General features: G+C 37.9%; 1 protein-coding gene across 1 annotated transcript; it reads left to right on the plus strand.

Annotated features, from left to right (window-relative positions):
* Positions 1-64,021: 64,021 nt before the first annotated feature.
* Positions 64,022-102,436, plus strand: Ccdc80 (coiled-coil domain containing 80). Its single transcript, XM_076868870.2, has 8 exons — positions 64,022-64,967; positions 65,399-67,302; positions 74,928-75,084; positions 86,353-86,489; positions 88,008-88,156; positions 93,970-94,073; positions 100,738-100,818; positions 101,940-102,436. The coding sequence occupies exons 2-8, from the start codon at positions 65,410-65,412 to the stop codon at positions 102,284-102,286; spliced, it is 2,868 nt and encodes a 955-aa protein (XP_076724985.2). The 5' UTR covers positions 64,022-64,967; positions 65,399-65,409; the 3' UTR covers positions 102,287-102,436.
* Positions 102,437-113,028: the final 10,592 nt, after the last annotated feature.

Consider the following 113,028-nt stretch of genomic DNA (forward strand, 5'->3'; position numbering starts at 1 on the left):
TCCTCTCTCTCATTTAGTAAAGAATCTTATTCCCTTCTTTCTCTCTTTCCACCCTTTACTTTTCTCTTCATTTAATGAAAACTTCAATAGACTTTTCCCCAAAGAAATAGAATAATTAATTTTAGTAAGACTTAGGCTAACAATAACTTTAATAAGATACAGGCCTTTCATATGTATGTATTGATCTATTATGTGTTTGTGTGTGTGTGTGTGTGCATGTGTGTGTGCATGTGTGTGTGTGCGTGTGTGTGCGTGTGTGTGTGTGTGTGTGTGCGTGTGTGTGTGTGTGTGTGTGTGTGTTTTCCTGGGGATCTAATCCAGGCTTCACAATGCCAGGCAAGTGCTCTAACACAGAGCCACACCTCAGCCTTCACATGTATTTATTGGTAAGACTATTTTTCTTGAACTTAATGACCTAGGCTGAATTTGATGGATTTTTATTGTCACAAAGATGTTCTGTTGTCTTTTATTTAGGACTGGGGTTGGGTGGGGTGGAGCTAAGTGTGGTCAGGGGAGCCAGCCTTGGCTTCAGGAGTTTGATTTGGTGCCAGTTGGTGGAAACTTGAACATTTCTAGTTCTTTTCAATATGATTACATAGTGAGGACAAAAATGTCCAAACTAGGCAGCTGAGAAATTATTTCCCTCAAACCATATAATAGAAAACTCAAGAAGAATTTTTTACTTTATTTGGCTGCCATAAAGCAGGAAAAATTAAGGGATATATAAAGGGGTAATAAAAGCCCACGGCAATTTAGATAATCCTTAAAAACATGTACGCATTCTTTCCTATATGAAATGGGCATAACTTAGCCTATTTTGAAATTACAAAAATGTTAGTGCTTCAGGTGGGATTCTAGACGATGTCACTTGTTAATCAACAGGTCTTAACACTACACTAGGATATTTCTCTGAAACTACTAATAGTAAATGAATGGCAGTCCCCACCTCACCCCCACCAACCTTTCCCTTTTTTTGATATATTTGTGACATATATCCAAAGATCCTTCATTTCTCCCTCTTCCAAACATGCATTTCTGTCTCCCTTGCACTCCTGGTCATACATATTGCAGATGCTCATGCTTCTGGAATGTGATTGGGATGGCACAACCTCATGGGGACATTCCCATCATCCCAGCTTCATTTCTACTCTATAGGTGCTCAACTTATTCATACATCACTGTAACGGGTTGATTGTTTGTGTTATTATCTTACAAATGGATCCACCCAGGACCACAGCTTCTAGTGCTTAATTGCATTAACTTTTTGTTCTGGGAAACCAAAGCAGCATGTCTAGGTCAGTAGTAAAAAAAAAAAAAAAAAAAAAAAATTGTGATAAAGGTGTGTTTTTGTCTCTAATGTCTAGATTGCCCGGCACATCTCTGCTAATTTCTCTGAAGTTTTATATTTGTGTGGGTGTAGGTGTTTCGAGGGGAGGGAACTATCCCTCTCAAAGAGATTCCACATTGCTAATTCGATTTTCCCAGACCTCCTCTTCTTCCTGGATACATTATTGTATTATGTTTTCCAACCCTCTTAGAGTAAGGTGTGGACATTTGATTGAATTCTTGCCAATAGAATTTGAATGAAAAGAATATGACTCCCTAGCCTAGCCTGTGAGATGTCTGGATTTTTTTTATGTCAGTGGTCTTTACTGAGGCAGGGCAATTTTGAATGCACATATGTTTGTGAACACATGAGTGCATGTGCATGTGTATGTGTGTGCACGCGCGCGCGTACACACACACACACACACACACACACATACACGCACACACCTTCCCAAGAAATTATTGATTGTCACAACTGGGAGGTACCTACTTACTGGTGATACCACCGGTTACCTTGAGGAATCCTTGCTTTCCCAAATGCTGAAGTATAACAACAGAGAAGCACACAGAGGCAAGGGCAGAGTGGAAAGTAAAAAGCTTTATTAAAGGATAGCAGAACCACCACCCCACCACCCACCACCCCCAGGATGAAGGAGACCTGAAAGGTAGAATCCGTGGGATGGGGATGTCTCTAAGGTCTTCCTTTGTCCTCCTACATTCCTGTTCCTTATCTTGCTTATTTCCCTGTATCCTGCATGTGATGGGGGATGCAAATGGAAGGCCTGAAGGCCAAAGGTGGAAAACAGGTTGGGGGGGGGGGATGGATCAGGGCAGGAAGGGCCTAGGATGAATTAATTAGCACCCCCCCCTGTATCTGCTGGGAGCTGCTTCATTAACAGTTCTTAGGATGGGCAGGTGTGAGAGGGGCCCTTGGGCACATTAACATTTCAATCTCCCAGGTGTAGTTTCTGATTTCTGGAACTCAGATCTGACTCCGTTTTCTTTATTAGACTGTACTCCATTTTTCTCTATTAGACTGGATATCAGACCCGATTTACCTAGCTGCACTAACTACCTATCTTTAAATCTGGCTTCACTGGCATTAAGTAGGTAAAGGCCAAGGGTGCTGCTAAATATCTTACAACACACAGGACAGCAAGTAAAGCATACTTCAGTCTAATATATCACTAATAATCTTAGAATTCTGCATTGAAACAAAACCAATAGGATATGATTAGATCAAGATATATTAGAGGAGATTTATTATGGAGATTGGCTCACAGGAATATGGAGACTGCAAATGGCAGCTGGATACCCAAGAACCAGAGGAGTTGTTGAGGGCCTAAAGATGGGGAGAGTGGGTGGGGGGCCAAGGCAGGAGAACATAGAAGTCCCAGCTCAAAGAGAGAATTCACCTTTCTTCCACCATATTTTTCTATTTCAGCTCTCAATGGATTGTATAATACCCTCCTATATTGGTGAGGGTGTATTTTCATTGCTCAGTTTATCTGTGACCCTGTGTAATGGTTTGGATAGAAGGTGTCCCCCAAAAGCTCATGTGTGTTTATGGACTGAGGTCTCTAAAACTATAAGCCCCAAATAAATTTTCCCTCCTCTAAAATTGTTCTTGTCAAGTCTTTTGGTCACAGCAGTAAAAAGGCTGATTAAAACACCCTGTCCTAATCTTTTACAGCTTAGGCAACCTGGCTAAATATCTATGCTGCCCTAATTGTGCTTATCTTTGAAGACTGGATGCCTGAGGAGAGCCCCAGAAGTTCTTCAGGTGGACTGGCTGAAGCTTTGGATTTAAGATGGTTGCCAGAGTGGCCCAGATAACCTCTAACTTCATTAAAAATCCATTTTCATACTAAGTGACATACCCCTGGCCCCTTGACAGTTGACTATTGCCATGACAATGACCAGAGATAAAAGAGGTGGTACCTGAATTTCCAAGAAATCTCCCCCTATTCCCAGAATAAACATTAATACCCTTCCCTTTTATTAGTCTATTCCTTCCCCTCATTTCTTTTAACCTATATCTATCTGTAACCCTCCAATCTGCAAGGTTTTTTGAGTTTATTTTTCATTTCTCCTATTCTTAACCAGAATAAAATTTTCACTGCTCTGTTGGTTGCTAGATTTATTTATTGTTTCCACAATTCTAAGAGGGGAAGAAGGATCCAGACTTTGGGGACAAAAAATGGTAGCATACCAATTCAAATGCTAATCCCTTTGAGAAACATCCTCACAGACACATTCAGAAATAATGTTTTGCCATCTATTTAGGAATCCCCTAGCCAAGTCAAGGTGATGCACAGAATTAATTATCACAAATGTTGAAATTGAGAAGCATTACTTTAAGCACTTCTTTACTCTGTGCTGTTTAGATGCAGAAGATTGGTAAGATTCTGAGAACCTAAAACATTGTCTACGTCACTAGATTGGAAGAGACTGGAACTCTGGATCCCAACACAATGGTTTTAACTGAACATCTGGTTGGTCTGCAACTTAAGCAAGGAATAAAACTTTTACTGGCTAAGTTACTAAAATTTGAGAGATGTTTATAAAGCCATTAAAAAATCATTGACTAATGTAAGCTCAAATCTTGTGAAACCTATCAAATTTCTTCTCTCTCATCTAGGCAATGGCAATAATAATAGTATCTACTGATAGGTAACACGTAGATATTCACAGTGGAACATGATATTAAGGGGATAATTCTATGAATTAGGTCTACTGTCTTTGTCTTTTAAAAAGTGATTTACCTGTGACCCTGTTCTGGCTTAAGTCAACAGAATATGCTATAGTCCTCAGCAACAACCTGCTGTCTGTAGGAGAAATGCAAGCTTCAAAATATTCCTCCTTCCCAGTAAGAAGAACACAAATTACCCCGAAGGGGGCACTTTTGTGACTTACGTAGACTACTAGCACAAAAAGGTCAGGACAAATACAAACTTCACAAATCAGGTCAGCAGTTTATTCAGGAATGAAGTTTCACACAGGAGCAGAGGATGCAGGGACAAAATGACTCTGTGGTGGTACCCACTTTCCTGATGGAAAAATGAGCCCCCGGAACAAAGAAAGGGCCTGGGCTTATATAGGTTCTTCTGAGGGGTGGACTAGTGAGCATATCAATTTTCTTTGGGGACCCAGGAATTCGGAGTTTGTTCTATCAATCAGTAAAGGAGTCAGTTTTAGTGCTTATGAATTTAGGGTCTGCTTTATGAGGTGAAATGAAAGGGAATCTAGGGTCAGTGGTCAGTTTCTGGAAGATATTGTACTGGACCTGATGGAGGGCCTGAGGTCAGTGGTTGGTATCTGGAAAGGATTTGTTGACAGAAGGATTAACGCTTGGGCCACTTCCCAGAGACTGCCTTTCCAGGTTTGATGGACACCCCTTCTTCAGGGTTTGGTTTTATCACCAGGAAAGAATGTATTGGGAAAGGATCAATGCTCTCAATATATGGCTTTTCTTCTCACTCCCCTTTCCCTGGGTATCACTACTTCTAGGGTTTGTCATTTTCCATATCTAATACAGACCAGATTCTAGAACTCAGGGAGAAAGGACAATTAGAAGCAAAGCCCCCCAACCACATAATCTGTAAGAATTAAGTTCTAATTAGAACTGGTCAGTGCTAGTCAAAGTGACTCAAAATTGCTTTTTTTTTTTTTTTTAAAAAGCATGTCATTTCAATGGTAGATATCCCCTCAATGGGTAAGAACATGCACAGTGGGGACTTAGAAGTCTGAGGCAATACTGCTATGAGTAAAAAGTCAAGAGGTGGATCTGTGCAGGGCTTTCAGGAAACTTCCTTAGAACCTTCAGTAAAACCAAAGGGGAGTACTGCCCCTCTCCTCTCTGAGTGAACCCACCCTGTCCTTTGAAAGTATCTCCTTTCACCCTTTTCCTATCCCTTTTTAATGGTTTGGATGTGAGGTGTCCCCCAAAATCTCACACGTGAGATAATGCAAGAAGATTCAGAGGAGAAATGAATGGGTTGTAAAGGTCTCAACCCATTCAGTGAATTAATCCTCTAACTGAGTGGTGACTGAAGGGGTAGGGTGTGCCTGGAGGAGGTGAGAATTGGGGGTGTAGCTTTGGGATATATATTTGTATCTGGCAAGAAGAGACCCTTCTCTCTGCTTTTTGATTGTCACATGAACTACTTCACTCTGCCATACTCTTTTCTATGATGTTCAGCCTCACCTTGAGTCTACAAACTGAAGCCTCTGAAACCATGAGCCCCTAAATGAACCTTTCCTCCTCTACAGTTGCTCTGGTCAAGTCTTTCGTTACAGAAAAAAAACTGACTAAAACATCCTTCTAATAAATTCATGTCCACTGCTCTGTGCAATCCATCTGAAATCTTGCTGGCGTGATTGCAAGAGCTGGTCAAAGAGGACATCTGTGGTCACTTCAGCTCTGCAGATGGCCTTACTCTGTAACACCTACCTCATAGGGTTTTGTGAGGATCCAATGAATTTACATTTGTAAAATACTTAAAGCAATGCTGAACTAATTGGCTAGTAATTTATCCACAAAAAAACTGATAAGCCCCGCAATCCATTTCCACAATGGATTATTCTATGACAGACACTTAGTGAGTATCTCTGTTCAGGCCCCAGCGTTAGCTGCATTACAGACATCATCTGCATTTAATCCTTTTATTAACGCATTTAGTCCCTGTGAAGTATTATCACAATTATATTATTCTTATAAAGAAATTGATTGGCTGAATTTTCTCAGTTGATCCAGTTCAAGTAAGATTCGAATCTATCTTTAATTCAAGAACCAGTGCTTCTCCTACTGCTCCATTTGTGGTGCTATCCTTCCCCAAGTAGTATATAATGGTCTCATTCAGAATTTAACCAAAGTGGGAGACTAAAAGTGGAGTCTTCTCTGGTGATAAGCCATTGCTGTTCAGTTGAACTTTCTGTCAGGATGGAAATTGTCTATGTCTAGCTGGTTGGTTTAGTAGTCAGTAGCCACATGTGGCTATTGAGGACTTAAACACAGCTAGTGAAGTTTAAATTTGATTTTTAAATTAATTTAAATAGCGATTGTAGCTAATTTCTGCTATATTGATTGATGTAGCTCTAGTATACAAATTCCTTGAGATCAGGCAATTGTTCATATTTGTTCATTGTTGTATCCTCAGTGCTCAAAACTGTGCCTGGGACATAGTAGCTACTCAAATAATATATAGTGAATGAATTTTGAACCTTGGAGAAGATTGTTTTTAGGGGAGCTATGTATCCACAAAATGTAATAAAAGCAAAATTAGTAATGTATGATCTGGGCTAAACCATAATTTGTTTTCCTTTCTCCTCATTAAAGAGCTCCAGATGTGGGTTGAGGATGTGGCTCAAGCGGTAGCGCGCTCGCCTGGCATGCGTACAGCCAGGGTTCGATCCTCAGCGCCACATACAAACAAAGATGTTGTGTCCGCCGAAAAACTAAAAAATAAATATTAAAATTCTCTCTCTCTCTCTCTCTCTCTCTCTCTTAAAAAAAAAGAGCTCCAGATGTGTGTTATGCATTGGATTTTGAATTTCTAACTTCTTCCACACAAGTATCTGTATAACTAAATAAGATAGTACTCTCTTTGACTTTATTTCTGCCTTATGTACAAGCCCTTCTTTCCTATGGACCATCTCTGAGGTAGGTACAATTATGGATTGGATGGGAGGTGTCCCCCAAAAGCTCATTTGTGACACAATGCAAGAGGGTTTAGAGGAGAAATTATTGGGTTAAGAGCGCCTTAATCCAGTCAATAAATTAATCTCTGGTGGGATTAACTGTGTGGTGACTGAAGGTGAGAGGGTGTGGGTGGAGAAGGTGGAGTACATATTTGGTATCTGGCAAGTGAAGTATCTCTCTGCTTTATGATCATCATATGAGCTGCTTCCCTCCACCACACTCTTGCACCATGATATTCTGCCTCACCTCTAGCCCTGAGGAATGGAGCCAGCTCTCTATGAACTGAGACCTCTGAAACTGTTATCCCTCAGATAAACTTTTCCTCTCCTGAAATTGTTCTTGTCAGGTCTTCTAGTCACAGCAGTGAAAAAGCTGACTAAAACAGTACCGCTGACCTGTTTCTTTCCCCTGGGGCACCCTGATACTGCTGAGAGAATGGAAAGTGCTTTTCTTAATATTAATGAAAAAGAAACACTGTAAAAATGGTCATCATTTCCCAACTATAAGCCTCTCTTATCCAACCTGAACAGGTTGTCCTGAAGTTAGTGGCCTCATCCAACACCAATAGAAATCAGGACTTTGAACATTTGTCTACACTTGCCTGTAGAGGTTAGAAATGAAGTAAAGGAGGGAGGAGTTTTGCAACCTATAGGCACAATGGGTTCATGCAGAACCCCAGAGACTTGGGTTAATGTGAGAAGGTAATGGAGCGACATTGGGAGAAACTTAATGTAGCCAGTTCACATAGGCTACCTGGTCAGTTCTTTAGGATAGAGCATGTACATTTTCCTTTTCATGTTTATGCCTTTGCTGACTTTCCAGCTTGCCATTGGATATGTTGTGGAAGATTCTCACTTTGTGCCTCAAGAATGACTCACAGAATAAAATCATGGCATTTGCAGGTAAATGGATGGAGTTGGAGAATATCATGTTAAGTGAAGTAATCCAATTCCCAAAAACCAAAGGCTGAATGTGTTCTCTGATATGTGGATGCTGATCCATAATGGGGGTGGGGAGCATGGCAGGAATGGAGGAACTTTGTATAGAGCAAAGAGGAAGGGGAGGAAGGGAAGGGAGTGTGAGGGTAGGAAAGATGGTGGAATGAGATGGACATCATTACCCTAAATACCTGTATGAAGACACAAATGGTGTGACTCTACTTTGTGTGCAATCAGAGAAATGAAAAAATGTGCTCTATATGTGTACTATGAATGGAGATGCATTCTGCTGTCATGTATACCAAATAAGAATAAATAAATAAGTTTTTAAAAAACTAAAAAAGAAAGAAAGAAAGAAAAAAGAATGACTTTCAGGATAAGCTGTTTTCCAAATAAAAATGTACATTATAAATGGACTTTCTAAGGGAAAGGTCTAATGCCTCCCACCCAAACAGCGAAATCCAGAGCCAAATAGGCAAGTTCAGCAACTTATGTGGAAGGCAGTGGCCCTCGAGAAGAGAAGGTAAATGGGAAAGTACATCTGCTCTTTATCAGGCTCTTCTCTTATTCTACTATTCTTGTGCTTCTTACTGCCTACCCTGAGTTTCAGCACTGTCTCATGAACTCACATGAGTCTCACTGCTGCACCCCTCCAGGGCACCAACAGTTTCCTTCATCATCAAACACTAAGTTCTATGTGATGGCAGCTTTTACCATTATCCTGTTCTTTTTTTTCCCCCTTTTACAATTCTTCTCAAGGATTCTGAAGTCAAAGTCCATATTCATCAAAGGAAACGTGGTAATACAGAAAGCTTCATTTGTACCAAGAGAAACTATTCCAGCTCCTAATAATTATTTATTTAGACTTTGTATCTCCAAACAACCTGGAGAAAACTACAGATACCAGGCTCTATCACACCCCCCACCATGCCCAAGCTTGGGATCTCTTAGTCTAATGTACAGCCAGAGTTGAGACTGCTGATATAGACTGTCATTTATAAATACAAACAGATAACCAAGAATCCTCCAATAATTGAAAACATCAGCAACATAGGGGATATGAAAACAGACTAATCAAACCGAGTAAACAGATAATTTTATTAACAGATCAAATCTTTAAATATACACACATATGCATATATATAATATATTCATACACACACACACACACACACAAAATCAACCTCTGCATAATGATGCTTCATCAACAATGTACCTCATGTATGATGGTGGTCCCATAAAATTATATCACCTGGTGAAGTGGCATCACAGCCATTTTAGTTTCTGTAAATATACTCTTTGATGTTTACACAATCACAAAACAGCCTAGAGACCCATTTTTCAGAATGTATCCCTGTCATCAAGGGATGCTCAACTATATATAGGTATGTATACTTATGTATCCATGTATCTATATTTTCAGTGCCATTTGAGAATTTTAAGAGACTGCCTGCCACATCTTTGAAATAAGAAAGATGTTATATAAAAAAAAAGAAAAAATTTTGCATATAGCATGTAGAACTCTTTTAAACCTTTTCTTCTCCTGCTTAAATACCCCATTCCATCTGTCCCAAGGTGTTTTAACCTTAGCACTAACATTTCAGGTGGGATAATTCTGTGCATGTATAGGAGTATAGAAGTATCCCTGGTTCGACCTACTAGATGGTAGTAGCATAGTTTCCTCCAAGTTGTGACAACTAAAGTTATCTCTAAACATTGTCAAATACCTCTTGGGGGGACAGGGGAAAATTGCTCCCAGGCTGAGAACCACTGCTCCACTCCAAGAAAAGGGCAATGACATTTAAGAAAGTGAACCCCAAGGCTGGGGTTGTGGCTCAGTGGTAGAGCGTGCACCTTGCATGTGTGAGGCACTGGGTTCAATCCTCAGCACCACATAAAAATAAATAAAAGTATTGTGTTTACCTACAACTAAAAAATATTTTTAAAAAAGTGAACCCCAAAGAGAAAACCTGATATAGTTGGCTGACTCATCAGGAAATTCTGATGTGAGTTATCTTGCTAACCAAATTTTGGAGAGGCTGATTTTGTTTTAAGTTTCAATGCTGGTTTATATAGTTGCCCAAAATAGATGTAAAGATGCTTCTAATAGTCATAACAATAATGAACATGTAGTAGTTGCTTAGTATATTTCAGGATCTGAACTAGTATTTTGACTAGATTATTTCATTTAATACTGAAAACAGCAACTAGGCAATCAATTGGATATTATTCTTGACATTTTACCTAGGGGAGACTGAGGCACAAAGCTGTTGAGAAATTTGTCCAATATCAGGCAACTAAAAATAGAATTCCACTGAAAGACCAGGTGGTCTGACTTCAGTTATTTCACCTCTAAACTTTTTTGCATTGTCTTTACACAAGCTTTGGGGACACACCTAATATTGAAATCATATATTTTGACCTTTACCCCCAGAAGTTTGTGCCAATCTCACAATGCAAAATACATTCAGTTCATTTCCAGGAATCCCCATCATCTTAACAGTTTTAGCATTGTCCAAACCTTCAAGTAAAAAGTCTTCTCTGAGACTCAAGGCATATTCTCAGTATGAGCTACTGTAAAAATCAAAAGCAAGTTACATATATCCAATATATAAAGGCATAGAATAAACATTTCCATTCCACAAGGGAGGAAAAAAAGGCATAGAGGGAATGGATGGGAACAAAAGAGGACTAAAATCCAGCTGGGCAAACACGTCCTGTAGCTCCACATTTAGCATATGGGGCACATGTCATAGTGAAGTTGTCTCCAAAGGACTTGTGTAACTCTGCCCCTATGGGTTTGGTGGTTGCAGCCCACAGGTCCTCTCTTGAGTTGTTTCTTATCAATTTTTGCAGCTTTCCTCATGAGTCATCCCGTGGTACTAGTGTTTCTTAATCTCGGGGGTCTCCACTGCAGCTTTGGCTTCCTTCTCATTTTTCCATGCATCCCCCCTTTCAGAGACAGCCCAAGGGACTCCAATGCTGCTACACTTTGCCTGGCTTTCCAGACCTTCCTTTGAAATCTTGGTGGAAGCCTCCATGATTCCCTAATTCTAGCATCGTACATTCCTGCAGAACTAGCACCATAGGGTTAACCCCAAAGTTTGCCACCACCTCAAGCAATAGTCAACCTCCTGGCTGCAGCAGCCTCTGAATACCTGGGTGGCTAAGCATGATATTAACAACTTCCTAGGCCACGCTGTGTAAGTAGGGTGCCCCACTGATCTTTTCTCAAGGGAATTTTTACTTTTACTCCCTTGAGACTGAAATGGGTGTGGTCTTGCCAATTCCTGAGATGCCCTTAAACCATTTTCCTATTGTCTCTGGAGGTAAAGTTTTTTTTTTTTTTTTTTTTTTTTTTAGCATTTCTTTGGTGGCTGTAATCTCTTTAACAACTAGACCTTGCTTAGCCCCTGTCTTAATCTCATTTTAATGGCCAAACTGAAAGCTTTTTAGTCTTTCTGCTTTACTTTCTGCTCCTGATTATCATAATTAAAGCCACCATTAATACTCATGCTACCCCTGAAGACTGTGCCCTCTTGATATTTCCTCTATCAGATTAATTAGTCTATCATGTTTAAATTCAGCCTCACAAAAAGTCTTAGGACATGGGCAAAATGTAGACACCTTTTTAGACAGAATGTTATACAAATGACTTCTAGTTCAATATACAATTGAGTCTTCCTTTTCCTCTGAAAATTCTTGAGTCTGTTCTTTACTGTCCACAGTGATGTTGGCATTCTGGTCAACTGGGCCCCCAAATTTCCCACGAAGCTCTGATTACAACATCCTAAACTCTTCTACGTTGCATTTCTGAACTTTTCCAAATTTTCTTCCAGAAATTCCAAAAAGCTTCAAAAGCTCTGAGTTAGTCATAGGGACAAGTTAGTCATAGTGACAGTCCCACCTCCCGTAACAATTTGTTTTAGTTAGCTTTTTTTGTTGCTGAAACCAAAAGACCTGACAAGAACAATTTTGAGGAGAAAAAGTTTATTTGGGGGTCAGAGTTTTAGAGTTCTCTGTCCATAGATGGTTGACTTTTACTTTGGGCCTGAGGGGAGGCAGAACATTATACCAGTAGAGTGTGGAGAAGGGAAACAGTTCAGGAAAAATCTATCAGGAAGCAGAGAGTTTTCCATTCACCAGGGAAAAATATACACCCCAAAGGCATCATCCACAATGACCCACCTCCTCCAGCCACACTTTATCTGCTTATAGTTATAGCCTGGGTAACCCCTATCATTAAATCAATGCACTGATTAGGTTACAGTGCATTAATCTAAGGTTAAATGCACTTTAAGGTTAAAGTTCTCAAAACCCACTAATTTCACCTCTAGACTTTCTTGCATTTTTTTCACACATGAGTTTTTTAGAATAAAACAACCGTTCCTTCTACCCTCATCAGCACAGTACTGCCCACCTGACTCATGCCTTTGGCAGCCCTTTATATGAACTGGTAGAGCTCCTGTGGCAAAAGGCATAGGGAAAATACCTTGTGTAGTGCCACCTGCATATCATACTTGAACCATTTATAATGGTAATGACCAAGAGGGCAGACAGACTGAGAATATCAGAAACTTATCCAGTGTCCATAATACCTATAGGAAAAAGATGACTTATGGTCACATATCCATAGATTCAAAATGTTTTGTGGTCAATGAATTTCCAGCTCTGGGACTCACTTTCTTCTGCTGCACATTACGGGTCATAAATATTAAACCTGGCAAGGTTATGATGTGTGTAAGGTATCTAACAGAATGCCTGGTACATGGATGAATTCAGTTAATGGTAGTTGTGCTAGTGGTTAAAAGATGCTTCCTTACTAATTTACCTTTGAAATTGGAATGTATCTGCTTTGAACTCTGCCTTCAATTTTGACTTCTTTTTGCTGTTTGTTCCTGGCCACACCATCTAGTCTATAGTTATGTGGTTAAGAAGCACTTAATCACCACCTCTTTTGGTCAACCCACAGTAGGGGCTTTTGTTTCCTGGGGTTTCTCTGTGCCTCATGTGATCTCTGGGTCACATATTGCCCTATGTTCCTAGTCTTGCTGTGCAGCTTCCTGTACTTGTTTCTGATAAAACTACTGATGAGCTGTGACAACTAGGATTCAAAGAATGAACATTCATTAAAAGTGCTTATTCAACAGCTAAAGAAAGAATAGCTGCAGAATGAGAAAGCCATAAATACAGAAGTAAAAAACAAAACAAACAAACAAAAAACCCACTGATGAAGCAATAGCAAAGATTGCATAATGTGTGTGAAAATAAGTCACAGGTCTTTTCTCTCTGACCTCTATGTGCTCATCTGCTCTCACTGCTGATGTAGTAGTGAAAGCAACAAAGGTTGAAAAACTTGAAGGAGTAAGGAGTCAATGCTAAGGGAATTCTTTGAATCATGATTGCTGTGCCCAACTGCTTGCTTACAGTGGGCAAAACTACAAAAATATATGTTGGCAAAACAAATTCTGACTTTTTGTGTGTTTGAAAGCTGCCAGGAACAAATTATTTTTTTCTTTTTTGCTAGGTCTCCTGCTAATATCCATGTGCAATGGTAAATCTTAGAATAAGATATATCCTCCAAGTGAAGTGGCACAAACCTATAATCCCAGTGACTCAGAAGGCTGAGGCAGAAAGATGGCAAGTTCAAAGATAGCCTGAAAATTTAGCAAGACTCTGTTTCAAAATAAAAAGGGATGGGGTTGTGGCTAGTGGTAGAGCACCCCTTGGTTTCAGTCCCCAGTACCAAAAAAAAAAAAAAAATCACCTATTTCAGGTTGGTTTCACAAACTGCAACCACCATCCACAGGATAGAAAACGTGTATACGATACTTCCTCTTCCTCCATACAGTGGTAAGGTGGTGAGATGAGGCCTGTGAACCTGAAAGCTAGAAACATTACCTTTAATGGAACATATCTTCTAATCTGGTAAGAAGATGTCAGGACTTAACACAACAGAAAGGCTTATTTATTTTATTTTATTTGTTTTTATTTATTTATTAGATATAGATGAAAATCGTCTATTTTGATATATGTGCATAGAGTGTATCTTATTCTAATTAGGATCCCATTCTTGTGGTTGTACATGATGTGGAGATTCACTGTGGCATAATCATATATGAACATAAGAAAGTTATGTGAAAGTTTTATTAAAATGAGGGAAATATTAGCCCTAACAACTGATAAGTTAGTGTTATGGCTTGGATACAAGGTGTCATCTAAAAGCTCCTGTGTGAAATAATGCAGGAATGTTCAGAGGTCGAATGATTCGATTATGAGAGCTTTAACATAATTGGTGGATTAATTCACTTGAGGGATTAATGATTTGAAGGAATTAATGGATCATAAGTGTGGGCAGGTAGGGTGTGGCTGGAAGAAATAGGCCATTGGGGGCATGATTTTGGAGATTATGTTATCACTGGCTTTTTTGCACTCAAGTTCTCCCTGCTTTCTGGCTTTCATGAACTGAGCAGCTTTACTCTGTCACAGCCTTCCACCATGAGGTTCTGCCTCAAAGGTGGGCACAGAGCTATAGAGTCAGCTGACTGTGGATAGAACCTTTGAAATCATGAGCTAAAATAAACTTTTTCTCCTCTGGATTGTTTTTCTCAGGTCTTTTGGTCAGAGCAATAAAAATCTGACTAACACAGAAATTGATACCAGAAGTAAGGCTAACATGACCATGTGGTTCAGACTGATTGGAACTGGTTTATGGGACAAGTTTGGAAAAGCTTGAAAATACAGGCTGGAGAAGCATTAGGATTTTGTGAGTCTAGCTTAATGGGTACTTCTGGTGGGAGCTCAGAAGACCAGAATGCTGAAATGACTGTGGACAGTAAAGACTGGACTCAGGAGGTTTCAGACGAGAAAGGAGAAATTAAACTAGCGACCACTAATATTACATTTGGGAAAGAAGTCGACTACATTTTGTTCATGTCCTCAGACTTTTCATGAGGCTGAATTTAAAGATGATGGAATAATCTGGTGGAGGAAATTTCGAGACAGCACAGCCTTTGTGGGATGACATGGATATGGCTGGCAGCTTTTAGCCAAGTTTAGTGATAATGAAGAGCAGAAATCAGAATGCAAAGGTTTGAAAAACTTGCAATTTAGTCAAAAAAGTGCACAAAGAACTGGGACTAAGGAAGTTGTGGTTGTTAAAGGCACTTTGGTCACTAAAGAAGTGCTAAGTACTTTGCACAGAAACAATAGGAAAGATGGCTTACAGCAGCTCCGAAATAGGCAAGATCACAGCCATCATGGGCGTAAGGTGCAAAAGTAAAAATTCCTTTGAGAAGAGACCACAGGAATATTCTGCTGCACAGGGTTCTAGGAAGTTGTTTCACCACTCTCAGGCACTCAAGTGCTCAGAGGCCTCTCTCTGTACCCTTGGTCCCAGTAGGCTTGGCTAATGCACAAGATGGCAGCAGACATTGCCATAATCCAGGTACCACCTCTGCAGGAATTCAGAAATTAGGGGGTCATAGAGACTTCTACCAAGATTTCCCAGGAAGGCCTGGGAGACCAGACCAATGTAGCAGAGTCACAATCCCTGAAGCCAGCTCCTGAAAGGATAATATGTAAAGATGTGAGAAGAAAGCTGATGGTGTGGTAGAGACCCCTGAGGTTAAGAAATGCCAGTAATGTGGAATATCTGCCAGAAAAGCTGCAGAAATCAAGCAGAAATAAGCCTACAGACAGGCCATGCATATTGTAACCAACAAAGCCATACAGGTAGAGCTGCACAAGCCCTTTGGAGAGAACTTAACTTTGCCATGTTCCCCTGATGCTGGACATAGAATTGCAGGACTTGTTTGCTTAGCTACATTTCAGTCTGGTATTTGTCCTACCCCTTCTTTCTATGTCCCCATTTCTCCCTTGTGGGATGGAAATACTTCTCTGTGCCATTATGTATTGGATAAATGTAACTCGCTTTATACCATTACAGGGGCTCACAGCCAAGGGTTTGCCTGGAGTTTTAGATGAGATTTTGAGCTTGAACTTTTGGGCAATTCTAGAACTATGAAGACTATGAGAATTCTTGTAAGTGAACATAATGTGAGATGGACATTGTGAGATGGGCATGAGTTTTGGGGATACAAAAGCAGAATACTATGATTAGGAAATGTGGTGCCATCTAAAATCTCATGTGTGAGACAATGAAGGGATATTCAGAGGTGAAATGATTAGATTATGAGAAACTTAACGTAATTGGTGGATTAATCCACTAAGGGTTAGTGATTTGAATGGTTTAATAGGTCGTAACTGTAGGCAGGTAGGGCATGATTGGAGGAAAGAGATCACTGGGAGTGTGCCCTTGGGGGTTATATTATCACTTGTTCCTTGCATTCAAGCTCTTTCTGCTTTCTGGCTGTCACACACTTTCACCATGATGTTCTGCCTCACCTTGACCCCAGAGCTATGAAGTGACTCATCATGGACAGCGCCCCTGAAACTGTGAGCCAAAATAAGCTTTTCTTCTTCTAAGTTGTTCTTCTCAGGTCTTTTGGTCACAGCAATAAAAAGCTGACTAAGCTGATTAACAGTGATCAACATTCTGCCTGTACCCACACATCTGGGTGAAGATTATTTTATTTAATGGAAACAAATATAGTCTGTTCAATTTGTGATACATTTTTCAACAAAATGAGGGGTTTTATTGATGCTTATAAATCATATTATCGCCTCCGGCCAAAGAGGATAAAGAAACAGTTTTCATGCCCTCTCTATTCCCATCAAGCCTGTGAGCAGAAGGAAACCTGGAAGTAGATAGTGAGAGAAGGGAACAGGGAGTACAATAAATATGAAAGTGTCTGTTTATTGAACATGAGCTTTTACATTCTACCTGGAACGAGTCACAGGACAGTTCCTGGCAAAACTTGAAAGAAGTTTTTATGTCTCAACTTTGGTGGGGTAAGCTTCTGTAATTCTCAGCACGGCCAGTCCTTAGAGAACGAAGCACACAGAATTCACATGCTCCAGACTTATCCCCTTATCTCAGTCTCACCCCCATCCTGATTCCCAGCTGTGACCTTTCCAGACATCTGGAGACTTGGCTTCATTTTTCATCTGGACTTTTGCTTTATCTATGCAGTACTCTTTCCTCTGGCTCTGGCAAGTTCCCTTGTGATGGAAGAAGTAGACATTGAGGGATAGGAGCTGATGGGTAGATGAAGCAGGGAAAAAATCACCATTTGTGCCAGCTACAAGACACAATGGCAAATGAGGTGGTCACCAGCTGAACTTTAAGGAACCTACTCTAATGTGTACTTTAGTCGTGGGAGAAAAGTTATTTCTAAAGAAGAGTCCAAGGGCTGGGGATATAGCTCAGTTGATACAGTGCTTGACTTGCATCCAAAAGACCCTGGGTTCAATCCCTAGCACTACACACACACACACACACACACACACACACACACACACACAAGAAGGGTCCAAGGAGTTGCTCTGGAGGTGATGATTTCTCTTTAAGGTCTCATTTTTCTGTTTCAGGTCTCTTTCAAAGAGGGAACAATTCTGGAGTATGGATGGAGGTTCAGATGTAGTTCTGAATATTGTAAGGAGAATAGGTTTTTATTGATCTTTCCTCCCCCCTCTGGACATGATGAGTACCTTAGGAGAAGAGGACTTTGTAGACTGTTTAGGGTACTTTCAGGGCCAATGTGTCTCCTCTTGCCATTTGGAGCCTAGGGCAGGTCCTGTAGAGGTTAGCTTTGTGTTTTTCTTGAAACCAACCAGCCTCTTGCGGGACATTTTCTTTGGCGAGGCATCTATCTCAGATCACAGCATATCCTCTGGCTATTACTCAGCATCTCTGGCAAACTCTCCATCCATCTGAGTTTGCAATGATCTTCCTGTTTGGCTGAATTGCCAAACTTGGGCCAAGATTTTTTAAACATGGGTTATGTTAGTCCCTATTGGTACATGCAGGAGATTTGGAAAATTGCAAGTTATATCAACAAAACTATCCTAGGGACATTAACAGGAAATCTGCTTTCTCCCCATGGTGGGAATTCTCTACTATCAAGGAAGTGGTACATCCCAGTAAAGCAAAGACCTGGGCAATTGTTTTCAAAGACATAGACATTTTATCATCCAGGTCTGTAAAAATAAGCATGGTTCCTCTGGGACAGAACCCTTAAATTCAACTATTGTTTAAACTCCCAAGCCCTGCAAATTCTGTTTGATTAGTGGCTCAGCAGCAACATCTCTGCTTTCAATCTCTAGGTAGACACAGTTTATTTGGTTGGCAGGACAAAGCTGGTCTTCTTTGGGAAATATGGCATGGTTCTAACACTGAGCCAGTGAAGCACCGCAAGAGAGGAACGTGTCAATTTCAGACCTACATATAAATTGCTTTCTTTACTGAACAGACTCAAGGTTAGAAAAGGAGGAGATGTTAGTAATAGCAATGGTTTGTTTCAAATCTGGAAACCCTCTGTTTTTTTTCTTTTTTCACCCATGAAGAAGCAGGTAGCAGAATGAATGAGATGAAGTCCAGGAAATAAAGCGATTAAGAATTCTGGAAAGAAGTAAATTCTAAAACTGATAATATTTCAATTTATCCCAGAAATTTTTAATCTTCCCAACTGATTCTCTCTTTGGAAGGTAAGCATAATGATAATTAGTGCCTAGCCTACTCTATACCAGACACTAGTTGCTTTTTTTTTAACCTACATTAAGATCTGACCTTCTACAGCACTCTAAGAGGTTAGGCAGTATTTTTATTCCCATTTTTAAAAAGTAAGAACAAGGAACAGAGAGTATCAGGAATTTACTTCAGGTTTCATAGCTACTTAAGTGGAAATCAAGGGTTGAATTCAGGTAGTTCAGATACAGTAGCTTAAAATACTCCAAACACTTTGCAATAAAAGGGAGAATTGACAGATGAAATTGCATCTGTCATTTCTTTCCCTTATGAAATTGATTAGGTTTCATATTTGAGTGACAAGAACTATATGGTAATTTTCCAAACATCACTAATGGTCTATGGCTTTGAAATTCAATTCTCTGTCCCTGTGTTCTTAGCGCTCCCTCCCTGGCCTTGCTACTCATGTGTTAGCTAGTATCTGTAGGCTGAGTATGTTAGAAATGGAGCTGGGGAATGTGGCCTGTGTTCACTCCTAAGAAAAGTCACCTTAGTGTGGACCTGCGGTCAGCAGTTCTGGGTGGGTTGAATCACGTTGCTTGTGTTTTAGATCCATTCTGGGAGCCCACACATGGATGCTGGTTAGACGGTATGTCATTTTCCAGCTCTCAGCACGTGCTTGCCAAATTTAGATTCAAAGGTGACATTTTATGAAACACCAGATGTTCTTTGGTGTCTGAGTAAAATTAAGTGTAAAAACAGCCATGAATCCATAGGAGTGGAACAATAAGCTCTCCAGGAAAGTTTTCTACCTCTCAGATCACTGACTAATCACTGCTCCATCCAACTAGATGAGAATGCTGCCAACTTATGACAATCAGTTATAATGGAAAGAGATGATGGCTGAGCTAACCCAGGTTACAAAATAAATCTTCCGTCATTAATTTGTTTATCTTGTGCTTCCAAAATTCATCTGAAACGATGAAAGACCAACTTTCTAATTTATGACTTTTTGTTTTTCCTATTGTAATATTTTCTATTTTATACCCAGGGTCTCACTGATTTGCTTAGCACCTCACTTTTGCTGAGGCTGGCTTTGAACTCTCAATTCTCCTGCCTCAGCCTTCAGAGCCGCTGGAATTACAGATGTGTGCCACCACACCCAGCAAAACTGTATTTTCAGCGGTGGATCTTGAAATATCCAGACAGGGAATAAACATTTAAAGGGACCCAAATACCCTTCTTGAATATTTCCAACACTCAAAGGAGTGAAACATATATGTTAAACAGGGTGAAACTTTGTTTCTCACAAAAAAAAGATAGAGATGTATAGAGAACCATGTGAGGTTTCACTTCTTTGGTAAGTAGAGATGAGTGGGAATTTAAGACCATTTCTCAGGTGAAAATTCATCAGTAAATCCATGGGATGGTAGAGGATAGCCCTCAGAATAGCATCTGAAGATAACAATAGAGAACAGGGTAAGGACTACACCCACTACTGGAGTAAAAGAAAAGGAGAGTGAATATTTCACTAATTGTCAGGTTTAACGTAATGTACCCCCCAAAAGCTCACATGTGAGATATGAAAGAACATTCAGAGGTGAAATTGAGGGTTCACCTTTGGGTACACATTTTGTCCCTGGTGAGTGCAAAACTCACTGAATGACTTGTTTCCTGAATGACTTGTCCTACTGGCGTGGTATTCTGCCCAACTTTAGGCCCAGAGCGAGAGTCCACTGTCCTCAGTCTGTGGACTGAGAACTCTGAGACTGTGACCCCCAAATAAACCCTTCCTCCTCAAAACTGTTCTTGTCAGGTCTCTGAGTCACTACAGCAAAAAAAAAAAAAAAACAAAAAAAAAAAACCTGACTAAAACACTAATAATTTCTAAAATTTATTATTTATATAAGTCAATGGACTTATGGAAACCCTGGTAAGAATGGATCCCAAAGAGCTGAAAAATGATTTTGATTGTTTTTAGAATATATTATATTTTCTTTAGTGATATGTTTAACTCTGCCATGATATGTTAAGAAAATGGGTGTCTAATCTGTTTTTAAAGAAGCTACAAAGTAGGCAACCTACAGATATATATGTGAAGAAACTACTGTTCAACTTTAGATCTAAGAAGGAATTCAGGGTGAATTTATTCTTAGGTCTCAGAATTTGAACGAGAGTAAGATTGTATTAAACGGTGACTGCGATGACTGAATTTGGTGACAGGTAACGGTCCGTACATAGGTGTAGAGATCTGTACTCTTTAAAATCCTGTTTCACTTTATAAAATTCTTTCTTGTACATATCTTATAATTAGATCTTAATTTCATTAACCTGATTTTTAATATGAAGTTAAACTTTTCAAAGGAAATGTTTCATTTATGTTCTTGTTTTACTGAGTCAGGGAAATACTATGGGCCAAACACAATTTGTAACTAAGGCATCGCATTTCCCCTGGGGACAGCGGACAAGGAAGAGCAATCAATAAAAGGAAAAGAGGATCTTTTTATTTGAGGCAAATATTTCAGGATACTTAGAAGCGGAGTCTCATTTTGTTTTCAAATGGTGAAAGCAGAACCTCTGAGTTTCTCTGACATGACCATGATCATGCAGTATGCCAAAGGAGGAGTTTACAGACTGTTCTATGCACCGATGCGTTGTATTTATCTATTCCATTTCCCCTCACTTTGCAGCATCCAAACGTGGGTTTGTATTTTGATGGCTTAGCTATTTTCTCAGATAAATAACTCCAAAGTCAGCTCTGAATCATGCTTGCCTGAGAATAGTTGAGTATACAATTTTATGAATGCCTGTATCAAAAGTCTTTAGAGAGTAAGGAAAACAGCCTTAAACATCTTAAGGAGTTGACAGGGGCCAGGAAATGTGACTCTTATTACAAGGAATTTCATTGAGACATCATGGGAAGGAAATGCCTTATTGTTCTAATTTCAACATGGCTGGTGAAAGGGATTCTGGCTGGATCACCAGATAAGGAAATGAAACCTGTAATAACAAAACCTCACCTTTGGAAATAGAACCACATCTTCCCAGTACTTGTTTGAATTTTGTAAAAAAACTTTTACAAAATGACATAAGTATAAACATGATATTCGTATCAACCTACTGCATTCATCTGCCTGGGGATAAGATGCTCTTTAGCTCCACCAAACAGAGAAATAAGGGCATTCCTCACATTCTCCCAGCCAAATAATTTGTGGTCTTGGGCAGGAAGAAACTCTAGGTAAGCTGAGCCCAGCCCTCACTGGCTACCTGCAGCCAACACAAGCTTATCTAGCTTCAAAAGAAATGCCAACCCACCAGAGCAAATCTTGACAGAGGTCAGAGTTAACCTGAATTTAGGCGTAGCTTGGAGAGCCTATCAAAATCAAAAAATTTTAAATTATTAAAAGCACATGAGCCAGGCATGATGGTGCAAGCCTGTAATCCCAGCAGCTACAGTGGCCAAGGCAAGATCTCATGTTCAAAGCCAGCCCCAGCAAAAAGAGAAGCGCAAAGCAACTCAGTGAGACCCTATCTCTAAATAAAATACAAAATAGGTCTGGGGTTGTGGCTCAGTGGTTGAGTGCCCCTGAGTCTGATCCCCAGTACCAACGCCTGCCCCCCACACCCACACACACATGAAATACATTCTCTGACTATAGTGGAATAAAATTAGATTTCATTAACAGAAATAAATTTAGGAAATTCATAAATAGATGGAAATAACACATTTCAAATCTGACTAAAAATAAATAGAAAATCTAAACAGATATGTAACAAGAGAAGAAAATAAGTCAATAATAAAACCCAACAAAGACCATATGAGTTCAAGATAGTACAAGACTATATGGCTTCACTGGTGAATTCTTCCAAGTATTTAAAGAACAAATTAAACCAATTCTTCTCAAACTCTTCCAGAAATTAGAAGATGAGAGAATGTTTTCCAACTCATTCTATGAAGCCAGTATTATCTTGATATCAAAACCAGAGATATGCTAAAAGAAGAAAACTATAAAATATCCTTCATGAAACTAGATGCAAAGTTCTAAACAAAATTTAGCAATACAAGTTCAATAATGCAAGAAACAGATATAATCATGACCAAGTTGTGTCCATTCCAGGAGTGCAAGGCTGGCTTAATATTAAAAAAAAATCAATGAACATAACTAATCATATTAACAAACTGAAAAAGAAAAGTTGTGCTGAAATAATTGGATATCTTTATGTGAAACAAAATCTAAAAGGATTTTACATTTTATACCACATTAAAAAATGTATCCTAGACCTAAATACAAAATCCTAACTTTAAAACTTCTGTACAAAACGTATGAGAAAAATTTTTGGTATCTTAAGGGCTTGAGGTACACATTTTTTTTTTTTTTTTTTTACACAATGACAATAGCATTATCCATAAAAAAAAAATTGGACTTGATAAAATTATAATGTCTGCTCATCAGAAACACTATTAACACTCTTGGTACAATAAATGAGTGGATAAAGTGGTATATTTATACAATGGATTAGTACTTACTCAGTAATAAAAGGAATGACTCCAGCCAGCAAGTGCAAACTAATCTGTAATGATGGAAAGCAAATCAGCAGTTTACTGGTATTAAGGAGTGGTGGGGAATGTGGAGGACCAAGAGGACTAAGGAGCCTGCTATGCTCTTAATGTTTCTAACCCTCTCAAATTTATGTGATGAAATCCTAGCCCCTAATGGATGGTATTAGAAGAGGAGACTTGTGGAGAGGTGATTAGGTAGCTCCCACGAATGGGATTAGTGTCCTTATAAAATAGGTACAAGGGACCTCATTTGCTCCTTCCACATTAAGAAGACACAGCAGGAAGCTGAGAAGTCCCCTGCCTCCGGCTCTCTTCCTCTTCCCCTTCACTTCATTGTTCTACTGCTACTAGTAGCTTAGAATCTAGAGGCACATTATTTTTTGGCTTTGTTTTCTGTGTGTCTTTGAGTGGATTACTTAACTGGTCTGTGCCTTACTTCCTCATCTCTAAAATGAGGCAAATAAATATATCTTGCTTATAGGATTGTTCTGGGAACAGAGTGAATTAATGTTTTAAAAGCCCTTAAAATATAGTAAGCCTACATAGAACAACCCTGCTGCTTTCCTGTGCTAGTCACGCTGACTTCCTTAATGCTCCCCATGTAGACAGGTTTGCTCCTGCCTCAGTGCCTTTGCAAATACTGCTTTCTCTGCCTGGTCCTAGCTGACCCAGGTACACACGGATTTGCTTTTCCATGAACTCTTTCAGGTCTTGATTACCAGTATTTAGGGCAAATCAAAAATTCCAGAATAAAAATCAGAATAAAAGATAAATCAGAATAAAAATAAATAGCTAGCCAGTTAGAAATGAAGCATGTTGATTGAATTCAGGAAATAAATGGAAAAGATAAAATTATCTCAACATAAAAACTTAATCCAGCCAGGCACCATAGTGCATATCTGTAATCCCAGCAGCTTGGAAGGCTGAGGCAGGAGGATTTTTAATTTGAAGTCAGTCTCAGCACTAAGCCAAGCACTAAGCAACTCAGTGAGAACCTGTCTCTAAATAAAATACAAAAAAGGGCTGAGGATGTGGCTTAGTGGTTGAGTGCCCCAGAGTTCAATCCCTGATACACTCCCCACCAAAAAAACAAAACAAAACAAAACAAAACAAAACACACACACACACACACACACACACACACACACACACACACACAAAATCAATACAAGTTTAAGGAGAAGAGAGTCAAATAAAATTTTAATAAGAAGTATGGAAGAAAAACTGGACAATAAAACCAGGGAATTAAGAGGTGTGGGTTTCTGCCCCACTTGAATCGATGAGAACAGATGAAGTATAATTAGTTATGGATCAGAACTGTTCAGGGTAGGATTTCCCCAAGTAAGTCATCTTACTGTTCCAGGTACTGTCCAATCTTCTAGGACTAGGTGGCACCATCCCTGACTATCAGAAAACCCTTATGCCATTTATTCCCATTCTGCTTCTTTCCCTTGAGCAGGCTGGGCTGTGTCATCTGGCCCCAAGGCCACCCAGGAAGCAGCAAATCCTGACCCTCTGACTTGCCCAGGCTGAGACACACCTATCACCAGGCACCTCCAGCTCTCCCAGCAGCAAATTATGCCACATCCTGCACCCCCCACAGCTCCACTCCCTCTCCATCTCTGTCCTTCCTCACTGGTCTCTAGGTCCTCCTCTGACCCTTCACTTCTCCTGAGAATCATAATTGCTTCTATTTCTGCTGAGCATGGCAGAAGTCATTGCTTTTATTCATTCATTAGTAAAGACTTTATTTGAAGCAATGAAAACCTGGTATGCTTTTTTTATTTCACAGAGAACTTTGAACAAACTCATGAAGTTATTTTTCTTATTCCCAGAGTGCTCTAAACCATCATAAATGGAGATTTCAGTATGCGTAGATAAATATCACCCATTTGGAGACAAGGAGAAGATGGACTAGGGGTGCTCTCCACATTCACCTTTTGGTTTGGAGAGGTGGGACCACAAAGAAGGGTCTCATCTAGGCCGTCTGGAAATGTGTATAACTTTTGATCCACTCTGCTCTTGGCCATGCCTCTTCTGGGCTCCAGGCACTGTGCAGCTATGTAGACAGGCTCTGTTTAAACACTAAGAGAAAAAAAGACATTTTTATCTCACTCCTGGCAAGAACCTACCTCCCACTTTTAGCTGAAGAAGTGAGGCTAGACCCAAGCTCATTAAAGTGGACTCAAAAATAATAAAAATTATCAGAGGGGTGAAAATGAGTGCCATATGATTGAAAGGTTTTCAAAATATTTATAAAAAAAAACTTAGGGTGGGCAGAGGAACATAAGTAAAGGAAGAAAACCCAAATCTCTAAACCAATGTGTGGATTTTGTTTGATATCATTTGAACTATAGTTGGAGGAAGAGTGGTGAGGACAGAGTTATTGGCTTTTCTCTTGGAAACTTTTTTTTTTTTTTTTTTTGTTAAGGAACTTATGGAATTCAGATGTTGCTTGATTTTTTTTTTCTTTCTTTTCAGAGAACTTGTCTAATGGAGTCCTCATCTACCCACTCTCTGCCCATTCAGATGAGATCATTGTTTTTCTAAAATGCTCGGGACGGAAGAGAGTTCTGTTGAGTTTATTCCAGAATAGATAGTGTCAATTTGACTGAGTTTCACTCTATGAATACAAAAAGTTTTCCTTTATTGAAATGCAAACAACTTCACCATTCTGCTATCTCCCTTTTGTCTTTTCTCTGCTCCTTGAATAGAAGTAGTGTTCTGTGACCAGGGTGGATGGCTCTGCATTCCTACACAGATGAGCCCCAATGAGCATTGGAATTACTCTCCTCAGAATGGTAAGGTCCCTGCCCATTGTCTCTGGCTTGTGGCAGAAGGAGGAAGAAAGAAGAAACAGCACCAGGGATAAGGGCCCGTTAAGAGGCTGAATATACCATTCACAGATATTTTTAAATTAAAATTGGTTTTTACACAAATGACAATTCTATAAACACAGATTCTAGAGAAATTCTAATTTGTACATTTTCACAATCAAACAGCATGTTAGAATTAATTTTTGTAGTTACACAACATACTACTTCCCTTGTTCTCACAAACTCCAATACTACTACAGCCTGTGATTATATAAGATTGCTCTCCTTGAATTTTAGAATAAAAATGTCATAAACTATGAATAGGAAAAGAAGAACTCAAATTATCCCTATTTGCAGATGACATGATTCTATATTTAGAAGATCCAAAAAATTCCACCAGAAAACTAATAGAACTAATAACGAATTCAGCAAAATAGCAGGATATAAAATGAACACTCATAAATAAAATGCATTCCTTTACATCAGTGATGAATCTACTGAAAGGGAAATTTAAAATACTACCCCATTCACCAAAAAAAAAAAGGGGGAGTCAATCTAACAAAAGAGGTGAAAGATCTCTACAATGAAAACTACAGAACTCCAAAGAAAGAAATTGAAGAAGACCTTAGAAGATGGAACCATCTCCATGTTCTTGGATAGGCAGAATTAATATTATCAAAATAGCCATATTACCAAAAGTGCTATACAGATTTAATGTAAATCCTATTAAAATTCCAATGACATTCTTCATAGAAACAGAAAAAGCAGTCATGAAATTCATTTGGAAAAATAAGAGACTCAGAATAGCCAAAGGGATCCTTAGCAAGAAGAGTGAAGCATAGTAGAGGATAGGAAAGGTAGCAGAACACAACAGTTACTAATAGGGCATTATGTAAAATTGTGGATGTGTAACCGATGTGATTCTGCAATCTGTATTTGGGGTAAAAATGGGAGTTCAGAACCCACTTGAATCTAATGTATGAAATATGATATGTCAAGAGCTTTGTAATGTTTTGAACAACCAATAAAAAAAAAAAAGAAGAAGAAGAAGAGTGAAGCAGGAGGCATCATAATACCAGACCTTATACTACAGAGCCTTAGTAACAAAAAACAGCTTGGTATTGGCATCAAAACAGACATGTAGACCAATGGTACAAAATAGAAGACACAGAGACAAACCCACATAAATACATTTATCTCATACTAGACAAAGGTACTAAAAACATACATTGGAGAAGATAGCCTCTTCAACAAATGGTACTGGGAAAATTGGAAATCCATGTGTAGCAAAATGAAAATAGACCTGTCTGTCTCATCCTGCACAAAACTCAACTCAAAGTGGATCAAGGATTGAGGCATTAGAACAGAGAAGCTGGGCCTAATAGAAGAAAAAGAAGGCCCATATTTACATCATGTCAGCTTAGGAACTGACTTCCTTAACAGGCTCCTAAAGTGCAAAAAGTAGAATCAAGAATCAATCAATGGGATGGAACCAAACTAAAAAGCTTCTTCACAGCAAAGGAAACAATCAAGAATGTGAAGAGAGAGCAGGATGGGAGAAAATCTTTGTCACCTGCACCTCAGATAGAGTATTGAGCTCCAGGAAGAACTCAAAAAACTCATCACCAAATAAATAATTAAATAACCCAATCAATAAATAACCCAATTTGGTTTGTTTGGGTTAAGGAGCTGAACAGACATTTCACAGAAGAAAAAAATATAATCGGTCAACAAATATGTGAAAAAAAAATATTTGACATTTCTAGCAATTACATAAATGCAAATCAAAACTACACTGAGATAACATCTCACTCTAGTCAGAATGGCAATTCTCAAGAATACAAGTAACAATAAATGTTGGTGGGAATGTGGGGAAAAGGGTACACTCGTACTTTTCTGGTGCAACTGCAAATTGGTGCAGCCAATCTGGAAAGCAGTATGGAGATTCCTCAAAAAACTTGAAATGGATCCACAATTTGACCCAGTTATCCCACTTCTCAGTTTATACCCAAAGGATTATAGTGACGCAACCACATCAATGTTTATAGCAGCTCAATTCACAATAGCTAGACTAAGGAACCAGCCTAGGTGTCCTTCAACAGATGAATGAATAAAGAAAATGTGGTATATATGCACCATGGAATATTCAGCCATAAAAAAGAACAAAACTATGGCATTTGCTTGGAAATGGGTGGAATTGGAGACTATTATGCTAAGTGAGATAAGTCAATTTCAAAAAATTAAAGTCTGAATGTTTTCTCTGATATGTGGATGCTAACTTTACAATATGGGTTATGTTGGTTAAGGAGTATAGAAGTACTTTGGATTAAAAAACGGGGAATGAAGGAAAGGGAGGGGGATTGAGAATAAGAAGATGGTAGAATGAATTGACTTTACTATCCTATGTGCATATATGATTATACAAACAAAGTAATTCTACATGATGTACAACCAGGAGAATGAGAAGTTATACTCTCTATATGTATAACATGTCAAAGTACATTCTGCTATCATGTATAACTAATTAAAACAAATGAAACAAAGAAAGGCTAAAAACCTAGAATATCTATGACAACTTTGAAAAAGAAGAATAAAGTTGGAGATATTATTTTAAAAAGTCATGAACTTTAATAATATTTCTACCCAAGGCTATAAGTCTTATCCAGTCCTTTAATCCATTCTTATTGTTCTGTCAGACAGAAATGTGATCATGTTATAGGCACTCCTTCAATGATTTTTTGAAGTACTCAAAAAAAAAAAAATCCTTAGAGTAGTATTAGTCAGCTTTCTGTTACTCTAACAAATACCTGAGACAATCAACTTAGAAAAGGTTTGTTTTGGTTCATAGTTATACAAAGTTTCACATGATGATTGGTTCCACTGCCTTGGGACTGAGTCATCAGTGGGAGTGTGTGATGGAGCAAACTGCTCACCTCTTAGCCAGGATACAAAAAAGAGAAAGAAAAAGACCAGAATCTCATTTTCACCTTCAAGGACATGCCCCCAGTGACCACAAGAATTCTCACTAGGTCCCACCTTGTATGTTCCACCACCTCCCAATAGTGTCAAGCCAGACACTAAGCTTTTAAGACCAGGGCCTTTGGTGGGTATTTAAAATCCAAACTACAGTAGATAGCACGCAACATTTTCCATGTCCTTCCCTTTGCCTTTTCTTTCTGCCTTGTCCCTTATTGTTCCTTCCTTAAATATTCAAATATTTTTTTTGCCCTGACAATGGGATGAATTTGCTATATTCTAATGTGTCAGACTCTGTGAAACATCCTCACCTTTATATAAATGGTCACCCTGCAGGACTGTTCACCAGCAATGTTCCCTCTGGCTAACAAATTCCCTGAGGATTAGCTCCAGAGCTTCCTCCTTTGAGGAGCTTTCTCTGCTCTCCTCCTCAGGAGAAGGAAGTGTTTTCTTTCCTCTGTTTTCCTAGCAACCTTTGCCAATCTCTAGTGCAATACTCTTTTGTCTACCCCTCCAGACTATGAACCAATTGAGGACAAATGTTCTATTATACCATAAAGCACAATTCTGGTAGATAGCTGTTGACCATAAATATAATTATGAATTATAATGTGGTATAATGGTCATATTACGCACGTTGATCCTAGTTGATCTTGAGTTTGCATCACAAATCCTTAATTTTCTGAACAGTGCCAGTTTTACAATCTCTCTAAGCCTCTATTTTATCTGTAAAACAGATAATAAGCATATCTATTTTTTAGTCTTATGTGAGTATTAAATGAAATTATGCCTGGAAATGTCCTAGCACAGTGCCTTGAACGCAGTATGAACACAGTATGAATTCAATATTGTAGCATGGGCCCAGCTGGCAATAGAACTGATTTTGTTTTTCTGCTTCAGCAAGAAAGGAGCTAGAAAACTATTTAGAATTCACCAAAGCTGATGTTCCTTAGGTTCCTTAGGTTGAGATGTTCCTTAGGTTGAGAATCAGTGTAGCTGGCTACTTTTAGATTTCACAGCAGCAGAATGGAGGAAGAGCAAAGGAAGTCTTCTTTGGTCTTTAAGGAGAATTCATACTATTCTATACTTCCATTCATATCTTACAGGCCAGAATAAATGGTTGCCCCTTTTTCATTTGGATATAAGGTCTCTCCCCAAACACTCCAGTTAATGTAGGACTATTTTGAGGTAAAATGATTGCATTATGAGAGCTGTAACTTAAGTAGAATGGACTACTTGGGTGGTAACTGTTGGCATGTGGGCATGGCTAGAGGTGCATCACTGGGGCCATGACCTGTAAGGGTGCATCTTTCCTAAGGACCCTTTCTGCTTCTCTCTCTCTCTCTCTCTCTCTCTCTCTCTCTCTCTCTCTCTCTCTCTCTCTCCTTTCTGACAGTACCATGAGCTGAATAGCTTTTCTCCTCTGGGCTGTTCCCTCCTGATGTACTGCCTCACCTTGAGCCCAGAGTGATGGAATCAGTCATCTATCTATGGAGACCTCTAAAACCATGGGCCCCAAATAAACCTATTCTCCTCTAAGTTGTACTTGTCAGGATTTTTGGTCACAAAAACAAAACAAAAAATTACTAAAACATATTCCAAGATGAAAGGGAGATTTTTTGCTACATTATAAACTAAAGAATGGGATTCCTATTGCTAAAAAAAATAAAGGGAGAGTGAACTCTGAGAAGTCATTACCAGTTTCTGTCATACCTCTCATTTCTTTCTCTAATTATTTTGTGTTTATAAAAACAGAAAGTCCTGTCTCAACTATGTAAGAGAAGACATTTTTACTATGCAATCTAATTCCTTTCATTCTGTATCCTAAAAAAATCTGTGTTATTGAGAGAATATATGTCCTACTAGTCTTTGACCAAGAATCTCAAGTTTCTGTTACTAAAGCATTAGAAAGCACCTCTTCACCCACTACCAGTCATGTAAAATAATTTGGTACTTTTGTCTCTTTCCTAGGAAATTTGAAGGTCTTCTTCACCTCACCAAGATGGCTCTTTTTTTTATTAAGTGCCAATTGCCCATACGGAAAAGCCAACAAAATTCCTTTCATTCATAATGTGATAGAGATGGTGTTGTGGTTTAGATATAAGGTATCCCACAAAAGCTCATGTATGTGACACTACAAACTTTTCAGAGGTGAAATGATTGGGTTATCAAAACCTTATCCTAATCAAAGCATTAATCCACCAATATGAATTAACTGGGTGGTAACAGTAGGCAGGTAGGATATGACTGGTGGAGATATGACACTGGGGGCATGCCTTTGGAGTTTATATTTTGTTCCTGATGAGCAGAGTGCTCTCTCTCTCTCTCTCAATCTCCCTAAAACCCATGTCCCGTGCAGGCAATGGGAATGGGGTGAAATCCCATAGTGGAATGGGCTGGCTAAAAAATAAAATCTAGGAAAAATAGAATGACAAAAAAAAAAAAAAAACCACAGAAAATAATTTTTTAAAAAGCGGGTTCAGGACAGGCAAGCCAATCATATGGATTGAGCTTCTATACTCCAGCAAAATGGAGCCTGCGCCTGCTTTATTTATATTGGGGGACATTAAAGGCTTTCCATAGAATGTTATTCTCCAAAAAAAGTGAAAGGTGGGCTGTCCAGTTCCCAATGGATTACGCCCATCTCCAGGGAGACCTGTGAGAGATCTTCCTAGCAGAGCCAAGATAAAGGTCCTGTGCCTTGGGCAATCTATTGTGTGGGAGAACCATGGATAGTTCCCAAGGTTAAACCTAAAATCTCCCTGGCCTCATGCCAAGAGATGATCCTCATGTGTTTTCCACGAATGGCTCCCCACAGACACCCTCTTTTTCTCACTCTCTCTGTCTCCCTGTCTGCTTCTGGTTGCAATGTCCTGAGCTTCTTTCCTCACTATGCCCTTCCGTCATGATGTTCTGCCTCACCTTGGGTCCAGAGCTGGTTGACTAACCATAAACTGAAACTCCAAAACCATGAGCCAAAATGTATTTTTCCTCCTCTCTATTTTTTTTTGTCAGACCTTGGTCACAGCAACAAAAAGCTGATGAAAACAGATGGAATAAAAGAAGGATGACTGATGGAAAAAGTTTTGAGGATATTAGTCCTCAGAGATAGTCTTGTGGAAAAGGATCAGGAGGCCAGAATTCCATATTAATCAGCCTAAAACATTTGCATTCATAGCTGAGTCTCCTTGACTCAGTCATCTTTGCTTTTTAGCCTGCCTTTCCCCTTAGTATTACCTGAGCTTGCTCTAAGAATTTCCTCTAAGAACTCCTTTTGGAACACCTAGCACCTCTTAACTGATATAAAAGGAGAGATCAAAACCAATACAAAGACAAGGTACTTAGGAGGATCTGAAAGTTACTGAGTGTCAGGGGTGGGGATTAGCCATATGCATCTGGGGAGACAGAAGAGAGAAGGGAGGAACCAGGGGTATGACCTGATTGCTGATCCCTTTCTGCCTGCCATCTTTCCACACAAGATCTTTCCTTGTGCTATAGTTCTTCCTTTACTTTACACAACCAAAGCAGAAGCACTCTTCACTGAAATACTCAACACCTAGGGGATGGGAAGGAAAGCCTGTGAAAGTGAGTCTTGTGGTCATCATCACAAAGGCACAGGAATCCTGTTAGCTAACTGCCCCCTTGGAGTGCACAGAGGGAATAGGAATGGAGATTTTGAATGTAGGGTAGAGCTTTATCGGAGGGGCTTGGAATGCCTACCAAAAAACATGGGACACTGAGGCCAGGACTCTAGGGATGATAAGCTAGGACCAAGGAATTGATCTCAAGGGAGAGAAACTCATGAAAGACGTTAACAACCGCATGACTCCTTAGGACTGTGTCTGTGATGAGTAAACAATGTGATGTCACCTTTTGATTGACTTCCTCATGGGTACACCTACTCTCTGTATGTCTCTTGAGTTTGAATCAGTTTGGGGTACTATTTTAAATTGTGGAGATTTTATTTTTAATAAAAAAGGAGTTGTTGGGTAGGAATTGATGTGTTTTTTTTAAAAGGGATGAAATTACAGGACCTCCACCACCAAATATCACAAAATTTCTAAACTTCTTGATGTAAAGGCATTTTGAAATCCAATTACATAATTGACCACTTATCTCTTTATGTGGATATTTTGGCCTCAATTAAAAAATGCTTCCTCTGGTCAAATTCCAAATTCTGCAAAAATAATTCTTTTGGTATTTCAGGTTCTTCTGTAAGAAATTTGTGAGATATTTATGATGTCTGCCATCTCTAATTTAATCCAAGTCTTCATTGTTGCCAACTTCCTAATTTATCTTCTCTGGTATTTTAGCATTCTCTTAAAATCATGGGCGGATTTCTCAATAATTCTCAAAATTTATAGAATTTCTCACTATGAAGTCTTCAAATACATGATATATATATCTGTATCATTCTTCAGTCCGTGGAGAATCATATCTGTGAAAAAGATGGAGTTGTCATAGAAATTTCTCAGGATGTTTATCCCGTATTCATGTATTTACTTCAATAATAGTTTGTACATAACACTTCCAATGTGACTGATCAAAAATCATACAGCACTCTGTGCATGGTTGTTGCAAACGCTTTTCTATGACTCGTTTTTATTGAAATAGAGGAGTAAAAATTAATTAACATGTTTGTATAAAATTTGTTTATTCCCTTCAAATGGCCCTCATGGATGTATTGGTTTATTGCTCATTGATTAAAAGTGTCAGTATTGTTCCCATGTGTTATCATTGTAGTTTTATCTATTTTCTTTCACTCATTTGGATTCACAGGCTTCATGACAAAATTAGTAGAGCAGATAAAGAAAGCTAGAGACATATAGAATATAGGAGGGAAAGACAGCAGTTATAGGGAGCACAGGAGAGGGTGTCATATGTAATATGACATTCGTTAGGTGTCTAGCTCCTTCAAAATTATCATCTCTATTCATTATATTATACACACTGAGCATACCTTACCAAAACCTGAGAATGAACTTCCCCTGGGTCAACAAGCTAAAGTTTTATACCCACTTAGATCAGAAAGAGGCAATAAAGAGCTATTATAGTGGTAAATTCCAGTGGGAGAAGGGGACCAGAAGAGTTTACAGATGGTAAGTAAGAAAGAGAGATCTAAAATGTCTCTAAGCTCTGACAATTGAAGTGGAATGATGTCAAGCCTGATGACCAAGAAATAATAAGATACTAATGTGCATGATCTTTGTAAATCCTTAAGGATTTTAAGTAAGGACTATCTGACACTTCCTTAATACTTGGTAAAAGAAGGAAACTGCTCATATAAAGCAGGTGGAGGTAGCAAAGCAAACAGAGATTTAGATATCTTCAGGAACCCTTTCTCTTGCCTTGTAGTTCTTAAAGGAAGCTGATCTCTCTAAACTTGGGAACTCTGCTGAACTGACCTTGATCCCCAGAGTATATGCATAGACATGAAAGCCATCAAGAAGATATGGACCTATCTCCAGAAATGGAAATGTTTCTGTTTAAATTGATGTAATTGTTTTAAAAATTCTATTTAGGAAGTGAATTTTTAAAAAAAAATATTTAGAGTTGGCATTTCAAACATCTTGCAGATGTTTCTTTCAAGGAGGTCCTTAGGTGTGAAAAATTGCTTGGCAATAACTTTGAAGTGCCTGGCAATGATGAAGATTCTAAAAAGGAGATATGAGATAATATCCTTTTGATTGTTCTTCTTTTTAAGAAAAAAATAATTGTATTCACATAAATGTTTTGCATCACAAGAATAGCCATAAGAAGAGAAGTTTCTACAAAAGTTAGTGATATTAGTTTTGGATTACACTTGGGGAGTAATAGAATTTTAAAGGCTGCTAGATAAAATCACAGGTCACACTTAGAAGTAAACCAATCCAGATTTCAGCTGGCTTCTCAACCCAGATCATAAAAGGTAGGAGGTCTTGGAATAATACATACCAAGCTCTGAAAGAAAATGATAACAAATAAGAATATTATAACCAACAAATTAAGCTTCAGATTCAAAAATGAAATAAAAACCTTCCATGATAAACAAAATTTAAAAGAATTCACAATGAGAAAGTTGGCACTACAAAACATACTCAATAAAAAACTTCATGAATTAGAAATTAAAAATAAAGTTTTTCATTTTAAAAATGAAAATCAGCATAGAGAAGAATACACTAGAAGAATAGTCAATCGAAAGAGAAGTTAATACAAATTAAAAACTAGAAATAAATCAAGATGACATGGAACAGAAATCATCTCTCAATAATAACATTGAAGGGCTGGGGATGTGGCTCAAGTGGTAGTGTGCTCGCCTGGCATGTGTGCGGCTGGGGTTCGATCCTCAGCACCACATGCAAACAAAGATGTTGTGTCCGCCAAAAACTAAAAAAATAAATATAAAAAAAATTCCCTCTCTCTCTTTAAAAAAAAATAACATTGACTATGAATGGCATAAACTCATAAATCAAAAGACATAGGCTGGCAGATTGAATTAAAAAAACAAGGCCCCAAAAATATGCTGTCTCCAAGAGATTCACCTCATAGGCAAAGACATTCACAAACTGAAGATGAAAAGATGGGAAAAAACATGTCACTCTTATGAATACACAAGGGATTCTATCCTCCTTTTAGATAAAATGGACTTCAAGCCAAAGTTAATCAGAGGAGACAAAGATGGTCATTTCATACTGCTTAAGAAAATTATCCTTCAGCAAGAAATAACAGTTGTAAATTGGAACATCTATGTACATTAAACAAATTTTTCTCAAAATTGGATCAAACAGATCATAACACAATAATACTGACTGACTTTAACACACCTCTTTCATCAATGGATAGGTCCTCCAAACAAAAACTAAATAAAGAAACTGTAGAACTAAAAAATAGAATTAATAATTTAGAATTTATATATATATATATATATATATATATATATATAAAATATTTTATCCATCAATGACTGAATATTTGTAGTACATGGATAATTTTCTAAAATAAACCATATCTTAGGCCACAAAGCAACTCCTAACAAATACAAAAAAGAGATAAAACCTGGCATTCTATCAGATCATAAAGAAATGAAATTAGAACTCAATGATAAAATAAAAATTAGAAGCTACTCTAACAGAAGACTAACTAATATGCTATTTAAGGGTGAATGGACAGCAGAAGAAAACAGGGGTGAAATAAAAAAAATACTTAGGTGTAAATGAGGCTAATAATACAACTTATCAAAATCTCTGGATCACTTGTAAAGGCAGTTCTAAGAGGAAAGTTCATAGCATTGATCTTATTCATTAAAAGAATAGAAAATGTCAAATAAATAACATAATATTACATCTCAAGGCCCTAGAAAAAGAACAAATCAACACTAAAATCAGTAGAAGGCAGGAAATAATTAAAATCAGAGCCAACATTAATGAATTTGAAAAAAATTTTCAAAAAATCAATAAAACAAAAAGTTGGCTCTTGGAAAAAATAAATAAAAATAGAAAATGTTTAGCTAAGTTTAATTAATAAATTAATGCCTTAACCGAAATAAAGGAAAAAATACTCAACTTATTAGAATTTGTGATGAAAAAGGAAATATCACCACAGACATTACTGAAATACAGAGGATAATAGAAACTATTTTGAAAATTTATACCCCAATAAACTAGAAAATCTTGACTACAATGCAAGATCTACCCAAATTAAACTCAGAAGAAATAGAAAATTTAAACAGTTCAATTTCTAGTAATGAAAATGAAGATGCCATCAACAGTCTACCAACCAAGAAAAATCCAGGACCAGATGGATTCTCAGCAGAGTTCTACCAGAACTTAAAGAAGAACTAACACCAATCTCCTCAAATCATTCCATGAAGTATAAAAGGAAGGAACCCTTGTAAACTCATCCTATGAAACTAGTATCACTCTGATACTAAAACCAGACAAAGACACATTAAGGAAAGAAAACTTTATACCAATATCCCTGAAGAACATAGATGTAAAAATTATTAATAAAATATTAGCAAAATCACATATAAAAAACACATTAAAAAGATAATGCATCATGATCAAGTGGGTTTCATACTAGGGATGAAAGATTGGCTCAACATATGGAAAGCTATAAATGTATTTCAGTACATAAATACACTTAAAGACTGGAATCATATGATTATCTCAATAGATGCAGAAAAAAGCATTTGACAAATATACTATCCATTAATGTTTAGAACACCAGAAAAACTAGGGATAGAAGGAACATATATTAACATTGTAAATGCTATATATGCTAAAACCAAGGCCAACGTCATTCTAAAAACTGGAATAATTCCCTCTAAAAACTGGAATAATTTCCTCTAAAAACTGGAATAAGACAAGGATGCCCTCTTTTACCAATTCTATTCAACATAGTCCTTGAATCTCTAGTCCGAGCAATTAGACAAAAGAAAGAGATAAATGGGATGCAAATGGGAAAAGAAGAGTTCAAACTATTTGCTGGTAAAACAATTCTATATTTAGAAGATCCAAAAAATTCCACCATAAAACTTCGAAAACTAATAAATGAATTCTGCAAAGTAGCAGGATATAAAATCAACACCCATAAATCAAATGTGTTCTTATACATCAGCAATGAATATACTGAAAGAAATTAGGAAAACTACCTTATTCACAATAGCCTCAAAAAAAAAAAAAAAAACCAAAATAAAATACTTGGGAATCAATCTATCAAAAGAGGTGAAAGACCTGTACAATAAAAACTACAGGACACTAAAGAAAGAAATTGAAAAAGACCTTAGAAGATGGAAAGAACTCTGCTCTCAGATAGTCAGAATTAACTTTGTCAAAATGGTCATACTACCAACAGTGCTATACAAATTTAATGAAATTTCTATTAAAATTCCAATAACATTTTTCATAGAAATAGTAGAAGTAGTCATAAAATTCATTTTGAAAAATAAGGGGCCCAGATTAGCCAAAGCAATCCTTAGCAAGAAAAGTAGAGCAGGAGACATCACATTACCAGACCTTAAATTATACTACAGTGCTGTAGTAATAAAAACAAACATAAAGAGCAATGAAATAGAAGACACAGAGACAAACCCACATACATACAGTTATCTCATACTAAACAGAACACCAAAAACACACATTGGAGAAGATAGTCTCTTCAACAAATGGTACAGGGAAAACTGGAATCCATATGTAATAGAATTAAATTTATCCCCTTTCTTTCACTCTGCACATAAGTCAACTCAAAGTGGACCAAAGACCTTGGTAGTAGATCAGAAATCATGGCACCTACTAGAAGGAAACATAGGCCCAAAACTCCAACATGTCAGTTTAGGACTGACTTCCTCAGCAAGACTCCTGGAGTGCAAGAAGTAAAATCAAAAGTCAATAAATGGGATGGTATTGAACTTAAAAGCTTCTTCACAGCAAAGGAAACAATCAAAGAGTGTGAAGAGAGAGCCTAGAGAATGTGAGAAAATCTTTGCCATCCGCACCTCAGCTAAAGTTGTTAATTTCCAGAATATACAAAAAACTTGACCCTCAAACAAACAAACAAACAAACAACAATAACAACAACACCAATCAATATAGGGGCAAAGGAACTAAACAGACATTTCTCAAAAGAAGAAATACAAATGGTCAATAAATATATGAAAAAATTTCAACCTCTCTAGCAATTAGAAAAATGAAAATTAAAACTACACTGAGATTTCACCTCACTCCAGTCAGGATGGCAATAATCAAGATTACAAGCAACAATAAATGTTGGTGAGAATGTGGGAAAAAGGTTGGATTGCTGGTGGGACTGCAAAATGGTGCAACTACTACGGAAAGCAGTGTAGAGATTTTTCAAAAAACTAGGAATGGAACCTTTATCTGACCCAGTTATACTACTCCTTGGTATGTATCCAAAGGATTTAAAATCAACATAGTACAGTGACACAGCCATGCCAATGTTTATAGCAGCACCTTTCACAATAGCTAAGTTTTATTCATTCAACAGATGAATGGATAAAGAAAATGTCACACACACACACACACACACACACACACACACACAATGGAATATTACTCAGTCATAAAGAAAAATGACTTTATGACATTTGCCAGTAAATGAATAGATCTTGATACTATTATGCTAAGCAAAATAAGCCAATCCCAAAAAACCAAAGTTCCAATGTTCTCTTTGATATGTTGATGCTAACCCACAACAAGGGGGTTGAGAGGGGAAGAGTAGAAATTCAGCAGATTAGACAAAGGAGAATGAAGGAAAGGGAGGGAGGAAAGGAATAGGAAAGACAATGAAATAAATCTGACACAACTTTTCTATATACACATATAACATACCACAGTGAATCTCAACATCATGTACATCTACAAGACTGGGATCCTTGTTAGAATATGATATATTCCATGTTTGCATAGATATATCAAAATAGATTCTATTGTCATGTGTAACTAAAAATAACAAATAAAAATTTTAAAAAAATAAAGACAGAAAAAGAAAAACCCATCTTGACTACAGTCACAGTAAATACCAAAGATTCAAATTAGATAGTTGGTTGTAAAGGTGGATTAAGGTAAACTTCTAAACATAATTCGTGTCTACTGCACTTATAATTCATGTGTAAACATGCTGCCTTTCAAAGGAAATAGCTTTAGACTTGGTCCCCAAGTGCAAGGTGAGATGAAGAAATTAAAGAAATATATTGCCAGCATGACAAAAAGCAAAAAAACACATTTGTTAAATAATAATAGTAGTTAATACAATAAACACTAAACTCTCACCTTTGCATCTTGTATTAACCAAACACAAAATTTCAAGCCCATTGATTTGACCCAACCACACTGAGAAAACACTACCAAGACAGAGGCCTAAAAGTACAAAGTGAAAATTTCTACTTTTGACATAGGTAAGAACAATGTCAAAGCAGAAGAAAAATATCTTTTCCCAAGTTCACATAAAGACAAAGCAGAAGATTCGAACAATTCAATGACAATTTTTCAGTTGAAATTTCAAAATAATTAAAACAAAGAATGCTTAGAAATAAACGAAGGCATGTCTTTATTTTTAAAATAAAGGTGATAATAACACCTACCTCATCAGGCATCAGGTTTTCATCTCAATAAAGTCCTGGCTAATGAGGTTGCTCACCACATTTGTTTCCTCTCTTCAAAAAGAATCCTTAAAATGTAATTGTGAATATTCTTTCAGAGCACTGAGAACAAAATAAATTGAGAGGACATTTAATTATCATTTACTCTTAGATCAAAACAGTTCTTTCTTTTCGAGAAAAACAAACTACAGTGGAAGTAGAGATATCTTTGGAAAATCATCCCCACCCTTCTAAGAGTGTACCCCATCAACCCGCACAACACAATACCATGGGACTTGGCAATAGTAACTAACACACCATCCACTATTCCGTAACCCTGGTTGCTGGGAGCCACAGCCAATTAATATGATGCATGGCATTTTTGATTGAAAGGTGATGCCAGCTAGCCATTGAGATGATATGATTATGTTAAAAATTACATTCATATGGATACCGGACTCCTGCTGCGGGACTCCTGGAGAGTTCCCATTGGTTGGGAAAGTACAGTAGGAGGGAATTCCGGGGAGGCGCTTGCGCTGGAGTTCCGGAAAGGAGCAGAACGCCGCGTGGGTGGATCGGGAAGCTTCCCGGGCGGACGTGTTATTGGCGGTTCTTTCAAATAAAGTTTGTTCCTGTTTGAGTGGCTCGTGATCTTGTGCCCAGCCAGACAGCGGCAACTGGTGGCCCTGTACGGGGAGCGCCTGAAGCTTGGAGGTGAGTAAAATTGCTCGCCCCTGAGGGAAGGCGACAGAATGGGTGACCATTTCAAAAAACAATGTGTTCTTCTTTTGATTTATTTTGTTTTTGTTTCAAGCTGCCTATCCCTAGAATTTTCTCAGGCAAACTGGGAAAAATGGTTGGCTCAAGGCTTGAAGTTGTTTGGCCCGGAGAAAGAGAAAATTGATACAACTATTCTTTGCTCCGTTTTTGTTTCATTCTGTTTCGGGTTTGTTTTATGCTACCTAACTGGGTTGCGTTACCTTTATAGTAGATTAGAAACTAGTAAAAAACAAACCGAAAAACTGTTAAGTAAATTGTTAGAGGTCCAAACTGTGGTAGAAAACATGTCAGGTCAAGCAAAAGAGAAGGTCTCTCCAGCTAGTCAGACAGAGGAAAATTTGAAGAAAGAAAGCTTAGAGGAAAAACGACCATCAGTTGGGGAGTTACAACAGGAGGCTGCTACTAACTCCGTTCTATCACCAGAGGGCGTAAGAGCTGAGCGGCCCTCAATTCCTGTAGTTAATGCACAAAATCCTAAGGCAAGATCCCAAAGACTAGCATGCCCTGTACTTGAGCAGGCAGGAGGGCAACGAATTCATCGCGCTCTAGATTTCAAAACAGTAAAGCAATTAAAAGAGGCTGTAACAACCTATGGCCCGCAAGCACCCTTCACCATAAGCATGGTTGAATCTATTACCAACTTAGACATGACACCAGCAGATTGGGCTAACATGTGTCGATCTGTGCTAAATGGAGGACAATATTTGTTATGGAAGGTTGCCAATGAGGAATTCTGCATGGAGACAGCTAGGCGAAATACAGCAGCCGGTTACCCTCAAAGAAATCTGGAGATGTTGTTAGGAAAGGGACCTTATGAGGGTCAACGGCAACAAATTGAATATGATCCTGGTGTATACGCACAAATTGCTGCAGATGCAGTTAGGGCATGGAAAACTTTACAGGGGCATGGAGATTTACAAGGACAGTTATCTAAGGTAATACAAGGAACTAACGAACCTTACGCTGAATTTGTAGATAGGCTTATTCAGACAGCTTCTAGGATATTTGGAGATGTAGAACAAGCAATGCCATTTATAAAACAACTGGCTTATGACCAAGCAAATCGTTGCTGCAGAGAGGTCATTAGACCATGGAAACATGAAGATTTAAACACATATATTAAATTATGTAGAGACATTAATGAACAAGGACAAGTCTTAGCAGCAGTACAACAGGCTTTAGATGCCAGGCCAAAAACATGCTACAATTGTGATCAGACAGGACATTTTAAAAGGAATTGTCCCATAGGAGGAGGGTTTAACAAAGCTAGGTATCAAAGAAATAGAATACCAGGTATTTGCCCACGATGCCGTAGAGGGAGACATTGGGCTAATGAATGCCGTTCTCAAACTACCATAGAGGGCACTCCGTTATCAAAAAACGGACAAGGATCAAGTGTTTACCCACGATATCGTGGAGAAAGGCATCAGGCTCCATTGCCAAAAAACGGACTGGAGGGCCCAATGCTCCGGGGCCCAAAACCACAAATATACGGGGCAATGGAGGAACCCAACAGCACCATCAAGGTAGTGCCCAGGACACATTATCCATTAAATCCCTCATCAGACAAACTAGAGGGAGCGCAGGGCTGGACATCTGCGCCTCCGCAAGAGCAGTACTAACTCCAGAGATGGGAATTCAAATTATTCCCACAGGAGTAAAAGGACCTCTTCCCCAAGGAACGGTAGGCTTATTATTGGGACGCAGTTCTTCCACACTAAAAGGACTTATGATAAGTCCCGGGGTAATTGATCCCGATTATGAAGGTGAAATAAAAATTATAGCTAGTTCTCCAAGAGGCATATCAGTTATCTCACCAGGGGATAGAATAGCACAGTTACTAATAATACCCAGCCTACATGATAAATTTTCTAGTCGTACTGTAGAAAGAGGTACCAGGGGATTGGGCTCCACAGGTGTAGATTGGGCTATGCTGTCTTTAAATTTAGATTCTCGCCCCATGCTAAAACTAAATATTCAAGGATACGACTTTAATGGGCTACTGGACACAGGTGCAGACCTTAGCATCATATCTAGTCAGGAATGGCCAAAACATTGGCCATTACAACAAGCCACTCAAACGCTTCGAGGCCTAGGAGTGGCTACTAATCCCCATAGAAGTGCAATGGTATTAGATTGGAAGGATCCTGAAGGATGTGAGGGAACTATACAGCCATATGTATTGGATCATCTTCCTATAAATTTATGGGGACGAGATGTCCTAGATCAATTAGGTTTAACGTTAACAAATAACATCAATCCTAATGCGCCCACTACTAGGGCTAAACAAGGTTTTAAAAAAGAAAAAAGATTAGGAAAACAAGGACAAAATATAGCAGCACCAATTCAAATAGATCAAGGAACAGACAGACATGGGTTGGATTTTCAGAAAGGGCCACTGAGACAATAAAAATTACTTGGAAATCAGAAAGACCAGTGTGGGTTCCTCAGTGGCCCCTGACTAAAGAAAAGATACAAGTAGCCCATGATCTGGTTAAACAACAATTAGCGAAAGGACATATACAACCTTCCATATCTCCCCATAATACTCCCATTTTTGTTATTAAAAAGAAATCTGGTAAATGGAGATTATTACAAGATTTAAGAGCCATTAATAATGAGATGGTTATTATGGGACCTGCTCAATCAGGGATTCCCCAATTGTCTGCTTTACCAAAAACCTGGTATGTTTTAGCTATAGATATTAAAGATTGTTTTTTTTCAATTCCTATTCATCCTGAGGATAGTCCACATTTTGCATTTACTATCCCTGCACTAAATCATGAAGGTCCTGATCAGAGATATGAATGGAAAGTACTCCCTCAGGGGATGGCTAATAGTCCAACTATGTGTCAAATTTATGTTAACAAAGCAATCCAACCACTTAGAAATCAAAATCCTGAACTACAAATATTTCACTATATGGATGATGTATTATTGGCACATAAAGATAAAAACATATTGCTGGAATGTTATGCCACACTTACAAACTTATTAAAAAATTATAATCTAGAGATAGCAATAGATAAAGTACAATTAAATCTTCCAATTAATTATCTAGGAGTCCTGTTATCCTCAACCATGGTCCGTCCACCAAAAATTCAAATACGAGTAGATCAACTCAAATCACTTAATGACTTTCAAAAGTTATTGGGAGACATAAATTGGATAAGGCCTTATCTAGGCATACCAACAGGAGAGCTAGGACCTTTATTTGATATCCTAAAAGGTCCATCAGATCCAAATTCACCCCGCATGCTAACGCCTGAAGCAAGAAAGGCATTAAAAATCATTGAAACATATATGGAAAATATGCACTTGGATAGAATTGATATAAGTTTGCCTTTATTATTTATTGTACTACCAACAAAAAATATTCCTACAGGAGTATTTTGGCAAGAAGGTCCATTATTGTGGATACATTTATCTTATTCTCCTAATACTATTCTTACTAGATATCCTGAGGCTGTAGGACAATTAATACTCAAAGGAATAAAAGCAGCAAAGGGAGTGTTTGGGATTTCTCCCAATAAAATTATTACTCCATATACTATGGATCAAATTGATGAGTTAGCCAATGAGTTAAATACTTGGGCAATAATCATGTGTAAATCTAATGTTTCATTTGATAATCACTTGCCATCTAATCCTTTGTTGTCTTTTTGGTCTAAGCATCCTGTAGTTTTTCCAAAAATGACAAGAAAGACCCCTATCATGAATGCTCCAAATATATTCACTGATGGGTCAAATAATGGTACAGCAGCAGTAGTTACCCCTGATCAAACTTTTACATTTTTAGTACCCAAACAATCAGCTCAAAAGGTAGAGCTTAATGCAGTATTACAAGCTTTTATGATGTTTAAAGATTCTGTATTTAATTTATTTTCTGATAGTCAATATGTAGTTAATGCTATAGTATCCCTTGAAGATGCAGGTAGGATTTCCCCTTCTTCTACTGTTTTCTCTTTGTTTTCCACTATACAAAGTCTAATCTGGGACAGAAAAGATCCATTCTTTATAGGACATATCAGGGCACATACAGGATTGCCTGGAGCCCTTAGTTTAGGCAATGAATTAGCAGATAAATCTACACATGACATACATATTTTCTCCACAATAGAAGAAGCTATAAATTTTCATAAAAGGTTTCATGTCAATGCTAATACTTTACAAAAACGTTTTAAAATAACTAAAGAACAAGCCAGACATATAATAAAACAATGTCAAAATTGTGTGACATTTTTACCACAAGTTAATCTTGGAGTCAATCCTAGAGGACTGATACCTAACCATATTTGGCAGATGGACGTCACACACTTGCCAGAATTTGGAAAATTAAAATATTTGCATGTTACAGTTGATACTTCTTCTGGATTTTTGATGGGCTCCCTTCATGCCGGAGAAAAAACTAAAGATGTTATAGCTCATTGCTTACAAAATTTTGCCACTGTGGGCGTTCCAAAACAGTTAAAAACAGATAACGGTCCCGGTTATGCTTCTACCTCTTTTAAACAATTCTGCTCATCATTTGGCATTACTCACATAACAGGAATTCCATACAATCCACAGGGACAAGGCATAGTTGAAAGAGCTCATCAAACTATTAAAATGTACTTATTAAAACAAAAGGAGGGAATTGGAAAGGGGTATATATCCCCCAAAGATAAACTTAAAATAACCCTCTTTACTCTAAACTTTTTAAATTTGGATTCATCAGGACTTAGTGCTGCGGAAAGGCATATGTATCCAAAAAATGTGCATAAGCCTAAAGTTCTTTGGAAAGATATTCTAACAGGACAATGGAAAGGTCCTGACCCAGTAATTGTCTGGAGTCGGGGCTCTGTTTGCGTGTTTCCACAGGGAGAACAGCAGCCGATTTGGATTCCAGAAAGACTAACTAAAACGATTTCTACAGATCAAAAAGAAGATAATTTGACTCAAATCCATAACAGCTGATATCCAGAACTCCAGCTTGGCCATTCTTACATCTGCGACTGATTAACCAGGATGCTTTTTTCAATATCTATTTTATTATTGCATTTTTCCATATCATAGGTTCTATTTTATTTTTGAGCTCATACAGACCTAGGTTGATGTTTTTCTGATCAGTTTTATTTTTTAACTGTGGAGTTTTTAACATTGCAATGGAGATTTCACCTAGGTGAAACTACAAGGCCTTTACTATTGTCTTATGTGTTGTATGTTATATGTGCACACTTCTGTTTTGTGTTATGTGTCTATATGTGCGTATGTCCATAGATCATATATGAGGAGTGCTCAAAAAAAAAAAAAAAAAAAAAAAAATGGATCCAAGTACTTTTTATTATTCACGTCATTTTAATGGTTTAATTTAAATTGGGTAAACAGCTGTTAAAAATTATTTTAATATGTGTACAAATAAGCAGGTTAACAAATCTGTTTGTTTATTTTCATCTTTCCTTTTCATTATATTTAATAATTCTGTTCAAGATAATGTAAATTGTTCTAAAAAAAAAAAAAAATGTTTTCTTAGTACCTGTTAAAATGTTACATTTTTTTTTCTTTTTCTCTTTAACATCATTGTCAGAATTCTTATTTTTCATCCCAGTGCCGGTGAAGACAAAGATGAAACCAAACTACAACTTCTTCGATAATTATCACAACAAACTGTATAAACTGATATATCAATGATCTTGGGAGGAAATGGACATATTGATAGATTCCTCCACTTTGAACTGCTTACAAAACTTGCCTGGACTATGTATCACTTGTATGCACTGTGATCTATCCGTTGATACAACAAATTATGGTAATGCTGGCGTATCTTTGCTGATGTGTCACCAGTGATGCAATTTTCCCTAGGAGTCGTCAATTGATGTGGTGTTGTGGCATTTCTGTATCCTCCTCCCTTCTACTAGTGATGGTCTAATTTTGGGGGCCAACAGAGGTGAGGCAAAGAACCTCACCCCCCCACTGGCACCAAGGCCAAATCTGGGGGCCAACAGAGGTGAGGCAAAGAACCTCACCCCCCCACTGGTGCATAGGCCTATCCACAATTATGGCTATTTGCTGGACCGGTAGTCAGTGACGGGTATGATCCAATTGCAATGGTATCAACCTAAGACAGGAGGCTGACGCCTAAAGGTCAGTTTTCCAATGACGGGTAAGAACCATATGTTGAATTGGACAAACCTAACAGGCACGGTCCCTAGCCACATTACTTGCTTCTTAATTAAACAGAAGGGGGGAGATGCTGGGAGCCACAGCCAATTAATATGATGCATGGCATTTTTGATTGAAAGGTGATGCCAGCTAGCCATTGAGATGATATGATTATGTTAAAAATTACATTCATATGGATACCGGACTCCTGCTGCGGGACTCCTGGAGAGTTCCCATTGGTTGGGAAAGTACAGTAGGAGGGAATTCCGGGGAGGCGCTTGCGCTGGAGTTCCGGAAAGGAGCAGAACGCCGCGTGGGTGGATCGGGAAGCTTCCCGGGCGGACGTGTTATTGGCGGTTCTTTCAAATAAAGTTTGTTCCTGTTTGAGTGGCTCGTGATCTTGTGCCCAGCCAGACAGCGGCACCTGGTGTCTGTGATGACCAGAAACAAAAACTTAAGCTGAGGGGCTGAGGATATGGCTCAGTTGGTAGAGTGCTTGCCTTGCATGCACAAGGCCCTGTGTTCAATCCCCAGAACCAAAAAAAAAAAAAAAAACTTAAGTTGAGTTAAGGTAACTCTTGAAATTTTCTTTTTGCTTTTTATAGCAATTGGGAGTAAAAATGACAATAAAAAGGAAGACAATTTAAAAGCGACTCAGGGGAGGCTGATGGAAACCAGGGTTTCCCTTCCAGCTACACACTTAAGTAGTGTATGCTGTGAAGATTATGTTTCCTTGACTGTGCAATGAAGATCCTACTTGCTGCAAGATCAAAATAGTGCACATAGTATATATACTCAGCCACTGCCTGACTTCATATTCACCCATTCCTTCACTTAACATATGTTTAATGAGTTTTTACATTACGTATAGCAGAAGAAAAAAAAAAACCCTTTCATAGAGTTTAACACTATGGCACAATAATGAGGCAAGTAATAGTTTCATAAACAAAAGTTAATTCTCTTTGTCTTCTCCTTATTTGTAATAAAGAGAACACATGTTCTTTCTACTTCCACTTATAAGAATTAAGTGAAGTAATAAATATGGATCCACTCTGGAAATCCAAAGCTCTCTACAAATATTTATTTATGGATTTGTAACAGAAACAGGCACATGCTATTTCCAAGGCCCCAGGGAAAGTAGAAAGATTAACTAGATGGACACTGTCTGTTCTGTTTGAGGAAGGGAGGGACAACTGGACAATGTGGACTCTTCTAGGCAGAAAATACTATGGGTGTTTGAAGATAGGGATGGAGAAAGGGATTGGATGTTTGAAGGAAAGAGATTTGATTCTGTTGAGAGGTTTCAGGGAGCACTTTATAGAGCAAATGCATTAGAACTGTGTCAAAACAATCAGGGGCATTTTGACTTGAGATCAAGGAACAGAGTAAGCAAAAGCATCGATGCTGGCGAACAAGGGGCAACAAAAAACAGTAGGTAGCACATTTTGATTAGATCAAAAAAGGCATTAACGGCAGTTGTCAGCAATAAGACTTTGGACAAGTGGTTTGGAATCAGACCGTAGAGGACCTTGAGGCTGGGCTAAAGCGTGGGAGTTGTTTTTGAGCAACACAATAACACAACTGGAACTGTGAGTCAGGAGGAGAAATCTACAACTGTGTCTGGGGTAGACTGTTATGGCTAGTGATAGAGTTTTGCTGAAGTCTTTGGGCCCTGTGAAATCTAAGGTTTGGAAGCTGTTAAAGTTGGAGTGACCTAGGAAACTTGAAATATTTTCATTCTTGGTGGCACTGAGTCATGTAAAAAACAAATTCCCTCCTATGAATAATATGGAACTCATACAATAGATCCAAAGAGCATAGTTTCTTGGTGGAAATTATGCACTCCTTGTACTACATTTGCCTCAGCACAGGTCACATTATCTATAATCTCATACTATGGAAATAAGGAAGAGAGACAGCAAGAAGTAAAAAACAATATCTCTAAAATCTAAGCTGCTGTGACTCATAATCCTAAAAGGTACATACCAGACCCTCAGCCTGCTTCACACCCACTCTGGGCTGGCCCTTTAGCATGCAGAAATGGCTGATCAGTGAAGCTGCCCTGAGCTCCCAGGGGCTGTGTGCATAGAACAAACTGACCCTGACCCTCTCCCCACCCATGAGCCTCCTAGAGCCAAAACAGCTGTGGGGGACAGTGGCAGCCACTCAACCAACCTACAAGCAGCTGACAGCTGACAGGCTTCATTTGTGAGTCAACACAGATTGTGGAGAAAGCCAAGTTGTTCTGCCCAGCTGTGTTCAGAACTTCTAGACTAAAAGAGAATAACAGATGTCCATTAAAAAAAAAAAAAAAGCTACAAACCTCAAATATAATTTTACTACACAAATACATGCCAGTGAATATTTGGAGAATAAGAACACTTTTTGCCAGCCCTCACAGGGCGTCTGGATGACAAACACAGAGAGGAGGAACTACATATTTCTAATCTCCATCACATTTCCATGATGTACTCCAGAGAGTGTGAGACACTGTCTTGGTATGTCCCACAGGGCACTCTCAGGGCTGGTGAGGTATTTTAGAGCCAGAGGTAAACATGGGAATAGGTTACCTATTCCCAAGGCAAGGATAATTAAGTAGGAGCAAGATAGGTAGCTAAAGACTTTTTCCTATTACCTCACATAAAGTCAGATATTAAATAAAAACATCTGGCATAAATTTACCAACATGGAGGGAAATGGTACTAAGCCACCCAGATAAGCTTTTAAAAAGTTCAAAATTAAAAGTTCTAAATTCTCTTCATCCAAATAAGCAACCAGCTCCTCGGGTTGGGCCCTCAGGGATTAAGTGATTTTGTAATCATGAGAGGCAGCCAGAGGTGAAGCCCTTTTCTCCCATCGATGAGCAAGTAAGTTAAGAATTTCCCACAGAGGCAATGCTACTTTGGGACCTGTCTTTTCAAAAGCTTTGCCTTGCTACCTTGGCCCAAAGGTCACTGTGTTTATGACCAAGATCTGAGTTCCTGATCTCAATGAAGGGCAGGAAAAGTGCCAGAAAAGTCTTGAAGGACTTGTCTTTGGCTCAAGTCTCACATATGGTTCTACGTTACCTGAATCTGCCTCCAAAGCCTTCCTAAGCTCAATTATGAGAAAACATAACCTCTTCCTCAGCACCAGGAATTTCTGTCCACTCAACTCCTTCCTGGAGCATTATTCTGTGTCTGGAAGAAAGCCAAATTGTCTTCCAATAAATTGGAGATTGAACATGTCTCATCCACGTGTAGGGCCCTATTTGTGGTGGTGGGTCGGGACTAATTCACTCTATCTTAAGATGAGCCCTCAAGTAGAATGAGACTTACTTTAAGAAACTTAGATGATGCAGCTGAGGATTGCAGAAGTAGTATTGAATTCACGCTCTTAGACTGATGTACTGGGTCCCAAAATGCTGGAAAGAGATCAAGAAGCCAGGGTAGAATTCAAGGAGCAGAAGTCACAGGCGGAGCTGCAACAGACCTAGGTCAGAAGTAAATACCTGAGTCTAGGTGTGTTGAATCTCCTAAAAATATCATCCATAATTGCAGTCAATGACCAACACTCATGGGATACTTCCTGGTTCACTTAAATTGTTTTTGCCTAGTTTATTAATGGTTACCTTCAATTTCTAAGAAGCTTCTGATGCAAGAGGCTCAGGCTTTACCCCTTGTGGTTAGTGTATACTTTCTTTCTTCTGCTGTGGGTTTGGATAAGGTGGAAAAGTTTAAGTAATTAACTCTTAATTGCCTCTTTCTGGTGTATTTGTTTTCAGATTGTTTTAAGGAGCTTCCTTTGAAAGTTCAAAACATTCCTGTTAATCAACAAAAATTTAATCCTGAGAGAATATTACTAAGATAAATCCATCTCAACAGGTATTAAATGACATAGAAAAATAGGATAAATTTTGTTTGAAACCTCATCTTGAAATCTGAGGGGAAAATATGAAATATTTATTATATTTTACAGTCAACAAATTGAGTTGTAATTGCAAAAGTGCCCTAAAATTTTAGAAGGATGAAATAGTTATTCTTCATTTGAAGGAGAGTAAAAGTTTCTCAATAAAATTACTTTATAATCTGATCTAGTTCATTGCTTCAGAATTGGACTACTATAGCACAATTCCAATGAAGATCACATTTTAGGCATGTTCAGTGCCTAAAAAATTTACTTTTATGTATAAGTCAACAGAACCAATCAAACATAAATATATGTGTATTTAAAAGATCAACAGAGTAGGGGAAGGAGAATGCAGGAAGAGAGAAGGGAAAGAAAGAGTGGGAAACATGAACTGACATCAGATTCTATGCATGTAGTAATTTGTTGAGATGAACCCAACTAGTATATATAACACTCTAATAAAAAGAAAAGAGAGGGAATAAAAAAATAGCAAGATGTTAAATTTAAAAATATATCATTGTATGTTATATTTCTATGTATAATCATTTTACAGAATCTTGATAATTCAGATATACTAGCTCATCATATATAGGTATACATGTCATACTTTTAATGACCATATATTTTGAGACAACATTAAATTAAAAATGAAACAAAGCCACAATATGTTAAAAATAAAATAAATTATTTTACTCTTAAAAATAAAAATTCAAACTACAATCTTCTTCCTGCCTTTAAAAAAAAAAGCTTTATGTATAGCTAGGTTAATTTTGTTCAAGCATATTAAAAACAAATTCTTTCCACTGTATTCCAAATTTGGACTCAGGCAAACTTTGTTATATTCAAATTGTTAAACCCCTGAATGTAATTTCTACTTCTCAGTTTCCTAATCGTGCTCTTGAGCTCCTCTTTAATAGGAGGCAGAAGTTCTAGGGTCTCTATTTCCCCTTTATACTTGGGGACCATCACTGCTCAATGTGCTCTGTGAGGTGTGTGTGGCATGCTTCACAATTCCAGTAAACCTATGCAGCCCACACTCAAACTATCCAGTGGGTTTCTCCCATCTTCCTGTGGGTTCCTCCATGGCATACTGTTCATCACATTTACCTTGTGGTTAGAATTCAAAAACTTCTTTGAAGAAGGAAATCGTGGAGTACCAAGCTCTCCTCAGTTATTACACTGCAGACAACTCATTGAACCTTTCAACTTGTTGCAAATCCACACCATTATCAGGTTCACATTATTACATCTAGGTTCAATATTTTTCAGCTACTTCTAGGCCAGCTAAGTCTTGAGTTCTCTCCAAAGTGCTAAGTTCATTTGAAGAAGCAAAGCATTTTCTTACCTAATTCTCCAGATTTTAATATTTTTTCCACATTTTTATTGATGTGTTATAGTTGTACATAATGTGGGGATTCACTGTTACATATTCATAAATGCACATGATACAATTTAATTTGGCCAACATCATTCCCCAGTGTTTCCTCTTTCTCTCCCCTCATCTCCCACTGGTCCCTTTCCTCTATTCTATTGATCTCCCTTCAACTTTATGACACAATCACACCTCACTTTTTTTTCCTTTTTAGCTTACAAATATGAAAGAAAATAACATGACTTTTCTGAGCTTGGATTATTTCTCTTAATGTAACGTTCTCAAGTTTTATCCATTTTTCTGCAAATGACATAATTTCATTTTTCTTTATGGCTAAATAAACTCCATTTTGTATATATACCATATTTGCTTATCCATTCATAACATTGATGGACACTTAGGCTGGTTCCATAACTTGACTATTGTGAATTGTGCTTTATAAACATGGGTATGCTCATATTGCTCCAGCATAATGACTTTAATTTTTTACGTTAAACACCACAGAGTGGTATACCTGAGTGTTAAGGTCTGTAAACAAGTCAGGATGGCACCTGGTATTTTGCCAGAGAAATGTTAAAGTCTGTAAACAAGTCTGCATGGTGCCTGGCAAAATGCCAGAGGGAGTGGTTTGTGAAGTAACAAAAGCGAGCCATGAAGTGTGGAGATTCCTTATTGGTTGACTGATGTATCTATTTTATGCTAATTAGATAAGCTGTGTAAAATGTATAAATATCACTCCTGTCCTACAATAAACTGCTCCCACTCCTGCTGTATCAACGTACACAAGTTGTTCGTCACCCCCCGGTTATTTTGCTGCAGCCGGACTGCAGCACCTGGGTCATGTGGTTCCATGCCTAGTCTTTTAAAGAACACCCATAATGATCTCCATAGCGGTTGTACTAACAGTAACATTAACAGTGTAAATGTTTTTCTACATATCCTCTCCAGTATTTATTATTATTTGTATAGCCAGACATTCTAACTGGAGTCACATGAGATCTCAATATAGTTTTGATTTGCATTTCTGTGATTACTAACATTTTTCATATATTTGTTGGCTATTTGTGTTTCCTTTTTTTGAGAAGTATCTCTTTCATTCATTTGCCCATTAATTAACCAAGTTATTTATTTTTTTGTTTCTAACTTTTTGAATTTTTATGTTCTGTAAGTTAATCCTGTCAGAAGTGTAGCTATCAAAGATTTTTTTGAATTCTTCAGGTTCTCTCTTTACATTCTTAATTGTTTCCTTTACTGAGAAGAAGCTCTTTTAATTTGATGTCATCTCATTTATTAACTCTTGGCATCACTTCCTAAATGTTAGGGGTTCTATTGAGAAAGTTGTTGCCTCTGCCTATATGTTATAATGTATACCTATATTTCTTATAGAACTTGCAGAGTTTCTGGTATAATTTCTAGATCTTTGATTGATTTTGAGTGGATTTCTGAGCAGGGTGAAAAATAGGGATCTAGTCTCACTCTTCTACATAAGGCTAACCAATTTCCCAGCACCATTTTTTAAAAAGACTGTCTTTTCTCCAATAAATATTTTTGACATTTTTGTCAAAGACAAGATGACTGTGCCCATGTGCATTGTCTCTGTGTTTCCTGTTTTGTCTGTTATACTGTTCTGTTTATGTGTGTGTGTGTGTGTGTGTGTGTGTGTGTGTGTGTTAATGCCAGGACCACAAATAATTTGTTACTATACCTCTGTAATATAGTTTCAAGTTAGATATTGTGATGCCTCTAGTATTTGCATTTTTGGCATAAATTGCTTTGGCTATTTTGGGGTTTTTTATTCTTCCAAATGAATTTTAGGACTGTTTGTTACTGTTCTGTGAAGAATGTCTTTGCTATTTTAATGGTGATTGTATTGAATTTGTCTATTGCTTTTGATAATATGGCCATTTTAGCAAAATTAATTCTGCTATCTATGAACATGGGCTATCTTTTCATTTTCTGTGTCTTTTACAATTTCTTGTTTCAATGTTCTATAGTTTTTATTGTAGAGGTCTTTCCCCTCCTTGGATGGCTTTATTCCTACATATTTTAATTTATTTTATTGTAGCTATTGGAAATGTAATTGTTTCCCCAGTTTCTTTCTCAGAAGATTCGTTATTGGTTTTTAGAAAAGACATTTATTTTTGTATGTTGCTTTTGTAACCTGTTACTTTGCTGAATTTGTTTATTAGCTCTAACATTGTTCTGCTAAAGCCTTTTGGATCTTCTAAGTATAGGATTATATCATCTGAAAACAGTTTTATATCTTTATAAAACTTTATATCTTTCTTTCCTATTTTTAAGCTTTTTGTTTTCTTCTCTTAGCTAATTGCCCTGGTTAGAATTTTTATACTGTATTAAATACGAGAGGTGAGAGTAGACATCCTTGTTTTGTTCCAGACTTTAAGAAAAATGCTTTCAGTTTTTCCCCTTCCTCTATGAAGTTGGCTTTAGGTTTGATGTACATGGCCTTTATTATCTTCATGTAGTCTTGTTCTATCCCTGGTTTCTTTGGTGCTTATTGTGAATAGGTACTGAATTTTGTCAAAGGCTTACTCTGCATCTTGTGATAACTAGACAATTTTTGTCCTTAATGTTATTTATATGGATAATTACATTTGTTGATTTGCATATGTTAAGCAATCTTTGCATCCCTTAGATAAAATCAACTTGTTCATAATTTATAAGCTTCTCAATATTCTGTTATATATGATTTGCTAATATATTATTAAGGAATTTTGTATATAAGATCAACAGGGATTTAGATTTCTTTCCTTGATATGCTCTTCTCAGGTTTGGGTATGAGTGTGATATTGGCTTCATAGAATGAATTTGAAAGAAATTATTCTATTTCATGGAATAATTTGAAGAGCTTTGACATTAGTTTTCTTTAAACATCTGGTAGAATTCAGCTGATCCTGGACTTTTCTTCATAGGAAGCTTTTTATTATTGCTTCAATCTCATTGCTAGTTAGTGGTCTGTTTAGATTTTTTATGTCCTCTTGATTCAAAGTTGGCAGGTCATTTGGGTCTAGAAGTCTATCAATTTCTTTTAGGTTTTCCAATTTATTGGAGTATAGGTTTTCAAAATAGTTTGTAATGATCCTCTGAATTTCTGTAATTATTTCTTCTTTTTCATCTTTAATTTTATTAATTTGGGTCCTCCCTCTTTTCTTTTGGCTAATTTGGCTAATGGTTTATCAATCTTGCTTATCGTCTCAAAGAACCAACTCTTTGTTTTATTGATCCTCCGAATTCTTTTTTTATTCCCTATTTCATTGATTTTGATTCTGATATTAATTATTTCCTTTCTTCTACTAGTTTTGGAATTGGTTTGTTTTTCAAAGTCATTGAGATACATCATGAGGTTGTTTATTCAGAATCTTTCTGTTGTTGTTCTAATGTAGATATTCATAACTATAAACTTTCCCCTTAGAACTGTCTTCATAGGGTCCCAGCATTTCTGGTAAGTTGAATCACTCTCATTTTGATTCTAAGAATTTTTAAGTCTCTTCCCTGATTTCTTTTATTATGTATTTATCATTCATAAATGTGTTGTTCAATCTCAATATGTTTATGTAGTTTCTGTAGGGTATTTTGGTGTTGGCTTCTAATTTTATTCTATTATGGTCAGATAAGATGCAAGGGATTATATCAATTTTGGTTTTTGTATTTGCTATGAGCTGCCTTGTGACCTAAAATACAGTCTGTTTTGGAGAAAGTTCTATAAGCAACTGAGAAGAAAGTAAATTCATCTATCGTTGAATGATATATTTTATAGATGTCTATTAAATCCATTTGGTTTATAATCATTTTTTAGATCTGAGGAGTCTACTGAGTTTATACCTGGATGGACTATCTATTGGTGAGAGAAATGTGTTGAAATCATCCAGTATTATTGTACTGGGGTCTATCTGAGTCTTTAACTTGAGTAGTGTCTGTTTTATGTAATTAGGTGCACCAAAATTTGGGGCATAAATGTTTGCTATCATTATATATACTTGAATTTTTTCCCTTTAACAGTATGATGTGACTATTTTTATCTATTCTGATTAATTTTGTCTTGAAATCTGTTTTGTTGGGTATGAGGGTAGTGACTCCTGTTTGTTTTGGGGCCTCATTTGTATGGTATATCAATTTCCATTCTTTCACTTTCAGTCTATTGATTATCTTTGCCTATAAGGTTTTGCAAACAACATATAGTTGGGTCTTGCTTTCTAATACATTAGGCCAACCTATGTCTTCTAATTGGGAAGTTGAGACAATTTACATTTAGTGTTATTATAAAGAAATGTTTTTTAATTTCTCCAATTTTGATTGATTCCTAATGTTTCACTTGGTCCTGTTTCTCATTTGCTTAGCTACTCTTCAGATAAGATTTGTCCATTTGTGAACTCTGGTATTTGTTTTTTATTTCTTCTGTGTGATGTATTTTTTTAAAGTATTTTCTGTAGTGCCAGCTTAGTAGTCATGAATTCTTTTAGTTTCTGTTTATCTTGGAAGGTTTTTATTTCTTCTTCAATTCTAAAGGATAGTTTTGTTTGATAAAGCAATCTTGGATGACAGTTATTTTCTTTCAAGGCTTGGAACACATCATTCCAAGCCCTCCTGGATTTTAGAGTTTGTTCTAAGAAATCTGAAATAATTCTGATTGACTTGCCTCTAGATGTGACCCAATGTTTTTCTCTTGAGGCTTTAAAAATTCTGTCAGTGTTCTGTGTGTTAGGCATTGTAACTGTAATGTGTCATGGAGAAGTTCTTTTTTGATCTAGTCTGCTTGGGGTTCTGCCTGCCTTCTTTATCTGAATGTCTAAAGATTAGAAAATTTGTTTTTATTTTCCTGAGAGGCTATCCATGCCACTAACCTTTATCTCACAACCCTTTTGAATTCCAATAATTCTTAAATTTGGTCTTTTAATTTTGTTCCAGAGTTTTTGTATATTCTGTTTATGGGTGATTTTTTAAACTTAATACTGAGTGTTCAAGGCCAGCCACTTTACCTTCTACTTCTGATAGTCTGCATTCAGCAGAATTTTAAAAGAAAATGTCATTCTATTTATTGTGTCTTTCATTCCCAATATTTCAGTTTGGTTCTTTTTTCAATATTTCTATCTCCTTATTGAGTTTCTCATTCTTGTCCTGTACTGACTTCCTTATTCATTCAGTCATTTTTCTGTGTTCTCTTGTAATTAATTGATCCTTTTCTTTTGAATTTTTTAATCTGACATTTCATCTACTTCCATATCTTCAGAGCCTGTTTTTTTCATATCTTTAGAAGTCCTAAGTTTGGTTTTATACATCTGTTGGAATGGATTTCTCTTCCAATCTTATGTGAGGACTTTTTCAGGGCACAGTCTTCTCTGGTCAAAGTGTCCTAGAGTGATCTATATTAAAACCCCTTGTAGGTGTGGTATCCACAGATTCTGTGTTATTTTTCTGTTTTGGCTATAAGAATGGATGTATGTGTGTGGGACCTGAGCCCACTCCCCCTTCCCCAAGTTGTTCCTACTTAGGGTCTGGTCATTAGTTTGGGAGTTTTATCTCTTCTACTCTTTTAATTAAAATATCATTGTAGTTTGAGTATGGCTAATTTTTGTGTGGACCAAGGTACACTTTCCTTTGGCTGGATTTAGTTCAGCATCAGAGTCTCTATCTTGTGAACCTGTGGTATCTCTGTATATTTCCAGAATCTCACAGAAAGAGGAAACAAACAATAACAATGACCAAATCAAATAATATACATCATTAAAATAAGTGCATGGTGCCTAGCATAACATCTACAACACTAATTGCCACAAAACAGGAATGCTGGAGTCATCAATTGCCAAGAGCAGAAACAATACTAGCCATGAACTGGGTCTGGCATTAAAGTAAGCAGCAGGTTGTCAACTATGCCAATCACAGTACTAATAACTGCAAAACCATGAATGGTGAGGGCAAGAGTTATACAGACCAAATAGTTCTTAAAGGTGATACAATATAGTTCATTAAGAGAAAAGAAAATATGATAAGAAAGTTAAAAAAAAAGTTTAGAATGTTCAAATGTGAACAGAGAGAATGCAGAAGAGGTGTAGTTAGTGACGACTATAAGGAAGGAGGAGAAAAATAGGGGGAAACAAAGCAAAGGGAGAGAGAAAGAACAAGAGCATTTGGATGTTAGCAGCAGAAGAAAGGAGAGAAAGAGAAACAAAAGAATAAAAACAAAACAAAAATAAACAAAAAATTCTAACACTCAAAAGATTAGCGAAGGAAAAATAATCACCAAAAAAATGTTTGTTGAGAAGCATGATACCTGTTGCTTGAATCCCAAGCCACAGAGCAACTAAAAATGCAGCTTCCTCTAATCTGCTATCTTAAATCCCCTTCAGATTGTTTTCTTGAATTTATACTGGAGACATTAAGTAGAACAGTGGTTACCAGAAGGTTAAGGAAAGGGGGAAATAGAGTTATTGTTTTATGAATTCAGAGTTTCAGTTTGGAATATTTATAGTTTAGATATGAGGTCTCCCCCAAAAGCTCACGTGTGAGACAATGCAAGAAAGCTTAGAGGTGAAATGATTGGGTTATAAAATCCTTAATCTAATCAGTGCATTAATCCTCTGATAAGGACTAGCTGGGTGGTGACTGTAAACTGGTAAGGTATGGCTGGAGGAGGTGTATTATTTGGGGCCATGCCTTTGGGGTATATATTTTGTCCATGGTGAGGGGAGTCTCAGTCTCTCTCTCTCTCTCTCTCTCTCTCTCTCTCTCTCTCTCTTTCTCTCTCTTTCTCTCTCTCTTTCCTTCCTGGTGCCTTGTTCCCAGTTGTTTTCCCCTACTACACCCTTCTGATATAATGTTCTGCCTCACCTCAAACCTGGAACAATGGAGCCAGGCCTTCTATGGACTGAGATCTTTGAAACCAAGAGCCTCAAATAAACTTCTCCTAATTGTTCTTGTCAGACCTTTTGGGTCACAGAAGCAAAAAAAAAAAAAAAAAAAAAAAAAATGACTGAAATAGGGATGATGAAAAGTTCTAGAGCTGGACAACAACAATTGCACAAAAATGCAAATGTACTTAATGCCACTGGACTTAATGCTTACAAATGGTTAAGTTGGTAAATTTTATGGTTTTATAAAACACACATATATATATATATAATTTTATGAATTTATGACTATATCCATATATATGCAATAACAACAAAATAATGAGACTTTTGAGCAAATCAATCCAGAAGCTTGCCCTACTTTGGTACATTTTAATTTTTTGAGTCAACAATTCTCTATTGTTTACTAGAGTTAGGTGTGGATTTTCTGTTATTTAAACTATGAAACACTCTAATAATATCATCTTTTGCAAAACTTTTGTTCTATTGTTTATGTAAAAACATAACCACTCACATTTTTGTTCACTTACTATTACTTTTCACTGAATTGTAATTGATTTTCTGCAAAGTGCTTATCTTTACTGTCATCCATTGTTCTCTCTCATCAATAGAATGTGAGTTCCACCAAATCAAGGACTTGATCCATTTCATTTATTGCTCTATTCCCAACTGGAAAAATGTCCAATACATAAAAGATTCCCCATAAGCAGTGTTTGGATGAATGAATAAAATGAAGATTTAAAGTAAGTTACATAAAATATTTGGCCTTAATTTCACAATTCTATAACTTCATGCAAGTATAAGGTTTAATTTTGATGATTGGAATTGCTATGTCTTCAGTTTCCAATATTATTATTTAATATATAGACCTAAAGATATCCCCTGGCTCAATAGCTGTGTAGATTTTCTTCTTCTGTTCTTTCCTTCTTTAAAGTGATCATTCATGGTTAGGCTGCTATCTGGGGTTTTGTCACCTCTCTTTTAAACAATGCCCCAGGCACTGTTCTAGTTACTAGGGGTATGGCATTGAGAAGATACTTGTTCAATGAATGCTTTGCCATGCTGTTGGCTCACACTTTCTGATGTAAAATGATATTCTGAGTCCCTGTGATCAAAACCTGGAGTGCAAGGCCAGTACAGTGAAACAAAAAAGAAAATCAAGGCAACCCTGCCTACAAAGACAGGAGAAGAAAGAAGAGCCAAGATGGGCCCTGGAAAATGAGAATGAAAGGACAATCAGGCAATCCAACACATCCTGCCAGACAGAATTCTATGCTTCTCATGGATCTAGTGCACTCTAAGAGCCAATGGAACATACTAAGCAAAACCATCCAGGTAGTACATAGTTGTTGCTATGAGGATTCTGTGAAAAGCCTTATCCAGGAAACAAAGAGGCAAAGTCTCCAACTGGAATGGATTCTGCACAACTGGCTACTTTCATATTTAGCACTGAATTACATGAAAAGAGAGTTGGTAGAACTGCTGTGGTGAGTATAATATTCTCTTATATTCTATCGGCTGTGAATTTCTAGGGGAAGAGACTGCTTGGTTCTCTATCACTCCTGGTGTAAAGTCTGTACTTTGGGCAAACATTTTAGAAAAGGGCTAAAAACAAAAGAAAAGAAATTGGATCTTCTTCATCTTCTTGGCTATACCTAAGGACATGGAGAGAGGCACAATGAGAAAATTCTCCTTCAAACATGATTGATAGAAATCTTTTGTATGGATTAAATGGCCAATGGATAAGACTTGGAAGCTTCCCCTCCCTAATCCTAGCATCAATCTCCCAAACATTAAATTTATAGCTCATAAATTCACACCTCTCACACAGAATAGCAACCAACAAAGATCTGAATTCTAAATCATTTCCATGTAGGAAGAATGTCTCTAAGGTCCCCCTGATAAAGCTTAAAAACACATATAAAATTTAAAAAAAAATGTTAGAAGTTACATCAGGTAAAACTTTCCTTTTTTGAAGTATGCAAATTTTTTCAACTTGGGATTAAACACATGAGCTTGTTGACATTTCAGGGTCAATATCAAGTATTTGGGTGCTACAATAGGGTGGAGGGTTGCCTTTTTTCAGAAGTTCCCTGGGCTGCTGCAGCATACTGACTGTGTATGAGGAGGGTTTGTTTGCATTCTGAAGGACATAAATGTGGCTGAAGACTAAACATTTGATTAAGGTCTGCAAGTGAAAAGGAAACGCATACGGTACTGTCCTCTCTGTAAATACTGTTTGTGTCTCCTCAAAGTTTCCATAAAATGGCTGGGTTAATTTCCCTGCTTGGGGGGTACTATAGAGCAAGAGAGGTGGTTTCCCTCCGATAACACTGAAGAGCCCACTTGTTTTTTCCTCTATTTATGTTTCATTTCCTTTTAAACAAATTATTTTTTAATATTTATTTATTTTTTTTAATTTCAGTTCAGTAACATCCACTGTTACTTCGTGCAAGAGAACCAACAGCAGGTGATGGAAACCCTAGTTTCTCTGGAATGCCTGGGACAGCCTGCTTCCAGGTCTGGGCCCCAGGTTGCTGAAGCCTTTGGTTAGTATGCCTCTAACAGCACAACCCCTTCTGGATTTCTCCTTACCTTCACTCCAACTCTCCCCTCAAAACCTTCCCCAAACCTCATTTCTCTAAAACAATTCTGGTTTGCACATCCTTTCCTTCCCTTACTCAAAATTGCTTATGCAACCAATGTTCGGTGGTTTCCTGTCAGTGAATCCCCAAGTTAGCATTTCTAAAATCTTTAAGGTTTTATTTATTTTATTCTATTTTATTATTTTTGCACCTTTTGGACTCAACATCAACTCAACATCAATTTCTGGATCTCCAGATCTGCTCCCGGATCAGCATTAATTGTTTGTTTCTCAAGTTGCAGAAGAAAGAAAAGATATAAATGGAGAACTTTTTAACATAGAGTTTTTAAATCATGCACTAGAAATTGAGAATCTTCACAGGCTGTAAGGGGCTTTCTGGCTTCTTCAGTAAAGGGCATAGGTGAACCTGTTCCCCAATCGCTCGTATTTGGCATGTGTTTCCCAGACTTCCCACAGGGAGGTTTTCTGAGGTCCCAGATAAAGGTTTAGGCATTAGTCATTGACTCATTGAGATGGGAAAATCCTGTAAAAGCTGGAGAAGCCTCACTTTGCCGAGTGAGAGTGTGTGTGTGTGAGAGTGTGCGAGATGTTGGAGTCCGTGGGCGGAGCGCTCTTTTGTCCAGTCCTGCGCATGTTTAGCGCGCCATCTAGTGACTGAAGCATAGTAGGGACGGAAGCTCCAGGTCCCAGGAAAACAGATGCCACTCAAAGTTGTAGTGGTTTTCCCTTGGTCTGACTTCAGGTGGCCCAAAGTAAAGTAGTTGTGTCTCAGTTTAACCAGTGAGCAGGTTCAGAATGTCCTGAACATTGTCGGGAGCTTGGTGGAAATGGATGAAAGACTTTAAGGACCTATTGAGAAAGGCAAAAAGTATAGCTACAAAAAGTACAACTACCTCAGAAAGTAGGACTCTAAAAGTGTAAATGCTCTGGATGAGCAAATAAATGAGAGTCTTCTGTGTAACGGGGTGCACAAAAATTGTTGAAGGAAAATAGAAAGAAGGTGTGGGTAGAGAATGAAAAAAAGGAGGCTGACAATAATACCTTGTGGATAGTTCTAAACCCAGCTTCAAACTTCAGAGCTACTACTTACCATTGTGTGGCAACAGGTAATTTATTTATTCTCACCAAGTCTCAGTCTGTTGGCCTATAAGATGAAGATCACCCCATTATCTCCTAGAGTTGCCATGGGTTTTTTTTTTTTAAAAAAAAGAACATATTAAAGTGCTGAACCTAGAGCTTCACATGCTCTACAAATAGTTGTTGTTGATGATAGGGAGGGAGAAGATAAAGGAAAGGGGGAAAAAAACATAAGAGAGGAGGCCCAGTAAGGGATAGTGTGGAACATATTAGAATATAATGATAGAGGAAATAACATTTAGAATGTCCAACTAAGCACAAGGCATTTGATCACCTTCACAGGTAAATCCATGAAAGTGGTAACCATCCCTGACTCCATTACTATATTCACAAGGGTCTATGTGAGAGCCACTGTAGGACCTTCTTTTTTGCTATCCCTGACCTCAAACTATGGGTCCAGTGCGCTACACTCAGCCCTCTTATGGGACTTCCTCAAATCCAAGCTTGGAGCTTATTATGTGAAAGAAGGGCAAGCGTGACGAGTGTTATGGGGCTGATCAAGGGAAGCAACTAGGAATGAGATTTTATCCACTAAGAGAATCCATTAGCATGGCTTTCCTTAAGAGGAGGCTTCTGAGGACCAGGGTCACCATTGTTGGTGGCAATTAATGCTGACTTGGAGAGACTGAAAGAAATATCCACATAACCTGAGTCAACTTCCTCCCCACTTAAAGTAGAATACTTTGGAAGACCCAGGAAGAAGAAGCCCAAAACTGCCTGAGGATATCCTTTGGAACCTCACTGGATGATTTCCATACCTTAAAACCTCTGGAGAGCAAAACATGTAATAGGCTCCTGCCTGTTGTCCACTGATTCCTGTCTTCCAGGGAAGCTGTTCCTCATCTACCATCTAAAGCTGGAACTCTGAAACTGGAGATCAGAATGCCCATTCCCCAGTGTAACAAGCAACCACAGTCTCAGGGGACAGTAGTCGTTGCCTGCATTTCTACCCTTTTACCAGCTTCCATCCATGCCAAGGAAAAGTTAGGACCAAGAACACAGTAATATAATTCCTAATTAGCATAATATAAAAACAACCTAGTCATGTTTTCCATGGGCTTTTCCAACCTCAAACTAAAAGCATGAAGTAGAGACAAAGAGATAAAAATATTCACTGTTACTATAAATAGATATATACTGCCTATGTGTACACAGCCAAGCACCCTGACCCAAATGAGTGTCTGCCTCTGGGAAAATCAAACAGAGTTTTCCTTTTCCAAAGTTCAATGTGGGAACAGACAGGAACAGACAGGCAGGGAAGGCATCCTGATTACTTGGTATGGAAGGGGTTAAGTCCTCAGTCATCCTATTCTGAAGTGATTTATGATGATGTGTAGAGTTTCAAAATTTTCCCCAGCCCGAAGTACAGCCCTCTCCCTTCTCACTGAGTCCACTCTGGATGTGCCGCAATGAAAAGGCGGCGTGTTTTGCTGATCTGTTAAATTCTTAGTGAAGTTTCCTTGATTTCCAGTGGCGGCTGTTGTTTGAGTTCGGTTTGGAGCGAAACTGAGGTAGTCCTGACATTTCCGGGACTGAAGCCAGACAAGAGGAAGAAGAAAGAGAAGGAGAAGGAAAAGAGAAGAAAAAAAGGTGGGGAGAAATAAAGGGAGGAGAGAAGTATAGGAAAAGGGGGTGGGGGAGTCCTTTTCAACATTGCATTCCTGTGTTTTCCCTCAGCCTGGAAAACATATTAATCCCAGTGCTTTTACGCCCGGAAACAAAGGGACTGAGCCAGACTGTGGGGGAAAGGGTGATAAGAAGGATCCCGGAACTTTAAAGAGGGATCGAGTGAGAGTCAGAGATCACTAAGACTCCACTTTAAGGGACGTCCTGTGTCGCCACAAGGGACGGGCACTCGCAGACACACAGGACCAAGGAGAAACTGCAGGCAAATGGAGATACAAAGACTTACAAGGACAGCTCCTTTCTCCTCATCCCACTTGTCCAGAAGGTAAAAAGACGCAGCCAGAAAGGAAAGGAGTCAGCCCAGCCCCAGACCAGGACGAAGACTGGCTGCGATCCGTGGAGATACTTTGCAGGCTGGAACGGCAGCACACCCCTTTTGTATTGCTCACCCTCGACAAGCCGAGAGAGGGTGGGGAGGAAAAGTATTTCATCTAGGAAACTGTCCTGGGGACCAAACTTCAGCTTTCCTTTGAAATCCTCTGCATTCCATCTCTATGAGCCACGATGTAAGTGTGTGATCTTTTCTGTTTTTGGTGTGTTTGTTTGTTTCTTTGTTGCTTATTTGAAGAAAGGAAATGTGAATGTTGTCATAATTAATATGCTCAGTTTGAATTTTTTTTTTTTTTTTTTTTTTTTCTGGAGCATCCAGTTAGTGGAAACACAGCAAGCACACTAACCGGGGAACTAAGTTGGATTTCCTGCTTAATGGAACTGTCTCTGTTAAGCACTGACAAATTTCAGGGACTTAAAAGCAACAGAATCTCATCCTATCTTCCATTCTCTGACCTCCCTCCTTTTCCTTCTCCAACTACCCCTCCCCCATCCCCTTGACCAAGATAGGGAAAGAGATAATGACCAGCTCTGTTTGCAATTAAATGATTTTCTTTCTTTTTCCTCCCCTCCCCTTTCTGTCTCATGACCCCTCTGCAACCCAAAGTGGATGACACAATGACGTGGAGACTGGGACCCCGTTTCACCATGCTGTTGGCAATGTGGCTGGTGTGTGGATCAGAACCCCACCTCCCTGCCACGAATAGAGGGACCCATGGAGGGCGGAAGGTGCCTTTGCTTTCCTCAGTCAATAGCAGGCCAGCTCGGTTTCTGAGGCACACAGGGAGGTCTCGTGGAACAGAGAGATCTATCCTTGAAGAACCAAACCTTCAGCCTCTCCAAAGAAGAAGGAGTGTGCCAGTGTTGAGACTAGCTCGTCCGACGGTGCTGCCAGCCCCCATGGGCATCAAAGGGGCCCCTGTGAAACCTGAGCTGAGACCCAAGGCCAGGGGCTCCCCTGGTGAGATGGTCCGAGATGAGGGGTCCTCTGCTCGGTCAAGAATGCTGCGCTTCCCCTCGGGGTCCAGCTCTCCCAACATCCTCGCCAGCTTTGCTGGGAAGAACAGGGTATGGGTCATCTCGGCCCCCCATGCCTCAGAAGGCTACTACCGCCTTATGATGAGTCTCCTGAAGGATGACGTGTACTGTGAGCTGGCCGAGAGGCACATCCAACAGATTGTGCTGTTCCACCAGGCAGGCGAGGAAGGGGGCAAGGTGCGAAGGATCACCAGTGAGGGCCAGATCCTGGAGCAGCCCCTGGACCCCAGCCTCATCCCCAAGCTGATGAGCTTCCTCAAGTTAGAGAAGGGCAAGTTTGGCATGGTGCTCCTGAAGAAGACACTGCAGGTGGAGGAGCGCTACCCTTATCCAGTCAGGCTGGAGGCCATGTACGAGGTCATCGACCAAGGTCCCATCAGAAAGATAGAGAAGATCAGACAGAAGGGTTTTGTCCAAAAGTGTAAAGCCTCTGGTGTAGAGGGCCAGGTGGTAGAGGAGGGGAACAATGGCGGTGGAGGAGCAGGAAGGCCAAGCCTGGGCACTGAGAAGAAGAGAGAGGACTCAAGGAGAGTACAAGTCCCCCCAACCAGAGACACTCGGGTGAAGGTGATGAGAAAGCCGGCCACTACCACGATGGCTCCTCCCCCACCACCTCCAACCCCAAGGGCCACCACTCTTCCTCCTGCTCCACCCACAACAGCCACACGGGCCACACCCCGAGTGGTAACAGTAGCCACGAGACCTACGACCACCACTGCTTTTCCAACCACCCAGAGGCCTTGGACACCCAGGGTGCACCTCTCCTCAGTCTCTCCCAGACTCTCAGGCTCAGCTGAGTTGACCACAGCCCGGGGCTCCTCAGTCTCAGAGAATCTCTACCCTCCACCCAGGAAGGAGCAGCAGAGGGAGAGGCTACAGACCACCAGGAGGCCCAGCAAGGCCACCAGCTTCGAGAGCTTCACTGCCAGCCCTCCCACCACCATCTCAGAGCCCAGCACCAGGGCTGCAGGCCTGGGCCGTTTCCGGGACAACCACACAGACAGGCGGGAACATGGCCATCGGGACCCAAATGTGGTGCCAGGTCCTCACAAGACAGTCAAGACAAAGTCACCTAAAAAGAAGACCCAGGACAAAATTCTTAGTAATGAGTATGAGGATAAATATGACCTCGGCCGGCCCACTGCCTCACAGCTGGAGGAGGAGCTGCAGGTGGGAAATATTCCCTCCCAAAGCTCAAAGGAGTCTAGAAAACATGAAAAGCTTGAGAAACCTGAGAAGGAGAAGAAAAAGAAGGTGAAGAATGAGAAACCAGACAAGTTACTCAAGAATGAAAAGCAAATGAAGAAGGCTGAGAAAAAGAGCAAACAGGAGAAAGAGAAGAGCAAGAAGAAGAAAGCAGGTAAAACAGAGCAGGATGGCTATCAGAAACCCACCACAAAACATCCCCCTCAGAGCCCCAAGAAGTCAGTGGCTGACCTGCTGGGGTCCTTCGAAGGCAAACGAAGGCTCCTTGTAAGTAACATCTTTGGCATTATTTTGTGGGCTGAGGCAGGGCACATTCATGTTTGTCTTATTAGTTTTGTAAAGTCACATTGCTAAGTGCCAGACTGTGACTGAGCCCCTAGGATGTCAGGAAGCTCAGGCAAGAAAGAACAGCCAGGCAGTAGTAGCTCCCTTTGGTTCAGATGCTCTGTGAACCTCTATCCACACAGCACACACTCCTATAATACAGACTCCATGGATGGGGGACCCTAGACTTGAATTCAGGAAAGCACTGTAGCACTGTAGTCAGCTTCTTCCAAACAAGAAGGAGCAGCAGAGGGAGAGGCCAGCATCCTTCCTGCTCTCTTTCAAAGTACCACACCCCCATCCTTCCTGCTCTCTTTCAAACCTTGTTTCTGGACCATCTCTCTTTTATGGAGTTCAAAGAAGAATGAAGGAGTTCCCCAAGTGGAATGCTTTGACTCTAGTCACAACTCAGGAAAGGCATTTCTCTCTGCTAGAACCTAGGAACTAGAAGCATAGGTAACATTCCTCCCTAATTAGGTCTGTAGCAATATTGGAAGTCTCCAAGGGGGGGCGGGGAGGGTAGGCAGCCTGTGTGGAGAGTGGGTTTAATTGGGAATAAGGGTCCTTAGCCATGCTTTTATAACTAGCTAGCAGAAATCTTCTCCCCATAAAGGCTGCATGCTCCATCACTGCCTGACTGACTCTCAGAGCAACAGGGATGGAATGTGGGGAACTGGGTTAATTGCTCCACTCTGTAGTACACTAGAGATGCATCTGAATTTGAAAAACAGATGAAGTACAGACGGATTTGAAGTTAAGCTGTACAAAGTATAAAGTGTGTGTGTGTGTATGTGTGTGTGTGTGTGTGTGTGTGTGTACACCCAGGTGTGTGAACTTGTGTGCAAAAGAGAGACCATCAGTTTCCTACTTCTCCTTTGCCTGTGATTCTGTCACTAGTGTGGAGTGAGCCACAGATTCATCTCAGTGACCCTGTCTTTGGGCCATTACTTGTCACTACTATCCAGTGGATGAAAACAGAATTCAGTTAGATCAAAGGAATGCTTTTACAGGAGTAAACCCATCCTGAAAATAAGGGCAGGTCTCATCTGCAATGTGAAAATGGCTCCTTCTCTTCTTTATGTCTCCTCCCAGGATTTCTACCCTGGGCTTCTTAATGCCATTGTTTTATTCCAGGTTGTCAAGGAGGAAAAGGATTCATTACAATTAATTCAGAGTAAAAGATAAATAAACTGATGTTGGGTAGTGTGGGTCAGGGATGCTTTTCTCAGATACCTGGTGAGGGAGGCATCTCATGCCATCGTGATAGTGCCCATTCTACTAAACTCCACGCACTATATTCACACTGCAAGGTGATAAGCACTCTTTTTCCAAGGTGTTTCTTGAAGAAGGGTCTTTTAATTTTCCAATATGGCCTAAATTTAGATAAATGATCTAGGAAGAGGGACTCTGATGCTCATTTATCTTAAGTTGTTTCAAAAAGCTTAAATTCACATTTGAAATGTTATTCAGAGCAGAAGTTCTTGTGGTGCTTATCCTGAGTAGAACATGTCCCCCATTCCCTTGCCTGTTCCATTGACAGTGGAACTATGGATTAGAACAAAGTCTAAGCTCTTATTCATTCTAAAGGGTATGGGTAGGGGGCTGGCTGTGGATGTGTTTATGACTTATTATGTACTTTTTATATGTTACTACATTTTTTAAACATAGCTTTACAGTGACAAACAAATGTAGGTTATTAGACAATAGACTGTTAGAGAGTTTAACATGTGCTTGAATAATCCCAGAGTCTATATAAACTCAAATGGGAATGTTTCAGTCAGAATCACTGACTTCAGAGTAGAACTCTAATCTGGTGCTTGGATGTTTATTAGGGGATCATGGGGGCAAGCTGCTCCCTGGACCGTGGGAAAGTATTAGTGGTGTGCTCCATGGTCTCCTCCTGAGTACCTGGGACTTTGTCCAGCCCATAAAGCACATCACCCAACTCTGTCCATTGAGCCAACAAGGAGGCAAAGTGTTCTCATAGTCAGGTTTTAACCAACAAAAAGTATTCATGGGTAAAATGTCAGGATTGTTATTGTGCACCCATCTGGCAAATACTTCCATTGCCTCTAGGTTGTGAGTCAAAAGAAAGGGGTTTTCATACTGTATTCCTGATCCTAGTCATGCTCTTGATTTCTCCCTCCTTTCCTTCACTCCCTCAGTCAGAGATCTGAAAGCCCAGCTGGGTATTTTCTGCTTTTAACAGTATCCTTGGTCATAAATTTCTAGCAAATGAAACTCAAAGGACAGCTTCTGCTGATGTCATGTGAGGCAGAACAGAAACCAGCTGGAATTGCTCCTGGCAGCACTGGCTCTTTGGAACTAGCAAGAGAATCAGATTTGTTATTAGAAAGAAAATACCAACAGGAGGCATTTTAGTCTTTCAACCCTGTGTATGCTCAGCTGATAATCATATCACAAATGTACTTTTTGAATGGCTAATGATGTGTGAAGTAAGAGTGAATTAGAAAAGGCCAGATGAAATTAACATGATAAAAAAAGAAAAGAAAAGAAAAGAAGAGTTTCACCAGACAGGGAGGAGACCAGTGTTTCTGGATGAAACATCATTCATAGTACCATTAATCCTTTTTCCACTCATTTTTTCCACCAAACTCTGCTGATGTTATTCAGGAAGCTTGGTGATTCAATTAATATTCATTAAGGCTTAGCACTCTCAAGCAGTTCAAGAACAGCTGAGAACATTTATGTCTAACTGGCCTCAACTTAACCTAGTGTGCTCAAACAGAAAGCAGGTCTGCATTCCAAGAAATAGCTCAGGCCTCTCCCCTCATCTTTTCCACTTTTCAGTAATTTGATGCCTAACTATAATTTATTATAAAAACCTAGTGCTTTGTATTCTTTTATACCGTTCTTCAGATGTGAAAACACCACGTAACTCTTCCTTACTAATTACTTAGAAAAATACTGGCAGTGACAGTGTAGGTCATGGTTGGGCAATGGCATCCCAGAGGCCTGTAAGGGCATTGCGGGTGGAGCCAGATGTCCCATGCTCAGGCCATAAGTTAGCCCTTCAAACCTTCTGCTTCTCAGTCTGTCAGCAGAGAAGGGTGTGTCCTGCGGGATGCTTTGTAATTTAATTCTGTGTAGTTTAATTCTCCTAGCAATCCCACGAGGAACTATGTATCAGTCCCATTTTATAGATAGGAATATAGAAGCTGAGAGAGGTTGAGAGGTTACCCAAGGTGGATAGCTAATGTGTAGCAAAGCCCAAATTAGATTTGCCTGATTTTAAAGTTCAAGCTCCAATCACGCCCACTCAGTTTGAGCTTCTCATAGCAGATAGAAGGGGAAACCAAAGAATGATGCTGTTTGCTAATAAATATGAACATTTAAAGCTTCATTTTGACACTTGAGTTACCCAGATAAGTGGTAAGGTGTAGAAATGGTTGACATTTTGTGCCAAGCACAAATGCAGAGTTTCTGTCCTTAATACCTAGATACTTCTCTGTATCTCACCACTGGCTTTCCAGCAGTCAATCAAGAACAGTAGAATTCTAGTTGATCTAATCCTTCAGACTGTTTGGGATCAACTATAGTGAGAGTGTAGGTTAGCTGTTTATCACTAAGACAGTGGACTTAGATAGAGGACAGCTGACAAGCCATCATTGAATACTCTGAGATCTACATACTTATCAGTTAAACAAAGGGCCTCAATATGCTGAACTGCATAAATTCAAATGCAAACTTAAGCTTTCTTTGGCAACCGAGTCTCCTGTAATACAAGTGAGTTAATAATTTCACCCTTACTTCAGAGATCTGAGTATTGGAATGACAACCTACTTATTTAGTTTAATATTAGAAAAGAATTTAAGGCTCTGCTTTAAAAGAGACTACTAGCTTGCAAGTTATTTTTCATAATCCTGTAAAACTTTAATGTTTCGAGTCTAACAGTATTTAGAATATTCTGAGACTTAAAATATCTTCCCCTGGCATCTTCCCATTCCTGTTTGTTGCCTTTGCGTACACAAACAAGCTTCCTTCTCCAAGGCTCTTGGAGCCAACATACCAGTTGGAACAGAAACATGAATAAGAACCACATCACAATTTTGAATTCATGATATATGCCCTGATTTATTGCTACCAAGCAGGAAAGAGGCCAAGTGACAGATAATAATGTTTACTGAGGAGTTCTAGGATGCTCTTTTTAGGAAGGAGAGACTGGAAATGGTTTTCATTATAAATACTGTTTGAAATACTGCCAAACTAGAAAATGAATGTAATGGAGATGTTAATACATAGGGGGAAAGTCCTTGAACCGTGTCAGATGATCTGTCTTTATTTGCCCTGGGCAAGTTTGAGGAGCACATTAAATGTAAGGAAGAAGGTCTTTCCAATTGGTTTGTGGGCAGCATCTAGATATTCATAACCAGGAACCCCTGTGTTCCTGAGTCCCTCCCTTCTCTAACCGGAGTCATCTCTGTAGCCTGAGGAACATGGGCCAGTGGTTACTTCTCCATCTGAAGAACAGGAACAGGTCTGAGGTTCAGCACCTGAGGAACTTAATATCAACATAGAAGATAATAGTAAATAAAAGAAATGGAAAAAATTCCATGAGAACTGTACAGACAACCAGAAGAGTAATTATGAGGAGAAAGTGACTGAGATAAGGTACTGGGGGTAGGCCTACGTGGTGGGAGAGGTGACAAGGGGCAAAGAGAGGAAGGAATGTGGGTGAATATGAGAGGCCATAGACAAGCCTATATTGCCCAATTTTTACAACTTATGAGGTTGGCACAGATGTTGTTCCATTATAAAGATGAAAAACCTGAGGTTTATAAGATTAAGTGGCCTTGTTGAGGCTACAGGCCACTTGGGGTGGGGATGGGGGCGTATTGAACCAGGATAAAAACACCAGCCCTCCAACTTTTATTGCACTTTCTCTGCGCCACTCTGCCCAAGGCTCCTGTTTCTTAGTTTAGACTGGTCTGTCTCTGGAGGGGAAAAAGGTCATGTCAGGGAGCAATTGGAGGAGGATTAACAAGACAGAGCCCAGGGCCAAATCCTGGAGGGCTGGAAACCAGAAATTGAGTCATGCAAAATGAATGTCACCTCACAGGGAGGTGAAAGCATGTTTGAGCAAAGGTTTGAGGTACAAATAAGCCTCAGGGAGTTCTATGTATTTGAGATTCCCACTGGATATCTAAGGCTTGACGCTACTGTGTGCAGAGCGCTGTGGGAGAAGCTGTCACACAGGGGAGGAGGTTCTCTATGATTACATATCATCTGAAATTCTTAATTATACACACCCAATGGTAGGAGAGGACTAGAGGAGGCTTCAAGAACTCTTAAAATCCTGTCATCTCAAGGTCTGTCTGTGGGTTACAAGGATCCATGGTGAAGTTTGAGAAAATAAAATGAAGTCTGTATGTGGATTTGACATCAAAGAGGCAAGTAATCATCAGTCACCTATCATCTGGGCAGCTGTGCTTAGGAACTCCTCTAACATATTCTAAGTATGGGCTTATCAAGTTAAAGATAGGAGATCCAAAATCATTAATGGAAATCTCTTTCCCTTACCTTTGAATTCATTGTTTGATGTTTTTACTTAACCATTCTCTTCACTTCAAAATAGTGTATTGAATGAGCAATGAGGCAGAAAGGAAAGCTTAATATATGTCAAGTTAAAATAGAACTCCAATCTTTAGGCTGTCATCTCAAATCCCACGAAGTTAACTAAAAACAAACCAACCAAAAATACCAGCACCATATCTTTTTAGAGCCACCCTAAATCCTTTTGTTGTTGTTGTTTGTTTGTTTTCTTTTCTTTTTGGCTGAGTGGGAATTAATGAATAATTTGGAGAAAATTTTATTATTTTTCCCCTTGAGAGATTACCTTCCTAAGACAAATATTTCCTAGCTATCATGTCCATCTGAACAGGCATATAATCACAAAATCAAACATGAACATCATCATGTCAATGTAAAATAAATAACAATCTGAGAAAGAAAAAAGTCAAAAAACTTCATCCCAGGAAACCTTTGTTAATGTTCCACTCAAAGGCCATTAAACACATTTTAATTTCCTTGAGCGAGAAGATTTTTGTCAGGCATAAAGAATTCATACCAGAGAAAGCTAGCAGACAGCAATAAACACATCTGACAGAGAAAACTAAACAGCAAGATCAAGTTGGGACCAAGTTTATTGACCACTTTTGATAAAATATTTGGAGAGGTTAACAACGTAGTGACTTCTCCTGGGAAAAATGCAAAGCAAATAGCCACAAACTTCAGAAATAGTTTGTAGGGTTAGGTGGGTAAATAGAAAAGTGGGTGATAAATTTGAATGTGGTCAAATGCAAGAAATTATTTACAGAAAAAAAATTATAGAGGCTTACCTCTGAGCTAGGTGATGAGTCAACAAAGAGTGAATAAATGGTGTTCACCGCAGATATTAGCCTGATGAGCTATTTGGGGTCAAGAAGATCCACAAGGACTTGATCATCATCAGAATAAAATTTCACATCCTTTCCCCTCCAGGGGGAACAGCATCATGCCTGCCCATTGAGGGAGTGTGGACAGTGGTTCTGGTTTCTGCTCAGGAAAGCCTGGTAAAACTGGAGAATGCTCAGAGAAGACAATTAAAATAAGGAAGTAGAGAAGCTTTTATGTTAAGTTAGATAAAAACCTTGAGATTTTCTTAGAGGGTTCAAGAGGACCTTTAAAAAAAAAATAGAGGTATCCTCATTTGAACCAAAATAATGAAGTACAGTTTCTCAAGATTGCTGGTGACTATAGTGTCTCTTTTGATGGCTCTTTCTAATTTTCTCCCTAAAGAAGACAGGGACCACGAAGAGGGAATGAAAGGGGGCTAGACAAAAAAATTTAAAAATCCCAGTTCTAAATGGTAGGGAGGGCTAAACTAAAAGAGTTAAAGCTGTGCTATCGGGGAACTCCAATATCAAAAGAAATTCACCATGAGTTCTGTGCAGGCCAAAGGTGACAATAAATATGATGTCTGTGACAAAATATAGGTCAAAAGGTCATCATCAAAACATTCTACAAGGTTGCCTAATAAAAAATTTTAAACCATAGAATGTGCCATAGCACTAGAGGCCTGGCTATCAAACTCTCTCATTTCTGTGGAATGTGAAAACACATAACCACTGAAATAACCCATGTCTGATTAGCCAGTTAGGATAATAAGGATCAAAATAAGGGAAGGGAGATAACACCGGTTGAACAAGTATTGCATGCCAAATGTTTTTTATGTTATCTAACAGCCTTGCAAAATAAGTATTTCTGTGCAGAGTTCACAAATGAGAAAACAGAGGCACAAAGAGTAATGAAAGAAACTAACTGAAGTGTGTAGAAAACTCTAAGCTGTCTGGAGTCATTAAAAAATAGAAAAAAAAAAAAAAAAGAGAGAGAGAGCCTTACTCAATGGCCTCCTTTGGCTTTAATTATGCTGAGTGTCCAACACAATAGTCTGTAGTTTTGGTGTTAGTCATTATCTGCCAGCTATTCCAAATCGTCTCTTAAAGATTTTGCCGCAGTTTGAGCCTGACACTATGAATCACTGTGTACCTCTCCTCACCCACCTCCAGCTGATCACTGCTCCCAAGGCTGAGAACAACATATATGTGCAGCAGCGTGATGAATACCTGGAGAGTTTCTGCAAGATGGCCACCAGGAAGATCTCCGTCATTACCATCTTCGGCCCCATCAACAACAGCACCATGAAAATTGACCATTTCCAGCTAGGTTGTCTTAAACATTTTCATTGTATAATTGTTTTTCTTGTATTTAAGGTGGGACAAACATTGTGGGAGAGGTCCTTGGGAATCAAAATGAATATTTAGATGTCTGGAGGGCTCTTTGATTATGGTAACATAGTTCTGTCCACATAGCCCTTCCAGGAGGGTCTGGTGTAAGTTTTCAGTGCTTTAAAATGAAAAACATGCAAGCACTCTATCATTCTCTGACTGTCAGTAAGGTGGAGGAAAATGAGAAAAGCAGTGCAGTGTGGAGAGGATAGAGAGATACTCAGCCCCATCCCCTGCATTCTGAGACTTCTTGCCCATGAGCAGCACCATCTGATCTGATCTGCCTGCAAGCTTTATGCTGTGGGTGACTCATCACAGATGGGGACCTGCCAGACCCTTGGAAGTACTTGACTCTGGCAAGCCTGAGGATGGAATTAACCAGAGTCGAGAGAAGCTATTAAGCTAAATGAAAAGTCACCAAAAATATGGACTGAACTGTGCCCAAGTCCTTTTGGAGATCAGAAGAATTTGGCTGAATTTAGAGTTTTCACAATTTTTCATATTAATGATACATGTGAGACTTGGGAGGTGTACAGCTCAGCTTTGGGCAGCTCAGAACTAACTCTCTACAGTTCTCATGGGGATGTTGCAAGACTGACTATGATTAGGTAAGCCTCACAGCCAGAAGTTCAAACTCTAACCCACCCAATTTCTCTAACAATTACTGTATCTCTAAAACTTTTTTTAAAAAGACTGTTTTTTTACATTTATTTTCTACTTTTGCTGTTATTGTTGTTTGACTATAATGGAAATCCTCATATTACATAATCCTTCATACTACTCACTTACATATTCTACATAGTTTTCATAAAATATGTCATCTGAAATATAAAAATATTTTCCCTATTAACATTTAAATTTAGTACATATAACACATTATCTCACAGATTATTTTGACATGTGATCTTAGTACAAATGGACATGTCAGTTATAATTATGTCAAGATAATTCCAATTTGATTTGATTATGGTCTAGTTTTCAAAATTACATATTTTTATTTTGGTAAGAACACTTCACGTATCTACTCCCTTGACAAGCTTTTAAGTTCAAAATATTGTATTGTTCTCTACAGGCATAATCTTGTACAATGGATCTCTAGAACTTATACAGGCATTAATTTTCAATTATTAATTCTCTACTTTCATTACCTAACTTCCCCAGAGATGACTCAAGAACAAATAGCATCTTTTCCAATGTCCCATAATAAATCATGGTGTATTAGTGATTTGTGGATATTTATCCCTGTTCAGTGCATATGTTTCAGAAGAGAAACCAAAATGAGAATTTTAAAAAAACTGACCTTAATCAAAACAACAGTAACAACAATTATCATAAAAACAAAAGATGCAAAAGAAGGAGTTCTAAAGGCAAACAAAATCAAATTCAGAGTTACAACTTATTTGTTGTGTGACCTCTGGCAAGTTACTTCTTGTCTTAGCTAAGAAGACAATCATATCTACTTCCAGGCTATGGTGAGTACTAAATAGGATAATGTACACAAAACCTGTCCAGTAATAATCACCATGATGTAGTCATCATCATCACAACCATTGATCTATCAGTTAGCTAGAGACTAGTGAGCAGTCATAGTTGTCACAGATGCACCTATAATTGCAAAATAATTGTAATTGCTTACTACTAATTATAGGGTGTTGACACATGAATCATCACAACTTCTCTTTCGGGTCAGACATCATTAGTACTCTTGGTGATAAAAGTGAAGCCCAAGAGACTAATACTGTAAAGCTACATATTTAGTGGCTAACAGGGATTCAACCATTTGTTTCCTGGAGTTCACAAAGTAGCATGAGCCAGTGGACTTAGTTATACTCCAGATGTCTAGAGAGGAAGTCAGTATTCCATCCAGTACAGAGCCTGGTGCTGGCTGCTGATGAAAGCCTTTCTCCAACCAGGTGTTCCCAGTGTCAAATGTGCTACCCACCAAGTCTGTGACAAAGTGTTCCCATCCCTTATTTCAGAGTTTGGAAAAGTAATTATATCTTCCACTTCAGCAGCTGTATGGTCTTTATATAAGCACCTGGTGCTGCCTTGGCAAATTTTTAGCATAATCCTGCCGTTTTCCAGACATCTGGATTGAATACAAATTGCAGGAGGGCTAAGGTTTTCTTTTCTGACTTATTGGAATGCAGGTGTTGTGACTTGGGTACTTGCCTCACTAAATGGCGGCCTGGACCTGATCTGGAGTGGGCAGGGGCTTTATTTTGTTCTTCATCTAATTCCTGGAAGGCCTTTCTCTCCTCATGTTGTGTCCCAGGTTACCCTTATGGGAAAGTCAGCAGCACTTTCAGCCAAGACTGGGAGTCAGCCATGGGAAAATAAGAACTGGCATGAGCCCTGGTCTCTGTGAACTGAACCCCAGCCTTGTCCGACTTTTAGCTGGAAATCTATCCAGTGGCCTTCCTTTTCCTTGAAAATAAATCAAGCACTCCCTACTTTTCCATACTTTTACTGAGCCTTTTAAGCAGACGCCTACATCCAATTGCAGTGTAGGCTGTGCTCACCAGCTGGTCTGTCTTGCTAAATGTATTCCTACTATCTATACTGGACCTACAAACGTCAGGAAACTTACCTTAACATTTCAAGCTTTCCTCTAAAGAAAGCTATTTATGCTTGATCAAATTCCAATGCCCATCTGGTTTTACCAGCATGGAGTATATTATACATGAGAGCTTAAAATGGCCTAACACATAAAGGTATTCTTTATCATTAGTGGTATTTAAAATGTCAGTCTAGGATAAGAATATCAGAGTATATGTTACATGGGTGGATCATAAACAAACTACAGATAGAAAAAAGGTGCTGGTTAAAAGTACTTTATTGAAGAACTTAAGTGGGCAGCAGGGATACAGCAAGTAGGGGTTTTATTTTATTTTATTTTTGTTCCCCTAGCAAAATATAGAGAAAAAAAATATTTGGACATTGGTATTTAATCACCAAATTTTAAGGATTGTAATACAAGACATTTTGCAGGAAAAAGGAAATTTTTGATAGCTTCTTCTGAAGAAAGGAGAGTTTGAGGGTAATTGATAAAAAAAAATGAGGTGGAAAGTTGATGGGGGTGGAATATAACAAGAAGGGCTGAAGAATTGATTCCTTACTTATATGAGCAAGGAATTTGTAGATAAATTTTTAAAAAATTATAAATAATAATGGTAGAATGCATTCCAGACTAAAATATCCTTTTGTCTTTGATCCTGTTGGAAAGAATTATTGTTTATGGAGCAGCTTCATAATTAGCAGGATTCATAACAATCCACAAATACTGCTTTCCCTCTGAGGAAGTCCTAAAAGACTGATGCTTGGCCTCAACTCCACCTTTCATCAGTGATGACAGAGCCTGGCAGCTGCCTTCTTTAGCCCCATCACCCTGAGGTGGGAGGAAAGGCTGATGCGTGCTCAGATTTCCATACACAGGCTGGTGTCTGCCATTGTGTTTATTCAGTCTTTGATTATCAATCACTCTGGGCCCCAGGGTTGAAAGCCTTTCTCCTAACCTGTTCAGTCATCTGTTCTGAACCCAGACCAGGGCCCTTTCTGCCTCTGACATCAAGTGTATCAGTTAAGATCTACCCCTGGCAATCGAGGGAGGGAAGTGCCTAAGTCAAACACACAAAACAAGTGTTTGAAGACTGTGCTGGAGGGTGCAGGTCTTTGATTGCAGTCATCAGAGAAGATTTTACAAATGTCAGAGAATTTTGAACAGTGGATTGACTTAATGCAGGAACCTTGAAAAATGTATAGGTCTTTTGAATAGATGATGATTCTATCAGGGTATTTTTGCTTTTTATTTAACTTTTAAAAAAACGATACATTTTCTGGGTTCCAAAGTCAAAGATATATGAAAGGTATACACAAGCCAGATGTAGAGGCACACACTTGTAATCCCAGCGACTCAGGAAGCTGAGGCAGGAGGATATTAAGTTTGAAGCTAGCCTCAGCAAGTTCCTAAGTAACTTAGACCCTGTCTCAAAAAATAGAAAGGACTGGGCATGTAACTCTTTATTGATAAAAATGGGGAGGGAGGGGGTGGTTAAATTCAGGGATAAAGATCCCCTGAATTCAATCCCTTCCATCCAAAAAAAAAAAAAAAAGGTATACACAGACAAGGTATATACAGACAAGTCTTAAATCTACTCCTGATTCCTTTGCCCTGTTATTTACTGCCCCCTATAGGGAATCATATTTGTGATTCCTTGTTTATTCATTTAGTGCTTCTTTATTCAAATACAAGTAAGTAACCAGGGGCCTCACATGTGCTAAGCAAGCACTCTACTACTGAGCCACAACCCCAGCCACTATTGATGTATTTTTATAATAGAATCTAAGAAATAGAATTATTGAACCAAACAGCAAATATATCTGGTTTTGGTGGTACTTCTAGATTTTTCTCCATACAAGTAGTATTATTTTGCAGTCCCACCAGCAATGCATAGGAGCACCTTTTTCCCAAACCACTCCAATTAAGTGTGTGTTCAAATTTTTGGATATTTTGAGCAATGTGCTATGTGGAAAATTGTATCAGTTGAGGAAAGAGTTTGAATTTTCTTTTTATGAGTATGTTTGCAGATTGTTTCATATGTTTAAGAAGTATTTGTTCTCCTCCTCCTCCTCCTCCCCCTCTTCCTCTCCCTCCTCCTCTTCCTCCTCCTCCTCCTCCTCTTCCTCCTCCTCCTCCTCCTTCTTCTTCTGTCTTTGCCCATTTTTTCAGTTTAGGGATGGGTCCTAGGCATCTATATTTTTGAAATGTTGTTCAGGTGACTCTGATTTGCACCTAGGTTTGATCTAGAGTGCTATAGTCCGGCTGCAGCAAATTAACCGGGGGGGGGGGGGGGGGGGGGGCAAGCAACTTGTATACATTGATACAGCAGGAGTGGGAGCCGTTTATTGTAGTACAGGAAGGGTATATATTCATTCCACACAGCTTATCTTACTTAACATAAACTAGATACAGCAGTCAACCAATAAGGAATCTCCACACTTAATGGCTCGCTGGCGCCACCTCACAAACCACTCCCTCTGCAAAATGCCAGGCGCCATCCCGACTTGTTTACAGACCCTAACACTAGAGCATAATGTTAGACGTAGGAGGGGAGGAGAACCAAGAACTGGAAATGTGGTTTGGCATCCAATCTCAGCAGATTTCAAATACCAGGACAAAGGATTCAAGCTTTATTTGGCACATCATGTGAAAACTCTAAAGATTTCTGATTATATTTTTCAAATAAATTTTAAATAACTCTTCAGATTTTAGTGGAGTTAGACTGCAAGACAGAAAAACTCCTGGGTAGGAGGATAAGTTTTTCATTGAGAGGAGAAGTTGCTGTTTCTTGAGACCAAGTAAAAGTAGCTTGATCAGGAATGGACAGGTTAATCCCACCTATCAATTCTACGTATTTATTCATCCCACAGTGGATATAGGTGGAAAAATGACCCACTCATAGAGCACAGCAAGCAAATCAACTGCCATTTAAATTTATATGTTTTCAATCAAAAGAAAGTAAATTCTGTAGCTAAAGGACAAGTTTGTTTTAAATAAAATATCATTCTACAGACTGCTCAGACATCTTGGAAATAGTCCTGAGATTAAAACCATTTAAGCTTGATGAAATTATATTATGTGTATGAATATGGTATAATGAATCCTAATATTATGTATAATTATAATGAACCAATATAAGTGCATAAATAGATTTTTAAAAAAGCAATTAAGTGGCTGGAGTCTGCCTCTAGATTTATCCAGAGCACAACCAAGAGTTTTTTTTTTTTGTCCCCATTGACTTATTCAATATGTTAGTTACATTTTAAATTTCTTATTTAAAATATCAACTACATGAAAATTTAGAAGATAAATATATATGCATGTAATTTCTTAAATCAGACTAGCTGTGCTGCAGGCTCACAAGATCAAAGGAAAACGTATGGGTTCTGTTCTACACAGACCTGAGGTTGCGCACCTTCTTTATCCTCTTTTTTTCATATGATAGTTTTCTTAGAAGGGAGTTTTCTTAATTGCCAAATATTTACTCAATGTTTATTATATTCCAGGAACTGTGCCAAGCTAAAAGAATATAAAAGATGACCAAAAAAGTCCCTGTTGTCAAGTTGTTCATATCTAGAAGGAAGATAGACATATAAACAGTTGGTTGCCCATGCTCGGTGAAAAGCGTTATTACAAAAGATTGTAAAAATGTTGAAAGTGCACAGGGAAGGTACAGAGAAGTTGTGCAGGTAATTAGGTCTGCCATGTGGACAAGGGGTAGGCTTCATCCCAGGAAGAGAGGACATGATACTAGTAATGGAAATTGAGAGCTGGAACTCAAGATACGAAGGAAGGAAGAGTTAATAGATAAGTTAGTTAGTACTGGTGGAGTTCATAGGACTAATGGCCTTTTGAGCTATAACAATAATTTGGATTTTTATCCTGTGAAACAGTAACTCTGTCCTCAGAGTACATTGCAGTCAGTCAGAAAACTTATTGAAATGCAGATTCTTGGGCCTCTCTACTAATGATTCTAATTCATTTGGTCTGAATTCCAAGTACTGTGATTTTAACAAGTTCTCCAGATGGTTGTGGTGAAGGTAGACAGTGGATCACACTTTGAAAAACTGCCAGGTGAGATATGGCACTAATGAGGCAAAAGAAGGAGCTGAAGTGGTCTAGGCACTGGGGGAATGGCTTGAACTTAGGGGAAACGGGGTGAGGGAGGAGAAACCATGGATGTCACAGAGAAGAAGCAGTCCCAGGTAGAAGCTCGGAAAATAATGCCTGACGCCCACTTGTTCAATAGCTTATAATTGAACCTAAATTTTCTACAGTGTCATTACTGTCTGTAATCAGTCATGGAAGAGAAAATGCATGAAGAAATTAACTACCACCTGAATTTTTCCACTATCCTCTGGGGTTGAGGCTCTTAAATCAAGAGGAAACATCCGACTTCAGTTGCCATTCCTTGCCAACACATGACAGAGTTCCCCCCCCAATCGCTGCTCACCGTTCTCCTCAATGATCTCAAATCCAAATCCCACTAAATATGCTTGGATCTGTGAATAATTCTAGCTGGATTAAAAGCATGTGGACACTTTATAAGACATTTCCTAGAGAATTTTTGCTTCTAAGTCCTCTAACACCTAACAGGAACTAGAGCACTTAGGCAGAATTTGAATAAACTTCACAAGAAGTTGCCAAGTCTATGTTCCTTTTCCAGATGGAAAAGAGCCTCTTGTTTTTCTATCCCTGATTTATACAGAATGCAGAACATGACAGAGACCTGCGACCCGAACAGGCAGCAGGAGACAGGAGCTGGCCTCATATGCACCTTCCTCCAAAGTGACCTGGAGTAGATTCTGTCCCGCTGTTGAGTTGCCCCATCCTAGTTGGATCCAATGTCAGTTGAAGCTTTCGTTGTTTTTCTCTGGCAGATTCTCTTACTTGGCACAACATGTAGATACTTTAGTAGACTCAGAGTGCAAAATGTTTTATTTCTAATGTTTGATGGAAATATTTCAGGAAACATTTTGATTGGAAGGAGAAACCAGACTGTGGAATCAGTTTTTTTGCCATACACTAGTAGAGCAAAGTTTTGCTTAAATCTTGCTCTTGAGTTCTCTATGGGTATAGCAGGAAGAGCCCTGGGTTGGGGTGAGTCATGTTACCTGAGTGCTAATCTTCACTCTATTATTAATTAACAATGTGAGCTTGAGCAAGTCACTCTTCAGGATCTGTGATAAATTGGGCTTTCTGAGAAACAGCTTTGAGACTCTAAGTTTTGTGTGCATGAGGTTAAAGGGGTATATTCTCAATATCTATGAGGACTGAGGGATGAAATATTGGACAGAGGGTGAATTGGGGCTGCAATGTCATTGGCCCTTCAGGCTTGTTTACTCTGAGGCTAGAGGGACAGCTTTCATATCTATCCCTTCTACCCACTGCATCAACCATTGAATTTGAGTTATACCCGAATAAGGATGTGACTGGGGAAAGACAGAGCTCTTCTAAGGAGCACAGTTTTCAAGGAGGGATCCAACTAGGACTATTCCTAGCAAATTCAGTTCTGAAGGGAGGAAGATCTGATCAGTACACCACAGTTTCCACTGTCATTCCTTAGTTTCCACATTCATCCTCAGTAATGGGATTGAATGGGCTTGATAATATCTGTATCAGTTACCTGTTGCCACAATAAGGTTATGTAGAAAAGACTCATAGCCTTTAGTGGCAAATCATAACAAACATTCATTTAGTTACAGATCTGAAGGAGTGTAGCTGATCTAGGTTGGGCTAGGTTGGGTTTGCTTACACATCTTCTGCCGGCTATAGGTTGGCTAGGTGAGTCTGCTGATATTTGCTGGGCTTACATGTGTTGGGAGTCACCTAGCTGTCAGCTCTGGATAGCCTTGGCTGGGATGAGATGAAAGCAAGTCAGCTTGATTTATCCTCTAGCAGGCATGGCAGTGGCAGAGGCAAGAGCCATCCAAATATGCAGATCTCATTTCTATCTTCTACAGTGTCAGCTGTGCTGATGTTCCATTGGCCCAAATAACTGGCAGGTGAACTCAGAGTCAAGACATCTTAACCCGTTCACTATAACAGGAAGTGTAATTACTGGGCAAGCATACAGGTTAAGGGAGAGGTGAAAAATTGGTGCTATATTAAAAATCTACTACAATCCCTAACTTCCTTCCCTCTCAGCCATTCATTGGATTTTGTGACTTTATCTGTTAGATGCTAAAAATGGTCTAATTTGGGTTCTAATTAGGTACTTGAATTCTGTCCAAGTTACTAATCTCTGAATCTAGCACCTAACCCAGAACCAATTCAAAACGCTAGTGATGAGTAATAAGTTGAATGAATAAAAGCAAAAACGAATGTGTTCGGAATTTAAGATTGTAATGTTAAATGCAAGATAAAATCGGGGTTGTAAAGTCTTAGAATATCAGTTGTTAAGGAAATTTTAAAGAATCAGTCTTTTAATGATTTTCTTTATTATTATTATTATTCACTAAGAAAAACATGCATTTTCCACTTCATCTCTCCCATTTCACTTCCAGAGGCAACCACTATTACCTGCTATGTGTCTGTCTGGACTTCTTGCTGTGTATATTCCCATTTGACTGTATTTTCTTTTGCTTTACTTCTTTTTAACCAAAAACAGTCACATCCTGTTTTTATTCTGCAACTTTCTTTTTATACTGAACAAGACATACTAAAAATAAACAAGTATGTTTTTATATAACATGAATCTGACAATTTTAAAGATTAATTTATATTTAGTTAATGATGACAAAAATGTACAACTGGAAAATAGTTTACTTGGCTGAGACATGCCATTTTTTATGTTTCAGTCAGCACCAGGTGGTGTTGGTATGGGCTCTCAGTTCCTGTGCCTGTGGACTCCCTCCAGGAAGCAATGTTGTAACTTTGGGGAGGAAAACAGATTCTTTTCCCCCTCATATTTTCTTAGAGAAATCCAGGTCCTTATTTATATTTTTTCAATTTTTCTAATCAAACAAACCAAAGCATTAGTCAAATTGTAATTGTCTTCTTTTTATCAGAAAGAGTAATATATAATGTACTGTTTAGTACAATAAGAAATAAGCTTCCATACAGTTGACACAACCTCCTATCTGCTACATTGTGGTTGTTTCTACTGTAATACTGTTCAGTGGATATTGATGTTGGTAACAGACTCTCTTTGTTAATATTCTCATTATCACATATTTGCTAATTTTTTTCACATTCACTTTTAATACAGAGAATTATTTTTATGATAAAAAGGTGAAAAAATGTTTTATGAAACACTATGATTTGTTTGAGAGCGAATAAGTAAATACAGATGCTCTTCACCTTATGATGGAGTTGTGTCCTGATACACCCATTATAAGCCGAAAATAGAATCTGAGTCAAAAATGCATTTTACAGCCAGGCTAGGGGGTCCACGCCTATAATCCCAGTGGCTGGGGAGGGGGAGGCAGTAGGATCGCAATTTCAAAGCCAGCCTAAGTTAGCCTCAGCAATGGCGAGGTGCTAAGCAACTCAGTGAGACCCCATCTCTGAATAGAATACAAAATAGGGCTGGGGATGTGGCTCAGTGGTCGAATGCCCTGAGTTCAATCCCTGGTATCTGCCTCCCCCAAGCCTCTACAATCTATTTTATAAATATAACTACCAAAAATGTAAGCTATGACGTGTAGCTCAACAACACAGTATGCGGCAGTGTCTGTTGTTTGGCCCATAATTGCATGGCTGACTGAGAGCTGTTGCTTGCTTCTGCTGCCCAGTATCATGAAATGAGTACCAGGAAAAGATTAAAATTCAAACTTCAAAATATGGTTTCTACTGAATACATTCCCCTTTAACAGCATCATAAAGTTGAAAAGTCTTTAAGTCAAATCATTGTAAATTAAACCTGTTTGTAAAGTTGCCCTGTACTTGGAAATGTTAAAATGCCTTTCAGACAAAGAAGTAAAGGGGCAGCTACCCTGATTGTCATACTTTCCATTAGCCCAGTGACACCTTCAGGATCCATTCTGAATTATGAAGATTTATTTATCCTAGGGTTTGATGATTGAGAAAATACATAATGATTAAAGACTTAATAAATTCAGTCATATTTTGCTTAAAATCGTATTAACTTACACAACTTGTATTTTGAATAGCTTGACTTCTTTTGGAGTTAAGATGAACCTGTGACTAAGTTTGAAAATAGCCTTTTTAATTTTTCTCTGTAGTTATAATTTGTTCACTGAGTACCAGAGTTAATTTTGTACTAAAAAAAGAGGAACATGCACACAGGTTTCAGACTCAGAATTATGTTTAATGGAAATAAAACTTAACAAAAGTGGGTGAATCTAGTTCCCTGGTGATCTAGGGTGAAAACTTATTCCCTGGGACGGGGTGACTCAGTGGCTTCACTCTTGCTTTCCCCTTCTGAGTCTCTATGAACAGGATGGACAGAGATGGGGCTTTATCCTCTTAGAAGAGTGGCTTTCAAAACTAGCTTATTTACTCATTTGGGTTTTTTCTATGTTTATTATTTCACCCTGGAACCTACATTCACACACAATGTGAGTTGAAGATCTAAAATAAACCAAAAGTGGTCTGATGAGAGCTGGATGGAGTTTAGAGCCTCCACCCATTCCCTTCCTGTCTCACCACACCCACATTTATTCACATTTCATTTGCCTTAAGATAATGAGAAACCTATGCGTGTGGTGGATGATGAAGACCTGGTAGACCAGCATCTCATCAGCGAGCTAAGGAGAGAATATGGGATGACCTACAATGACTTCTTCATGGTACTGACAGATGTGGATCTGAGAGTCAAGGTACAGGTTCTTGTTGTGTTTGATGGGGTTCCATTCCTTAAATAACAAGGATGATTTTTTTTCTTTTTCTTTTTCTTTTTTTTTTCTTTTGGTCAATGAGTCCATTCGATGTATGAGTAAGCACAAATTATTTCTTAGATGGAAAAGTTTTGAAATGGCCCAAATATTTTCAGTTACCCCATGAATTTGCATTCAGAAATGTTCCCTCTGGAAAGTCTGGGTTGGAGTGACCTCCAATGGCCCAGCTACTTGACTCAGACTAAATTCTTCTCTAACATCAATGTTGTGCATTCATCAGACACTTGTTGAATAGCTGTGGTGTTTGTTCCAAGCCCTGGGGATAAAAGGTGAAAAGTGGTTTCTGCCTTCAACAAATCAATGTTTAACATAGGCCTCTTTTGGAAGGATCTGGAAGTTTACCTCTTGATCCAACTTGGACAAGACTTTAGGATTTCACACCTACTTTCTTTCTGAGCTGAGGGACAAAGTTTTTGAACCATGAAAACCTGTGCTATGTAGCAATAATAATAATAATAAAATTGCTAACTTTATCGAGTACAGTTCTTATGGTAACACTAGGCTCAATCCTTTGCAATCCTCATCTCAAATGTCTAAGATAAATACTAGCATAATTTTTGTTTCATAGAGAAACAAACAGGCCCAGAATGGATAAATAACTTGCCCAATTGTACTCAGTGTTGGGCCTGATACCAGAGACTGGCTCCAGAGTCCCATGTCTTAATCATTCTAGTAGATTGACAGAGAAAAATTGTTGTCTGAACTATCAGAATAACTGACTAGTTGCAGTGTTTGTCTGAATCTAGGGAGAAACCGCTTCATCAATTCATTCTGTATATGTGTTGCCCCATCTCTAAAATGAGAGTTTGGATGATATGATCTTCATGGTGAATTCCCTTGGGGGTGCGGCTCCATGCCACATCCAGACTGCTCTCCAGTTTATGCTGGTGATGCTCAGCCAGCTCCTGAATCTATCTCAGGTTGCTTTTGTATGTCCAGACTGCTGTGATCCAGGAAACTGAATTTCATGTCTTTACATTGGATCCCAACTTGTTTCTGAGAATACATAAGCACACATGGCCTAATATTAAGTGTTGCTCCATCAATAAAACAATCCCTGGGACCACAAGGCAGGCCATGGTGGGAACAAGTTCACATACTCTCAACACGTCATTCCATTTGGTTTCCTGTGTTAGGTGCAGTGCTTCTCACTTTCCTGATTGTATATTGAATAACCAACTTAATCCCAGGAGCAGGAAAGCAAACCCAGGATTTGTATGGGGAGGGAGGGAGGGATGCAGTCAAGAATTCTTTGTAAGAGTGGCAGTTGTTTCATAGGCTCTGAGCCTCAGAAACATCAGCAGAGGGTACACTGCAAGAGGGTGTTTATAGATCAATGAGCCCTCCAGGTCTAACTGAAAGGATTTCCCTAGAACTCCCCTGAATACTCCAATTCTCTGTCCGTTGAACAGTCCATGCACTCTGTTTTTTCTTAAACAGCAATACTATGAGGTGCCAATTGCAATGAAGTCTGTGTTCGATCTCATCGATACTTTCCAGTCCCGAATCAGAGATTTGGAGAAGCAGAAGAAGGAGGGCATTGTTTGCAAGGAAGACAAGAAGCAGTCCCTGGAGAATTTCCTATCCAGGTAAATCACCTTCGCAGTCCTGGAAGAGGCAGGTACAGATTTGTTCTAAATGAACTAATGAAAATGCCAAAGAAACACAGGGCCACTCATGTTTCCAGAGTGACCCTCCCTGGAGAGAGGCCTGTCTGTCCTACAGTGGGCTGGCTGCGGGGCTTAGTCTTCCTGTTGGAAGTAGCTGGCTGGGTTCAGCTCCAAGCGTGAACATTGATTTTATGGTTTTTAGATAGATTTTTACCCTCTTTTTTCTGTTCCTCTTTGGTACAGAATATGGAATTCTGAACTGTGAAGATTAATTTTATTCAGCAGTTAATTTAGAGAGCTCTGTTATAGCATTTTAATTTTACATATTTATTTGTTAGACCCCTTCCGATTCTAAACAGGATTTGGCACACTGCCCTTGATTTTCTCCTTCTTACAATGCCAGCAACCAACAAAAGCCCCACAAGACCTCAAAAGGAGAAATCTTCTTGACCCAGATCCCTGACTCTCCAGGGAACGTCGTTTATGAAAAACTTTTTACCGCAATCCCCATATAACTGGGGAAGGAACATACCCAGATAAAAGTGTTTAAAAAAAATCCAATTTCCTCTCTTCTCCATTTCTCCCCAATGCTTAAAAAATCTATAGGGACTTTAGGCCCTAGAAAGTGTAAAACTGCCAAAATCCACCACCAACAAACAAGTTCCAAGAGAACTCAGTATAAATACCACCCAACTGTACTGTGTGGCCAAGGGGTTCCAGAAATGAAGTTAGCTTTGCCAAGAGGCTCAGTGTTGAATGTATGTCACTTAGGCAGAAGCACATTTTCCATACCCTATCAAAAATTAGATGGATTAATGGATAATTTAAATTCCTATAGGTTCAGGAGGTTTGGGTGTCTTAGCACTTAACATCATGATATATAGAGAACATAGGATTTATCATTCATCCAAGTTTTGGGTCTACAACTTATTAGCTATGTTGACTCTGTGCTTCTCAATAAACCTGCTTTTATAAACTCTGATTCATAAGATGAAATAATGGTAGCCATAGCTCTGTCTCCATCCCAGTGTTGCTCTGATCATTTTTTTTCCTCCACATTTTTTCATTGGTGCATTGTAGCTGTACATAATAGTGGGATTTATTGTTGTATATTTGTACATGCACACAATGCAACAGTATAATTTGGCCAGTATCATTCCCTAGAATTTCTCCCTGTGCTCATTTTTTGGGTTCTCATCTCTATGCCAAGCACTTCACTTTCATTCCCTAATTTAATCTTCAGTATAATCCCATGATCCATAACAATCGTTACATTACAACTGAAGCTAATGAAGATAAACAACTTTCTCTAATCTCAGAGCTAGAGTTAATTACAGGAGTCAGTGGCTTCAGGACAATCTGATTTCCAATATCTACCTTTTTATCTTATGCTCCTTTTGAAAATATAATGTGAATTATTTTTAGTTCTGAATCTAGAGGCCCAGAGTTTGAAGTGAAGGAAGAAACTCTTAAAATCACAGGATTTCAGAACTGAAAGGAACCTGAGACTTCCTTCATCCAGATTCTCAGTCCAGTGCAAATATCCCAGATAGAAATGGAAGGGGTTGCCTTCATTAATACTTAAGCCCAACCCAGCCTTCAGCCACTCTAGGCTGAGAAAGGGCTCAGGGTTCCATTGAACAGATGACTTTTCATCAAGTTCTGGGGCACTGAGACATAGCAATCAATGTTAAATATATTCATATTATAACTTGAAGACCTCAGTTCTCTCTTTAACTTTTAAGTTAAAAATTATTTTTTATTTATAACCCAGCACATGTTGGCTACCACATTTAAGAGGACTTTGCTATTGCTTACAAATCCAGTACAGCTTCATCATTTCACAGACCCATTATACATTTATTTCTTTTAATTATTTGAAATACACAACCCAAGCCTCTGAGTATTTAAATGATATTTAACTTTAATAAGTTAACTTATAGATACAGGGAATCTAAAGTTTTCTTAGATGTTCTGAAACTGTGTACAGTTAGTAAGATCTCAACTTAAACTACACTTCCTAACCAATTATTCAGATACACATTGTAATTTGAGTTTTAAGATTGTCATTTTATTAGATCAAATGTTTTTCAGCTATACATGAACATAAATTGTAAGTATAAAAAAGAATCCTTTTAAAATATATATCGATAAAGTGTATCCACATATATAAATACATATTCTTCAATATATATCATATAAATATATAATTATTATGATTTTGATTCTTTGGCAACTTTTTCTTTTTAATTTTGAAATTAAATCTTTTCACTCCTAGGAGTGAAAGATGCAAACCTATTGAAATACAAACCTCCAAGTAAACTCAGTTGCCCACTCTCTAAAGCAGATACATATCATCTAATTCATTGATGTTACTTAAAACCAAAGATTTGGGGCAGTTTTGAGACCTGCAGGCATCTTATGGGATTCTTTCACCTTCTCCAGGGAGAGTTTTTTTTTTTTTTTTTTTTTTTTTTTTTTTTTTAAGAAAGAGTGAGAGAGAATGAGAGAGAGGGAGAGAGAGAGAATTTTTTAATATTTACTTTTTAGTATTTGGCGGACACAACATCTTTGTCTGTATGTCGTGCTGAGGATCGAACCCGGGCCGCACGCATGCCAGGCGAGCGCGCTACCGCTTGAGTCACATCCCCTGCCCGAGTATTTTTTTTTTAAATAATCATTATGTCAAGGATTTCAAAATTTTAAAGGAAAGGTGACATCACCTTGATTTTGTTCGTTCACAAAAGCTTACAATATTACCCAGATTGGTCATTGGCTTGAATTTGACATTTCTTTGATTTTTATGACAGTACAAATATTTTGCATCTATAGTCTTTTAACATAGATGGGGTCCTAAAATATGTCAACGTATTTTCCATCTTATTTAAGAGCCTTAAAAACTCCTCTAGTCATTACTGTTTCAGGAACATTTGCCTAATATGGATATTCAAGGTGGCATTTGATTATAACTTAATTGTCCCATGGTGGCCACAACTCACGATATTATTCTGCTGATAATTATTATTGATCTTAAAAATTAAAATGGAATAGCATATTACCAAAGAAGTGAGCAAGACATCCCTGAGTTGGAATCTTGGTTTTCAACTCACTGTGTGTGACCTTGGGTGAATTAAATACTCTGGGCTTTTGCAAAATAATAAGTGTGTCTATTCTTAAGATTGCTGTGATGGATAAATTCAATATTAAAGGTAATGATGGCCTAGGACCTAGCACAAAGTAAGTATTCAGTAAGGGCTAGCTAATAGTGGTACGAGGGTCAGTTAATTCAGCTCCTATTAGAGAACTTTGTCATTAAAGGAGAAGTGAGAGAGATTCGGTAAATACTTGAGAATTGAAACCAGGCCAAGAGAAATGAAATAAACAAAGTGGTTCTGTGAATAAACCAGTATCCAAATGGGAATTTTCCTTCAAATGTGCTGAGTTGTTGGTGAGTCTGCACAGCCTGGTTTCAGCTGACCAGACCCTGAAGCCAGTCTGGTCTTTAGCAATCCTCATTTGGTTCGGGCTATAATTACCTTTTCCTGAGACAGAAGCCCCAAAGAGTGGGCATATGCACACTAAATTGGGAATGCCAGCTAAGAGAAACGAATATATGCCTAGCTTGTAGGATTTTTATTTACCGAAAAGCTAAAGTAACAGAAAAACAATTTTTCCAAAATAAGGATCTGGGTCCAGTTCACATCCCTCAGTTGCATGTGTTGAAGTTATTTCCTTCAGTGTCGCCTATTGGGGCGTTGTATCCTCATATGAAGGTCTGTGGGAAGAATGATGATCATTACCTGGGGGAAATGACTTCTGTCAGTTGTGTCTGGGAGAAGGATTCTCAGCTCCCATCCCTCTCCCATCAGGACTACACTCAGTGGTGCACACAGGTAAACAAGCCAAAATAGACTTCACCCAAAATAGCTCCCTCCAGGACACCCTACTGCACCGCGTGAGGCCAGGAAGGCTGGCCTGGTTGGGATCCTGGCTGGGGACCAGTGCTGGTCTGGCATGCCTCCTAAGGAAGCAGGGAAGTACAGGAGACCGTGTTTGTGACCCGACAGCCGTCACTGTTCCTTTTCCCAGGAAACTTCGGACAGTCTCAGATACTCTTTACCTTTCCTCTGTGCCAAAAACATTCATCTCTTTATCCTCAGTGGAGATTTGAGTTTTTCTTTCCCTTTGAAGAAAAACAAAGCAGAGGAAGCAAATGTAATGTCACAGCAAGCAATTCTTGGCAAGCCTTGCGACAGCTATCCATTCAGAGGTTGTATTTCGTCAGACTATCATTTTCTCTCATTCTCCCAAACCACCATTCCCCCAAGAGGCCATTTTCTTCAGAGTTGAAAATTCTCATGTTCACTCTGAAACTAGAAGGGGCAGGGAAGAAGCTGTGAATAAAATCATCTGGCTGCCAGCTTGGTGAAGTGCCTAACGCCCTGTGGTCATTTGCACTGAAGGCAGAAGACACTCTCCATCTTTCATACCTCGTTGGGGACCCTGAGAGTGCTAGCTAAGCATCACCTCGGTGGGTGGCAGACTAGGGAAACCACTAGACCAGGCGGCATAGAAGTCTATATTTTGGTACCACCTGAGATTTACCAGTTGGGAAAGTTACTTACTTCTTTAAGTGTCATTTTGTCCTCTGTGAAATGGAGGAAATACAATATGCTCTCTTTGTCCCTGGTGAGGAACTTACTGTGTGGTGAAAGTGAGCTATAAAATGCTTTACAGTCATAAGGATTGAATAGGTTTTCATATGGCATTGCAATAGATAATGTCTAAGGTCTGTCAGTGGATAAAATTCTATCATCAGGAGCCTGCAAATTATGATATGCTCTTCTACATCCATGTTATTGTGTGGATAAGTCACACAGGTAGGTTTTAGAGTTTAATTCTTGTAACATTCTTTTGAAGTAGATACTGATATTTTTAGTTCTAGACTAGGGAAAAATGGAGATCTAAGTGAATTGTGTGACATACTAAGGATACCCCAAAAAAATAGTAGTGAGAAATTTGAACTCAGGTTTCCCAGCTTCAAGACAAGAGCTCTTTCTACTATCCTACCATGTCAGAGCTGTAAGGGCATAAGTCAAGTTTACTATTGTATATCTTAAAGTCCTCTGGAGCAGGGTTTAACACCTTTCCATGTCATAGGAGTACTCTGTGTTGACTCTTATTAATGATAAGAAGGTAAATTTTAGACCTGCATTTGCTCTGGGAGAACCACTGGCTCCTGAGGAGGGTATATGGTGTTTTGCTTTATAAGGAACCCTCTTTGACCCTTTGAACAGCTTTTCCATTTCCCTACTTTCTGTCACTATCATCTACTTAAAATTCAGTTGTCATTCTCTCCTTCTTGTTCACATATTTATTTTTTAACCCCTTCTAAGCCTTTGAAGGAACTGAGCCAGGACTTGAGTTCTCTTCATTTTTCTTCTGTGTTCCTTACTTCTGATGCTACCGTTTAACATCCAGCTTTAGCCAGTTTTCATTACATTTGAGAGCTTTGTTCTCTGCAAATGACCTCATCAGGCAAGTGACCTCATCACCACTGACTCATATGTGACCCATCATACAAACACTGAAGTAGGCAAACTGTGAAGATACAACAGAAAAAGTTGAAGAATGTGGTAATGCAGCTTAATTTGAGAATTCCCAGGACAGTTTTGTGGGTCAGTGATTTTTATTCTGGGCATGGAAAAAAATGACAGCTAGCATTACGTTGCGATCTTATACTGGCATCTATTATTTGAAGCATTGGCCCTGGCCTTGTACTTCTGTTCCAGGTTCCGATGGAGGAGGCGTTTGCTGGTGATCTCTGCTCCCAATGATGAAGACTGGGCTTATTCACAGCAGCTCTCTGCCCTCAGTGGTCAGGCATGCAATTTTGGTGAGTGGGGAGTCACCTCATTTCTGCTTTCCATACCACTCTTTTTCTGGTCAGTTCTGAAAAAGAACACAGACACTTAGATCATCCAAATATTCCCCAGTCCAGTCTGCAGATTCCCAGACACATGCTCCATTATATTGAATATAAAGTTGCCTTCAGACTGGAGCTTTAGTCAATTATATAATTTTTTCTTTTAATGTTCCTCATTAAGGTATTTGAAAATATCTAAATATCTACTTTACTTTTGAGGATCTTTACTGTTTGTTGTCTGATTATGTTTTTTAATAAACATATCTAGATGGTAAAGCCTAGATATCATTATTTATTTTGGTAATATTTGGGTATTTACTTAGGTACCATTACTGGATTCTTCTTCATAGATTAAATATCTTCTGTAAACTAGGAATAGCTTTGTGAATGTATATATTAATTGAAGCAGACTATACTCTTACCTTTCCCTTAAAAAGGATTTTGATCTATACCTGGACACTAAAAAGACAGAAAGATCTATTAAACAGAACCTTGTTTTAAACCCAAACAGGTCACAAAGAAACACAGTTTACTGTTCATTTGTAGTGAATTGCTCAGTATTTTGAAAACAAAGAGATAACATTATTTACCAAACATTATTATACTAGTGGGCTGAGTATGGACATATAGACAGTACAAAGCACAATACATACAACTTAGTACTACTAAGTTCAGTGGTGAACTTAGAAGATGATAGCAATTTCAAAAATGGAAGTCACATATGTGCTATGCATCTACACAGGGGAAATTAGGAGTTACTAGGGACATAGGGGAAAAGAGGAAGTAGTTAAAGGTCACAGTTTAAAAAGTTCATAAATAGAACATAGATGAATCAGCATTATTTTGATACTTCTATTTTTTTACGGTACTGGGGATCAAATCCAGGGCCTTGTGGATGCCAGGTGAGTTACGCTGCCACTAAGTCACACCCTCAGCCCTTCTAAGTTTTATTTTGAGACAGGGTTTCTTGCTAAATTGCTGAAACTGACCTCAAAATTAACAATCCTCCTGCCTCAAACTCCCCAGTAGCCACCATTCTTGGCTTTATTTTAATATATCTATTAGGATGAAAAATCATTAGTTAATTATAAAACTACTTAATTTAAAAAAGGATGTGTTTACTGGCCAGAGCAATTAGACAAAAGAAATTAAAGGGATACATATAGGAAAAGAAGAACTCAAATTAGCACTATTTGCTGATGACATGATTCTATACTAGAAGACCCTAAAAGTTCCACTAAAAAACTTCTAGAACTAGTAAATGAATTCAGCAAAGTAGCAGGATATAAAATCAACACCCATAAATCAAAGGCATTTCTGTATATCAGTGACAAATGCTCTGAGAAGGAAATGGGGACAACTATCACATTTACAATAGCCTCAAAAATAAAATAAAATATTTGGGAATCAACTTAACAAAAGAGGTGAAAGATCTATATAATGAAAATTAGAGAACCCTAAAGAAAGAAGTCAAATTGCAAACAGCCAAGGCTCTGGCAATGACTGCATTGGATGTTATTTTTAAACCAGAATTGCTGGAAAGAATCAGAGAGGACTTTAAATTGAAACTTCAGGAAGAACGATTTTTAATACAGTAGAATAAAAAGGAGACTTAGGAGTGGTTTATGAATCATTAAGAAGTGATGATTTTTTTTCTTTAATCTTTTTTAATGAAGAGAACATGCTTATTTTTAATCTTAAAGGAATCAAATTCTTCTTACTTGATATGTAAGAACAGGGTATGGTGAAAACATTCACTCATATCTAAAATGAAATTTTTGGGTGAATCTATACTTGATGAAATTGTGATATTTCAGGAGTTGGTAGGTGATACTGCTGCTTAAGATGGATGGTACATGATTTGTCAAAATAATATTGACAAAATCTGTATAATAATTTACAAATATGTATATTATATATTTTTAAAAGGTTCAAGAGGTTTCAAACCTTATATACAGAATTGACACCCATGAAATGGTTTTGTGGTACAGAGTGGTAAACTTATTTAATGTAGTTTTAAAGTTCATGGTCTAAATTTAGGTAAAGTTTGTTTCAAATATTTCTGTTTTTGCTTCAAAAAATCTCTTCATTTATAATAAAAGTAGCTTTTAATTAGAAATGCTTATGGGTAACAACTAGAAACTCAGATACAAAGAATAACCTTAGTTTTACCATTTGAAGAAAAATGAGAATGTTTTAGTTTTTACACATGATTAACTCTGGGAAGTGGCATTAAAGTAATTGGTAATTCAATGTTTCAGAAATAGGGTAAATATTGGATGGTCAGGATCGGACTCTTCCTTTAAGGCATTTGCATGGTAGCCCTGAGTGTTCTAGGAGAACTCGGGGAGGAGCATTGGCTGGCACCTACTCTGCTCTTTGGAATGTTCAGAGTCCTCCACTGCCCCTCGAGCCAGCAGCCTGCTCAGGCTCCCACTCAGAAGCCAGCTTGCCCCACCTGGCTGCACTGAATTCTGAGCCTCCTTAAGCTTCCTGCTAGCCCAATATTTTAAAAAAATTATTACAGGTTTTCCATGATTCTTATTTTAGTATGAATTTCTTGAACATGCTAAAAAGAATGTGTGAAAAAAATATTTGGTAAAACAGATATTTTAAGCTGTGAATGCAGTAAAGCTCCAATGTGCTTATTTTAAAGGAAGTCCTCAGCTTTGAACAAGCATTCCAGAAATGGAAGGGGAAGGAGAGAAAGTGTCCATTTGGCTTTTATGGTATAATAAGCAAGTCACTTGGGCCCTCTGAGCTATCAACTCACTTTTTGAAAAGTTAGCTCTTCTACTTACAGTGTTTTGAACCCCTAATTCCTGCTGTATCTGAAATTATTTAAAATTGCAAGAGAGGTGGTTGTGTTTGGGAGAGTTAGTAGTTGAGAACTGCCTTTTTTTGTATAAGGGTCTGTGGATTATGTGCCTGTTTTGGCATATAGCTGCCTTCTTTTTTTTTTTAAAGCCTGCCAAGAAAATGGGTTTGTATTTTTTTTTTTTTTAAAGAGAGAGTGAGAGAGGGGGAGAGAGAGAGAGAGAGAATTTTGATATTTATTTTTTAGTTTTCGGCGGACACAACATCTTTGTTTGTATGTGGTGCTGAGGATCGAACCTGGGCTGCACGCATGCCAGGCAAGCGCGCTACCGCTTGAGCCACATCCCCAGCCCCGGGTTTGTATTTTTTAAGGGTTGCTAAACAAAACAAAACAGAGACTAAATAATATGACCTGCAAAACCTAACATCTTTGCTGTCTGGCCTTTTACAAAAAGGTTGCCAGCCATGGCTGTATATAACAGTAAAATAAAATCTGTGTCTCTTCGAAAAAAAAAAAAAAAAAAAAAAAAGAAGTCAAAGAAGACCTTAGAAGATGGGAAGATCTAATTTGCTCTTGGATAGGCATAATTAATATTATCAAAATGACCATACTTCCAAAAGCACTATACAGATTTAATGCAATTCCAGTCAAAATCCCAATGACATACCTCATATCAATAGAAAAAGCAGTCATGAAATTCATCTGGAAAAATAAGAGACCCAGAATAGTTAAAGCAATCCTTAGCAGGAAGAGTAAAGCAGGTGGCATCACTATACAAGACCTTAAACTATACTACAGAGCAATAGTAACAAAAACAGCATGATATTGACACCAAAACAGACTGCTAGACCAATGGTACAGAATAGAGGACACCAAAACTAACCCACAAAATTACATTTATCTTCTATTAGATAAAGGTTCCAAAAACATGCATTGGAGAAAAGAAAGCCTCTTCAACAAATGGTGCTGGGAAAACCGGAAATCCATATGCAACAAAATGAAATTAAACCCCTATCTCTCACCATGCACAAAACTCAACTCAAAATGGATCAAGTTCTTAGGAATAAAGCCAGAGACCTTGTGTCTAATAGAAGAAAAAGTAGGCCCTAATCTCCATCATGTGGGATTAGGCCCCAACTTCCTTAATAAGACTCCTGTGGCACAAAATTTAAAATCAAGAATCAATAAATGGGATGGACTCAAACTAAAAAGTTTCTTCTCAGAAAAATAAACAATCAGTGAGGTGAATAGAGAGCGTACATCTTGGGAGCAAATCTTTACTCCTCAGACATCAGATAGAGCACTAATCTCTAGGGCATATAAAGAAATAAAAAAGCTAAGCACCAAAAAAATAAATAACCCAATCAATAAATAGGCCAAGGACCTGAACAGACACTTCTCAGAAGAGGATACACAATCAATCAACAAATATATGGAAAATGTTCATCATTACTAGCAATTAGAGAAATGCAAATCAAAACCACTCTGAGATTTCATCTCACTCCAGTCAGAATGGCAGCTATTATGAAGACAAACAACAATAAATGTTAGCAAGGATGTGGGGGAAAAGGTATATTCATATGCTGCTGGTGGGACTGCAAATTGGTGTAGCCAATCTCCATGTAGCAACATGGAGATTTCTTGGAAAATTGGGAATGGAACTACCATTGACCTACCTATCCCTCTCCTTGGTCTGTACCCAAAGGACTTAAAAAAGCATACTACAGGGACACAGCCACATCAATGTTTATAGCAGCACAATTCACAATGGCTAAACTGTGGAATCAACCTAGATGCCCTTCAATAGATGAGTGGATAAAAAAAAATGTGGCATATATACACAATGGAATATTATTCAGCAATAAGAGAATAAAATCATGGCATTTGCAGGTAAATGGATGGAGTTAGAGAAGATAATGCTAAGTGAAGTTAACCAATCCCAGAAAACCAAATGCCGAATGTTTTCTTTGATATAAGGAGGCTGATTCATAATGGGATAGGGAGAGGGAGCATGGGAGGAATACACAAACTCTAGATAGGGCAGAGGAGTGGGAGAGGAATGGAGGGGATATGGGGTCATTATTATCCAAAGTACATGTATGAAGACACAAATTGGTGTGAATATAGTTTGTATAAAACCAGAGATATGAAAAAATGTGTTCTCTATGTGTAATAAGAATTGTAATGCATTCTGCTTTCATATATAAATAAAAAAATAAATAAAATAAAAAAGGGTGTGTTTAGGTTTTGTGGAGCATTATCAGGAGCTGGTTCCTTGGTATAAACTTGTACCTGTAAAATTATAAGGACTTTTCAATTTTAAGATGTCAATTAACTCAAAAGAAAACAAAAAACTAGCTCAAAATGGTAAGAAAAATTCATGAATTTTTACTCACGGTCCTATTATCCAGGTTCATAATTTAAGACTTTGTATCAGCATATAGAAAATTCAGTTGTGCTAGTGTTCTTAAGCATATTTAAAATTATAGTCCTCAATGGTGCTAGGTGAGACAGAAGTTCTTAGAACAGTTAATGACCTACCACAGTAAGCATATAAATAAAATCATGGTTTGCTAACTTTCTAAAGATGCCTTTGCAGTAACTACTAGGTGGTGTTTTATTTTTAATCTCTGTGCACAAAGCTGGTCCCACATCAAACCCTTTTGTAATATCCAGGAAATGTGAACAAGTTATATTTTCCAGGAATGATTAAATTCATGATCTTTCCTTTTGAAATATGACTCACAATATTTAGACTAGAATGCTTCACCTCTCTGGGAAAAGGGTAAAGGCAAAAAGAAAAACATAAAATTATGAATAATAACATTTCGTCTTGATTTTGGCTCCTTAATAAAAGCCTTCCCAGGGCAGTTTTTAATTTTCACCCCTGAACAATAAATACCATCAATAATCTTATTATTAGCTCCAAGTTATTACCCTGACTAGGCTGAGGTTTTGTCTAAATTCTTGACATTAAGATTTGACAACCTCTTTGTCTTCACAGTTTCTTTTTTTTTTCTCTCTTTCTTTCTTTTGTCCCCTAGGGCTCTTATGTTGAGACAAGGGCTCCTAAGCTGCTCAGGGCCTTAAGTCACTGAGGCTGACTTTGAACTTTCTATTCTCCTGTCTCAGCCTCCAAAGCTGCTGGGATTACAGGCGTGCACCACCATACCCAGCTCATTTTCCAATTTTCTTTCTTCTGAATCTCTTCACATGCATTTCATCTTCAAAAAGATTTCAACAAGCTAATAAGGCCTGACCACCTAACTCTCCATCCCTGAAACTTTTGCTGAGGATGTGAAGGCTCCCTGGCATCTTCCAAATAAGTGATAAAAACTTGCAAGTTAAACTAACAAACTATTTCAGGATTAAGCAGTGCTAGTTCTTTAACCATCCTGATAGATGGAACCTGCAGTCTTTTCTCAAATAAAATTATCTAATAAAAGCTATTATCACTTTAGGTTCAACTTTTTTCAGAAGACTAATCAGCTTAGATTGCAGACTTCAGATATTTTAATGTTTCAATGTTCATTTTCTTCATTTAATAGTGAGAATGACAGTTATAGAACAGATTCTTCCATTTCAATCTATAACCCCCATTCTGATTCTTGTTACTCCTAAAATCAGCAATTGGTCCCTTTTCAAGGTTTTAAAAGTACTCCTTTCTTATGGATAAAATTAAAATAGATTAATTCTGCTTGGATGTATTTTTATATTATTTTTAAGAGATTTTCAATTGTTAGCTATCAGGTCCTTGGCAGTAAAAGATGTCTTAGAATTCTTTCCTCTAACTTGCGTCTTTCTTTTTTCTCTCAGGTCTGCGCCACATAACTATTCTAAAGCTTCTGGGTGTTGGAGAGGAAGTTGGCGGAGTTTTAGAACTATTCCCGATTAATGGTAACATGATATTTTAAAATAATACAAATGAGTGTTAAGTTCAGTTAAATCATATTAAGTTAAATGCAAGCAGTAGATGTACCTCAAAGATGAACAAAGTTTCCTCTGTGTGTGTTGTGTGCATGTGTGCAAGCACGGGTGTGTGTACAGGATGCGTGTAGGGGAAGGGGGTGGAATGCAAGGACAAATATTGTTTCTAATATAAAATCCTTCAAAGTAAAAGTAAAAACACCAATTTTCTCAACTAAAATAGCATTTTTTTTTTTTTTTTTTGTCTGCGTAAGGCTTTATGGTTTAGACAGCATTTTCTTTTTGGGTTATTTCTCAAAATAGTTTTATGACATAGGTCATATTTCCTTGCTTCCCTTTCAACAGATAAGGAAATAAAAAGGCTTAGAGAAGCTGAAAGAAAATGACTATTGACTGAAGGTTTCAGAAAGCAAATCCAATCCTTCTAATTCTTCTTTCCAAGACCAACAAATCTTTAAATGAGATATGTATAAACACCTGGCACAGTGCCCCACAGAGCAGATCCCTAGAGAATATTAGTCCTTTTTCTCTTCTTTCTTTTTTTGTCCACTCACCATAATACTTTAATTAAATTCATCCAGATCATAATATAATTAGTATTTTTCAAAGAAGTAAGGTATTTGTTATAAAGATGAGCATCAAAAGAAAAATTGTAATTGCAAAGAAGTCACTAAGCTAGAAGTAGACTTAGAAACATGAATAATATCTTTTTTAGTGACAAATTTTAAAGAAGTTGATCTTGGGAAGACAATCTGTACCAGTTGCCTGAGGTGCACAGATACAAATTCGGGTCGATGGGCTTTGCTGTCAAATTTTTAAATTAAGGGATTGGTTCGATATTTTTAAACATTCCTACAAAAGAGGTGTCATGTGCCCCAAAGTTTGACATTAACAATGTTGCAGAACACTAGGAAAACTTAGTTTCTAGTATGAAAAAAAACCCAGATGGAACTTCTTTAATTGGATTTTGAGCTAAAGGGAAGAAGCTCTTGGACCTTCTCTCTATTCTCACAGTGATTTTCCTCTCACTTTGATGTTGTTATGAGCTCTGACTCTTTACTTCACTAACAACTATTCCAATGCTGTTTTAGGGAGCTCCGTTGTTGAGCGAGAAGACGTTCCTGCCCATTTGGTGAAAGACATACGTAACTATTTTCAAGTGAGCCCAGAGTACTTCTCCATGCTTCTAGTTGGAAAAGACGGAAATGTCAAATCCTGGTACCCTTCTCCGATGTGGTCTATGGTCATCGTGTATGATTTAATTGATTCGATGCAACTTCGGAGACAAGAGATGGCCATTCAGCAGTCATTGGGGATGCGGTGTCCAGAAGATGAGTACGCAGGCTATGGTTACCATAATTACCACCAAGGGTACCAGGATGGTTATCAGGATGACTATCGTCATCATGAGAGTTACCACCATGGATACCCTTACTAAATGGAAATATGTAACGTTATCCCCAGATTCCCCTGAAGCTGACAAGCCACACGTGGCTAGCTACATAAGGAGTTCTTCCACACTGTCACATTCCCTGCCTATTTCTTTCAGTGTTCTTCCAAGACTAAATAAAAAGCAAACTTTCACCTACTCATGAGTTGTTACTGAAACTTCATTAATAGAAAAATTTGGAATAATTGTTTATCTAACTGGAGGGTATTGGTGCTAAATAATGCAAATGGATATTATTTCCCATTTCTTACATAATGGAAATTATTTGCTATGCAAAATTCTATAAAATAAATATTTATACCTTGCCTCCTTTTTTTCATAGTTGAGTGAAAACTGTGATTATTAAAGAAAATTAAACATCTCAGCACAAATGTCTTCAGGAAACATTTGGACAGAATAGAGAATATATAACATGTTTTGAAATGTCAGCGTAAAAATATATAAGATAGATTAGACTGTGTATGAGTTTCATTAAGCTTGATACCAAAGGCTAGAGAAAAACCAAACCTACCTTTGCTATAGACACTTCCTACCTTGTTTCTGATATTTTTTTGTGTCTGATTCAGAGAAAGAGAGATCAGGGGAGAGGGGAATCCTCACGGGAATCTGGCCAAAGATGATACTCGTTCTTACCAGAGCATGGAATATATAGGCCCCTTGTACTTAACTTGCTAAATGGGCCTATTGCCATACTAGATCTTAAAAAAAAAAAAAAAAAAAAAAAAAAAAAAAAAAAAAAAAAAAAAACCTTGAAAGGAAGGATATTGTGTCCCAAGGTTCTGTTATTTTTAAAAGGAAATATTATCAAGTTATAGTGGATAAAAGTGCAGCTGGACTGAAAAAGGGTATTATTCTTGTCTTTGAAGAAGAACATTAATTTTTTTACATATAGCATGCCAAAGCAATTTTTTTCTTCTTCTCTCTTTTCCTTCTTTCCTTGCTTTTTTTCTGCTTTTCTTTTATTTATTTCAATAAATACTTACCAAGTAATATTAGGCAATATTTATGAGATTACTTTCAGTCAGGCAGTCAGGCATCTAGCATCCGGAAGGCACCATCCTCTGTTAATTATGAGGAAGCTTATTGTTTGGCACTGTGGTTAAGAACTAATTTGCCAAATCACCTGGTATTGGTTTTTCCCTATAATGAGCACATATACTAATAGATGTGTTCAAGCCCCATGTAAATGTTTGCTATTAGCTCATATGTGCCAATTTATCTTTATATCATCTGTACTTTGTTATGAATAAATGATAGTAAAAGTGGAATTTGTTGCTCAATGAACTTCAGAAATTACTTGTTCTATTCCTCATTATCCATAAAGACCATTAATTCTGACTTGTTTTACAGGCAGTCAAGGTCCAGAAAGTTCAAGTGACATAAGAAACACAGTACTTTCAGTGTGTAAACTATGCTCTCACCTCACACCTCTCCCATGGTGGACAGCTTTCCTGTTCTTTCTAGACAATCTGTACCAGTTGCCTCAGGTGCACAGGTGGAAATTCAGGTCAATAGACTTTGCTGTCATATTTTTGTCAAAGTGAAACACAGTTTAAAATTGCCAATAAAATGGATTTCTTTGCCATTTCTTCTGAAATTGTGTAAGGACTAAGTAAGGCATCCAAATACTCTGAATTTCAGGAAACATAATAATGATGAAGTTTCATCTCCCAAGGAAATGAATTAGATAGGAATATTTAAAAATTTACTTACAAACTGATATTGAAAAAAATTCTAGTTCCTTTAACTAAAGAAAGACACCACTCTTTCATAACCCGAGATTCCTTTTTTAAAAAAGAATTCTCTGGTTTCACTGGGAAGCAATGAATTTGAACTTTCCCTTCTTCTAAATGAATGGGTTGAAAACTCATGAGTCATCATTTGAAGTGCTGTAGAATAAGCCACAGCTTAGCAGAGGGACCAGAACACAGAGGAAGATGCTGTTGGCCAATGTCCTTAAATTATATAATCTGGAAAATACAAAGTATATTTCAGAAAATGGGAAGATTGAAGAACTCGGTAACCTGTATCTTTGTCTTCCGATGATATAAACTAGATAGTTTAAAATCTAGATATTAGTTTTATATAAAAGCATTACCTTCTAACAGGAAAAAAAGAGATAAAAGAAAAAGAAAACTAAGAAAAAACAAAATACAGGTTTTAAGAAAGATTGTGGAACTAATAGAATTGGGGAAGTCTGGAAGACTTCTTTTTTAAAAAACTGCTTTTTTTACCAGAGATCTGCTAGAGATCTGAGTTGAATACTAATTTAGGTCCTTGAGGGAGTGAGAATAGATATTTGGGTTCTGGTTTCTTTGATACTTGTGAATCTTTTTTGGCAGTTAGGGTATACAGTGCTAAATTCAGAGACTTCCAATGATTGAATCTACACTGAGTTCTCAGAAAAGCCAGACTTGATAGCTCAGAATCGACTTCTAATTTTATTTATTTATTTATTTATTTATTTATGGGAATGGAGAAAGATATTAAATGACTTCACTGAATTCTTTCCAACATAATATACTGCTATGACTGAAGCCCAATGGGGTCACCACCTCTACTCCCCATAGGCAGACATGAGATTCTAAGGCATTCACGTTAGTAAGGACTGTGAGTATCCTGAACATTCAGAGGCCCTCTAATAAGGCACATACTTGTTCTTCAACAATTTCCTAATTTGGTGACCATATGTGCATTACACTTCTGACATCCTGAAGCTTAGACAACTGCACAGCCTGCTGAACAGACTGCAGAGAACTTAACTAGTAGCACTTCTACAAAGTAAACAAAGAGTCTTCTACCCGCAAGTGCATGGGGCCAAGGGAGCCAGGCAAAGGAATGGGGTGATTTTAGATAAGTAAGATTGAAAGATCTTTGGCTTTCCTCCTCCCTTCTTCCTCTCTCTTGGATTATTTTTCTATTTCCATGATTCATCTGGTTCTGATATCTACAATTGATTTGATGTAACTAATATTCTAAAGGTGTCACCTTTCCAAGGATAGCCATAATATGAAAGGAGATTCATAAAGAGGAGGAGGTAAGGAATAACTTGTCAAATAATTTCTGGAAGATTGCCCATCCCTGATGGAAGCAAGTCTGACTTTCTTCTCCCTCTCCCCAAAATATTAGAGAAAGGGTAAGTTTCTCTTATAAGCTTTTCCACTATTCAGTTTGTCTCCTTTAATCCTCATTTTAATCTTTGGCTTGCTTCTTCTCACAAATTGTCCCTCGAGAAGCAAATTAGAACAAGGATAGGCCCTTTTCTAGAAATATGCTCAAATTTGGGAAGACCTAGTTAGGAATAGGTAGGAGCCTTGATCTATGCAAAAACCTGATATACACAGGCATATAAGACCATATGTGTGTTCAATGATGAGTCTCTGTGTGGAGTAGAGGAAGGTAGGAGGAAGAGACCAGGGAGAATGATGAGTAATGATAGTTCTACAATCGTTTGGAGACTAGAATTATTACATTGCTCTTTCCTTAGGCTCCCCATGATTTGAGCAATGACCTCATATTAGCTACACTGTCATAATGGCTTTTGTATACTCAGAGTGCAGACATAGCTTCTCCTAGGAATTTATTACCTCTCTCAAAAAGCTATCTGGGTGCCCATGAAAGATGGTGGCACTAGTATTAATTCTTTTTTTAAAAAAACTACCTTCTCCTTGAAGTAAACCAAAATGGATAAAAATCAATGAATTCATAGAAAAGAAAATTCATTAAGATTGAGGGAATATTTAAAATCTCATAGCATAAGCTTGTGAGAAATATATGCCTATTCACCATCCCCAACATGGAGAAATTGCACAGTTGGAAAGATAATTAACACACTTTTAGTTCATTGCCTGTAACATAGGGTCAAATGTGGCTGACAGGCCTAAGATAGGAAATATAGCTATGCCAACTCATTTTTTTTTTCCTTTCTGTTCCACCCAGCTTCCTAACAGGAGAAAGGAGGTGTGAGGAGGGTACAGAGAGGTTCATGGCTAGAGTGATAAAGCTCTACCTTTATCTTTGGGGATATCAGTCATGGCTAGAGTGATAAAGCTCTATCTTTATCTTTGGGGATATCAGTATGTTTAGCTTTTGATTCTTGGCCAAGATAAGTGCAATGAGATTTATGATGTGTTGTTTAATGTCTGACACTACCCTGGTGATCCCCAGGGTCAGTTTCTTTAATGATGGTTTCCAACTGGCATAACAGATTAAGTAAGCCTGGCTGATGACACAGCCTAAAAGGCATTAAAACCCCTGCTCAGAAATTTTACTTTGAGGTCATCCAAAGTCAGGATTTTTTACACAGATCTTGTTGGTTTAAGTTGGAGACAGTGGACACAGTGTGGTCTGTGCATACAAATCAAGACTCTAGAGAACTTAGGCACAGTATACCTTTTGGATTCCCAGTGTCAGTATTTTCTTTTGTTTGCTGTGCTATATCTTGTGACTTTAAATAAAAGTTTTATGTGAGTATTTTCTGTGGAGTCTGGTCAGCCATTTCAAACATATGAATTTGCTGGTCTGGGGATGTGGCTCGGTGGTGGAGTGCTTTGAATAGCATGCCTAAGGCCCTGGGCTTGAACCCAAGCACCAGAAACAAATAAAAACAAATATATGAACTTGGGGAAATCTTTGCATATGGGAAATCTCTACATAACATATAACTTCACATATAAAGATACAAAATATAAAAATACTTTATATGCTATATTAAATGTATATACATAATACAAAAATATATACAATATTATATAAGTATAAAATATTAAAAATTCTAGTAGACAATTTCACAGTTCTAAAGAAAACTTATGTGCTGCTTTCAAGGTTCTTCAGTTTAATCTGAGTTATCACCAAAGCAGGGAGCTTAATACTAAACCAGGGAACAAAGTAAAATTCAAATGATAACCCCTTTTCATATATAGTACCTGGTGTGTATTATTCCTACCTTTTGAAACTGGCCCTTAGAGCAAAAGTATCAACGATGTATGGGAAAAGCATGCAGCCACACAGTTCCCTCATTGTAGATTTCTGTGGTTACTCCTTCCCTTCCACTTCCTCAAAGCAGTTTTCAATCATGTAGCCTAAGTTCAAATATGACTTCAGTGTATAGGCAAAAAGGATTAGGGAAAGGAGATTATGCGTATCTTATTTTATGGCAAGTAACAGGCCTAACTGGAATGTTAAACTGTTTAAACATGAGTACTCAGAAACTTTAAATAAAAGTGCTGGGCATGGTGGTGTGTGCCTGTAATCCCAGCAATTCGAGGGGCTGAGGCAGGAGGATCATAAGTTCAAAGCCAGCCTCAGCAATTCAAGGAGATCCTGTCTCTAAATAAAATACAAAAAAAGGGCTGGGGGTGTGGCTCAGAGGTTAAGTGCCCCTGAGTTCAATCCCCAGATCAAAAAACAAACAAACAAACAAACAAACAAAAACCTTAAATAAAATAAAGGACCTGTACGAAAGGCATTCAAGCATAAAGGCTTAAAATATAGCTCATCTACAGTCAAAAAATATGTAATATATAAATGTATATACATACAAACTCATACATCTATACATTTATATTATAATAGGAAAACTTTACTTCTTAGCAACACTAAATGGTACAAAAAAAGATGATTTCTGATGGAAAAAAAGGTGACCCAAGAATTATTTTCTAAACAAGTTGTCATTTGGGTTAAATGGTTGTAGAAAATAATCAAAAGTGTAAAACCTCATTGAGCAATAATATGACTACAGAAAATTTGGAGATAATAAATAACACCTCAGGAAGTATTACCAGCCAAAAACTTTCAGAAAAATAAAATCTACTGTTAAAATAGCTTCTTGTTGAAAGATTAGTTAGTATTAAAAAGTTGTGAATGAGGAAGTAATGTCATTAAAATATTGCTTAATGAACTATAATTTAGATTATAAACTAAAAGGCAAACAAACTATTCTTAAAAGTCACATAATAAAATTTTTAAAATAAACTTCCAAATTATAGCAAATTTATGACAGCATCAATTTTAAGAGGCACCACTATTTTAGTTCCCATTAAGATAGTACACTGCCAATTTAAATATAATAAATTTTTATCATTTTAAATATTTCATATTTGTTTGAAGAGCTTTTAAAGATATTTATCATGTCTGACTCTTTTTTAATGGTACATTGTAAATATACATAATAGCAAGATTCATTATGCCATCTTTGTGCATGCACATAACATAATCTGATCAATTTTATTCTCTAGAACCTTCCTTTTTCCTCCATTTTTCCTTCCCCTTGATCTGTTTGCTGTACTTTACTATCAGGTACTACTCTTTAATAACATAAAAGGAAAAATACAAGCTAAATAAATTAAACTATTCCTAAAGTATCTTTCCAATTCAAGCCGGAATTTTTTGACTCACTTTTGGATGATAGCCTTTGATGTCTGAGGTCTTCCACATAGAGCAGTTCTCTGTACCTTAACACAACTAATTATGAAACATTTATTTCTTAGAAGAGATTTTCTGCTATCTCCAGGATTTTGTTTTCTAAGCTGTTGACACTCATACAGTAAAATCAGAGGCTAGCATGTTCCTGATCTTACCAGAAAATATCAATGGAAGATTTTCAGACAATAGCCAGGACCACTCTCTCCTTAAAAGTTCCTAAAGTGGCTTGTTGTTTGAGACATCAAGTGTCACTATGTAGTTATACCAAATGCTTGTACATGAAGGCAAAGATGACCTTACCAATATTGCCACCAGGCTGCAATTGTTTTAGCATATCATCATTTAAAACAGCAAATTTCATAGATAGCAACACGAACTTTTAAACAGATGCAACACGGTAAAGCATATTGGATGAAATTCCCAGCGTTTATAAGAAGAAGTGGTAGTTGGCAGGCAAATTATCATGAATTTCTCATCTTTCAGTGAAAAGAATCAATGACTATCTTTTAATTCTTGAAGTTGATAAATTTGTAAATAAAGTTCTAAATTTACTTTTTTTTAAGAGAGAGTGAGAGAGGAGAGAGAGCGAGAAAGAGAGAGAGAGAGAGAATTTTTTAATATTTATTTTTTAGTTATCGGCGGACACAACATCTTTGTTTGTACGTGGTGCTGAGAATCGAACCGGGCCGCACGCATGCCAGGCGAGCGTGCTACCACTTGAGCCACATCCCCAGCCCCCTAAATTTACTTTTAAAAATAAAAAAAGCAACTTGGAATAAAACAGACTAGAAATGTAAATAGAATAAATTTCAAATATTTTAAGAAACTTTCAGATTTTTGTCAAAATATCAAGCCAATACTAATTTCCTCAAAAAGTTTACTGTATGCTAAAGGAAAAGCCAAACTATACTTAAGGATGCAGTCAACACAATGGAAACAAGAACATGCAAATAATATAACACTGATATCAATATTGTTGAAATGAATTAATATGTCAACATTTTAATATTAGCTATATTATCATTAATATAGTTTATATTTGTTATGAAATGTGCAACATTATCAGTAATAACACTGTTCAAATTTAAAATTAAAAAACATTAAATGAGAAAAATGGTGACTTTTTAATTATTAAGGTAATATACAAATTGTTAAGCTCCAGCTGGTGGGCACCTTTCTGTGCCAAAAGACACAAGTGAATGATAAAAAAAATTGTCAAAATCACAATGGGAAAGTGAGACACCCTGTAATAAATTTGTACTAAGAAAATAAAAGTATACTTTTGTCTAAATGCTCATGAAACATGCATAATAGTGATCATGATGAAAATATCCCTTATCTCTAATAGAAAAGAATAAAGATATAATAGAAAACAACATGGATCTCATTCTCTAATCAAATATGTGAAAACTAGAAATAAACAAAAATATAAATAAAAACCTCAAGGCCTTTATCCTGACTCAAAATAGAACAGTTAGAAAATAATGACAATGACAATAGTATATTTCAGTCTTTGTGGATTCATTGACATCCCTCCAGATGATGTCTACTAGTTTCAAACATATTCATTAACAAACCAAAAAGGAAATACACATTTTTTTTTCAACAAGGTAGAAAAAGAACAAAAGCCAAACCCTTAAACAATTGAACACATTATAAATTTTAATAAAGTAAAAATTAATTAGAAGACAGGATTCTGGTAACATGGTGGCACAGGAGGCACCAAGAATCTGTTTCCTCAATTAAACAACAAATGTACTGGCAGATAGGCCTCATGCAACTATTTTGGAACTATGAAGTAACTGAAGGCTTGCAACTTCCAGGGGAAGGTTTGGATTATAAATTGCAGTTAATTTTGGTCAATGTTAGCACTTAGCACAGTGACAGCTATTAATCCCACACCCCTTAGCCCTGCCCCATGGCAGGAAGCTGTGCTTATATTCCTGGTGTAGACTGCCTGCAGCTAGACCCAGGGTGGGCAAAAAGGGCCCTGTTCTCCAAATATTGGGGAGCTATGTTCTGATCATTGCTTCTGATCACAGAAGTTCAAAGTGGTGAAGCCGATGTCATCACAGCTCCCTCCTGTCAATATTGCGCAGCCTTCAACTTTGGACTGAAATGATTTTCATAGGATTTAAAAATACTTTCCCCTCTGTGATGGTTAATTCTAGGTGTTAACTTGACTGGATTAAGTAATACCTAAGGAAACATTTTTTTGGAGTGGCTGTGAAAATGTTTCCAGAAAAGACTGTCATGTAAGTCAGTGAAATGAGTGGGAAGGATCTGCTCCAAATTGGCAGGCACGAGTGGGGGGGGTGGGGGGGGTGGGGGGTGGGATGGAGGGAACGACAGCCAATTGGCTGGAGGGCCTGAATAGAATAAAGGGGGAAAAAAGGTGATTTCCTCTCTGGATTCAGGAGCTGGTACACTCTCCTCCTGCCTTGAAGATCAGAACTGCAGGGTCTCTGGTCCTTGGACACTACAATGTATACTAACGGTCTCTTGGGTTCTCAGGCTTTTTGCCTCAGACTGTAAGTGCTACACTGTCTTTCATGGTTCTGAAGCCTTTGGATTTGCACTGAGTTAAACTAACAGCACCCCACATATCACTACCCTAAGGAACTGAGTGTGTAAACTTTAGGATAATAAATGTAATCATTATGGTAACTACAAAGAAAACTAAAGAATATACATAAAAAGAAATGATAAAGGAAAACACAAAGGAAGATAGTAATACAGGAAATGAGGAATTAAAAAATGCTCTAAGGTACATAGAAAATAGTAAATGGCACAAGGAAGTCCCTCCTATCAGCAATTAATGTAAATGTATATAGATTAAGCTTTCCAATCAAAAGTTAGAGATTGGCATAATGAATAAAAAATCATGAACTATATGCTAAATACCAGAGACTTATTTTAGATCTAAATTATTTTGGATCAACTTATTTCAACAAATAAGTTGAAAATGAAAGAATAAAAAGGAATCTTCCATTTGAATAGAAAACATCATATTCAGTGGTAAAGACTGAAGCTTTTCCTCTAAGATCGGCAACAAGGCAGGAATGCCCAATTCAAACATTTTTGTTCAACACAGTATTCATAGGGCAATTAGGAAAGAAATAGGGAATAAAAAGGCATCCAAATCAGAAAAGAAGATAGTACAATTCACAGATAGTACAGTTTTATATATAAGCAACTCTTAGAGATTGCACACACACCCCACGCACACCCACAAATCCATTAGGGCTAATTAACAAAGTTAGCAATATAGTAGGATGCAAACAAAGTCAAAACACAAAAATCAGTTGTAGTTACAGTTAAAATGAAAGAATAAAAAGGAATCTTTCAAAAAAATTGAAAAAAAAATTCAAGAAAACAATTTCAGGTAATAGCAGCAAAAAGAGCAAAATACTTAAGAATTACATGTAACCAAGCAGGTGAACAACTTATGAAATAAAAACTACAATATATTAAAGACATAAGAAATTAAAGACATAAATAGATGGAAAGACATCTCATGTTCATGTATTGGAAGACTTAATCTTATTAAGATGTCAATACAAAGTAATATATGGATTTAATGCAATCCTATAAAAATGCCAAATTTTCATGTTTGCAGACATTGAAAACCCCATAATAAAATTCACATGGAATCTCAAGCTATGCTGAATAGCCAAAATAATCCTGAAAAAGAAGAAGTAAGTTGGAGGATGCACACTTTAAGATTTAAAAATTTACTACAAAGCTTCAGTGTAATACTGGCCTAAAGACAGATACAGACCACTAAATAGAATTAAAACTCTCACAAATATAGTCAAATATTTTCAATAAGGTTGCCAACACTATCCAATGATGACAACAATCTTTTCAACAAATGATACTGGGAAATTTGGATATGGACATGCAAAAGGATGGAGTTAATAATATACATTATAATATACATAAGTCACAGTAGTCAAAAATTAAAAATTATATGCAAAAATTAACTCAAAATGGATCTATGATCTAAAACTTACAAAAATTTTAGGATAAAATATGGTGAAAGCTTTATGGCATTAGATTTATCAATAATTTCTTGGATATGATACCAAAAACAAAGACAACTTAAAAAAACAAATTGAATTTTATAAAAAGATTTTTTAAAATTATGTATCAAAAGACTATAAACAGTGTAAAGCAGCAATCAACAGAATGGGAAAAAATATTCACAACTTACATATCTGAGAAGGGATTAATATCCAGAACATATAGAGAACTCAAAAAATTCAATGGTAATAACAAAGCAATTTCATTTAAAAATGGGCAAA

This window comes from Callospermophilus lateralis, chromosome 10 (assembly GCF_048772815.1).
Source record: "Callospermophilus lateralis isolate mCalLat2 chromosome 10, mCalLat2.hap1, whole genome shotgun sequence".
Taxonomy (NCBI): Eukaryota; Metazoa; Chordata; class Mammalia; order Rodentia; family Sciuridae; genus Callospermophilus; species Callospermophilus lateralis.

Excerpts from the sequence above, each read along its gene's own strand:
- Ccdc80 (XM_076868870.2), top strand. The coding sequence starts at position 65,410 with ATGACGTGGAGACTGGGACCCCGTTTCACCATGCTGTTGGCAATGTGG. Across the intron at positions 86,490-88,007 it reads ATGTGGATCTGAGAGTCAAG|CAATACTATGAGGTGCCAAT; the intron begins GTACAGGTTCTT and ends TTTCTTAAACAG. Across the intron at positions 88,157-93,969 it reads CTGGAGAATTTCCTATCCAG|GTTCCGATGGAGGAGGCGTT; the intron begins GTAAATCACCTT and ends CTTCTGTTCCAG.